The 144,179-nt window shown below is 44.4% G+C and overlaps 2 protein-coding genes across 2 annotated transcripts; one reads left to right on the top strand and one right to left on the bottom strand.

Moving 5' to 3' along the window:
• Positions 1-27,291: 27,291 nt before the first annotated feature.
• METTL9 (methyltransferase 9, His-X-His N1(pi)-histidine) lies at positions 27,292-116,299 on the bottom strand. The gene is made up of 5 exons (XM_077449007.1): positions 115,968-116,299; positions 103,370-103,560; positions 95,399-95,608; positions 75,149-75,333; positions 27,292-30,377 (listed from the first exon to the last, which is right to left on the bottom strand). The coding sequence occupies exons 1-5, from the start codon at positions 116,127-116,129 to the stop codon at positions 30,175-30,177; spliced, it is 951 nt and encodes a 316-aa protein (XP_077305133.1). The 5' UTR covers positions 116,130-116,299; the 3' UTR covers positions 27,292-30,174.
• On the top strand, positions 34,789-73,972 carry IGSF6 (immunoglobulin superfamily member 6). Its single transcript, XM_077449008.1, has 6 exons — positions 34,789-34,940; positions 52,749-53,066; positions 63,898-64,001; positions 65,609-65,662; positions 72,337-72,417; positions 73,417-73,972. Exons 1-6 carry the CDS (start codon positions 34,877-34,879, stop codon positions 73,468-73,470), a joined length of 675 nt encoding a protein of 224 aa, XP_077305134.1. The 5' UTR covers positions 34,789-34,876; the 3' UTR covers positions 73,471-73,972.
• Positions 116,300-144,179: the final 27,880 nt, after the last annotated feature.

The raw sequence follows: 144,179 nt of genomic DNA, 5'->3' as shown, positions 1-144,179 counted from the left end.
TGATGTTCTTACCTGTTGCAAAGTAAAATGACTCCACTGAAAGTGGGTTTGGCTATTTCGCCGTTGGGGAACAAACCCGCGCGTCCTCTCCCGTCGCTTGCCTTATCGGCACTGACGGGACCGGCTTCTTATCTTGCGCCTCCAGCCCGGCGGCGTCTGACGCCGCCGGGCTGGAGGCGCGAGTTAAGAAGCCGGCTTAATCATTTACAAAAATGTGGTAATCTGTGGAGTTATACAAGCTTCTGTATTAGCTTTTGTATTTGTCATTCTTTTTATATATGGACATAATTGTTGGTCCTATGTGAGAAATGTCTTTTGTACATCAAATAAAATTCTATTGATTTTACTCTTTGCTTATATATATCTGGTACCGTCAAGAAAGTCCCGGGGGTTGGTTACCCTCCAGTCCCCTTCATCTATTTCCCCCTTCTTCATTCAAATTTCTAAACTGGGATGTGGTACCTTTTTTAAGTTTCAGTTATACATGACCACTAGCCTTTTCTATAGATATATCTTTTGTCTAAAATAAAGAATAAGTTACATAATGTAATGAAATTGGTTACTCTTTTTAATTCAATGGTATATGATATGCCAGAAAAACATATGATTTGTGTAGTGAACAAATTAGGAGGTGAAAATGTTTCAGAAATTACACAAACACATGAGAATGTATCTATTGAATCTAGTTGTTCAAACTGTGAAACTTTTTGTAACTATGTTGAGCATTTGGAGAGTGAAAAGGAAATGCAGGATGTTACAATTTAAAAAAAAAAAAACATCTCGGTGGTTACAACGAGGAATATTAAAAAGCAGTCAAACAGCGAAAGCATCTTATATACCAGATTCTCCTATTGAGGTACATGATGCGGATGAGACAGGTGCAGATGTACGCAAACAAAAGTTATTAGATAGTTTAAGTTGCAAATACATGATCAGTTGATGAAAATTTTGAAAGATATCCTGCACTACAATTTAAGAGCAGATGCGTTTCACAACGGGGATGTCTTTGAACGTTTTTGTGATAATTTCAACACTGAGTAATGCTCAAAGGAATATAATTTTCTGTTTATGGGTTCCTAATTTTATGGCGAGGCGTTTAAGCAAATCGCCATATCTTGATAATCATGGAGCTGAAGTTCATAGTGAGAGATTGCACTAGTTATTACTGTGTATTACGGGGGAGGAAACGCAGACGGCTGAAATATTGGACTCCTTAAGAGTTAAAATACATGATGACCCTTTTCATTTTAGAGAGAAATTTGCTAATGCATTCAAGATGGAATATGCGTTTGAGGATGAAAATTCGGATTTAATAAGGGCATTTGTTTGAAAATCTACATATTTAGATCCCTGCGTCAATGGTGTTGGCTAGTCAAAAAGAAGATTTAGATGAAGCAGCTTCAGTTATAGATATTGTAAGAAGACAATTAAAAGCAATTTAAAAACCAAGATATCTGTCATTCAGAATAGCAATTTTGAAAGAGACACCCAGACTAGGTTTAAAACAGGTGATGTTGCCCCTTTCAGGAATGACAGGGTAAGACAGTTTGATCATAAAAAGCCACTTACTTGTTTCTATTGTCAACGAGTAGGTCATTATAAGTCGCAGTGTAGGAAGTATTTAAGAGATATTGAGTTGAAAAACACTGGGAAAGAAAATGGACCGATATCCATTCAACCTTCTGCCTCACTTTCAGCAGAAGTCAAGACATTTTCTCCTTACACTCCTCTGAAGAAAGAGCGAGGAAAGATTGGTATGAATATGAATGTACATTAAACCAGTGAAATCAATGGGAGACAGCCATTATTGGCTTCCCCATGACAAATAAGAATTAGTATCTCACAATCTAGATTATGAAAGGTCATGCAGTATGCAGGACCAACATGGGGGAGCTCAAAGGGGAGATACTGTTTCCCCATTTAATATCATTGGCAGGTTGTCATTGGTTACTGCAGCATTTACCTGTACAGCAACAGGCGGTGGATTGGATAAATTTGTCAGGTTGCCAAAGCCCGAGAATCTGGAACAGATATAAGGAGGAAGCCCGGCCGTTACCTGCAGACCCCTACAAGACAGGACCAGGATTCTGACGAGATGGAGCGCCGCTCACCTGAAAGAAGAGAGAGTCTTCTTCTCCGCCTCATTGAAAGAGCCGAAAGCTACGGGGGTGAAGAGTGGCTTATACGCTGCCTGGAGGAGGGTCAGTCATCGGCTCTGCCTGAATTACCTCCCGCAAATATGGAGATTGAAGCGACGAGAATGCGCAGTCCACACCAACAGCCAGGGAGGAAGAAGAAGAGGCAGAGAAAGGGTGCTTCTCTGCAGCCAAAAGGTCAGGAGGGAGCAAGCGGCATTCCTCTCAGGAATGCGCAGTAACTCCATTTAAGCAGAGCTACTTAGCCTGCCTCCGAGGCAGCCAGCAGTGAGCGCAAGAGTTCCCCTGTTGGTGAAACAATATTTAATGATACTGTGTCAGAATCTCATGTTAATATTGCTGAGTTACAAGTAATGGTTAATTCATTGTCTAGTATGTTGAAAAATATTGAAGGGGCACACACGGTTGGTGCTTTTGGAAAAAAGAAAGGCTGAAGGAGCACAGATTTCTGGTGCATTAAATTCTGCTGACAATGGAGCTAGTTATATGGGGGCACATGCTGACAGTGCTACTTTACATACAAACGATGCTTTACTTCAACAGAATGAAATGTATGATATCAGCCCAGTATGGCAAAATTTGTCATACTCTCTTACTGTCTAAAAATCCTGTTTCTATTAATAAATCATCTGCCCCCTTACTCGCTTCCCTCATTCTATAGTTGCAGAGTCATCCTTTAAAGAGCCAATGACTTGTGAAATTTCTCCTTTGGGCTTTCACTTAGCCATTTCAGTTAAAGAGAAAATTTGGGGAGGTGATTTCATCAATCTGTTATCATTGCTACCTGCATGTAAAGAATTCCTATCTAAATCTGAAAGGAGATCGGAAGACCGCACTGAGGAGGATAGGAGAGCTATCCCCAAAACTTTTCAAAATTGGTTGCAGGAATTCTGCATTTATGCAGCAGTCTTGGGTGAACGTTTTCCTGAGAAATACTCAGGCTTGTTCCAGCACATAGATATAGTTTCTGAAGCCTTCCGTCATTTTGGTGATATAGCATGGTTTACTTATGACGAGAATTTTAGGCAGAAATTAGCAGTACACCCCACACTATGTTGGGGGTCAAAAGACGTAGGTGCTACCTCAGAGACCACAATTCATGCCTAGAACAGTAATTAGCTCACAAAATACTTTTCTTAAAGGCTTCTGTTTTGCCTTTAATGAAGGACAATGCAAATTCTTGTCAAATTGCAGATACAGGCAATGCTCTTACTGCAATGGAAATCACCCCGCCAACAGGTGTTGTCGGAAGTCAGCAGCGAGCACTGTCCCTTCAATACCCAGGGATGTTGCTGGGAAAAGCTATGACTCCAGTGAGCCTGACAATAATGTTACCCTGGCTAGATCACTACCCAGATCGCTTGATTGCGCAACTGTTAACTAATGGTTTTAAGGAAGATTTCTTGGTTCCCTCTTTCTCCGGGACAAAAATTGCACGTTTATGCAAATTTACGTTCTGTCGCAATTCACACTGAAATTGTTAAAGAAAAAAATTGATGAAGTCAAGGAAGGAAAGGTAGCAGCCTGTAGCCTCAGTACGTCAACAAGCAGTATAACGTAAAACATTAGGAGGGGAGGGTGCTATGTCAGTCAGTGAACTACAGAGAAAAGGATTTTATGGTGAGTACAAAAATCCTATTTTCTCTTACGTTCACTGACTGACATAGCTCCTTTATTCTTGACCATTGGGATGTCCCCAGGCAGTATTATAATGAGGGGTGGGAAACAGCATAACAGAACTTCACCCCCATCAGAAGTTCTCCCTAACAAGGGAGTCACCACCTTATCTAACCACATCAGAACTTGCGGTAACAATGAAACAGTGCATTATACTCAAAGGCAACTGTATTTTCTTTAAACAGAAAAAGCAGTGCAGAATTGCAACATTACACAGCCGCCCGCAAACTTTTCGGCCAAGCAGGCATCAGACGATGCGCTTACATCCACTCTGTAGAAAAACTTTGCGGCCAAAACAGGCATGAGGCAATGCGCTTACATCCACTCTATAGATTTGGTAAAAGTGTGAACGGACGACTAAATTGCCGCCATACACACCAGAGCAACTGACACGCGATGTCGGAAGCCCGAGAGGCCCCAATTGTCCTGGTGGAATGGGCCATGGCAGGAAAAGGGGGAACTGCCCCTTCAAGGCGTAGGCCTGTACTACATCTGTCCGATCCACCTGGAAATGGCGGTCAATTAGACCACCATACCTCTTTTTCGGACCAGTTACCGAAACGATCTAACTCCCGAAGGGGAGCCGTGGCAGACAAATATATCCTTAAAGCCCTGACCACGTCCAGGGAATAAAGGGCAACCTCTAAGGATGTGTCGGTTTAGGACACAGAGATGGTAACACAATATCTTCATTGATGTGGAACGTCAAAACCACCTTCGGCAGAAAGGAAGGTTGCGAACGCAACACCACCTTATCCTTATGGGTAACCATATAGGGCGACTTGCAAGACAAGGCCACCAGTTCCGAAATCCTCCTGGCTGATGTAATGGCCCTTGGAAAGACCATTTTCTGAGAAAGAGTCAAGAAGGGAATTCCTCTGATGTTCTCAAACGGTGGTTTCTGAAGCGCCGATAACACCAGGTTCAGATTCCACAGGGGTAACGGTGGACGCCCCGGAGGAACTACAAGTCGGTCCCCCTGAACATCAGTGCTCACTAGAAGGTGAGACACCAGGGGTCGCTGAAAAAAGACAGCCAAGGCTGATATTGGTCCTTTTAACTTCTGGTCTACTTCTCGCTGTAGAAACAGCAGGATCCTGTAAACTGAATAGGTGCACGGATGCCAGCCTTTCTCCTCACACAGAGATGTATGCCTTCCAGGTACAACGGTATATCTTCCGAGAAGATTTATGTGCTCTCAACATAGTTGAGATCACTGAGTCCGATAGGCCTCGGTACCTTAGGCATACTAGGTCGGTGCGTCAGGGACGCCAAGGCCAATTCGGGGCATTAGTATTACCGGAACTCCCTCAGCCTCCACTCTGCGGAGCAGACGTGGTAGTAGCTTTTGCGGAGTAAAGTCGTAGATCAGTAGGTACTGATCCCATGGAGCCACCAGCAAGATTGACATGTCTGCCCAAGGATCTCTTATCCTGGATACGAATCTTGGCCCCTTCCGATTGAGACAGAAAGCCAGGAGATCCACGTCTGGTGTGCCTCACCGCAGGCACAGTAGCCTGAAAATCTCTGGATGCAACGCCCATTCTCCTGGGCCCAGCATCTGGTGACTTAGGTAGTCCGCCTGACAGTTTTTACTCCCGGGATGTAAATGGCTGACAAGGCCGGTACCTGTTGCTCTGTCCACTGAAGGATGTGAGCGACCTCCCGTGCTGCAGCTGAGCTTCTTGTTCCTCCTTGATGGTTGACATATGCCACCGCCATGCCGTTGTCTGACTGGATTCTGATCGGACGCCTTCGTAGCTTTATCGACACCTTAACCTATCAGGTTTTCAATTTTCATCCCACTCATTTAGGATTGGGGCAGCTACTACAGCTAATTCATTAGGTCTCTCCTCAGATGTTCAAAAGAGGGTGGGTTGTTAGGAAAGTAGTTGATACAAGATATATGTCCGCCCTGAATTATTACTCATTTGATTATCTCTTTCAGATTCATCCAAGACTACTATCTGGATAGTAGGCCATTCCGACGTCTTCTGGGCTGGGAAACAGGCAGAACCCAGGATTTACTCAAGTAATCTGGACGTTAATACATTTTTAGTTTTATGATCAGGCATTAGGGGCCTTAGATGGCGTAATTTTAAGGACCACTTGATGTTTTGTCCAGCATTTGACCCTCCCCTCAGGTTACAATTGATGTTTTGTCCAGCATTTGGCCCTCCCCTCAGGTTACAATTATTCATGTTGGTGGCAATGACATTGGGAAAATTAGAACACGGGAGTTGTTAGGTGAAATGAAAAAAAAAAAAATTCTGTCAGTAAGCTTGTTTCCACCATCAGTCTTGGCCTTCTCGGAAACGGTTCCTAGACTTTGGTCTCCATCTAGTAACTTGTTCTATGTAGATAGAATCAGAAGACGTCTAAACAGGACTATCCATAATTTCCTACTTTCCTTGGGTGGTTTATCATTTTGTCACATGGTGCTTGAAGGTTTCTTGCCTGGACTATTCAGAAATGATTTAGTACACTTATCTGCAGTAGGCATAGACATTTTAAATATGGGTCTTCAAACCTTAATTGAAAAGGCCTCGGTGTTGGGGGGACCTCAGCCAGAAGATTCTCTCCCGACTTTGGTCGTTGAGGAATAATTGTCCAGCATTGTCTGGATGGACACTGTGTCTTATATTAATTTATTATAGCCAGGATGGTTTCATAATTTAATTTAATTATCGTTAATGCAATTATCAGGTTACCCCTTGAACAACACCGTGGCCTATAAATAATTTGCCAAAATAAATAATTGTTAAAGAAATAAGTGTTTATTGGTCTTTATTTGTATTGAATAATCCCTTTGTGCTAGTCCATGTAGCTCCCATATTTCTAGATAAGAGTGGTTGTCCTTTTCTAAAAGCTAAAATTAATGGACAAAGGTGAGAACTTTATTGGACACAGGAGTTCAGATCAGTGTCACTGGTTTGAAATTACCTGTTTTATCGGATGCAGCAATTTGTACAATTGTTGGGTTTAATGGAACAGGTGATTCTCAGGCTAAAATGTGTAAAAATGTTCCTTTTGAAATCCCAGGTTGTTTGCAAACTGAAATAGACATGTGGTTTTGCCAGGGAGCAGAGAATATAATCGGTAATGATATTTTGTTTGAAAGAGGGTGGATAATTGATTTAGGCAATGAAGTAATTTGGAAAGGTTCAGCTAATTGTAAGCCTGTGGTAATTGATCCAGCCAATTATTCAGAAGTGGGAAGTGTCTGTTTGACAGAAGCAGTTGACACTGATTACAAATGGCCTAATACAGGAGATAATTTGAAGTTAAAACAAGTGGTACAGTCACACAAAATACTTTGGAGTCAGAAAAAGAATGAGGTTGGTTTATTTAAAGGTATTGAGGTTAACATTGAAGGTAAAGACCATCCATTTGCTAAGCCATACAAATTACCACCAGAGTGAACCTGTTTCAATAATTATTCAAGCGTTTTTGGAACAGGGAATCATCAGAAAAGCTAATTCTGTGACAAATAATCCTTTATGGGTAGTGGCTAAACAAGATGACCCCAGTGCATATAGACTCTTAATTGACTTAAGAATGCTGAACAAATACATACCATGTTGTTCAATTTTGTAGTGGAAACACCAGACATCATGTCACAATTAAACGCTAATGCAAAAGTGTTTTCTGTACTAGACATTGCAAACAGCTTTTTTTTAGCATTGCTGTGGCCAAAAGCTGTCAATATAAATTTTCATTAATTTACAGAAATGTCCAATGTATTTAATTGTCTTATAGTTTCATAGTTAGTAAGGTTGAATAAAGACACCAGTCCATCCAGTTCAACCTGAGTGAGTGTCTACAATTGTCCCTATCCCTGTACATTGCACACTCACATTGGTCCCTACCCTCAAGGAGTCCACAATCCAAGGTCCCCATTCATATACTAGGGCCAATTTTGGATAGAAGCCAATTAACTTACCTGCATGTCTTTGGATTGATGGGAGGAAACCGGAGTACCCAGAGGAAACCCACGCAGGCACAGTGAGAACATGCAAACTCCAGGCAGGTAGTGTCGTGGTTGGGATTTGAACCAGCAACCCTTCTTACTGCTAGGTGAGAGTGCTAACCACTACACCACTGTGCCGCCCACGTCTTATGCAAGGCTATCACAGTTAGCAAACTATATTTCATCAGGCGTTGGCAAATGTTTTATCACAATTCTCTAGACCAGATTGTTTAATTCAGTATGTAGATGACATTCTTCTTTCAATTGAAAATGAGGAGCATTTGACTCTTCTGGCAGAACTGTTGACACTTCAGCAAGAAGGTCTCAAATTGAATACACGCAAAGTTCAGCTCATGGAAAGTGAAGTAAAATTTCTAGGAATTTTCATTGGTCCAGAGAAGAAGCAGCCTTTACAGGAACGTATAGAGGCCATTACATCTTTGCATGTACCAACAACATTCAAAGCATTGAAACAGTTTTTGGGTTTAGTAAATTTCTCCAAAGATTTTCAAGTCATTGGCAGAGAAGGCAAAACCGCTATATGATTTTTTAAAACATAAAGAGGAGAATGAATTTAGACCCTGGACAGAAGTCAGGCAACAAGCTTTTGAAATGTTGAAAAATTATTTCAGTCAGCTCCTGCACTAGCTACTGTGGATAAACAAGCAGCATTTGCTTTGCAAGTGCATGCTTCAGAAATTGCCATCTCAGCTGTTTTGCTTCAGAAACAGGGAGAAGATTGGAGAATTCTTGGGTATCTTTCTCGTTTGATTATTCCTGTGGAGAAGGGCTTCGATGAATGTGTTCAGCAATTAATGGGTGTACATTACGCAGTAAAAGCAAAAACAGAGCATATTGTAGGATTTAACTAAATTATTTTACAGACCCCACATAGTACCATGAAGTTCTTTTGAGAAAAATGTTCCTGGAGTCTCCAATCAAAGATTTTCTCAATGGTTGTTGGCTCTGTCACCTAAACAAATACAGGTTGAACACAATGCCAGGTATATCATTCCTCAGTTGATAGAACACAATGGGCTAGAACATGAATGTTTGTGTGAAGTCCATGAGACTCACTCTACTCTCTTTGTAGAGAGAGAAAATTGAGGAACCTGTATTTTTTGATGGTTCGAGATACTGTATGTAAGGGAATTATTACAGTAGGTATTCAATTTGGTATCCAGAGCTTAATCTTGCCATACAACACAATTTCAATGAGCAGAACTTGAAGCAGTAAAACAGTATTGACAAGGAATGAATAGAAGTCCATTAGTGATCTATAGTGATAGTTCATATGTTGTTCATTCTCTTATGGACTACCTACCTATTTGGAAACATAGAGGTTTTGTAGATTCATCCAAAAAGACTCTTGTGCAGAGAGACACTTTTTTTTTAACTTGCAGAGAAAAATCCTCTTGCATATGCTTTTGTAACAATTCCATCACATAAAAAAAAAAACACAATAGTGAGTTAACTGTAGGCAATCGAACACCAGACACATTAGCAAAGGAAGCAGCTTTGCATGGAGAATTAGTGATTCAACCTGAAATCGGTCCCAGTTAATGTTGTGAGAAAAACAGACACAGATTCCCTCATTTGCAGAGGAACAGAAAATGGATGCTTCTCTTTTTTTCTTCTTCTCATTGAAGAGTAAGATAGTTTGCATTTGCTTTTTAGTACACAAATATATTTAACTCAAACTTCATTGTTAACTTGGAAAATTAATGGTGATTTTTTTGGTAGCTTTCTTCACAGTACTACTAATATAATTCATAAAGGAATTTTTGGTAGTGTGAATTGGATTAATGATACATTTATTTATCATCAAATAGGTGTATCTTTAAATGATACCTGTATATATGAGTGCTGTATATCAATAGAAAATTATCCGCTAAAATGCGCTAATGCAGTGTTGTTGTAATGTCTCTAAGGAAAACTCCATGTATTGAAAAGAAAAGTGTTCCTGCTAATCCTTTCCAGATTAACCATTTCCAATCCAGAGTCCTCTTTAGAGAAGGAAAGTTTGTCATTATATTGTGGAACTTTAATATTTCAGAATGGAAAATTGCTACAAGGTTTCCACAATGTCAAGGACATTTGGTTAATATGGAATTGGGAATTGAAGGAATTAATAGTTGGAATCATAACAGAAATAAGCGTGGTATTGTTGAAGGTATTTTAGGAGGGGTCGGTACTATTGGAAGTATAACAAATAGTATGGATATTAACACTTTAAAGTCTGATCTTGAAACAACTGCTTTAGTGGGAAGTAAAGGTATTAAAGTAAAAGGAAATTTTAAATCAGATACTAGAAGCTATGGTTATTAAAACAGCTAATATCATGGGTCCATCTATATTACATCTTCCAAATATTACTCTTAATTTAATGACAAGTGAACATTCTCATATAGCCAGAGCATGCTTAGAGATTCAGACAAATATTCCACTAATTTTAAAATAATTGCGCAAGCATTTCAGAGTGGAATAACTCCTCTTGGCATTTTATAGAATTTACCCAGAGAATATGTATAAGCAATAAATCATACAGATTTATGGGTAAATAAATGGATAGAATGCTAACAGGATGTATGTTATATTTCTTTTATGATTGCAGTAGCAGGGAAAGAACAAATATTGGTTCAAATTACTGACTTGGGATTACCGGTCAGCAATAAACAATTACTATATTATAAATTACAGTATACAGATTTTGCATTTAACAGTGACAATTTTGAATTAGAACAATTAGATCTGTCATCATGTTTACAATTCCAGTCTAAAGTTATTTTGTTGCCTAATCAAGACAAAAGTATATTTCATTCTTGTTATCACAATCATACATTATGTTCAGAAAAATGAGAAGCTACTTATAAATGAATTACTCTTGTAGATAAAAAGAAAGTTTGTTTCTAGGTCATGACAGACACAGAAAGGGTTAAAGGGGTTGTAAAGGTAAACATTTTTTCACCTTAATGCATTCTATGCATTAAGGTGAAAAAACATCTGACAGTGCCGGCCCCCCCAGCCCCCCTGTTTTACTTACCTGACCCCTCGAAAGTCCCGCGCTCGCCTCCGACATCCTCTTCGCCACTCAGCGATTGGCTGGAGTGGATGGATTGAAAGCAATGCAGCCATTGGCTTGCGCTGCTGTCAATCACATCCAATGACGCAGCGACGGGGCCGAGTGATACAGTGATATATATATATATATATATATATATATATATATATATAGCCTCCGGCTGTATCACTGGAGCGCGCCCACAAGTGCTTCTCACCATGCGAGGGAGCTCGCATGAACGTGAGAAGTGCTTGCGGGGGGAAGAAGAGACAGCTGCCGAGGGACCCCAGAAGACCAGGTTCGGGGCCACTCTGTGCAAAACGAGCTGCACAGTGGAGGTAAGTATAACATGTTTGTTATTTAACCCTTTCATGACTAAGCCTATTTTTGGAATTTGGTGTTTACAAGTTAAAATCCATATTTTTTTGCTAGAAAATTACTTGGAACCCCCAAACATTATATATATATTTTTTAGCAGAGACTCTAGAGAATAAAACGGCGATTGTTGCAATATTTTATTTCACACGGTATTTGCGCAGCGGTGTTTTAAACGCAACTTTTTGGGAAAAGGGACACTTTCATGAATAAAAAAAAAACAAAACAGTACAATTAGCCCAATTTTTTTGCGTAATGTGAAAGATAATGTTACGCCGAGTAAATAGATACCAAACATGTCACACTTTATAATTGCGCGCACTTGTAGATTGACGACAAAGTACGGTACCTAAAAATCTCAATACGCGACGCTTTAAATTTTTTTTACGGTTACCAGGTTAGCGTTACAGAGAAGGTCTAGAGCTAGAATTATTGCTCTCGCTCTAACGATCGCGGCGATACCTCACATGTGTGATTTGAACACCGTTTACATACGCCGGCGCGACTTCCGTATGCGTTTTCTTTGCTTCGTGAGCTCGCGGGGACAGCGGGCGCTTTAAAAAAAAAATTTTTATTTTTTTATTTATTTTAAAATGACTAAATTGTTTTAAAAAAAAAAAAATGATCACTTTTATTGCTGTCACAAGGAATGTAAACATCCCTTGTGACAGTAATAGGTGGTGACAGGTCCTCTTTATGGAGGGATCGGGGGTCTAAAAGACCCCCCACCCCTCCTTTACACTTCAATGTATTCAGATCGCCGAAAACGGCGATTCTGAATACCGGATATTTTTTTTAAACCGGCGCCATTGGCAGCCGAGTAAACGGGAAGTGACGTCATGACGTCGCTTCCGTGTTTACGATGAGGAGACTGGAACGAAGCCGATTACGGCTTCGTTCCAGTTCCTCCCCAGCAGCCGGAGGCGTCGGATCACGAATCGGTGCTCCCAATCGAGCGGGAGCACCGGTAACAGCGGCGAGAGGCGGCGGGAGGGGGGACGTCCCCTCCCGCTCCTCCGGCATAACAGCCGAGCGGCTTTTAGCCGCATCGGTTGTTATGCCTGGATAGCCAATCGCCTGCTGCAAAAAACGGTACCGGAATGATGCCTGCAGGTGCGGGCATCATCCTGGTATAACCCCCGGAAGCCGAGTACGCATATCTGCGTACGCTCGGCGGGAAAGGGTTAAAAAAAAAAAATCTCTTTACAACCCCTTTAAAACTTGTTTTCTTCTCTTGTATAAGTATAGAAAATCGAAATCAAGGCTTGTATTGTATAGAAGGAGACATTGTAGCAATAAGTGTTAATAGGTTGAGAACAAATTTAACAAATATGCTTATGAAAAATATAAGTGCTCTTCCCTCACAATACAATATACAGTGGGGCAAAAAATAAGTATTTGGTTACCTAAAAACAAGCAAGATTTCTGGCTCTCACAGACCTGTATCTTCTTCTTTAAGAGGCTCCTCTGTCCTCCACTCATTACCTGTTTTAATGGCACCTGTTTGAACTTGTTATCAGTATAAAAGACACCGGTCCACAGCCTCAAACAGTCACACTCCAAACTCCACTATGGTGAAGACCAAAGAGCTGTCAAAGGACACCAGAAACAAAATTGTAGACCTGCACCAGGCTGGAAAGACTGAATCTGCAATAGGCAAGCAGCTTGGTGTGAAGAAATCAAATGTGGGAGCAATAATTAGAAAATGGAAGACATACAAGACCACTGATAATCTCCCTCAATCTGGGGCTCCACGCAAGAACTCACCCCGTGGGGTCAAAATAATCACAAGAACGGTGAGCAAAAATCCCAGAACCACACGGGGGGACCTAGTGAATGACTTGCAGAGAGCTGGGACCAACGTAACAAAGGCTACCATCAGTAACACACTATGCTGCCAGGGACTCAGATCCTGCAGTGCCAGACGTGTCCCCCTGCTTAAGCCAGTACATGTCCGGGCCTGTCTGAGGTTTGCTAGAGAGAATTTGAATGATCCAGAAGAGGATTGGGAGAATGTCATATGGTTAGATTAAACCAAAGTAGAACTGTTTGGTAGAAACACAACTCATCGTGTTTGGAGGAGAGAGAATGCTGAGTTGCAACCAAAGAACACCATACCTACTGTGAAGCATCATGCTTTGGGGCTGTTTCTCTGCAAAGGGAACAGGACGACTGATCCGTGTACATGAAAGAATGAATGGGGCCATGTATCGTGAGATTTTGAGTGCAAACCGCCTCCCATCAGCAAGGGCATTGAAGATGAAACGTGGCTGGGTCTTTGATGTGTGTGTTTGATCCCAAACACATCGCTCAGGCAACGAAGAAGTGGCTTTGTAAGATGCATTTCAAGGTCCTGGAGTGGCCTAGCCAGTCTCCAGATCTTAACCCCATAGAAAACCTTTGGAGGGAGTTGAAAGTCCGCGTTGCCAGATGACAGCCCCAAAACATCACTGCTCTAGAGGAGATCTGCATGGAGGAATGGGCCAACATACCAGCAACAGTGTGTGACAACCTTGTGAAGACTTACAGAAAACGTTTGACCTCTGTCATTGTCAACAAAGGATATATAACAAAGTATTGAAAATAACTTTTGATATTGACATAATACTTATTTTCCACCATAATTTGCAAATAAATTCTTTCCAAATCAGACAATGTGATTGTCTGGATTTGTTTCCACATTTTGTCTCTCATAGTTGAGGTATACCTATGCTGACAATCACAGGCCTCTCTCATCTTTTTAAGTGAGAGAACTTGCACAATTTGGGGCTGACCAAATTCTTTTTTGCCCCACTGTATCTCAGATTAATTTCCTTGGGGAGAATGGGCAAATGTAATTCAAAAGGATAAAGGTTTATTAATAGCTTTAGCTAAGGAACTTCAGAATGTAGAAATATCGTTTAAACGTGAACAAGGAAATTTGCAAGAAATAGCTCACCAATGGTCAGAGTTCTCAGGTAATAATTGGTGGAAAAAAAATCAGTAATATTATAAAGTTTAAATTTTAGAATGAAAAAATTATAATATCGAATTAGAAATGAAATCAGGAGGTGATGATTTATTGCAAAATATGCTTAACTAGATGCTGACCGCCGGCCGTCAAATGACGGCCAGGCGGCGCACCTATTGTGGCGGGAGCCCGTCATATGATGTCCTCCCGTTTAAACAGGGAACGTGCGCACGCATCCCTGTTCCTTCAGGGATGGCGTGTCACGGAGACACCACTCGCAACTGAGGGGGTGAACAGCCATTGGGCATGGCTGTTTGTCACGTGATCGGCCGTGATGAAGTCACGGCCGATCACAGATGGTTCCACCCCCACTGTGCACGGAGCAAGCGTGCTGCATGTGCACGTCGGTGGCGGCGTGTTCCCGGGAACACTGCTCGTCACCGACGCTGGTAAACAGCCATTGGCTGGCTGTTTACCCACGTGATCGGCTGTGATCCTTTCACAGCCAATCACTAAATGTAAAAAAATCACGGTAACGAGATGTTACCGGGATCTCCTCCTCACACACCGATCAAGTATGAGGAGGAGATTGCGGTAACATCTCGTTACTACTTACAGTACACATCAAGCATAGCCCATCAGAGTACCCAAGTACCTGTCACAGCCCATCAGAGTACCCGAGTACCTGTCCCAGCCCATCAGAGTACCCGAGTACCTATTTGCAGCCCATGCCTCATAGAATATACGTTGGGGTGTTTGCTTTCCAAAATGGGGTCATCTTGTGGGTAATTTCACTGTCCTGGTGCTCCAGGACCTTCAAAAGTGTGATGGGTAGGAATGAAATGAGATGTGTCGTTTATGCTCCTAGAACGCCTGAAGGTACTACTTCAATGTTCGGCCTCTGTATGTGGCCAGGCTGTGTAAAAGTCCTACACATGTGGTATCGCCATACTCAGAAGGAGTAGCAGAATGTGTTTTGGGGTGTAATTTTTGCTATATACATACTATGTGTTAGAAATATCTTATAAATTGACAACTTTGTGTAAAAAAATGTGTTTTCATTTTTTTGTACATTTTCCAAAAACTTCTGGAAAAAAATGAACCGTTCAAAAGACATTTACTGTTTACCTACGTAGGCCGAGCCGACCCTGGGTGGCACCCACCCCCCCCTCCCCTTTTTGTTGTTTTTATTTTTTATCTGTCCTTTCTCCCTGCCTGTCACCCCCCCCCCCCCCCATCTGTCTTTTCTCTCTTTTTTTCTCCCTATCCTCCCTGTTAACTATGCCTAAGCTCCTTAATAGCCTTCGGGATCCAGATAAACCCGAGGGTTCCGCACATGACCGGCTCATAGTCTACTCTGGTTCACGGGGGTCAAGATAAGCCGGCCCACTGGGGTCCTAATTGTCCTCTATGATTATATTTTTTTGAACGGAGCTGCACCAGTTATATTGTACTACATATCAGAGGTGGGGATTCTCTCTTTTCTAGATAAAACTGTAGGACTCCCCTCTAAGAATCCAGAGTCATTTGGTTGCCTATTGTATGTTTTCATGTAGTTGTGACCCTGGCTCCTGCTGTACGTTTGACTGTTATATTCATGCTGTTCTACCTATACTTAAAATAAAAGAATAAAAAAAAAAAAAAAATGGGTAATTTGGGGGGTATTTGTACTTTCCTGACTTGTTAGTGTCTCAAGAAATGAGATACACCTGATGTACTGAAGGCTTCATCAGATGTGATAAATTTTCAGTGATTGGCACCATAGTTTGTAGACGCTATAACTTTAACAAAGACCAAATAATATACACTAATGTGGGTTATTTTTACCAAAGATATGTAGCAGTATAAATTTTGGCCAAAATTTATGAAGAAAAATTACTAATTAGTAAAATTTTATGACAGAAACAAAGAAAAAGGATTTTTTTTTTCACAAAAATAGGATTTTTTGTACTCACTGTAAAACGGAAAATTGTATACTCACCTTTCCGTAATTTTCCTTTCCTGACACATCTTCATGGCAGCAAACACTGGGTTGTGACTCCACCCCCACAACCAGACAGGATTGGTTTGACTATAAATTTGAAAGGGAGACCCCCCCCCCGCTGCATTCTCTGTATATATCACAAAAGAAAAAAGGGGGGGGGGCAACTGTGTGCTGCCATGAAGATGCGTCAGGAAAGGAAAATTACGGAAAGGTGAGTATACAATTTTCCATTTTCCTGATGTCTTCATGGCAGCACACACTGGGAAATAACTCGCCAGTCGGGTGAGTGCAAGTAAAATAATATTTATTCCTTATAATGTTGAAGAATTGTCTCTAATGACAGATCTGCTGAAGTCTGCCATGGACAAGTGAGCAGAATCCACCTTGTAGTGGGAAATAAAGGTATTTCTGGAGGACCATGTTGCTGCCCTGCATATTGTCTCCGGTGAGACCCTGCAATATGCTGCCCAGGAGGTAGCCACTGCCCTAGTTGAATGAGCCCTGATGTCTTCAGGAATCGTCAGATGCTGGGTGGAATATGCCTTTTTAATGGTTCTGGCTAACAAGGATGCAATAGTGCGTGAGGAGGCTCCTTGTCCGCGTTTGGTTCCATGGGGGATGATCAAAAGAGTCCGTTTTCCTGAAAGAGGTGGTAGCAGTTAAGTAGTTAATGATGGTTGTTTTGACATCTAGAGGATGCGGATTACTCTGATCGTCCGTGAAGGATGGAAGGATGAGGTCTTGGTTGTAATGGAAGGAAGTTGCTACTTTGGGTATGAAGTGTTCTAAAGTTCTTAGAACTACTCTGTCGGTAAAGAGAACCAAGCGAGGCTCCGAAATAAATGCTTTGATCTCTGACACTCTCCTAGCTGAAGTAATTGCAATGAGAAAAGACTGTTTTAAAGTCAAGTCCCATAGGGAGATTGTTTCAAATGGAACAAACGGAGGAGTGGAGAGAGCGTGGAGAACTACTGAAAGATCCCATGATGGAAAGACTGACCTCCTGGGGGGTTTAATCTTTAGGCTCTCGGAAATTGGATTACCAAAGGGTGGAATGCCCACTTAGTACCTGTTTTAGCTGACAGACCAGATACTTGAACCTTCAGGGTACTTAAGCTTAGACCCTTGTTAACCCTTGACTGGAGGAAATCTAAGATTTGAGAAGGTTCCGGAGAAAGGTAATTCCATCCCCTCTGCTGTGTCATGGAGCAGAATTTTTCCCAAACCTTTGAATAGATGGTATTGGTAGTGACTTCCCTGGCTTGCATCAGGGTTGATATGACTTCCTGAGAACAGCCTTGCGCTCTTAGTCTAGCCCTCTAAATCTCCAGGCCATCAGGTGCAATTTCTCTGGTGCAAGATGTAAGAATTGACCTTGAGATAGAAGATCCAGAGTTATCGGAAGAGGAACTGGAGGTTGAAGGCTGAGCTGTAAGAGTGTCGTGAACCACGGCCTCCTCGGCCACAGTGGAATAATCGCAATTACTGTCACCGAGGATCTCCGAAGCCTGGATAGGAACCTCGCAATTAACAGAATTTGGAGTGAATATATACCCCAACTTGAAATTCCATGGGTGAATTAGACAGTCCACTCCCTCCGTCGATGGAAACGAACCTCTTGACAGGAATCTGTGGCACTTGGTATTCATCGGTGTGGCTGCTAAATCTATTTCCGGTGTTCCCCAGATTTCTGTAAGGAGAGAGAAAGCCCGAGGGTTCAGCGACCACTCATTGTTGGATAGTGTCTCTCGCCTCAGGCAGTCGGCTAATATGTTCTGTGCCGCTGGGACACACACTCCTTTTAAACTTGTTAGATGTATCTGGGCCCATTCCAAGATGGGCCGAACTTCTTCCATCAAGGTAGCACTCCTGGTACCTCCTTGCTTCTGAACATAAGACACTGGTACTTGGTTGCCCATCCGAATAAGCACATTCTTGCCCCTCAGAAGTAGTGTGAATGCCTTTAAGGCATGAAAGGCTGCCCTGAGCTCTGATATGTTCGAGACCAAACCTTGTGCCTGAAAATGCCACTGCCCCTGGGCTGCCTGGTCTTGATAGTGGGCTCCCCAACCGCTCTGGCAAGCATCTGAAGTGACTACTTCTGGGTCCGGAGGGACTATTGGTTTGTATTTCCCTAGCTTGCTCTGGCGCGTCCACCATCATATCGATTGCTTCACCGATCTGGAGATGAAGATGGTCTGACTCATTGATACTCCATCCCACTGCCTGAGGAATGAGTTCTGTAAGGTTCTCATGTGCAACTGTGCCCTCTTCACCATGGGTATGGTTGCGGGCATGGACCCCAGTACACTCAGACAGACTCTGGCTGGTAAGGGATTAGTTGATAACAGTCTCTGCATTTTCTGTATCAGAGGCCAGATCTTGTCTCTGGGAGCTGTATCTTGTTTGTTTTGGTGTTCAGATCCGCTCCTAAAAATATCATATTTTGTGTGGGTTACAAACAGCTCTTTTTCCAGTTGATTATCCATCCAAACTTCTGGAGGATTGTAAGGAGGATCTTCTGGTGACGGATCAATGTCTCTTGATCTTTTGCCAAAAGCAGGATGTCATCCAGGTAATGGTGGATATGTAATCCCTTTTCCCTGAGGAATGCCACCAAAGGTAACAAAAATTTTGTAAATGTCCTGGGTGCCGAAGAGATGCCGAACGGGAAGCACCGGAATTGGAAGTGACGTTGGTTCATGGTAAACCGGAGAAAAGTTTGAAAGGCCGGATGAATTGGTATATGCAGATAAGTGTCCAATAAATCTATTGAAAGCATCCAATCGCCCAGATTTATTGCCAGAAGTATGGACCGAAGGCTCTCCATTTTGAAAGCCTCCACTTTGATACCTTTGTTGAGCATTTTGAGGTCTAATACAGGTCGCAAATCCGGTCTTCTTTTTTTACCAGAAACAAGGGAGAGTAGAACCCTCTCCCCCTTTGGCATAATGGGACTTCCAGGATTGCTCCCTTTTGTTTCAATTCTGCTATGTACTTTACTAGTAGAATCCTTTTGGGTAGTGAGGATGGTATTCTGGTTGACTGGAGTCTGCTTTTGAATTTCCACCTGTGTCTGAATCTGATTGTGGATAATGTCCACCTGAGCCTGGTGGGCTGGGGCGAAACATCAAAATTAATTCTGCTGTTCCCCAGCCTTAGATTTCTGTATCCTCAGAAAAGAAGGTTTTGTGTTCTTCCAGTCCCTTCTAAATTCCCTACCAGGACGGTAGGACCCGGACTCTCTATATTTGTGTGGAAGATTGCGTCTGTAAACCGGTCCCTTCTGCGTCTTGGGTCTCCTATCGGAGGGGATCAGGCCTGACTTCCCTCCTGTTACTTTGGAGATGGCAGAGTCTAACTTGGCACCGAACAAGTTTGAGCCATCATACGGTATTCTGCGCCAATTTGTTTTGGATGCTGTATCGGCCATCCACTGTTTGAGCCATAGAACCCTTCTCGTTGTTACTGAGGCCAGCATTGCCCTGGCTGAAGATCTTATAATATCTGAGGCCTCTGCTACAAAGTCCCCCGCTAGCCTGATTTCTTGCAGAGAGGAAATTATCCCATTTCAATGCCATCCTGTAGGGCTTTCTCTATTTTAGATGTCCATCCCAAGATGGCCCTGGCCACTGCTGCTGTGGTAATTGCTGGCCTAAAGGCTCCCCCAGCCGTGGAATATGGCTTCTTCAAATCTAGGTCCATCTTTTGATCGAGTACATCTCGAAAGGAGACCTCATCCTCGATTGGTAGTGTGACGTGGCGGGCAAGACGCATTAAAGCGGAATCGACGACGGGAGCATTAATCAAAGGTTTTACTTTTGACTCCTTCAAAGGGTACATCTTGGCTAATCTGTTCGTAAGACTAGATCTTTTGTCAGACCTCTCCCACTCGTCTTTAATGAGATCCTCAAGCTCCTCTATAAACGGAAAGGATTCTGGATCTATTTTCAGATTTGGAAATATTTTCGTACTTTGAGGTTCTGCCGTATCGTCTTGCCAGCCGATTGCTTCCTTAACAGACTTCCCAAAAGGTTCCTCTAGGAAAAAATCAAAGCCCACTGAGATCTCCTGACCTTCATCTTCAGAGAAAGATTCTGATGCCTGAGTGAGATGGGGGTCCGCTGAAGATGTACTGGGAGCAGCTCTATCCAATGCTGGTGCTGTCGTTTCCAGTACGGACTCCCGCACTGATTCTCTTATGAGGTCTGTAGCCATTCTTGCGTCCGCCTCTTTCTCTTTGGTACCTTCATTGAAGCAAGAGCGACAGGCAAGTTTATCCGGCAGTGCCGGAGCGCCGCATACCCAGCAAGCGTTTGCTGCAGGTCGGGTGTGGCGACTTTGACAGTGTGAGGAAGGAGACCTCCTGCGACTTGATCGACTGTGACGCGAGTAGCTATGCCGTGAGTGGCTGTGCCTTCGTGACGTGAAGGAGATCTTGTATATACACACACACACACACACACATATATATATATATATATATATACACATACATACAGTGTGTATATATATATATATATATATATATATATATACATATACATATACACTATATATTACACACACACATTAATTAATTATCAAAGTAAAAACATTTTACTCTATTTTAGACAAAGTAACATTTTCTTTAAGTCCATCTTAATTTTTTTTTCCCTTTTTTTAAATGATTTAATTATTTAATGAATATTAAGCTGCAAAAAAATAAAATAAGCGTCCCACAGGGACTTACCTTGGAGCCTGTGAAGATGATCAAATGCAGAGCAGCAAACTTTTTGAAGTCTTTGCAGAGGGCACAACAGAATACAGAGAATACAGGCTCTGTATTTAAAAATAGCACCAATACGGTGGCCGAATAACGTTCTGCGCATGCGCAGAAGCGTCCTGAGTGTTCCGGCGCCATCTTGGAAAAGGGAACACTGAGCCAAAACACAGAGGAAGAATATCTGGCTCTGCACGTGCGCAGAGCGGCGTAAAAACAAACGGCGCCATCTTGGGAAAGGGAATACAGCACAGAGGGAAATAACCTGCTGAAGAGAAATGAACGGCGGCCATGACGGGGAACCACAAGTGCCAGCAACCCCGGGGTAAAGAAAAGGGGTATTATCCACCACTATTTAATAATCTTCTATTTAAAATAAGGAAGAAATTGTAGGCAAAAAGAAAAGGGGGCGTCCACTGCAAAAATAAAAAGCTTCTTTAAAGCTTCAGTAAATGCCAAAATCCAGTAGACCCCTGAGACCACCAGAATGGGGGTTCCCTCCATAGAAACTCCTTTAGAGACTGTACAGGAGGGACTTCCAAACAGGAGAGGCTTGAACCTGCTGGGGCAAATGCGGTAAAAGGCTTATTCATCTGTAACAGGAGAAACCTGTACGTCCAACCTGTCAGGTGAGGATAAAAAAAAAAAAAAAAAAAAAGAATGCAGCAGGGGGTCTCCCCTTCAAATTTATAGTCAAACCAATCCTGTCAGGTTGTGGGGGCGGAGTCACAACCCAGTGTGTACTGCCATGAAGGCGGCAGGAAAATCCTTTTCTCTGTAATTCACCGATCGACACAGCTCCTCTCTTAGCCATAGGGTTGTATACCTAACCTCTAGGAGAATACTAGGTAAAGTTGTAATACAACACTCAGAACTCTCAGTTCCGCCCATGGGGCGGTCCCTTAGGTATCAACCCTCCTGCCTGCTAGCAGAACTCAGTACGTCAACAAGCAGTACAACGTAAATAAAAAGGAGGGGAGGGTGCTGTGTCGGTCGGTGAATTACAGAGAAAAGGATTTTACAGTGAGTACAAAAAATCCTATTTTCTCTTATATTCACCGACCGACACAGCTCCTCTCTCAGCCTGACGAGGGGTGGGAAAAACAGCATAAACACTTCATCCACAGTGGCAAGTGAGAACAAGTGAAACTTTACCCACAAAAAAGAACAGTGCGTGGAGAAATCCACCACAAAATCAGGGTACCCTCAACAGGATTGATTACCCACAACCGCACAAAAAACTGCGGAATATAATGCAACAGTGCATTAACTTAAAAGGTGCTGTGTTTTTAATTAAAAAAAAACTGGAAAAAGGTAATATATTGCATATTCAATTGCAACTATACAGCCGCCTTCAAACTTTGCAGCCAAAAACAGGCATCAGCCGATGCACTGACGTCTACCTTGTAGAACTTGGTAAACGTGTAGACAGACGACCAGGTCACCATCCTACACACCTGAGCGATAGACGCTTGGTGTTGGAAAGTCCAAGACATTCCGATTGCCCTTGTGGAGTGGGCCGTAACTGGAAAGAGGGGCACCTGCCCCTTTAAGGCGTAAGCTTGTACTACAATCTGTCTGATCCTCCGGGAAATGGTGGCTGATGAGACCGCTATGCCTTTCTTGGAACCAGCTACCGAAACAAACAGCGACTCTGACTTCCGAAAGGGAGCAGTGGTAGAGGAATACACTTTTAGAACCTGAAACACGCCCAAAGCGTGAAGGGCCACCTCCTTAGGGTGTTTTGGACAGAGAGATGGTAACACCATGTCCTCATTAATGTGAAAAGCCGCGACCACCTTCGGTAGAAAGGACGGTTGCGAAAAGCAACACCACTTTATCCTTATGGATAACCAGATAAGGCGACTTGCAAGACAAGGTCGCCAGTTCCGAGACCCGCCTGGCCGATGTGATGGCCACTAGAAAGACCACTTTCTGAAAAAGCGTTAACAGAGGAACACCCTGATATTTTTAAGCTGCGGATTTTGAAGCGCCGATAACACCAGGTTTAAATCCCATGGGGGTAACGGTGGACGCACCAGAGGGACTACATGACAGACCCCCTAAACAAAGGTACTCACTATGAGAGAGATGCCAGGGGTCGCTGAAAAAGACAGTCAAACCTGAAACTTGCCCTCTAATAGTGCTTAACGCCAATTTTTGGTCTACTCCTTGCTGAAGAAACAGCAGGATCCTGGATATGGAAAAAGAGCGCGGATGCCAACCCTTCTCCTCACATATGGAGACGTAGGCCTTCCAGGTACGATGATATATCTTCCTAGAAGAAGATTTCCGTGCTCTCAACATAGTTGGAATCACCGAGTCTGACAGACCCCGGTTCCTCAACACCTGGCTCTCAATAGGCATGCTGTTAAAGCCCGCGATGGTAAAGCAGGATGGAGAATCAGACCACGAGACAGAAGGCCCTCTCGTAATGGCAGTTGCCAGGAAGCGTTTGCCACCAGACGCACCAGGTCTGCATACCATGGGCGCTAAGGCCAATCTGGGACCACCAGTATTGCTGGGATCCCCTCGGCTTCCACTCTGCGAATCAGATGTGGTAACAGCTTCAGTGGAAGAAAGGCATAGATCAGATGGTGCTGATCCCACAGAGCCACCAGCAAGTCCGACGCGTCCGTCCACGTATCCCTTGTCCTGGCCCCGAATATTCGCCCCCCTCTGATTGAGACAGGAGGCCAGAAGATCCACGTCTGGTGTGCCCCACCTCAGGCACAGTAACCTGAATACCTCCGGATGCAACGCCCATTCTCCTGGGTCCAGCATCTGGTGACTCAGATAGTCCGCCAGTTCTCCACTCCGGGAATGTAAATGGCCGACAAAACCGGTACATGTCGCTCTACCCACCGAAGTATGTGAGCGACCTCCCGTGTCGCGGCTGAGCTTCTTGTCCCCCCTTGGTGATTGACGTATGTCACTGCAGTGGCGTTGTCTGACTGGACCCTGAACGGACGTGCTTGCAGTCTCATTGACCATGTGGAGAGGCACGGTCTGATCACTCTCAATTCAAGCAGATTGATCGGCAACTCGGATTCTTTCGTCGACCAGAGGCCCTGAGCCGACTTAACCCCCATTATTCCACCCCAGCCGAAAGGGCTGGTGTCCGTTGTAATCACTGTCCACTTTAGAGGTAGGAATGAATTTCCAGCCTGAATCTCCGGGGACCTCAGCCACCAGATCAGATCAGATCAGTCCACGACCGGAGGAGCCGACCACTTTGTGAGAAGGCATTCCTCAAAGGGGTAACGCACCGCCCTGTGTCTGGGGACCAAAAAGGTCAGTTGCATGCGACCCCATTCCCTGTAGGTGAATTTGTCAAATAAGTCAGATATGGGAACATCATAGGTGAACATGCTGGCTTGCGGGACCCAAAGGGGACCGGTACCTCAGCAGGGGGACCTGCTGGCTCCTGAATCTTCAGGGTATCACGCACAGCTGTGATAAGTGCTCCAACAAGCGCTTTTTTGTGCCCGGACCCGGACGGGGACTAATCCTTACTGTCCTAACGGTCCTGGTCTGCATCATCTGACAAGACAGAGGAGGGGTCACCAGCCTCATCGGGGCCCGAGTCTGTGCCAGAGCTCTACCCAGAGGACGGGGGGGGGGGCCACCTTATTGCATCCATCTTCCCATGCACCGCCTCCATCTAGCAATGAACGAGTTGAGGACCGCCATCAGGGTGTCCATGGGCACTGCGCAGTCTGCAGGTGACCTGGTTGCCATTGCCTGGACTTTGGGGGAAGAAACACTAGTTTCTGAGCCATGCTGACCCTATCCCGTCTGCCACCCGAAGGGGAATTAGGACAGTCCCACCCTCCCTGCTGCCGCTGACTGAGGGGCTCATTCCCACTGGACTCATCACCCTGGGGAGTTCTGCACTGTCCTCAAGTAGTGCCTGTAGTCCCTGAGTGCACCCAGGTGCAGAGGAAACCAAAAACTGAGTTGGTGATAACCGCTGGAACGATCGCTAAAACGATCAGAAAAAAAAATGCTCAGGCTTCCATAAATTGGCCGCTCAGCGTCCAGTACAGACAGGAAACACAGGGAAAAAAGGCTATGAGACCACATGAGCCTTGCTGCTGTCAGGGAACACTGAAATATGTTCAGGCTTCCAGAAAATGGCTGCCAGTGACTTGAATAGGAATCACAGAGAAAATGGCCGCTGAAGACCAGACAGTCAGCCTGCTCTGCCCACACCTAAAATGGCCGCCAAACATTGCCATGAGGTAGATGTATATAAAAAAAAAAAAATCTGCAAATCCAAAGCGCTGCACCATTCCCAGCAGACCCTTCCTCACAGGCACCTTCCAGGGGCATACCATACAGGTCCCAGGGCCGCCATTCAGCCAGCCCCCCCATGTCAGGTGAGAGCCCACAGAGAGCCCCTATATAGGCACACACACACTGCTCAGCAGCCACATGCAGCATTCCCCCCCCCCCCGAAGGGGGGAGGGAGGGAAGATAGGGACAGGGGAGAGAAGATAGGGAGGTGAGGGGGGCCCCCCAATCGACCTCCCAGGGAATGCCCAGCTATGTCAGAACAGGGAGAGCTGTACTTACCAGTCCTGAAGAGCTGGGAGACATTCCATTGTAGATCTACTCCTGATCAGTACAGGGTAGCTACTGGCCTCGGCATACTGTGACGCAGACATCAGTAGCCCAGTCATATGTATACCCCAGAGCATAAAAGCTCACCCACCACCTCTGGAGCTGAGGTATGCCGTGGCCTGCCGAGCCGTAGCTGCGACCTGCACACGCTCGATGGCCACACTGGGGAGACTACAAGGATAAGTGAACCAGCAGGGGTCCTAGGTCTTTCTCCTTCACTAGGCAAAATAAAACGGAGTTCTGCTAGCAGGCAGGAGGGTTGATACCTAAGGGACCGCCCCCATGGGACGGAACTGAGAGTTCTGAGTGTTGTATTACAACTTTGCCTAGTATTCTCCTAGAGGTAAGGTATACAACCCAATGGCTAAGAGAGGAGCTGTGTTGGTCGGTGATCAGGGTCTGAGGTGGACCCCCACGCCGTTTTTTTCAGCGTAGGGTGTTCCCCTTAAAATCCATACCAGGCCCTTCTCTCGGAGGGGGAACCCACGCCGTTTTTGTTTTTTAAATTTGGCGCGGAATTCCCCTTTAAGAGCTCATTCTCTGATTGGCCACAGCAAAAGTCGCCTGGCCTGGGGTGACTTAAAGTCGTGTCCAAGTTGCCTCCAAAAGTCGTGTTGAAAGTCGTGATGCCCCTGTGTGAACCGGCTCTTAGTCACGCTGTTCATATTCCATGCCTACTCTTAGCCCCCAACCTTTAGAGTGGAAGGGAGAAGATGAGGGGGGTAATATGGAAATGTGTTTTTTTTTTTTTAGGCACGCTTTCTAACAAAGAAACTGAGTTTATTTAAAAGAAAGAAGCAAGCCTAGATGGTCTCTTCTGCTACGCTTCTTCTTCATTTTCCTTTCACTTCTACAGAAATCTGCATACAGACAGCTGCTCTCAGGACAAAGGAAATTCCAGTCATTTGTAAGCATGTCTTGAACTTATTTTTTGAAACAAACAACTTTATCTCATATCTTTGATCTTATTTGAAGCTACATTTATTTTGTAATTGAACGTACAAATTTTGTAAGTATTTTTTTTACTTTTGTGTGGAAATAAATCACACTGTTTGATTCAAGAAATTTGTCTCACAATCATCTAAAAAATTAAGTATGTTTCAAAGTAAAATCCACATGAATGGCAGGACTCAAGGTTTCTCAGCAGAACACTGCATCACACTGCCCCATCGACTTGCCTTTTTCCCATTCTGCATTCTGGTGCCATCTCTTCCGCAGGTAAGCGACGCACATGCACCCAGCCATCCACATGAAAGAGAAAAAGAAAAAATGTGATTCATCAGACCAGGCCCCCTTCTTCCATTGGTCAGTGGTCCAGTTCTGATGTTCACGTGTCTATTGTAGGAGCTTTTGGTTGTGGACACAGGTCAGCATGGGCACCTGGTCTGTAGCTACACAACCCCACACAAAAACAAACTGCAATGCCCATTGTTTCTGCCTTTAACACACCAACTTCAGAGACAACATGTTTACTTGGTGCCTAATATAGCCTACCACCTCTCAGATGACATTGTAACAAGATAATGAATGTTATTCACTTAACCTGCAAGTGGTCATAAAGATAAAGCGGTTAGATACACATACCTCCATCTGAACTTCTTTTTTATAAAATGATACTTGGCTCCTATACAGTTTTGATGACATGTATATATACACACTTCCCTTAAAGTATGTGTTACAACATGATAAACAGAAAACATTAGCTGTTTTGCATTCTAATACCAAAAATGTATATTCCAGACTTAGGACTCTTTATTGTCATGGTTAAAAGACATGCTTTTCACTGGCAATCAAGCTTGATCACAACGAACAGTTTGACAATTCACAGTTGTTCTCATGTTAACCGTTTATTGCAATAGTTGATTTTGTTTTTCTTTAAAAAATAAAATAAAATAGCCAATGAACCTAAAATGCAACTTGGCTTAATCATGACAGCTATGGATACCATTTCCAGATAGTCATTTCAGCAAGTTATCAGAGCTAAAGAAGATATACAGAATATGAGATAAAACTGCTGACAAACCACTATCCTCATATTCTGTTGAGTAAACACTTAGGGACCCCTAGGGTAGCCTAGAATCGCTCAGCACATTCAGGAAAGGTATAAACAGATGTTGATGGAAATTATTATGAAATCCTGATTTTCAGAGTGCTAGATGTGCAGTGAATGTATGCAATGGTGCAGGGGTGAGCAGCAGGTTTGGGCATATCTTTTTTTTTTTTGTATATGCCATATCCAGGACAAAAATTACAAAAAAAACAGCTGAGGCTCATTGAATGCCACTAAGATATTTATTTCCCACCGAGGAATAGGAATCCCAGATGTGTAGCAATTCGTACCAAATTAGGCTTAATCTGAAGAAAATTGAACTGGGGTTTGTATTATAAATGTGAAAAGTGATCAGTTATTTGCTGCGTAAAGAGTAACTCCACTTTTGTTGAGGAAAAAAAAAAAAAAAAGACATTCCCCTCTGGATGATAGATGTACATTGCAATGATTTTAACAAAACTTTGTTGCAGATTCCTATCTTTTGTTATTCTGAAGAAATAGCTGTTTGATTGTGTCCATGTGCAAACTGAATGTGAATTGGAGTGATTTCATAACTATCAATCAGCTGATGCACTTGCAGGGTTCGAATGAGGAAAGCAGCACGATGTGCATCCCTTTAGACATGATTTTCTTGTGGGTGTACCTTACCAAAAATTACATCTTTATTGCAAGGAAGGCCCAAAATCAAATTGGTATCTCACTGCAGACGTCGGGGAATATCAGTAAGCCAATCACATAAGTGCGTGTGTGTGTGTGGTTCAGTACACCGTCTGTGCACAGACTGTCTCCAGGTTGCCAAATTGCATTGCAATTTACAGAAAATGACAACACTGCAGATTAAAAAAAAGGGTAATTTTTAATAGAATTCGATTAAAAATATGACTTTCGTAGCAATTGTATACGCCATCCTATTGGTTTGTCCCACAAAAGTGGAGTAATTCTTTAATAAATATGAGTCATAGGAAGACAGTGTAGCAAGACACTCCCTGTCCTAATATGGCTAATGTAGAACAAGAGATTATCTGCAGCCTCACAGAATATTAAAGGAAATAACATGTATAGGCTTTTTGCATTATCAAAACAACAAATAGATTTTAAAATCATGAACAGGATAAATAAAACCCAAATATACTCCTGAGTCTGTAGCCCCCATGCACAAGCGAATATATCTGTGTTTTAAGTGTAAAATAGGGATGTAGATATCAATTTATAATTGAGGGTCTCTATAAAAAGATAATGAATAAGTAGAACAGGATGAATAAATAAAGAAAAATATGTAAAAACATCACAACTATGATTTAGGGTTTTATCGAACAGTGCGTTAATATAATGGGTAAGATAGGAATATGAACTATATAAGAACCATGGTGGAAAAAGCAAGCCAACACATAAAAAGAAAACTGCACCAAGAGAAACTAAGACTGAACAGGCTGCATGTAATGTGATAGCATAGCAATCCTGCCCTGTGTCACTTAGGTCTTCCACAGCCTACCCCTGCAACTGCATTGCAATACATCATTGTGACTGAAAGGTTAGGTTTTTCCTGGTTTCACCACTAAATCCAAAACTTTATGGTTATAACTATAACAGGAAGAGAGAGTAGAACTTCTTGCCTAAAACAGTTGTTACCAGGACAGATTTGTTGTCCATGTAGCATTGGTCACCAGAGAGGGTGAATGTCCTCAGATGGGTATAAAACAGCAATAAAATACTTTGAAACAGTTATCCACTCTACCACAGGCAAAAAAATAATAATAATTTTGCCTAAATAAGAATGAAGCCAAGGTTTGAATACCTGTCCTGGATACTTGTTTCCTTTCAGTGATTCATAAGGTAGGGATAAGGATAACAGCCTGGAAACCTGCAAAGTCAGCAATTCCATATTTGTTACAGCATATTTCTATCCATGTCCTTTTTGAAAGGAAACCTGTGCTGAGAAAGATTCATTGCTGACCTCCTGAAAATGCCAGCTGCTTGGCTTTCATGCTGATTCAATGGCTTCAATCGTCTCCAAGTTACACACTGGTAAGTTTCTCTGGCCATGGCTTGAATGAGTCTGAAGGATGGCTTGGACTGTAGGCATTTAACTTGATGTACCAACACGTGAAAGCGATCGGTAGGTACACATTCTCTATGATGTTGGACAAGAGGGTGCCCCAGGGAGTCCATCACAAGTTAATGGTAGTAGCTCAGAGGTTATTCATTGTAATATTTTTGTAAGTCAGGTGGTGTTTTAGATTAGTAACCCTTTAACGAACGTTTTATGGCACATTTTTTCATCAGCACACAATATCCCAGTCACATAAAAATGTGTTCACATTTTGTTGAAAAGGTAGCACGGTTGATTTGGTTAAAAAAAGGTTTCCTGTCTGAAATTCTGTAAATACAGAAATACACACACACATACAACACTTATATATATGCATTACACGCATGGTTCTGTTGCACATACAGTAAAAAGCTGTCCTTGAATTATTTCTTGCTTTCCTACAAAAGTCGTTTTTTTTCAGCATTTTGGCTCAGTAGGAACATTGGGGGTCTTCTCATTCCCCAGCTGTTAAGTCTACACAGGCCGAAGAACAAAGACAGCATCATCCAAAACATAATAGTCATTATACATGTCTCCTTCACATAAATATGGAAGTCGGGTAAAGGTCTCCACAGCGAATCCAGCTTCCTCAAAGACATCAGCCAGGCTGTTCACTTGCTCTTCCCACATGGTCCCATTAACCTGCATGATCTCGGCTGGTTTCTCCCACTTTCCACCTGTCAGGAAACATGAGCATAATTGTTTTTTGTTTTAGGTATCTGCAATGTATGCTAGGAACTGTGTGCAAACTGAAAATCCACTTGAACTCTGGAAGATTTTTTTTTCACATATATTTAGCAAGTATGCATCATGGAATCAAAAAAATATTGAGGAAACAAAATGGCGTAGGAAACAGCACAAAACAAGATCACATCTGAAGGAACATTATACAATACAAAAGAGAAGATTCATATTCCACCCCCCCACCCCCGGGGAATAGATTGCTAAACAAGATTTTTCCTTGGAACATGCCCAGATCATTTTGGAACCGTATAACAGCGAGTAAGAAAAGGATAGAGAATCAGAAAGGAAGAGCAAGGTAGAAGAGAAAGAAAGAACGCGGGAGAGAAGGGTAGATAAAAGATGACCGGGGGGGGGGGGGGGGTAGAGGAAGGTTAGGGAAGAGTAGGGACAAGGGTAAGGTGGTCAGGTGGGGTTGGAGACCTACGGGAGATTTTACCCCCTTCATGACCAGAGCATTTTTTGCTATTCAAGCCAAAATGCATTCTGCTACATGTCTTTGGTAAAATAGAATCACAAGAAGTGTATATTTGGTTTGGGTGAAAGTAATAGCTTCTGGTATGGATACTGGAAATTTATTTTTAATATACTAGTAATGGCAGTGATCAGTGACTTATAGTGGGCCTGTGATAGTATGGTGGCCAATCTGACACTGGCTGGGGGGTACACCAACTGTCACTATATCAACAGTGACACTAACACAGTGATCTTAGCTAATACTATACACTGTCACTGTACTGACACTGGCTGGGAAGGGGCTACCATCTAAGGGTGATCAAGGGATTAAATGTGTGCCTAACAATGTTCATTGTGTGTTATGTGCTGCTGTTACCAAGCGATCTTGCTGCTAAAAGAACAGCAAGATTGCCTGGCGGTGTTCAGAGCTTTGTGTTGTTTACAACACAGAGTTCCTTTCCCTGAATGACAAGATGATCAGCAAGTGCCGACGATCAATCATTGGATGGCAGCTTGTACTGTAACAAATCACAGCATAGCCAGGCTGGCGGACGGGAGGACGCATGCACGCCCCTCTACCGGGAAATGCTGATCAGGTATCAGATAGATAAGCAGCAGTATATCTGTGTGGGGCAGTTGGCAAATGGAAATACAATCACAGCAGGCATGGTTTGTGTCTGTACACCAATTTCCCATTCGAACAAACTAAATTTGAAGCCATTCCCACCTAGGAAGATTGTGCCCTACTGGTCTTGACTCAGGTATAAATCTTTAGACAATTTTGTTATACATAAGTACAGCAAAATCTGTATGATCTATTCTTTCAACACCCATGCTGAACTTCAGGATTGTTCATAAAATTGTATAATAAATATGCTGCAAAAGAATATCTAAGTGGTAGTGTAATTTCATAAACCAGGAGGGCCACTTATGGAGGTGTACATTGGTAAAATTGGTTTAAAATACAACATTTTTAGCAGTTAGAAATATGTATAGGCACTTGATGGCCAATAACTTTAAATCAGTAAACATAATGCAGAAATATCTGTCATATTTAGAGCTTGTGTCAGTGCTAAATGCAGTTTTTTTTCAGCTTTAAAAAATTAGTTTGGACACTTTAGAGATTACTCAAATTCATTGACAGGTGCAATTAACCACCTAAGCTGTATAAATCTGCATCAAGCTTTTTTCTTTTGGATTTCCACTGACGTACATGAGAGAAGCCGTTCTGATGCAAACAAAAGACCATCTACAGAGTGCATTTTGTTCCAGGTATGTTATAATGTTAAGTTTTAGAAATTGCCCTAGAATCTGGATTCTGGATTTGTACTGGAAAGTACTGTATATAATGGACAGCCTCGGACTTCAGTTTAGACCTGGAATGCACTGTATCTAATTGGTTGCCTCAGACTCCAGGTTTGTACTGGATAGTACTGCTTTAATTGTTAGCCTTAGACTTTGGAGTTGCACTGGAAAGTACTGTTTTGTAGCTGCAGACTTTGGCCTTGTACTGGAAAGTACTGTACATAATTAGTAGCCTCAGACTAAAGGTTTGTACTGGAAAGCACTCTAAAACCAGTCGTTTCAGACTCCAGTTTTGTACTGGGAAGTACTGTATATAATTGGTAGCACTAGAGTCCCGATTTGTACTAAAAAGTACTGTATATAAATGAGCAGCCTTGGACTTTGGATTTGCACTGGAAATTACTGCATAAAACTGGTAGCGCCAGACTCTGCATTTGCACTGGAAAGCACTGTATCATTTGGTACATCTAGTCAACGTTTGGTAGGTTTGAGTAAAAAGTGCACAAAAAGACTTTGGATGAAGCAAAAATATTTTGGCAATGAAAAGGATTTTTCCTTCACATCATCATATAGGCGGGCCCCTAGACTGGCCTAGACTTCCTAAGTAAATTAGTTTTTTTGTAAGTTGACAGCATCCAGAAAACCAGACATAAACATCCCTTCAACCTCTTCTACCACAACAGGTCAGGTGACAGGGCAGCCCACCCTCTTATAACCAGCTGCAGCAGCAGCTTCCAGTGGAAGGAGCAGGAAGTGAGACTGGACCAGACCACAGCACCCAGGGTGTTCCAGCTGAGGGGAAAAAAAAAAAAAAAAACAACAGCCAGGGCTCTCGCCGCTGTGGGATGGTGTCACATCTGGCGGGTGTCAACTGACCATAGCAACGCCACTGTCCCCCCCCCCCCCCCATGTTTTGGCACCCTGGGCAGACCGCCTCCACCCACTCTCCCTTGGCATGCCCCTGCAAGGATCCGCCTCACATCCTGTCCTCGCTCCACCATAGAGGAGCCGAGCACTGATATTCTCATGCGGTGGCAACGGGGGGTGGAGGGGCGGTGTCTGGTCAGTATTCACTCTATAAGACGCAGGGACATTTCCCTGCGTCTGGTTTGGTGCGAAAAAAAGGGTAGGTTGTCTGTAGAAACCAAACAAAGTTTTTCCAAATGCAATGCCATAAAATTGCAGAAAAATCCCAATAGGGGACATGGTACCAGTAAAACCAGTGTGAACAATAGAGATTGCAATGGGCAGTCTCCCTACCATTGTCTAGTCTACCTCTGCCATATCCAAGCTTAGTGGAATGGACTTACTAGCTGGTTTATGGAACACATATTATTCTTGACAGTAATGCTGTACATATTGCTTTAATAGAATACTTATTTAGCACAATTGTTTATGCAGGCCATACAAGGTTCAAGTTTTGCCAATTCCTGCTTAATCCGCTACAATTTGAGCAGTGGGTAACCACAAAGCCACTACCTGGCTCAACAAATTTTAATCTGAAAATCTAAAATAAGACAAGTGGAAAATTCTGGCCCGAACGGTGACTGCAGGCAATCAGATATGGTCACTATTTGAGTATTCTGACTACTGCGGTAGTAGCGGCTGTCAGAATACTGTAGGGATGCAGGGCAGATTCCACCATCCATGATGGGCTGAAAAAGAGAAATCTAAAAACTGCATGAATAGCCTTAAACTACATTCTCACTAGCCTCCTGCATTTGGTTCATTTAAACACAGGAGAAACTATATGGGAAGTATAAAACTTTATGCCTAAACGTACTCTCATTTACACACGCTTAAACACAGTATCTTATCTGCCTCACGATGCAGGTAAATGCACAGCGTGAATTATACCATTTACAATCATTACATGCATTTATATGCATTTAGAAATGTCCTATATTTGAATATATACACACACACACACACACACACACACACACACACACACACACGCATCTCATTTCCAGAGTTAATGAGGTCTTAAGTTTTTTTTTATTTTTTTTTTTCAGTTAGGGGACACATGAGAAAAAATTGTATGTAGAAAGATCTCATCTTAAATGGATCTTAATGATCCTAAGGCTGCCCATACATTGATATATTTTTTTTTGTTCAAGCAGCAGGCTGAATTAAAAAAAATATATATATTAAAAAAAAAAAAAAAAAAAAAAAAAAAAAAGACAATGATCAGTGTTGCCGGTGGCACTGATCATTTGGGGAAAAAAAAATTTGACAAAAGGTGGCTACACACAAGTCAATCGAAAGATCAACATGTATTACAACCAGCATGTCCATACATGAACTGGCTGAATTTTGATCCATGAATGTCTAGCTTAAATTCCATTGTAGACCAATTCTTATTCTAGTAGCCAATTTAGATCTACAATAGGTGTGTGTCTTAGAAAATGTGTTCTAAACTAGAAAAAAATATTGTGCAGTTGTAGAAGTATATTTGCAACTGTTATATACCAAGTTTATACAACTATGCTATTAACATCTGGATCCTCAAATAGGTTTCTCAGAATAAAAGAGAAGTAGGACATAAAAAAAAAAATATATATTTTCTAAAGCGCAGCCAGGAAGTGTCCCAACACCAAGACATGGGTCTATCACGCTTGCTTTTACTTACTCACTTCCTCCTTCAACCCAGTAAAATCAAGTCATATGAGAAATGGACAAGCCAGGAATAAGTACGCTCCTTTTTATAAAGATCATCCTTCTATACTACCAATGTGGTAAGTACAGTAAATCACATATTCCTGCTTATTTATTTGTACTACAAAATGCAATAACTAATAGCAAAAAGTGCACTAACCCATGTTCCCATTTCATCACCTGACTACTAAAGTTGAAAGTGAGTATTCTATATATAGAAAGCACTATTCTTTGGAGCAGTTTTCCATTTAAACCGTCTTTTACATTTTAACAGAAAATTGCAAAATAATTATAATGGCATGCAAAAGCCATTTTTTCATCTTAATTTTGTAATGCAGGAACTAGTTGCATGTTATCTTTTGAGATATGAATAACATATTCCAAGACTGCTTTTACACTGCTTAATGTCAGTTTGTGCATCTTTTCCCCTATGACCTAAATTTTTGGACTTAGCAGGACTCATCCCAGAGCATGGAAAAGTAGTCTTCCATAAAATGAGAATGTGCAATGGCAGATTATTTTTAAAGCGTTCAAATTCAGATTTAGGCTGGGTTCACACTGCTGCGGGGGGAGATCCGGATGTGATTCGCACCGCAAATCACATCCAATCTACGTAGCGATGCGAGTACAGCCATACAGATAGTATGGCTGAATTCGCATCGCTCCTGCAGCAAACTCGCTTGGGACCCTTTTTTTGGTCCGCAACAGAATCGGATCGCATGGGGGTTCACACCATGCGATCCGATTCCTGTGCGAGTCGGCAGATGGCACTGCGATATGCGGACGGATCTGGGGGTGTCATTAACATATCATTGACACTCCCAGCCGTCCGCATAGGGCAGTGTGAACTGCCGGCGGGAGTAATGCGATGCGGGAAAACGCAGCGGATTCGCGGCATTCCCGCATCGCAGCGGTGTGAACCCGGCCTTAAGTGAGATAAGTTTACAGTCTAACCTCTGAGAATATTCAAGCTAAAAAGGTGAGCCTTTTGAACGGAAAGTCCAAATAGCCAAGTAGGAAAAAGGTTTGAGAGTAATTTTGTTGTGGCTCATAAGCTTTTTGGTAAGAGCTCGGTACCTGTCTGGTCAGTTTCTGCATTATATGCAGTGCCTTGCAAAAGTATTCACCCCCATTGGCATTTTTCGTGTTTGTTGCCTCACAACCTGGAACATGGATTGTTTGAGGATTTGCATCATTTAATTTACATAACATGCCCACTTCTTTGATATTTTTTTTTTTTTTTTATTGTGAAGCAAACAACAAATAGGACAAAACAACAGAAAAAGTCAATGTGCATAACTAATCACCCCCCTAAAGTCAATACTTTGTAGAGCCACCTTTTGCGGATATCACAGCTCAAAGTTGCCTTGGATAAGTCCCTATGAGTTGGCCACATCTTACCACTGGGATTTTTGCCCATTCCTCCTTGCAAAACTGCTCCAGCTCTTTCAAGTTGGATGGTTTGCGCTTGTGAACAGCAACCTTTAGGTCTGACCACAGATTTTTCTATTGGAATGAGGTCTGGGCTTTGTCTAGGCCATTCCAACACATTTACATGTTTCCCCTTAAACCACTCAAGTGTTGCTTTAGCAGTGTGTTTGGGGTCATTGTCCTGCTGGAAGGTGAACCTCCATCCTAGCCTCAAATCACACACAGAGTGGTACAGGTTTTGCTTGAGAATATCCCTGTATATAGCACCATCCATCTTTCTCTCAACTCTGACCAGTTTCCCATTCCCGACTGCTGAAAAACATCCCCACAGCATGATGCTGCCACCAACAAGTTTCACTGTGGGGATGGTGTTCTTTGGGTGATGTGTTGGGTTTGCACCAGACATAGTGCTTTCTTTGATGGCCAAAAAGTTTTAGTCTCATCAGACCAGAGCACCTTCCTCCATACATTTGGGAGTCTTCCACATGCCTTTTCGCAAACTCAAGACATGCCATTTTGTTTTTTGCTGAAAGCATGGGCTTTCTTCTGGCCACTCTGCCATAAAGCCCAACTCTATGGAGCGTGCGGCTTATTGTCCTCCTATGTACAAATGCTCCAGTCTCTGCTGTGGAACTCTGAAGCTCCTCCAGGGTTACCTTAGGTCTCTGTGCTGCTTCTCTGATTAATGCACCCCCCCCCCCCTTGCTTGGTCTGTGTTTTGGTGTGCGGCTGTCTCTTGACGAGTTTGCTGTTGTGCCATGTTCTTTCCATTTGGTTATGATAGATTTAGTTATGATAGATTTGATGGCGCGCCTAGGGATCAAAGATTTGGATATTTATTTTTTTATAACCCAACCCTCACTTGTACTTCTCAACAACATTGTCCCTTACTTGTTTGGAGAGTTCCTTAGTCTTCATGGCAATGCTTGGTTAGTGGTGCCTCTCGCTTCGGTGTTGCAGCCTAAGGGGGCCTTTCAAAAAGGTGTGTATATGTAATGACAGCTCATGTGACACTTAGATTACACACAGGTGGACATCATTTCACTATGTGACTTCTGAAGGTAAATGGTTGCACCAGAGCTTTTTATGGGCTTCATAACAAAAGGGGGTGAATACATACGCACATACCAATTATCAGTTTTTTATTTCTAAAAAATATTTTATGTATATATTTTTTCTAATTTTACTTCACCAACTTAGACTATTGTGTTCTGATCCATCACATATAATTCAGATAAAAAAAAAAACAAAAAAAAAAACAATGAACTAAAGACTGTAATGTAACAAAAAAGGTAAAAAGCTAAGGGGGTGAATACTTTTGCAAGGCACTGCATCCCTGGAAAACATGAACTCAAGCAAAACTTACCAAGCTGATACTACCTTATGTCAGGGGGGGAAACGTATAGTTTGACTGTGAGCTGCCAAAAATGATGTTGTTTCACACATGAAAAAATGTACAAACACATAAATTCTAATAAATTGACAAGAATCTTATCTTCCTATACATGTGTATCTGGCAAAAAGTCTGTGTCCTTTGCGCTCTGCATTTCATAGACAGTGTGCTTTATATGCTTTATATTTACCTATCAGAGTTCCCACTTTGTGAAAAAAGTACCAAGTCCTTCATGTGCTTATAATGTCCCTGGCAGCAGGGAACACCATAAGCCATTTGGCCAACATAACCCTGGTACAGGGCCCTATATGATCATCACTAGCAGTGTTCAAATATGCTTGACATGTTCCTAGCAAACAAGCACTATTTGGCCTAACATATACCAGCAGCAGGGGAGGGCTGGCAGCCTTAGGCCTGGGGGGCAAGTCCAGTCAAGTGGCCCATTGAACCACTGAATCAGCTCACCACCCATCTACACCACATTCCCTGTACAGAGAGAGAGGGAGACTGCTTCACACTGCCTCCACAGAGAGAGACCCCGCTTCACACTGCCTCCACAGAGAGAGACCCCGCTTCACACTGCCTCCACAGAGAGAGACCCCGCTTCACACTGCCTCCACAGACCTCGCTTCACACTGCCTGCACAGAGAGAGACCGCTTCACACTGCCTGCACAGACCTCGCTTCACACTGCCTGCACAGAGAGAGACCGCTTCACACTGCCTGCACAGAGAGAGACCGCTTCACACTGCCTGCACAGAGAGAGACCCCGCTTCACACTGCCTGCACAGAGAGAGACCCCGCTTCACACTGCCTGCACAGAGAGAGACCCCGCTTCACACTGCCTGCACAGAGAGAGACACCGCTTCACACTGCCTGCACAGAGAGAGACACCGCTTCACACTGCCTGCACAGAGAGAGACACCGCTTCACACTGCCTGCACAGAGAGAGACCCCGCTTCACACTGCCTGCACAGAGAGAGACCCCGCTTCACACTGCCTGCACAGAGAGAGACCCCGCTTCACACTGCCTGCACAGAGAGAGACCCCGCTTCACACTGCCTGCACAGAGAGAGACCCCGCTTCACACTGCCTGCACAGAGAGAGACCCCGCTTCACACTGCCTGCACAGAGAGAGACCCCGCTTCACACTGCCTCCACAGAGAGAGACCCCGCTTCACACTGCCTCCACAGAGAGAGACCCCGCTTCACACTGCCTCCACAGAGAGAGACCCCGCTTCACACTGCCTCCACAGAGAGAGACCCCGCTTCACACTGCCTCCACAGAGAGAGACCCCGCTTCACACTGCCACCACAGAGAGAGACCCCGCTTCACACTGCCACCACAGAGAGAGACACCGCTTCACACTGCCTGCACAGAGAGAGACCGCTTCACACTGCCTGCACAGAGAGAGACCGCTTCACACTGCCTGCACAGAGAGAGACCGCTTCACACTGCCTGCACAGAGAGAGACCGCTTCACACTGCCTGCACAGAGAGAGACCGCTTCACACTGCCTGCACAGAGAGAGACCGCTTCACACTGCCTGCACAGAGAGAGACCGCTTCACACTGCCTGCACAGAGAGAGACCGCTTCACACTGCCTCCACAGAGAGAGACCCCGCTTCACACTGCCTGCACAGAGAGAGACCGCTTCACACTGCCTGCACAGAGAGAGACCGCTTCACACTGCCTCCACAGAGAGAGACCCCGCTTCACACTGCCTCCACAGAGAGAGACCGCTTCACACTGCCTCCACAGAGAGACCCCGCTTCACACTGCCTCCACAGAGAGAGACCCCGCTTCACACTGCCTCCACAGAGAGAGACCCCGCTTCACACTGCCTCCACAGAGAGAGACCCCGCTTCACACTGCCTCCACAGAGAGAGACCCCGCTTCGCACTGCCTCCACAGAGAGACCGCGCTTCGCACTGCCTCCACAGAGAGAGACCCCGCTTCACACTGCCTCCACAGAGAGAGACCTCGCTTCACACTGCCTCCACAGAGAGAGACCTCGCTTCACACTGCCTGCACAGAGAGAGCAGTCACTTTCTGTGCAGGCACTGTGAAGCAGTCAGTCTCTGTACAGGCAGTGTGAAGTGGAGCAGTCTCTCAGAGAATGGAGCAGTCTCTCAGAAAGAGACTGCATGATTGCCCCCAGGGAGACTGAGAAAAAGAGCTGGCCCCTTCCCCACACCCAGTACACAGACCAATGAGACTGCAGGAAGATGAAGACTAAAGACCGTGCTGTCACTACACCACACTAAGCACTACCTGTGGAGTCCGGAGCTTCTCTGGTGAGTGAGCACCACACCACTGGGCAAGCCAAGCAAGCAGAGTAGCTGAGAGTCACAGTGAGCGCAGCAGGCTAAACACGCAAGTCCTGCTGTCTCCCCGGCATGAACACCAGATTCATCAGGGTGCAGGCTCCTCCTGTCTCAATTGCGGATAGTAAGAAATGGACATGCAGGCGCATGCCGGAGCACAGGCCAGATTAAGGGCATTATGGGCCTGGTGCTGCATTGGAGCAGGTTTAGGAGTGGCAGGGATATGAGGTAAGTAATGTCATATCCCAGCTCTTGTCCAGACTTGGTCACAGCCCCACAGGGCTGTAATGATAGGGAAGCCCAGAACTTGAATTACCAAGCTTCGGTAAGAGCCGTGTGTCGGTGTGTGCTCTGAGGTGAAAGTTTCCAAGCCATCAGAATACAGTGATCACTGCTGGCAGCTATAGCAGCCAGCACTGATCGCTAAAAAACATAAAGACACGCTGGTTGTACTGTCAGTTGATGGAGTCAAATTCTGTACAACCAGTCTGCACAGAGATAGATTGAAATATCTGCTGAACCGGCAGAATTTCAATCTGTCTATTGTGGCCTAAGTCCACCAGTCTCTGGGTTTAATAATATCCTCAAATTTTCTGAAAGGGGGGCTCCACTTAGGTGTAGAAATTCACTTTGAACTCCACCTTATTTCCAGAACTCTCTTTAGGGTCCTTTAACACTGAAGGCGCTGTACAGGCGTTTTAGTGCTAAAAAATAGCACCTGTAAAGCGCTTCTTATGCCACCCCAGGTTTCCCACTGGGGTGGTGCGCTTGAAGGACATTCTGAAAAGTCCAGCAAGCAGCATTATTGGGGCAGTTTGGGAGAGGTGCACAGCCTATTGAAATGAATGTAACACTGCCCTTTTTAACACTTTCTTTGGCCACTAGTGGGGGTTAAAAGTGCCCCCACTAAAACAATGATAAAGCGCCACTAAAACGAGCAGCGCTGTACCACTACCGCCCCAGTGTGAAAGTACGCTTTGGTATTAGATGTGCAAACAAAAAGGTGAGACCACATCTAATACCTACAGAGAGTAATGGAAATAAGGTGGAGTTCAAAGTGAACTGTGTCATTACCTGCAGGGATTGGCATTTAGGGGGGTTAAAGCAGGCAGGGATGAAATGTGATATCAACTATTCACTGCCTGTCAAATGCCTCTGAAAATGACCCGAGCATGGATCACTTTTCAGACGAGTGGCAGTGGCTGCTGCAAGTGAATACAAGCATTTAGGCTCACACTGGTGTGCTGCTGTTTGGCTGCAGTGCGGGTGTACTGGCGGGTGTCACACCCACTCAGACTTTTTAGGTTACTCATTGTTGCTGCATGTTCTGAAAGTGCACCAAACATGCAGCATGCAGGACGTTTTGTGCACTTTCAGAACATGCAGTAAAAATGTGCATCCTCTATGTCCCAGGGGCAACATGCAGGATGACTGCCAGTACACCAGCACTGCAGCCAAACTGCAGCATGTCAGTGAGAGCCCTCATCATACCACCTAGCCCTAGGAGAGCAAGGTACTGGCACAGGCTGCTAGAAAAAAAAACTCTTTGGCTGCAAGGAGGAGCAGCTCACTTACTTGGATGGTCCCAGCCTCCCAGGAGCCTCACTGGATTCCAGCCAACTGCTCAGATTGAGCAGAGAGCAGGTCCAGCCTCTGCCAGCCAATGGTGTGGAGTAGGGAGGGGCTGGGCGGGGCTGTGCTGTGTAACACAGACCGTCAGCCCTGACATGAAGACATCGCTGGCTCACAGTACTGGACTCGGCCAGCTCAAGAACTGTGCATGTTGCGGTTTTGAGCTGACGACACAGCAGCCTTTGCCACTGCATATCAGAGCAGCCTAGGGGGCAATTGCATCTCTGCTCCCTGGCCCAGCCCTCCCCTGACCAGCAGAGTGCTCCATATGCTCAAAATGTCTCATATGCTTAGTGTGTTTGGAAAAGTTGCCACGTTTTCATTAGGTCCCTTGGTAGATTTACCTTTGGCATAATAATTCATGTGGTTCATGTGTATTCTTTTTGTTTAATAGGACTCTAGCTCAGGTGAGGTCTGCTATGAGTATGCTCCATGAGCTTCTTGTTCACTACTGCACATGCACCACTACCCTAGAAAGCAGTGCACCAGAGCCATATTGACAGCTGCAGATGTATGAACAGTGGCCAAGCAGAACAGGTGGATGTAGGTGTAACAGTGTATGTGTGGCAAGTATCTGTTCAGGATCTGAGCAGAATGTGATGCATACTGTGTGTGGACAGACCCTGAGAAAACCCTGTCCTATAGTTGAGAGTTGACCCTGAGAAAACTAAGTCCTACAGTTGACAAATCACTTTCTTGAGCAAAGTATTTAAATGTGTCAGCAACACTTCTGAGAGATGTGGCATCTTTTTGCTGAGCCTTTTGCTAGTAACTTAAAAGCTCATCCCTCTGGGAGAACACAAAGTCAGGGACAGTCACACATGTTCAGAATAGAAATTATAAATTAAAGAAGCCTTTTTTTTTTTTTTTTTTAGAACACTCACACTAGTGTTGACCTATGGTTTTAAGAAAGCCTACGAGGCATTTATGTTGCAGAGATGTGATAAAGTGGTCAAAAAGGTTCAGTTGACAAAATTGTCGAAGAATGCCTTCTTTTATATGGCCCTTATATTGCTTATTGGCAGAATATGTGGGCAGATGAGAAAATTGTACAGCAGGTGTTAGGGAAGGAGCCTAAAAATAACCACCGTAAAATCATCTTGGGAGTTTATGAAAATCTCTCCATAAACTTGATAGAACGGTCCTTAAACTATATGTACACAGCCGTGACTCATGATGTGCCATTAAATTTAGGCTTTGGCCTGATAATATAGAGTGGATGTGCACAAAAAAAGGTTTTAAAAAGGTGTCATCAATGTGTCACAGAGCAAATAAATACATTGCTTGTATTTTACCCAGTCATTTTTCTAGTGCAGTTATGAAAATAAAAAAGGAACATCTGATTCATTGCTCAACACTTTTTAAATAAAAGTTTAGCAACTGTAAACTCATTATGCTCAAGCTTTATTTATTTCCCTGTATGGTGTTTGTCCGTGAATCTAAAACGTTAATGAGCTAGGAATAGAGATTTCCGCTTGCATAACTTTAGCGTAGCAACTACCAAATTACAGCATATTAGCCAATTATGTATCACTTAGATCACTCAGATCGAACCCCACGCATCGGTCCACGTCTCCCCCTCCGACATGTTGTCCTGGAGTGACTTCCGGGTATCGCGGCTCCAGCGCTGTGATTAGCCAGAGCCTCGATGATGTTACTCCACGCATGCACGTGGGAATTGCACAGTACAACTGAAGCAATGGCATATAGCGCCATTGCTTCAGTTGTCTTAAGTGTGCATGTGCCACATGACGTTGGCACATGCAAATACAGGGATTCACTATTTTAATTCCTATGCTGCTGGCATTAGTAAACAGATAGGAAAGTTTATCATATTTACTTGCTTTAAACTTTTTTTTCCCAGTTACTGCCTGGTGCCTAGGCAAATTATGTCATACATAACAAAAAGCAAGATTCTCCCAATGGCTTATACGCAGCTTACAAGTAACAAATACTTGTTTTATAAAAAAAAAAAAAATTGTGTTTTCCAACATGATTGTTTTTCAAAGTGATTTATCAGCAAAATAAAGCATGGATACATGGATGGATAGGGAGTTTTCTTTGAGTTTGTGGTGCTCAGATACAATGTAGTTCCTCTAACTTGGCAGCATGACAAGCATGACTTTTGCTGAACTGTTTTTCACTTATAAAAGACAAAAGCTATGGATGTGTGCAATAATTAGCAAAAAAAGGAAGAATTCTGTGAGAGACAATATGTACTTCTGCTTTACTAGAAGAACAGCTTTCCTAGAATATAACTGCATCTAGGAGAAAGGAAATTCTGCAATCGTATCACCTTTCATGGTGCGTATTACACTTCAGCTCACTGTAACTGGGCCCGATTGTTCTGCCTTCTCTTCTTTGTTCCCGGAGTAGAAGCGCAGGATTTCCAAACACAGCTTAGCTAAAATTTACCTTCCCTGGCTGTTATAACTACATTGAAATAACTGTGCAATTAGAACATGATAATAAGCAAGTTGGCAAATTAAAGAGGAAGTAAACCCTGATGAGTTTACTTCCTCTTTCATTCTCTGCAAAGATAAAGCATAATGGACTACTATGCATCGCGGTGCCTGTCTTTCGGCAAATTATATATTTCTTGGACCTACAGGTAAGCCTTAATCTAGGCTTACCTGTAGGTCAAAGTGTGTTGTAAGGGTTTACAACCACTTTAAGGTGTACATTATGATGATCGAGAGAAGATGTATAAAAAGAAGGATGTTATCCTGTCTGAAGCACGATGGCCAATTCACTTATCTGAGCAATGCAGTAAGTTATGTATTATATAACTGGCATCCATCAGCCAACATGAATCCACATTTGTTACTGCCAGGATGTGACTCTGCAAATGTATACTTCCATAGATTATGTAATAGGTGTGAGAATTCTCTGGACAAAACATGTGGAACTGTATAGGCCAAACACTACACCCATAGATACAGTGGAGATCGAAAGTTTGGGCACCCCAGGTAAAAAGGTGTATTAATGTGCATAACAAAGCCAAAGAAAGATAGCAAAATCTCCAAATGGCATCAAATTACAGATTAGACATTCTTATAATATGTCAAAAAAAGTTAGATTTTATTTCCATCATTTACACTTTCAAAATTACAGAAAACAAAAAAATGCCATCTGCAAAAGTTTGGGAACCCTGCAGAGTTAATATCTTGTACTGCCCCCTTTGGCAAGTATCACAGCTTGTAAACGCTTTTTGTAGCCAGCCAAGAGTCTTTCAATTCTTGTTTGAGGTATCTTTGCCCATTCTTCCTTACTAAAGTGTTCCAATTATTTGAGATTTCTGGGCTGTCTGTCACACACTGCTCTTTTAAGGTCTATCCATAGATTTTCAATAATGTTGAGGTCAGGAGATTGTGAAGGCCATGGCAAAACCTTCAGTTTACACCTCTTGATGCAATCCCCTGTGGATTTTGAGGTGTGTTTAGGATCATTATCCATTTGTAGAAGCCATCCTCTCTTTAACTTCAGCTTTTTCACAGATGGCATCAAGTTACCATCCAAAATTTGCTGAAATTTTATTGAATCCATTTTTCCTTCTATTCGCAAAATGTTCCCTGTGCCACTGGCTGCAATACAACCCCAACGCATGATTTATCCACCCCCATGCTTAACAGTTGGACAGAGATTCTTTTCAATAAATTCTCTGCCCTTTCTTCTCCAAACGTATCTTTGCTCATTCCGGCCAAAAAGTTCTATTTTAACCTCATCGGTCCGCAGAACTTGTTTCCAAAATGCCTCAGGTTTGTCTATATGTTCATTTGCAAAGTTCAAATGCTGATTTTTGTGGTGAGGACGTAGAAGAGGTTTTCTTCTGATGACTCTTCCATGAAGACCATATTTGTACAAGTATCTCTTAGTGGAATAGTGTACCACAACTCCAGTGTCTGCCAGATCTTTCTGGAGGGATTGTGCAGTCAAACGTGGGTTTCGAATTGCTTTTCTCACAATCCTGCGAGCTGTTCTGTCTGATATTTTTCTTGGTCTTCCAGATCTTGCTTTAACTTCCACTGTTCCTGATGACTGCCATTTCTTAATTACATTCCGAACAGAGGATATTGACATCTGAAAACGCTTTGCTATCTTCTTATAGCCTTCTCCAGCTTTGTGAGCGTCAACTATTTTCAGTTTTCTAGACAACTGCTTAGAAGAACCCATGGTGCTGATTGTTGGGGCAAGGTCAGATGAGTCTGGCCATTTAAAACCTTTGAGATTGACATCACCTGGTCTTCCCAGAAGATGATTGAGAACAAGCCATGACACTGGCAGGTCTCAGCTTTGCAAAGGGTGCAGTGCATGCTATAAATTCTGCAGGGTGCCCAAACTTTTGCAGACGCCTTTTTTTTGTTTTCTGTAATTTTGAAAGTGTAAATGATGGAAATAAAAAACTTTTTTTGACATATTATAAGAATGTCTAATCTGTAATTTGATGCCATTTGGAGATTTTTCCTTGGCTTCGTTATGCACATTAATACACATTTTTACCTGGGGTGCCCAAACTTTCGATCCCCACTGTATACTAGCCTTTTATACAGTAGTGATTACCGTATATACTCGAGTATAAGCCGAGATTTTCAGCCTCTTTTTTGAGGCTGAAAGTGCCCCCCTCGGCTTATACTCGAGTCATCGCTGTCTGTCTGCCCGATCAGCGTGTCGAGCAGACAGACAGCGGCCATTCTAGGATTCAAAGGCCGCGCCTCCGTCTCCGCCTGTGATAGGCGGAACACTGAATTTCCCAGCAGTCTGTGTTCCGCCTATCACGGACGTCCTCTCATCCTCGTCCGTAGTATGAGGATGAGCGGACGTCCATGATAGGCGGACCACTGACTGCTGGGAAATTGAGTGTTCCGCCTATCACGGACATCCGATAGGCGGAACACTCAATTTCCCAGCAGTCAGTGGGAAATTGAGTGTTCCGCCTATCACCGACGGAGGCGCGGCTTTTGAATCCTAGAATGGCCACCGACGAAGAGCTGCGGGACGGGCCGGGACGCAGGCCGGGACGGGACGCAGGCCGGGACGCAGGCCGGGACGGGACGCAGGCCGGGACGGGACGCAGGCCGGGACGGGACGCAGGCCGGGACGGGACGCAGGCCGGGACGGACACAGGCCGGGACGGACACAGGTAGGCTGCACGGACACACACACACACACACACACACACACACACGGATGCATGCACACACAGGGATGGATGGACACACACGGATGCATGGACACACACACACACACACACACGGATGCATGCACACACACAGGGATGGATGGACACACACACGGATGCATGGACACACACACACACACACGGATGCATGGACACACACACACGGATGCATGGACACACACACACACGGATGCATGGACACACACAGGGATGGACGACACACAGGGATGGACAGGCATGTCTCACCCTCGGCTTATACACGAGTCAATAATTTTTTCCAGTTTTTTTGGGGGTAAATTGGGGACCTCGGCTTATATTCGGGTCGGCCTATACTCGAGTATATACGGTATATTTGGGATTTATGCCTTAAAGCTTCCAGCAAAACAGAGTGTTAGTTCACCTTTATCAAACAATTGCTTATGCAGTTAAGGGGTACCTGTAGATAAAAACAATGTGCAGCTCTGGCTAATGTTAAACACTGCCATCTCTATAGGTGTAAGCATTTACGCACCCCTAGAAGCCTGACTGAAAAACTGCCAGAGATGGCATAATCCTATCCTGCCTTGTTGCTAGGATGTTGCGAAGACATTACTGGCTAATTCAGACCCCTTCACATGTGCTCTCTCCCCTGTCACAGTAACTCGGAGGACATCGATGCTGAGAAAGCAGAAGTAGTGAACCATACATGTGCAGAGGTTTAAGAACTCGCTCCTGTGATGGTGGAGGTGAGCTGTAATAGCTGGGAGCATCTTAGCAACATCCTAGCAACAAGGCAGGATGAGAATTCCATCTCTGGCAGTTTTTCTGACAGGCCCTTGGGAGGTATGTAAATGTCCTACACCTATAGCAAAAGCATTACCCAACTTTAAGCAGAGTACAATCAAAATTCAATCTGTGCGTAGCCCTCGCTGTTCCAACAGAAGCCAATTGTTCAATCATCTTCTATGAAACAGTCCTGTTGGAAAACATGCATTAGATGAGCCTCTGCGCTGAATAATGTATACTGGCAGGGGAGAAGTTCCTGTTGTCAAAATATAACAGTGGGAGAGATTCCTGCATCCCCCTTGCTGGTATGGATGCAGGAATCTTTTTTTTCCCCCATTCAGCCCACAGCTTTAATCAGAGCTGCACAGCTTGTTTTTATCTACAGGAACCCCTTACCCTTATAAGGCAGTTTTTTGGTAAAGGTAAACTATGTGCTGGAAACAAAGTTTGCCTTGTAGTGAGTCCCCTACTGCACTGCAAGGGTTAATTACTGCTCATTATGTCTACTGGATGAAGAGTAAGGTGAATTACTTATCATATTCCTTACTCCCCCAGCTCTTCCTTACTGTCCGATGTTGTCAGAATGTGGGTAGACTCTTGGTGTTCTCACATACAATCCAGGAATGCTGGTCCTTAACGGGATAAGTTTACCTTTTGGAACAGGTTACAGAATCGACCCATATTTAGTATCTAGGGTGGAACACGTAATATAATCCAGCAGCTGTAGCCTCTCTCCCCTCACCGTCAGTGAGCGGGCATCTTGTCCAGGCACCCGCTGTCACGGTTCTGACAGCTGCGTCATTCACAGATTTCTGTGAATGGGAAACTACAAGTACTGACAACCATTGCAGCTGTCGGCTTGTAGTTCTCAATGAACTACCATGGGGCTGTTGGAGTGCTCTGGTAGTTAATTTTCACTTCCTCTTGTCAATGTATATGTCTGCTCATAACTCATATGGAGCAGGCAGATGCAAATGAAGTTTGCAGATTTACAGGCTAAAAAAATAAAAAAAATAATGCATGTACAGTTTTTACCTGCAAAACGGTGCATTTAGTATATTTATCCTTTAATTGCACGTAATGACATCAAAGAGTTGTGACTGGTCAGTAAGCGAAGAGAATCTGTCATAAGCAGAAGCAGGCAAGTATTCCAATCCTCTATACAAAACAAGCTGTTGAAGATTCCAACCTTTTGTTATTCTGAAGAAATCATTGTTTCTCTGTGCTGAGTGAGTCTAATGGGAGTGGTTTCATAATTATCAACCAGGTGCTGCATCTACGAGGCTCTAATGAGGAAAATTGTAGTGTCTGCATCTCTTTAGATATCATTTCCTATTGAGAGTAGCTTACCAAATTTTTTTTTTTTTTGCAGGGGATGTCAAAAATCTGAGTTGATTCTTAGTGCAGACTTCTGAGAAAATCAGTGAGTCAATCTCACAAGCAGGAAATTATGTTTCTGGAGGGTGTTCTGTACACATTTTGTATAGAGAACACCTCCAGGTAGCCATATTGCATTTTACAGAAAAAAACAGATTAAGAAGGAAAGGTAATTCTTATTAACATGCAAAAACAGATATAGGAGATATATAGAGATATTATTGCTGCAAATAATTAATTTTCATAATCGATTAGTTCAGGGGTTGACAAATTTGCTTGGAATCTAGGAGCCAGCTAAAAAAGTTAGGAGCCAGGTCCGTGACGGCGATCTGGACCTGTCCCTGGCCTGACATGGAGACGAGTGAGGGGAAGATAGCGCCTCCAGCCCCCCCACCTGTCTCCAAGTCATTGCTCATAGCTCTTAGAGGGACATTTTATTTGTTTTATTTTTTTCAAATGACGATTTTTTTTTAAATTGCATTTTAGTGTAAATATGAGATGTGAGGTCTCTCTGACCCCATATCTAATATATAAGAGGACCTGTCATGCTTTTTTCTATTACAAGGGATTTTTACATTCCTTGTAATAGGAATAAAAGTGACACACATTTTTTTTTTAAAAGAACAGTGAAAAAAAATAAAAATAAAAGTTAAAATAAGAAAAAAAAATTTTTTTAAATGCGCCCTGTCCCGCCAAGCTTGCGTGCAGAAGCGAACGCATATATGAAAGCTGTCCACACTGGACAACCAGGGAGGCCACCAGACCACAAGGGATGCCCAGCACCAGGTATGCCACCGTAGACCACCAGGGATTCCAACCAGTGCCCACAATGGGCATCACTAATTGGCATGCATTATTGTTTGGCACTGATTGGAATCCATCAGTACAAAATAAAACAATATAATGCCGCCTATCAGTGCCCATCCGTGCCAGCTATCCGTGCCCATCCATGTCACCCATCAGTGCCACCTATCAGTGCCCGTCAGTGCAGCCCCATCAGTGCCACCTATCAGTGCCCGTCAGTGCAGCCCCATCAGTGCCACCTATCAGTGCCCGTCAGTGCAGCCCCATCAGTGCCACCTATCAGTGCCCGTCAGTGCAGCCCCATCAGTGCCACCTATCAGAGCCCGTAAGTGCAGCCCCATCAGTGCCCACCAGTGAAGGAGAAAACGTACTTATTTACAAAGTTTTGAAACAAACAAAAAAATAAAAATTTTAAGTCTTATTTGTTTAGCAAAAAATAAAAACCGTAGAAGTGATCAAATACCACCAAAATAAAGCTCTATTTGTGGGGAAAAAAAAGATAAACATTTCATTTGGGTACAGTGTAGCATGACTGCGCAATTTTCATTCAATGTGTGACAGCGCTGAAAGCTCAAAATTGGTCTGGGCAGGAAGGTGTTTGACCGGTTCCCGACCAGCGCACGCCGATGTACGTCGGCAGAATGGCACGGGCAGGCATATTGGTGTACAGGTACGTCCAATCTTCAATGCCGCCCTGCCATCGCTCGCGTGCTGGTCGGGACCCCCGTGAGTCCGGTCGCGGGTCCCGCAGACTCGATCGCCGTGGGCATACCCGCGATCGTCTTACGGGACAGCTGAATGGAGGAAATGCCGTGTAAACAGCATTTTCACATTCTGCCTAGCAACTAGTGACGCTGATCTCTGCTCCATGTGATTGGAGCAGAGATCAGTGTTCACTAAATAAAAGCCCAACCCCCCACAGTTAGTAACACACCCCTAGGAACACTTAACCCCTTCACTGCCAGTGTCATTTACACAGGAATCACTGCATTTATATAGCAGTGATTACTGTATAAATGACAATGATCCCTGATCCCAAAAATGTGTCAAAAATGTCTGATGTGTCCGCTGCAATGTCGCAGTCACAAAAAAAAAAAAAAAAAAAAAAAGATCGCTGCACGCCGCCATTACTAGTAAAGAAAAAAAAAAAAAAAAAATTATTAATAAAAATGCCATAAAACTATCCCCATTTATTAAACGCTATAACTTTTGTGCAAACCAATCAATAATCGCTTATTGCGATTTTTTTTACCAAAAATATGTAGAAGAATACATATCGGCCTAAACTGAGGGAAAAAATGTTTTTTTTTAAAATTTTGGGGGATATTATAACAAAAAGTAAAAAATAATGCGTTTAAAAATTGTCGCTCTATTTTTGTTTATAGTGCAAAAAATAAAAACCGCAGGGGTGATCAAATACCACCAAAAGAAAGCTCTATTTGTGGGAAAAAAAGGACGTCAATTTTGTTTGGGAGCCACGTCGCACGACCGCGCAATTGTCAGTTAAAGCGACGCAGTGCCGAATCGCAAGAAGTGGTCTGGTCTTTGACCAGCAAAATGGTCCGGTCTGTAAGTGGTTAATAACCTTAAAAAAAAAAAAAAAAGCGGGTAAAATTTACGTTAATTTTCAACCACAGTGACGGGAAAATTTGTAAATAGAAAACTTCTTAGTCAAAGGAATTTTCAGACAATGTATGTGGTTTTCATTCAGAAATTACATTCATTTTAAAAACAGAATGTTAAAAACAAGTGAAAATTTCAAACAAAATTCTTTCATTCAGTGAATGTACAAAGATTTTCATCTGAATATTTTCACCTGAAAATTGATCTGTGTGGCCAACATAAGGCTCGGTACACACCTATGCAGTTTGCTTCTGATCTGTTTTTGCTGTGCGTTTTGATTTTTATGCACGTGATTTTACTGCAATTTGCATTTTTGCCTTTTTTTTGGGCAGATTAAAAAACACAAATTGCTGCAAAAATGCACTACATGCTTTTCTGCAGCTTCTCCATTGAAGTATATTGAACCAATAAAGTACCATTTTGCGTTAAAAGTCCCTGACCCTTTCAGATGTGAACATGTCCCATAGGAAACTATGTAAATGAACTGTAGTGCGTTTCTGCAAAAAGCACCAATAAACACACAGATGTGAACCAGGTCTAAGATATTTAGTAATATAATGGGGTTAAAAAAACAAACTAAAATTAGCCCTTTATAGTAGAAAAAAAAGCAGATAATCACTACTGGAAGGGGTTCATTTTTTTACTGTAGAACTGTGAAAGTAATATTTACAGTAGCGATTATTTGCTCTTTTTGTACAATAAAGGGCTCATTTTAGTTTTTTTTAACCCCATTATGTTACTGGTTGATTAATCGATTCATTTCGTAATTGATTAGTTGTTTCAGCCCTAATTATATATTTTTTTGCCATTTTTTTCCCCTCATGAAAATAGAGTTACCCTTTAGGTTGCCTCACAGTGTAGGAACTCAAACACCAAAATTGTAACTAAGGAATGAAATATTCATATTCACTTATTGTTATCAGGTATAAAATATATTTACTGTTTACAGTATGCATAAAGACACAAACGTTACTCAAGTGGCACTGGTATGCCATAGCAAGCGGCACCTCCAAGTAGCTGGGCACTGCAATGAGCTGTAAATGCCCTTTAAATATGAATTATTGCAGATTATAGTGCACAAGTGAGAGAATTAGAACATGGCTTTAGAAAAGGAGGCTTTGCAGTGCTGGGTTGAACATACAGCAAAAGCCTCAGCAGGAGGGTAGGGGGGTGGGCAGGCAAGTATAATACTTAAGGGGTAACAGGGAGGGTGTCTGATGGGTAACTGTACCAAACATACAGGTGTCTTTTAGGAACAGCTCAATTGATTCCCATGCCTACATGTCCAATCAGCCATCTATGACAAACTTTACAACTGCTCACCAATGTAAAATAATTATGTTTCTTGTCACCACCAGGTGTCAAAGGCTGTCAGGTGACCATGGAAGAAAAAAACAAAGTAACCGAATGTTGGAAAACTATTAAATTATCATGTTGGTATGACGCCAAAAACTGCCCAAATATGCAGGTATTTTGGTTTCGTTATCTTGTTTCCAGCCATGAAAACCTGACCACAGGTAGTGATCGGTTCATTCACAGCAACGATACTAATCGAGTCCATCTGGAAATTAAAAATGTAACCATGCAGGACAGTGGGATATATATTTGTGGCATAACACCCAGAAATCAGAAACTTACATCACAGAATATTGGAGAAGGAACACTAGATGTGTCAGGTAAGAGTTTTTTTATCAGTCCCTAAAGATCCATGTTTGTTAAAGTAGACCTCCCCATTCCATACCCAACCCCCTCCTAATACACTGCTAATCTCTCTAGTGACACAAGTTGACTTCTTATAACAAGCATCTATTTTGCATCTGCCACTGGCTTGTCCTGCCTGTGCCCTTCTTTCCAATCCATTTAAAAAAATAAAAAATAAAGAAGACCTTTCTGATTAACAAAGAATATTGTTGTATCTTTAGTTAATATAACTTAACCAGTTGCCAACCACCGCACGCAGATGTACGTTGGCAGAATGGCCCAGGCAGGCATATGGGCGCACCTGTACTTCCCTGCCTCCCAGCGGGAGGGGGGCTCAATCAGCACCCCCCCCCCCCCCCGCCCGTGGCGGTCGGAATAGCTTCAGGAGTGATCCATACTGAAGTGGAGGCCACTGATTCATGGCCACCCCCTCGCGATCGCTCCCGGCTAATGAGAAGCTTCTTCTGCTTCTGTAATGTAAACAGAAGCAGAGGAAGTGATGTCATCGCTCCTTGTGAAGCTTTTTCGTTACGGCTTCCAAGGGGAAAAGACATCCATGTAAGACTGCACCAACACTACACCAACAGTAGAACACGCAGGCACACTAAATTACCCCATAATCCCCCCCCCCCCCCACAGTGACCCCAAAAACACTTTTTTGTTTTTTACAGATTACTGCATTGGTATCATTTGTGACTGTTATAAGTGGTAGGGCAGTTAGTGGTAGGCCCCTTTAGGTCTAGGGTACCCCCCTAATAAAGGTTTAACCCCTGGATAACCCCCCTTTAACTAAGCAATCTTTTTTCTGATTGCTGTATTAGTGTCACAGGTGATGCTAGTTAGCCAGGTAAGTATTTATGTTCATCGTCAGCTTTTTATAGCGTCAGGTACACTAATATACTACCTAGTAAAAGTTTTAAACCCCCCCCCCCCCCGATTGCTCCCTAGTTAACCCTTTCACCAGTGATCACCTTATAACTGTTATGGGTGACGCTGGTTAGTTTGTTTTTTTATAGTGTCAGGGCATCCGCCGTTTATTAATAATAAAGGTTAAAACCCCTGATCGCCTGGCGGGCGATATAAGTTAGGTTTTAGGGTCAGATAGGGTCTGCGTCACCCCAGGCAGCGCCAGGTTAGTGCCAGTACTGCTAACACCCACGCATGCAGCATACACCTCCCTTAGAGGCATAGTGTCTGAACGGATCGATATCTGATCAGATCTATACTAGCGACTTGGTGTCACCCTCATTCGGAAAGGGGTACCACTTGTACGTGGAAAATTATTATTACACGAGCGAGCCACTTTTTAGTCACTTGTTTGCTCATCAGATTGGAGCAAGTGGCACCGTGCGACCGTATCGTCAGGGCTTTCCCCAGCGGCTTGTAGATTCCCATCTTAGGCTGGGGGAGAGAGCCTGCTTGAAATGTAATAACTTGCTCGCTATGAAGTGGAGAGATAAGAACGTTTTCGTTCCTACCTCCCTTCATGCAGACACGACGGTCCAAATTACTATGGCGACTGGTGTTGTGGAGAAATCCCTCATGAATATAACCAAAATATGGGAGGGGTGGACCTCAACGACCAGTTGTTGGTACCGTACCTAGTTGCCCTTAAGGTCAGACGCTGGTACAAAAAAAAGTATCTATTTATATCAATTGGCTTTGCTGAACGCTCATGTGCTATACAGAGCTTCAGGATGGACTGGATCCTTCCTTAAATTCCAGGAAGAGATCATCAGAGCCCTTCTGTTTCCAGACAGTGCTCCACCTCACCTTCCCCAACCAAATGCAGTAAGCCAGCTGCATAAAAGGCCTTTTCCTTATGTATTCCCGAGTACCCCTACCAAACGAGCCCCCCCAGAGAAAATGACGTGTCTGTAGAAAGCGCGGATATAGGCCTGACACCCGCTATTATTGTCCCTCCTGTTCGGACAATCCTGGTCTTTGCATTGATGAATGTTTTGAGCACTACGATACACTAGTTGAGTTTTAGAGTAGGGTACAGCATTGCACAGACTAGGACACACTTTCACAGGGTCTCCCAAGATGCCATCGCATTTTGAGAGACCAGAACCTGGAACCAAACCGATACAGTTACAAATAAAAGTGTAAAAAAAAAAAAAAAAAAAACAAACAAAAAATATATATATATATAAAAAAAAAAAAATAAAAAAAAAAAAAAGAAAAAAAGTTATCCAATGGCCTCAACATGCCTCTTAGCAATTTCCTACGCTACAACTTTTGCGCAAACCAATATATACGCTATTGACATTTTTTTTTTTTACCAAACACATGTGGCTGAATACATTTTGGCCTAAATGTATGACTAAAATTGAGTTTATTGGATTTTTCTTATAACAAAAAGTAGAAAATATATATATATTTTTCAAAATTTTCAGCCTTTCCATTTATATTGCATAAAATCATATCGCAGAGGCAATCAATTACCATCAAAAGAAAGCTCTATTTGTTGGAAAAAAGGACGTAAATTTTGTTTGGGTATAACATTGCATGACCGCGCAATTACCAGTTAAAGCAGTGCAGTGCCAAATTGCAAAAAGGCTTTGGCCAGCCGGGGCTTAAGTGGTTAAGAAAGCAAACATATCTGAGCAATCGCATATGTTGGCACATAATAACTTGGTAAATAAAAAAACAATCAGTTTCCTTTTTTAATAAATGAACAAATATGCCCTCTGGTGGTCAGAGCAGGCTCTAACCCCTACAACAAAAACTGTACAAATTGCTTAGTAGTTCTTAGATGTGAAAGCACTACCGTAGCAATATTAGTATTCTTGTGTCCCTGTAAATCCCTGTGCACAAACTAAGATCTCAAACAATATGATTGGCTTTCACAAGCTACAAAGCACAGGGGAGGTGTTTGTAGTTCAAATCAGGAAAGCAGCCTAGAGGGACAACTCCACAGGCACAGAGCAACCACAGTGTGTGGTTACCCTAGGACAGGAAATTTATTTGCAGAGTTACAAAAAAAAAAAAAAAGGAGGGGGGGGGGGGCTGAAAAAGAAAACTATATTTATACATTCCTTCACTTCTTGTCCAGCAGACACAAGAGTAAGTGAATGGAAATCTCTCTAAAGTGAGGGATTGTAAGGCTTCATCTTTTTTTTTTTTTTTTTTTTAAATAACAAACATGTTATACTTACCTCCACTGTGCAGCTCGTTTTGCACAGTGGCTCCAATCCTCGGCTCCTGGGGTCCATCAGTGGCTCTCACGGCTCCTCCTATCAGATAACCCCCTAGGAGAAGCATTCTCCTGGGGGGGGGGGGGGGGGTTTACCTTGCGGGTGTGCTCCCCAGCGCCTGCGTCATTGGATCTGATTGAGAGCAGCGGCAGTCAATGGCTGTGCTGTTATCTATCCTATGCATAGGATGCATTAACGACTTCAGCCCCAGAAGAATTTACCCCCTTCCTGACCAGGGCACTTTTTGCGATATGGCAATGCGTCGCTTTAACTGACAATTGCGCGGTCGTGCAACGTTGCACCCAAACAAAATTTACGTTTTTTTTTCACACAAATAGAGCTTTCATTTGGTGGTATATGATCACCTCTGCGGTTTTTATTTTTTGCGCTATAAACAAAAAAAAAAAGTGACAATTTAGAAAAAAAAAAAAAAAAGCGCTACATGTTTTACTTTTTTGCTATAATAAATATCCCCAAACTATATATAGAAAAACCCATTTCTCAGTTTAGGCCAATATGTGTTCTACATATTTTTGGTAAAAAAATTGCAATAAGCCTATATAGAATAGCTTGCGACAACTATTTTGGGACCAGTCATGTATACACCAATCGGTGCCATAAAAATGCACCGATTAACACTGGCAGGAACGGGGTTAAACACTAGGGGGCGATCAAGGAGTTAAGTGTGTCCTAGGAAGAGATTCTAACTGTAGGGGGGTAGGCTCACTACAACATGAGATCACTGCTGCCGATGACAGGGAGCAATAGATCCCTGTCATGCTGCTAGGCAGAACAGGGAGCAATAGATGACAGGGAGCAATAGATCCCTGTCATGCTGCTAGGCAGAACAGGGAGCAATAGATGACAGGGAGCAATAGATCCCTGTCATGCTGCTAGGCAGAACAGGGAAATGCCTTGTTTACAGGCAGTTCCCCGTTCTGCCACTCCGTGACACGATCGCGCGCATGGTCCCGGAGTACGTGGCTGGAGTGCACCCACAATGCCGCGTCTTAAAGAGGACATACAGGTACGCCGATTTGCACAGCCGTGCCATTGTGCTGATATACAGTGTCATGCGCTGGTCAGCAATCGGTTACGATGAAAAAAAACAAAAAAAAACACAAGAGTTTACACAACCCCTTTAAAGAGGCACTCCAGGCTCATTCAGAAAACATTAAGGATGCATTTACAGCTTAGCGTTTTCAGCCTATAAATGCCCGAACAAACACCTGAAAAATGCCCAACAAGCAAAATCCCATTCATTTCAATGGCACCGGTTCACATCTGAGCGTTTTGTCACCTGAAGCAAAACGCCTGAAAAAAACGCCCTAAGCTCAAAAAAGAACACAAGCTTCTTTGGGGCACATTGCAGGAGTTTTTCTGCCTTTTGCATTGCTGACCTGAACAAAATTGTGGCAAAAACGTGTCAAAATTGCGGTAAAAACGCAAGACTGAAAAGCTCAGGTGTGAATGCAGCCTAAAAGTTAGCAGCTACAATACTGTGGCAGCTGACTTTTAATATTAGGGCACTTACCTGTCCAGGAATCAAGTGGTGCCCTCACTCACCCAAGCCGATTTTTCGAAATCGGGTGCTGCCGCCTCCACCATCTTGAATAAGGGAAACCTTGCGGCTTCACTGCCGGTTTCCTACTGCGTATTTGTGAATAGGCCAGCAGCAGGGGAAGGAAGGGGGGCCGAACTTCCAACTCAGTTTACCACAGTGAACTGAGCCAGAAGTGGGAGCAGGTACCTGTCATAACCAGGTACCTGCTCCCCCTTGGATGGCTCCTGTGCAGTTTAAAGGTTGAAGCCCAACTCCAGTCAAATGTTTTGATTTTGTTTTTAAAACTTTTTCAACAGGATGAAGACAGACACAAACACAATCTCCTTAGAGGAAAGAGAAAGGATTATAATGTATCAAAATCTTTTATTGCCATGTGTGCTTTTCTGCCTGGTGACAAATCCCCCCACATCTTCGACAGCCTGCACAGTGAGGGGATGTCTCCCCAAAGGGGTCACACAGAAGAGAATATCTGACAGACTCTTCACAACTGCAGAACAAAAAGATTGGCTGGAGTTAGGCTCTAAAATCACTGATTTAAATAGGGCTTAGATCTTCATGAGTAAAACAGCTGGAAAAAACTTGGCCAAGCCTTCATTGTTCCAATTTTGTAATGCACAGATAAGTGCAAATAATCAAGCAGCCCAAACGTGCATATGCATTGCAGTTTTTTTTTTTTTTAAAGTTAAAGTGTGCGTGAATGTGAATCATGATGTATTGCTCAGCATTGTATAGCAGGGGCCGCCAACCCCCGGGCCACAGGTCGGTAACATTCTGCGCCCTTTAGGAACTGAGCCGTGCAAGAATTCACAACATGGGAACAGAAAGCTGCCAGAGTGCTTTACTGTTTTGGCAGTTTACTGCTGGCTGCAGTAGGGGGCAGTGTGGTGCACAATTCAGTGCATCACAGGGCTCCCTTTTTGTTTTTTTACTTTTTTTTTGTTTTTGTTTTGTGCAAACTGAGGTGTAAAAAATGTACACTTCATTCATGACATTGTAGCGCCGCTCTAAGAGTAATAACTTAGTTAAAAAGGCTTTAATGTGCTTAAAATGTCAACTCACATTTTGATAGTTCTTTGGGCTGTCCTGGATTATCCTCCGGTTTCCGGCTGGGCTGAGGTGAAAGGTCAGTCCTCGGTTGCTCTGGTAGTGTCCGTGCACACCCAGCAAAGGAGTATGCATGCTCCGAACGTGAGTGCTTAAGCCACGCCCCGTTCTTAAGCACCTGATGACTCCTGCTGACGTGCACAGTGTGGAGTCCCAACCTCTGAGCCATGGACACCACCGGAGCGACCGAGGACTGACCCCCTAAATGGGTTTTAGGCCACCTTCAGGTATTGACACTAGTATAACCAATCAAGGAATTTACTCCCTATATAGCCCCTCCTCCTTCCAGGAGCACATCAGTTTTTGTAGCAAAGCAATATACTTAAATCCCAAAAGAAGGGCGGCCCATGATGTACTCCAAGAAAAAGGATTTTAGAGGTAAGCTCTTATAAAAATCCTATTTTCTTTATCGTACATCATGGGACACAGAGCCTTAATTACTTAAAGGGACGTCCCATAGCAATGCTACGTGAGGGGAGGGAGAAACAACCTGCAGGGTACGCACAGACTTGAGGACCTATACTGTTGCCTGCAGTACACTGCGCCCAAAGCTGATGGCCTCATGCCTCCTTATTCACTTGATATAATTTTGTGAATGTATGCACTGAAGACCAAGTTGCAGCCTTACAGATCTGAGCCTGATGACGTACTGCCCAAGAAGCACTAACCGCCCTGGTAGAGTGTGCGTTAACTTGAAAAGAGGGAATCTTACCCCTTAAATCATAAGTTTGAATTATAACTTGCCAAATCCACTTAGGACCCTCTGGCAGAATAAATAAGACATCAGTCTTATGAATCTGAGCAGTTGTCTTCAAATAGAATAGATTTTCACTACTCTCACTACATCAAGACAATGTAGTGAACTTTCTTACCTGGAACATGGTTTTGGAAAAAAACAATGGCAGGACAATATCTTGGTTCAGGTGGAAACCTGAGACCACTTTTGGCAAAAAGCCTGGACGAGGGCTTAACACCACTCTGTCTGCATGAATAATCAATATGGCTCTTTACAAGAAAGAGCAGCCAATTTTGAAACCCTCCTTGTTGAGGATATAGCAACCAAAATACCAACTTTTGTCAAAAGGACTAAGGGAATATGTTGTATTTGTTCAAATGGCTGTTTCTGTGACACAAACAAAACTAAGCTCAAGTCCCAAGAGTTCAAGGGAGGTTTGACGGGGGGGGATTAAGCCACGTCACCCCTTGTATAAAAACCCTGGACCAAAGAATGAGTAGCAAGTTGTCTTTGAAATAAGACAGATAAAGCTGATCCTTTAATAGTACTCAAGGCCAATTTAATGTCTACCCCTAAATGCAGAAAAGCAAGAATTCTGCCTATGATTTATCTCCAAGGGTGACAACCCTTGGATTCACACCAGGAAGCATAAGCCCTCCAGAGACTATAATATATAGTTCTGGAAGCTGGCTTCCTTGCATTAATCAGGGTAGAGATAATGGACCCGGAAAGCCCACGTTTCTTCAGAATGTGGGCTTCAATAGCCATGCCATTAAATTTAGAAACCGTAAGGAAGGATGGAATATCGGTCCCTGTGAGAGCAGATCTGGCCATAGTGGGAGGGACCATGGGTCCTCTACTGCCATCTTTACGACTTCTGCATACCATGACCTTCTGGGCCATGCTGGTGCCATCAGAATTCCGGCTTTCTTTCCAGCTTGAGCCTGTAAAGAAGTCAGCAGTAACTGAATAGGAGGAAATGCAAAAATCAGGTGAGAACTGATCCCACGGGGTCACCAATGCATTCATTCTGCATGCGAATGGATCCCTTGTTCTGGCCACAAAGTTGACTAACTTCATGTTGAAACTGGACACTAAAAAGATATCTACATCCTGAGTCCCCCATCTTTGGCAAACAGTTTGAAATATGTCGGAGTGAAGAGATCATTTCCCTGGGAATAAGTGCTGGCGACTCAAGTAGTCCACCTGCCAAATCCAAAGCCTGCCGATAGACATGGAACAGTCCTTTCTGCCCAAGTTAGAATATGGTTCACCTCTCTCTGCGCTGAGAGACCTTGGTAACTGATATAGGCCACAGCTGTGGCATTGTCGGATTGAATCCTGACAGGACAATCCCATAACCTGAAAGTCCAGGCCTTTAGAGCCAGATGTACTGCCTGAATCTCTAAGATATTGATGAGCAAAGTTATTTCGGTTCTTGACCACTGTCCCTGAAAAGTTGTCTTTTCTAGTACTGCTCCCCAGCCTGAAATGCTGGAATCTGTCATACCACTTTCCAGATGATTTGTCTGAAGGATATTCCTTTCAACAGATTCTGGGTTAGCGACCACCAAGTGAGGCTTTGAGACACTCTTGGGGACAGCTGCATTGGCAAGTCTAAAGCTTAAATTGGTTTTGTTCCAAGCAGACAGGATACCGTTTTAGAACAGTTTTGAATGAAACTGGGCATAGGGAACTGCTTTGAATGAAGCCACCTCATGCAAATGGAGGGATCGCCATTTGACCTGACCATCCGCACCAGCTCTCTTATGGAGTTGATCTTTGCCTGAGGCAAAAACACCTTTTCCTGGGCTGTGTCTATGATCAGACCCAGGTACTCCAGGCTTTTTAGCAGTATTTACAGAAGATTTCTCTAGGTTGAGAATCCAACCCAACTTTTCAGACGGTTGGTTGTAGTGCATACACTTTGCTCCAAATGATCCAAGACTTATCCATTAGTAAGTCTAGGTACGCTACGACTGTTATGACCTGTGCCCTTAGCCTGGCTAGAGGTGGGGCCAGCCCGAAGGGAAGGGCTACAAACAAACTGCTGCTGTTCCAATTCGAACCGCAGAAACTTTTGATGAGTGGGAAATATAGGGATATGCACCCCCGATATCGAATGATGCCAGGAGTTCTCCTCCTAGGAGGATAGAAACTACTGACCTGATCATTTCAATGCGAAAGGAGCAGATTTTCAGGAACGGATTTAGATTTTTTTTTAGATCTAGAATGGGTCTGACATTCGGTACCATAAAAAGGTTTGAATAAAACCCCAAACCTTGCCCTTTTGTGAGGATCTATATGATCAACCCTTGAGATATTAATCTGCCTAGTGCCTGAAACAGAAATTGTCTTTTCTTTGGAAACGCTTGACCTCAGGAAGCGAGACAGTGGAAAGTCCCGAAATTCTAGCTTGTACCTCGGCGTTACTGTGGAGATGACCCATCTGTCCTGAATTTCTTCTTTCCAGATTTCTGAAAACTGCAGAAGTCTTCCCCCCCACCTTGGTGAGGGGGGTTGCCTCTTCATGAGGCGGCTTTAGGATTTTGCTTTACAGGTTTCCCAAGACTTCCTTTGAGCCTGGGTCTGAATGCGGAGGCAGTCGCCCCTGCCTAGAGGTGGAAGCCCCTGGCCTGGGGGAAAGAGCCCGCTTAAATGAAGACCGTTTATACTTTCTTTTGACTGGCAAGAGTGTACCTTTCCCACTAAAAATTGTTTGGATATTTTTGTCCAAGTCTTCTCCAAATAGTCGCTCCCCATGAAAAGGGAGCCCAGTTAGGAGGTCTTTTCATGGTGTTTCAGCTGACCAATTTATAAACCACAGGATTCTATGCATATGCATAAGCATAAGGCGGGACACCTGGTGAATAGAATCTTTAATAATGCTTTTGATAGTTCAAATCCCGAGCTTGTTGTGTAGGAAGCCCTCTAAAGGCCTGTTTAGATACAAGGCCCCAGGTACCATCCTCAGTGGCACTTTGGATGGATTTGGAGTATGGAGGCTATTTAAATCCAGCATGGATCTCTCCTGGAGCTCCGCAGAGCACATCTTCACTCGTGACCAACATCTTATACACTGGCAAAAAAACTGATGCGCTCCTGGAAGGAGGAGGGGTTATATAGGGAGTGAACTTCCTTGCTTGGGTATATCAGTGTCAACACCTGAAGGTGGCTTATAACACCTTAATTAATTACTTAAGGCTCTGTGTCCCATGATGTACAATAAAGAAAATCAGTAGGTTATTGTACACCTCTACGCCTACAGTAAGTTACCACACAGGAACCACTGTCACTCACTGAGGAAAGGGCAAGACTATAGCCGGATCAGCCTGTGACATCACAGGCTTATTTAGTAAGTGTAGGCTCACTATGTTTTTGCATGGCTTCCTGCTGTTCCCTTTGCTAGCTGAATTGTGCATTACTGTTAACACTACCATGGATAGCATTGACACAGTGGAAGGAAGCTGTATAAGGAAAAAGGAGAAGACTGGCAAGACCACCAAGTATTTCTGGATATTTTAAAGACAAAATAAATGAAAAGAGGCATAGTCAGAATAACCATAAAGATTTAAACTGGCTTTAGTACTTTTTCATTTTTTTAATTAAATCTTACCTTTACATACAGTTTTAAGGAGAAGGTCAGATTGTTACCAAATATTTGATTGCCATGTAATACCAAAACACAGATAAATATTAATAAACATAATTTTTTTTTTAAACAACATGTCATACATACCTGCCCTGCAGAGTCCCCCATTGCAAGCTGCTTGCTATGGAGACACTTGTGTGGCCTTGATCCCGAGCCATGCTGTGTGTGCCCATAGACACACAGTGCAGCACAGCCCCGTCTTATCTACTCACTGCCGCTTCCCTGTCCAGCGAGGAGAGAAAGCGTAGAAAGCCACCGCTTTTGAGCACAGCCCTGAATAAAGTTTGGGCTCATGTACGTATAAGGTGGGGGGGGGGGGGGTTACTGTGCACAAGGTTTTTGTCTTAACACAGAGAATGCATAAAAAAAACAAAAAAAAAACACCACACACACACACACACACACACACACACACACACACACACACCACAAACACTACTTTTACAACCACTTGTTGGGGGGAAAAAAAAAAAAAAAAAAAAAAGTTGATCAACATTTGTGAAACTAAAAATAACTGAATCTTTGGTAATTAATGTCTTTTGCATTGCAGATGAAAAGAAGAAAACATTTACAGCGGGAAATACTTTTTTAATTGTCATTTGTACACTGCTATTTGTATACTGTGTTACAGTATTTTCATACTATGCCTACAGGGTAAGTCATTCCCTAATTCACATTACATATGCTGAGACTTCCCAACCATTAGATCACTTTCATCTACAGGCCTGTCCATGTCAAACTGTCACGTTGCCCTGAAATACAACACAAATTCATATCTGATATTACCATATATCAAAGCAATTCCACGTCATATTCTGGGGCAAAATACAAACTGGCAAACGTATAAAAACTTTATCACAAAGTCCAGATGAAAGAGCAATAAAATGTAACAGTCTGTAAAATCCTAAAGTGGTACTAAATGCTAGGTGTTTTTGCATTCTCTACATTAAGGTAAAAAAATTAAATAGAAAAGTTCTGTTTTTTTTTTTTTTTTAAGTCCCCCATCTCCAAATATTTACCTACAGTCCCTTGTCACTGGTGTCACAAACTGTCACTTCACCAATCTAGGCTGTAGGGGGTATTAAGTGCAGTAGAGCGATGTCCCCTCCTACTGTCAGTCAAATTGCTGGAAGGAAGAAACAGGGGCATGGTTTCCTGTGCACTGTATGTCTATGGACACACACACACACAGCCGGCTGGAAACACACACATAGTGGTGTCGCCTAAGCAGCTATTTTAAGTCTAAAAAACATTATGTGCAGACACCTGTATTTTTCTGCACTAGACAATAATAGTTTGTAATATGTGCCCCGTTTACAAAAAAAACACTGGTGTGATGTGCAGAGCAAATGTATTTCTGCATTTTTCTGTCCAGCTCTACAAATAAACAAATGTGACAGAAATTATATACCAGTAGAAGAAAAAAAAAAAAAAAAAAATGTAGTATTGCCCATAATGTTATGGATAATAACTACAATCTAGTTCAAGGTTATCTGCTGCTGTTTCTAATTAAAAAGTGTGTACATGCATGCATGCATACTAGAAGCAAAACTCTGACACAGCGTTCAGATCAGTTACTTCTTACACTTCCGGGCGGTGTCAATATTTTATACAGAAAGATACGTCATTTCTATGTCAGTCTAATAGGTACATCTCATTGGTTGAAATACAAGAGAAATGGAGAAACTTGATGCTTGAAGTTTGGTTGAAGCTAACAAATGTGACACACAGAAATTTTATACCAGTAGAAGAAAAAAAAAAAAAAAAAAAGAGTACATTTGAGTAGCTGCAGGTAGCATGTACAGCCAGCCACAGAAGTGCATGGCTGTATGTACTTGTGTAAATGCCAAGCTCTTTTGCATCAGCATTTACCTGTCCAAGTTCATGACATTTTCCTGATTACAAAAGTTCTATGGTCGACTATATGCACCACCTGCGACTGCAGGCGCTTAAAACTGACAAGCAAATACTTCTGGTTGGGCAGTCATACCTACCTATGGAATCCCCATGCTGAAGGGGAGGGGATAATATAAAAGGATAACTGTACTAAAAAGTTACACCCTTGCTGCTACTATACCACAATTGATTTTAAAAGTAATTTAGAAGTTACAAACATTATAGAAATATACAGTACTATCAGATAATACATTTTATTAGTCGTATTTCCTTTTATTTAATCAAGTATTAAAACTACAAATTATTAGGAAAATATGTAGACACATCAATAATCCTGAATCTTGTTTTTTTTTTTTTCAATCTAGTCAAAGGGGAAGTTCTGCAAACTGAAACAAGACACGGACATGAATGAAACTGGTGTAAGTGAAAATTGGATTGCTTTTAACCACTTAAGCCCCGGACCATTTTGCTGGCTTAAGACCAGACCAATTTTTGCGATTCGGCACTGCGTCGCTTTAACTGACAATTGCGCGGTCATGCAACGTGGCTCCCAAACAAGATTGATGTCCTTTTTTTCCCACAAATAGAGATTTATTTTGGTGGTATTTGATCACCCCTGCGGTTTTTATTTTTTGTGCTATAAACAAAAATAGAGCTTGCTTTTTGTTATAATAAATATCCCCCAAAAATATATAAAAAAACATTTTTTTTCCCTCAGTTTAGGCCAATACGTATTATTCTACATTTTTTTTTTACCAAAAATATCGCAATAAGCGATTGATTGGTTTGCGCAAAAGTTATAGCGTTTACAAAATAGGGGATAGTTTTATGGCATTTTTATTAATATTTTTTTTTTTCTAGTAATGGCAGCGATTTTTATTGTGACTGCAACATTATGGCGGACACATCGGACATTTTTGGGACCATTGTCATGTATACAGCAATCACTGCTATACAAATGCAGCAATTCCTGTGTAAATGACACTGGCAGTGAAGGGGTTAACCAGTGGGTGGCAGTGTAGGGGTTAAGTGTTCCTAGGGGCGTGTTACTAACTGTTGGGGGCTGGGCTTTCTTTTAGTGAACACTGATCTCTGCTCCAATCACATGGAGCAGAGATCAGCGTCACTTGTTGCTAGGCAGAACTGGGAGATGCTGTTTACAATGGCATCTCCTAGTTCAGCCACCCAGTGAGACGATCGCGGGTATGTCTGCGGCAATCGAGTCCGCGGGACCCGCGACCGGACTCACGGGGGTCCTGACCGGCGGCGCGCTCGCGATGGCAGGGCGGCAAATTTAAAAGGGACGTACAGGTATGCCCATTTGCCTGACTGTGCCATTCTGCCGATGTACATTGGCGTGCGCCGGTCGGGAAGTGGTTAAATGACAAGATCTAACAATCATGTGTAAGCCATCAGGTCCTGGTGAAAACAACACAAATAAATCACCAGGACCTGATGGCTTACACCCGAGAGTCCTTAAGGAACTTAGCCAGGTTATAGCCGGAACGTTGTTCCTAATTTTTATGGACATCTTACTGACTAAAATGTTACCAGCTGATTGTTGAAAAACCCCAGGGAGCATCAATGTTTACAAAAAGGGCAGACACATACCTGGAAACTACAGGCTAGTCAGTCTAACATCGATCGTATGTAAATTATTGGAGGGGATGATAAGGGACTACTGTATATGCAAGAATTGGCTGATGAAAACAGTATTGTGGTATTTAGCATAGATTTAGGAAACATCGTTCTTGCCAGACCATGCTATTAACATTCTAGAAGGAAGTGAACTGTCATCTAAATAAAGGGAGGCCTGTGGCTGTGGTGTATCTGGACTTTGCAAAAGCATCCGATACAGTTCTCCATAATTGTGTAATTAACTGAGGTCTGTCGGCATGGACCATAGGGTAAGCACATGATAGAAAACTGGTTACAGAGGTATGTTCAAAGGGTGGTGAAAAATAGCGAGCACTCTAGCGTGATAAGTGGGGTACCCCAAGGTTCTGTCTTGGGACCAATTTGGTTTAAATTTATTCATAAATGATAAAGAGGTTGTCATAAATAGTTCAATCTCAGTGTTTGCCCTGCCTAGCTTTGTATTGTCAGAAATACAGTGCCTTACGAAAGTATTCGGCCCCCTTGAACTTTTCAACCTTTTGCCACATTTCAGGCTTCAAACATAAAGATATAACATTTTTATTTTTTGTGAAGAATCACCAACAAGTGGGACACAATTGTGAAGTGGAACGAAATCTATTGGATTTTTGAAACTTCTTTTACTAATAAAAAACTGAAAAGTGGTGCGTGCAAAATTATTCGGCCCCCTTGCGTTAATACTTTGTAGAGCCACCTTTTGCTGCGATTACAGCTACAAGTCGCTTGGGGTATGTCTCCATCAGTTTTGCACATCGAGAGACTGAAATTCTTGCCTATTCTTCCTTGCAAAACAGCTCGAGCTCAGTGAGGTTGGGTAGAGAGCATTTATGAACAGCAGTTTTCAGCTCTTTCCACAGATTCTCGATTGGATTCAGGTCTGGACTTTGACTTGGCCATTCTAACACCTGGATACATTTATTTGTGAACCATTCCTTTGTAGATTTTGCTGTATGTTTGGGATCATTGTCTTGTTGGAAGATAAATCTCCGTCCCAGTTTAAGGTCTTTTGCAGACTCCAAAAGGTTTTCATCCAGAATGGTCCTGTATTTGGCTGTATCCATCTTCCCCTCAATTTTAACCATCTTCCCTGTCCCTGCTGAAGAAAAGCAGGCCCAAACCATAATGCTGCCACCACCATGTTTGACAGTGGGGATGGTGTGTTGAGGGGGATGAGCTGTGTTGCTTTTACGCCAAACATATCGTTTTGCATTGTGGGCAAAAAGTTCGATTTTGGTTTCATCTGACCAGAGCACCTTCTTCCACATGTTTGGTGTGTCTCCCAGGTGGCTTGTGGCAAACTTTAGACGAGACTTTTTATGGATATCTTTGAGAAATGGCTTTCTTCTTGCCACTCTTCCATAAAGGCCAGATTTGTGCAGTGTACGACTGATTGTTGTCCTATGGACAGACTCTCCCACCTCAGCTGTAGTTCTCTGCAGTTCATCCAGAGTGATCATGGGCCTCTTGGCTGCATCTCTGATCAGTCTTCTCCTTGTCTGAGCTGAAAGTTTAGAGGGACGGCCAGGTCTTGGTAGATTTGCAGTGGTCTGATACTCCTTTCATTTCGAAATGATCGCTTGCACAGTGCTCCTTGGGATGTTTAAAGCTTGGGAAATCTTTTTGTATCCAAATCTGGCTTTAAACTTCTCCACAACAGTATTACGGACCTGCCTGGTGTGTTCCTTGGTCTTCATGATGCTCTCTGCGCTTTCAACAGAACCCTGAGACTATCACAGAGCAGATGCATTTATACAGACTTGATTACACACAGGTGGATTCTATTTATCACCATCAGTCATTTAGGACAACATTGGATCATTCAGAGATCCTCGCTGAACTTCTGGAGTGAGTTTGCTGCACTGAAAGTAAAGGGGCCGAATAATTTTGCACGCACCACTTTTCAGTTTTTTATTTGCTAAAAAAGTTTAAAATATTCAATAGATTTCGTTCCACTTCCCAATTGTGTCCCACTTGTTGGTGATTCTTCACAAAAAATTAAAATGTTATATCTTTATGTTTGCAGCCTGAAATGTGGCAAAAGGTTGAAAAGTTCAAGGGTGCCAAATACTTTCGCAAGGCACTGTAACTTCACAGCAGGATATGGAAACCTTACAGGAGGACCTCAATAAAATAAATGGGTGGGCAACTACATGGCAAATTAGGTTTTATGTTGAAAATGTAAAGTAATACATTTGGGGGCTAAAAATATGAATGCAAGTTACTCGCTAGGGGGGGGGGAAGAACCTTTGGGGGAATCCAGGATTAAATAAGATTTGGGGGTTCAAATAGACCACAGGCACAGCAATAGCATGCAATGCCAAGCTACAGTGAGCCAAATATTAGCATGCATTAATAGGATATTAACCACCTTCTGAGATTTGGTGTTTACAAGTTAAAAACATTTTTTTTTGCTAGAAAGTTACTTAGAACCCCCAAACATTATATATATTTTTTTCTAACACCCTAGAAAATAAAATGGTGGTTGTTGCAATACTTTCTGTCACACCGTATTTGCGCAGTGATCTTACAAGCGCACATTTTTTAAATAAAATAAAAAATTTTGAATTCAACAAATAAGACAAAAGTAAAGTTAACCCAATTGTTTTATATTGTGAAAGATGATGTTACGCCAAGTAAATTGATACCCAACATGTCACGCTTCAAAATTGCGCCCACTCCTAGAATGGTAACAAACTTTTACCCTTAAAAATCTGCATAGGCAACATTTAACAAATTCTACAGGTTGCATATTTTGTGTTACAGAGGAGGTCTAGGGCTAGAATTATTGATCTTGCATTAAACTTGACATTTAAGAAGATATACGATAGCGATATATTGTACAAATACCAAATACAGTGGTAATTCTAGCACAGAGAGGAAACTATTCAGCTTCAGGGAGCTTAAAATGATAAATGCCAGTCATTGAAATTGAAGGAGAAGCGGTTTGAGCTTAAAGTAGTAGTAAACCGCAGTTGAAGAAAATAAAAAAAAATTCCCCTGCAAGGCAATTGCATATTGTGCTAGTATGCATTGCCCTCTAGAGGTGCAATGCGAGCGATGAGAGAGCTTCCTTCCGGATACGCAGCCTCCGGCTACATGAGTGGCCGGAGGCACAATAACATCACTCCCGCCGTTTACGGCATAAGTTCTAAAGGTCCGGCACGGTATGCTGGACCTTCAGAGCACATGCGCCGGTGACATCACTGGCTGCATGCACTCTGAACATCTCCTAAACCATGTTTAGGAGATATTCACAGTATCTGCAGATAAGCCTTATAAAAATAAAACTGAGTTTACTACCACTTTAACCACCCCACCCCCCCCCCCCCCTCTGAAGATTTGGCTGCTCAATGACCAAGCCATTTTTTGCAATACGGCACTGCATCGCTTTAACCACATGCCGACTGGGCCATAGCCAAAAGATGGCTACAGCGCAGTCGGCTTATTCTGGGAGGGCGTCCATGACGTCCTCACAGAATCTTGCTCTCGCACACCCCATGGGGCACGCACCAGGAAACATCCGATAGTGGCCGGTTACCACGCGATTGCTCTGTCTAATGACGGAGCAATCACAACAACAGACCAGCGTCACATCTGGTTCCTCCCTCCCCTCTCTGTACCGATCGGTACACTGTGAGGGAGAGATCGTTTGCAGCAGAGCTGTGGGCTGGATGTGTAGTGCCCACAGCGCTGCTCTGTGCCAATTCCAGCCACATTCTGACTCTGCCCAAACCCAAAAATGAAAATAACTTGATTTTGCAAAGAATTGTGGGAAAAAATTACAACTTCAAAAACCTCACCGTGACTCTAAATAACTTGGAATGTCTACTTTCCAAAAAGGGGTCATTTGGGGGGGCATTTGTACTTTCCTGGCATCTTAGGGTCTCAAGAAATGAGATAGGCCGTCAGTACATCAGGTGTGATCCATTTTCAGAGATTGGCATCATAAGCTTCTGGACTCTAAATCTGTCACCGACCAAATAATATACACCAATTGTAATTATTTTTACCAAAGATATGTAGCAGTATAAAATTTTGGCCCAAATTTCTGAAGAAAAATTACTAATTTGCTAAATTGTAACAGAAAAATACTCATTTTTTACAGAATTGTCAGTATTTTTTTGATTTATACCGCAAAAAATAATAAACCCAGAGGCGATTAAATAACACCAAAAGAAAGCTCTATTTGGGTGAAAAAAAAAAAAAAAGACAAAAATTTCATATGGGTACAGTGTTGCATGACTGAGCAATTGTCATTCAAAATGTGAGAGCACCGAAAGCTGAAAATTGATCTGGTTATGAAGGGAGTTTAAGTGACCAATGGTTAAATGACCAATTGCGTGGTCGTGCGACACTGTACCCAAACAAAATTGATTCCCCCCCCCCCCCCCCCCCCACAAATAGAGCTTTCTTTTGGTGGTATTTGATCAACTCTGCGGTTTTTATCTTTTGCACTATAAACAAAAAGAAGAAGAGCGACAACTTAAAAAAAATTTGTGCTATAATAATAAATATTCCAAATTAAAAAAAGAAAAAAAAACCCCCATACAATTTTTTTTCCCTCAGTTTAGGCAGTTATGCAAGGAAAAAAAATAAAAATATTGCAATAAGAGTATATTGATTGGTTTGCGCAAAATTTATAGCATCTACAAAATAAGGGATAGTATTATGGAATTTTTATTATTATTTTTTTTAATTACTAGTAAGGGCAGTGATCTGCATTATTTTTTATTGGGACTGCGATATTGCAGCGGACAAATTGGACACTTCTGACACTTTTTGAGACCATTGACAATTATACAGCGATCAGTGCTATAAAAATGCACAGATTACTGTGTAAATGTCACTGGGAGGGGTTAACACCAGGGGCGATCAAAGTGTTAACAGTGTTCCCTGGGAGGTGTTCTAACTGTGGGGGGGGGGGGACTGACTGACTAAGGGAAGGGAGAGGAGAGATCGGTGTTCATAATTAGTATAAACACACAAATCTGTCTCATCTCCCGAGAGAACCGGGATGTGTGCGTTTACACACACAGATCTGGGTCTCACTCTGTCATGAGCGATTGCGGGTGCCCGGGGGGCACGTGCTGCGTGCGCCTGCCTCCTACAGCATTTTAAAGGGCCGACGTAGAGTTACGGCAGTTCACCCAGGGGAGCCAACCTGCCATAGTAACTGCGGCGGCTGGTCCGGAAGTGGTTAAACCGCGTACTGGGTTCCCTACTGTCAGAGTGCCAAGAATGTGGAACTCCCTTCCACAATCAGTGGTGTGTGCCGGTAATTTAAAGAAAACTGTTAGATGGGCATCTTACTGAACACAATATACAAGGATATGGGAACTATTGACAAACACATGCACCCACATTGAATTAGATGGACTGGTGTCTTTATTCAACTTTGCCAGCTATGTAACTATTCAAATATATTTTTGCATTACAGAGAAGCTACAAAACTAGAAGTATTTTCCATGCAATAGCACAGGAATACCATAGGAGATATGATGGAAAAACACAGAAACGGGTAAGTCACATTTATAGAATATATTGTGTTTCTACGTTAGTTTCATGGAAAAGTAATAATGAATAAAAAAAAAAATACTATATATATATATATAGTAACTTCACATGAAAATGGAAGCAGAGGTTTTTACTTCTGCCAAGCATTGTTGCAGAAAGAGAACGCTAGCCAAAAATATAACAAATAGCCTATTAAAAGATAAAATAACATAACTAGCCAGAGATGTTCTGCCACTAGATGTCCTCAGTTCCATAGCCAGCATCATTCAACCCACTTCCTCTGAGCCCAGGTCTTCATGGACCCATTCTAGCCTGTGGCTGTACAGTGAAAGAGGAAGCAGCAGAGTGATTAGACAATTACAAAGCTGCAATAATTTGTGTCTTTTTTTATCTGCCTAGAGTTCAGATTTCAGATAACACAGATGTAAAGCTGCCCCCAGATGGCTCGAATCTCGGCTGCTTCAGCAAGGACTGGCTGAGTTTTGATCCATCTTTGGGCAGACTGATTGTACCCAAGTCAATCCATCAATCGACTTGGGTACAATCAGCATGTTGAATCTCCAGCATGTGATTACTGCCAATGGTAATAATCAAACAGAAGTCAAATCTGTGTTGCAATAGAAGGGTCTGGAGGCCAAAAAGAACATGAGCCTTGGCACAGTTAAGACTTTGGATAACAAATTCTGCTGGATAAATACATACCCAGTGCTCAGTAACTTGTACAGAACATTACCTGACTTGTTCAGGGTATTTATGTTTACCACACCAAATTACACTGAGAAAAAAAGAAATTAAACCAGCAAGATGCCAACTTCTGGAATTGGAGGCAGGGCTCAGCAGCTATAGTTATAAAAATCCACTGAATAAGGAAACTATACAGAACTGCAACACTTACCTCATATAGTACTGACAATAATGAAAGTCCAGTTAAGAACTAGCGCTTTAGTGCATTAGAATCAACAACATATTGCATCTAATATATATTTTTTATATATTTTAACAGAACCAGGTAATAGAAAATGATACCATCTATCAAAATACAAGTTATACGCACTGAAAGCCATAAAGGAGGACACTCCAAATATGATGCATGTTGGAGAAGATGCCCCACCAAGCATTTTCTAAATCCCTGAGGCTGCATTCACACCCGAGCGATCCAAAGTCGCGCATTTTTACCACGTTTTTGTTCAGTTCACCAATGTAAAAGGCAGAAAAACACCTATAATCTGCCCCAAAGAAGCTCATGTTCTTTTTTGAGCTTAGGGCGCTTTTCAGACATTTTGCTTCAGGTGACCAAATGCTCAGCTGTGAACAGGTGCCATTGAAATTAATGGGATTTTGCTTGTTGGGCGTTTTTCAGGTGTGTGTGTGTGTGTGTGTGTGTGTGTGTGTGTGTGTGTGTGTGTGTGTGTGTGTGTGTGTGTGTGTGTGTGTGTGTGTGTGTGTGTATGTGTGTATGTGTGTATGTGTGTATAAGTAATTAGTATGTGCATCAGCAATTGTTGCTTAATCTTTATTTAATTATTTTGTATAATAGTAAAGTTCTGACATTTACTTTACAGAGAGTAGGCTCTTTATTTTTTTAAATGTATATCTTATTCACAGCTACATTTTTTTCAATGCTTATTTAGAAAAGTTAAAAAGATTAGCATGAGTTTATTAAAGCTCAACTTCAGGAAAATGAAAAATCTACACTTGCAGTGGTGCTCCCATCCCACTGCAAGAATGAAATGCTCATTTTTGCCTAGGGTAGCAGTAAAGAACACTTTTACATACATTATACCTAGCTCCTGCAGGCTCCTCCTCCATGTGAATGGTCTCTCAAACGCAGCAAAAGCAGCTGGAGAAGGCCATGTACACATGCTGCGAAATAAAGTATTCCCCGGTCAAGTAAATGGGATCAGAATGCAGCAGTGGGGCATTTACAGGGCTAAAACAGGCAGGCAGTGAGGCAACCGATCGTATTTTCACTGCCTGTTAAACACCTCTGAAAAGCAATCCATCGCAGATCACTTTTTCAAATGGGTGACATGGGATCTAAACTTAGCCTTAGCAATACGCATCATGATGATGACTACATTACAAAAAATTCTGACTTTTCTTAGCTCTCAGCAGTTTTTGAACTGTTCACTAACAATAAATGGTACGAGCATAACCTGGTCTCAGAATATTAGTGGGGTTCATTTAGCACCACTGATTCTACAGTAATTGTTTTTTTTTGTGTATGTATATATTTAAATGCGGCACTAAAAAAGTTTCTAGCAAAACCCTTTTTCTTGCCCAAGATTAGCATGCAACTCAAGTTTGGAGCTAAAGTCTATACTGTGAAGCCCCTCAATCCTCTTCTGAGCCAGTCTAGATGAAAGGTACTTCCCAAGTGTAGTTTTTTTCCATAAGTCCAAATAAGAAAACTTTTGTGCCTGCAAGTCTGTAAACTTCCATGATACAAAGAGCGGCACTGTCTGTCAAATTGGCAGCTGAACCCTGTACATTACACCAAGACAGCAGATCTGAAGGTGAAATATGCTGCTGAGGCTGCTGTGGATTTCAGAAGTGGCGATACACAGATTGTGGTCAAACCATGAAGTTTTAACAACTTGCAATTGTGTCTAGGCGGGAAACAGACTGAATCCGTTTGTCTTGAAACTGGAAATGACCTCAAGATTATTTTTTATTATATGATGAAAAGAAACACAATCTATGAATTTAAGTGAAAACACATACCAGTCACTTACCATTTTCTACATAAGGGTGGAAAGGCAGGACTAGGGCCAGTATAACACGGCCTTGGGTTGGTTCAAGGACACTTCTCATTTCCTTCAATAAAGTGACAGGCTGGTGGCATCGGTCAAGGAGGTTTAAACAGCTGATGATGTCATACTGGAATCCTGTCCTCTGCCATTCATCGATATTTAGCACTCTACCAAAAGAAAAAGCATATGCATTACTAACCTCACTGCTTTATCAAAAGAGCGCAAATAAGAAAATTGAATATTAATATCCAAGAAGCTGGAAACTGTGGTGTTGGCTGAAACGAGTACAGTGAGTGTAAAAACGAATGAACTTTGTGGCCCCATCAGCAATGCTTCCCTTTCTCTACTTGTCACTTATAAAATGTACAATGAAGAGCTATAAGCAATTCAGAGTGAATATATAGGGAAAAGGTCCCTTGCTGAACAGCCACATGATCAAATGTCTAGCTGCTAGTTACATAATGTCAGCTGAAGGAAGAATAAGATATCTTAAAGGACAACTGTATTCAAATATCAGCCCATAACCACCTTTAACCAAACACTGCATTAACCAATAGCTAGGTATATGGTTGTGTAACTGTTTGCTACATCAGCACTTTTTCCCCCAGGATCAATAAATATTAAACGCCATTGTTTAACAATTTTTTTATTGTAAGGGGGCAGGATAGTTAGCAGGGGAGGGGAAGTGTGTGGCAGGATGATTCTGCTAAGGATCCTTGTTAATCTGGTCAAAGATGGATACCTGTTGAACGGGCCAAATTTCGATCCACCTATGACCAGCTTAAAGTGGATGTAAACCCAATTCATGAAATTTGACCTGGGCACATCTGTAGTGTTTACTTATCTCGCGCCAAAGCCCACGTCTCGTGTCTTTTTGCTGCTCGATCCTATGGTTATCAGCATGATCGTTTCTGACAAGCGGAAGTTTACATCCACTTTAAAGCTCAGAAGATAATCAGTACAGCTGCTGATACTCTAACAGTTAACCAGAGCAGAAAAACAATAGCTGATAAACAGCCAGTGCATCACCGCCTTTATATGAGTGCTCTGCACAATTGGGATATGGAGTTAAGCTCATGTCAAACCAGCATGTTAATGACCCGCTGAGATGCATCAGATATGCACAGATTAAACTGAAAAATCATTCCCCACCACAAAAGTGTATTCACGTAGAGCAAACGTCACCAAAACTTTTCAGTGTGAGGACCACAATCGCATTTCTTACAAATATTTGAGGCCGAAAAAAGACCAAGTTAGACTTACCGGTAACTTGTTTTCCAGAAGTCTTTCAGGACAGCACCTGAGAGATAGCGACTCCACCCTCCTCGTTAGGAAACACCTTCTTCCTCCAGACTTTAAAGGGAGGCGCCTCCCTACCACACATCAGTTGTAGAAGAGAACCTCCGGCCCCGGCTGGAACACATAAACACATACGTTAGTCACAGCGTAGCATAATATAATACCATAGGGCGGGATGCTTGCTGTCCTGAAAGACTTCTGGAAAACAAGTTACCGGTAAGTCTAACTTGGTCTTTCCCAAGGCGTCTTTCAGGACAGCACCTGAGAGGATAACAGAGACTTACCCCTTAGGGCGGGACAACAGCTTGCAGGACCTTTCTGCCAAACGCCTGATCGCTGGCAGAAGTGAGATCCAGTCTATAATGTTTCACAAATGTGTGAAAACTCGACCACGTCGCCGCCTTGCAGATCTGCTCAGGGGTGGCACCAGCTCTCTCTGCCCACGTAGACGCCAGAGCTCTGGTTGAGTGTGCACAAATTCCTGCTGGAGGAGATAACCCTGCCTGGGAATATGCCTCTGAGATAGCTAATTTCAGCCATCTAGCTAAAGTAACTTTAGAAGCCTGAAAACCCTTTTTTCTTCCTGAGAAAAGTACAAACAGTGAATCTGAACGCCTGAAGGACTCCGTCCTTTTTAAATAACTCAGCAGAGTCCTTCTGACGTCCAAAGTATGGAAAGAAGTCTCCTTATTTCCTTTGGGGTTAACACAAAACGTTGGCAGTACTATGTCCTGTATACGGTTCTGAACTGAAGCTACCTTCGGTAAGAATTTTGCATCTGTTCTAAGAATAACTCTGTCAGGAAAAATAGAAAGATATGGTTCTTTAATTGACAGAGCATTTAGCTCACTGATCCTGCGTGCAGAGACAATGGCAATCAGAAACACGGTTTTTAATGTGAGAAACCTAAGGGAAGCCTCCACAAGAGGCTCAAAAGGCCCTTTTGTTAGAGACTGTAGGACTACCGACAAATCCCATCTAGGAAAAACCTTAACAGGAGCTGGCCTAGATCTTTTAAGAGCTCTAAAGAACCTGATCACCAGCGGATCTGAGGCCACAGATTTTTCTAAGAACACCGTCAGGGCTGTTACTTGCACCTTCAGGGTACTAACTGCCAGTCCCTTGTCTGCACCATCTTGTAAAAACTCCAAGATGGAGACAAGGCTCCCTGTCACCTGGGCGGCTGACAAACACCAAGTTTCATAACGCTTCCAGACCTTAGAATAAATGGCCCTCGTAACCCTTTTCCTACTTGCTAAAAGGGTCGAGATCAAACGGTTGGAAAACCCCTTGCTCCTAAGGAGCTGCCTTTCAGAAACCAGGCCGTGAGAGCCAGGCTGGCCACTCCTGGATGGTTCACTGGGCCCTGCAACAACAGATCGTGTCTGAGGGGCAGACGCCAACAAGGCTTGATTGCCAGGCCTAGAACTGTCGAAAACCAAGCCCTTTTTGGCCAAAAGGGCGTGATTAGAATAACTGGTACCTTCTCCCTCTGAATTTTTCTTAAAATTAACGGGATTAACTGAAATGGGGGGAAAGCATAGCAAAGACGAAATTCCCATGGATAAGCTAGCGCATCTGTGCCCAGCGAGCCATCGCGACTGTCCAGGGAAAAGAACTGGGGAACCTGGGCGTTCACCCTTGAGGCGAACAGGTCTACTTCTGGTAAACCCCATTTTCCGGCAATCATTGTGAATACCTCCGGATTTAGAGACCATTCTGCTTCCCGAATAGCGTTTCTGCTTAGGAAGTCCGCTACCCTGTTTAGATCCCCTTTTAGGTGGACTGCTGATAGGGATAACAAATGTTTTTCCGCCCACCGAAGAATCTCCATGGCCAGTACCTGAAGCGACCTGCTTCTTGTACCCCCCTGTCTGTTTAAATAAGCCACTGCCGTGGCATTGTCTGTTAGGACCTGGACGTGATGGGACTGCAGTTCCTGAACAAACAACTCCAGAGCTAAGGCAATCGCCTTGAGTTCCCTCCAGTTTGAGGACCTTATTGTCTCCTCTTTGGCCCAGGACCCCTGAGTGAAACGTGTTCCTAGATGGGCTCCCCACCCCCAGGAACTGGCGTCGGTTGTTAGTCTTTTCCCGACTGGAAAAGCCCAGACTAACCCTTCCGATAAGACCTCCTGTCTTTTCCACCACCATAGGGACCTTTTTACCTGAGTTGACATTCTCACCTCTGCCTCTAGGGATGCCACTGTGTGATCCCAAGATTTTAGAAGGAAAGCCTGCAGACACCTGAAATGCATTCTTGCCCACTGGACTGCTGGCATTGCTGAAGTCAGAACTCCCAAAGCTGACATAACCTGTCTTACTGTCAGATTTTGGCTGGTCTGTAATAAAGACACTGCACCGGAAATCCTGTCCTTTTTGTCTAAGGGAAGGAAGATTTTTTGCTCCACCGAATTTATTAGAAACCCTAAAAACCGAATCTCCTGAGATGGGTTTAGGGACGACTTTTGGAGGTTCAAAATCCAACCCAACGCCTCCAGATGGCTGCGAGCTTTGCCTAGATTGGTCTGCAATTCCTCGCTGGATGGGGCGAAAAACAGCAGATCGTCTAAATAAGGAATAACTGCGATTCCCTGAAGACGCAGTGGCGCTAAAGCTTCTGCCATTATTTTGGTAAAAATTCGGGGAGATGATGACAGGCCGAAGGGTAGGGCCCTGAACTGGAGATGATGAACCATACCCCCCAACCTCACCGCCAGCCTGAGAAACTTCTGAGACTGGGGAGAGATCGGAACATGTAGGTATGCGTCTTTTAAATCTACTGACGCCATAAAACATCCTGGCGTCAACAGGTTTCTGACCGAAAAAATTGAGTCCATTTTGAACTTCCTGTACCTTATGGACTCGTTTAAAGGTTTTAGGTTGAGAATCAACCGAAACTTCCCTGTCGGTTTCTTTACTAGGAAAACATGGGAATAAAACCCCTCCTGCTGTTCTTGCAGGGGTACCTGTACTACTACGCCCTGTTGCATCAGTTCCTCTAGAGAGGACTTCATGGCCAGGGCCCTTACTGGATCCCGCGGGGTGTTGGTAATCAGGAACCTTTTTGGGGGGTCGTTGACAAACTCGAGTGAGTAACCCTGCGCGAGAGTGGTCAGGATAAACTGATTTGAAGTTATCCCTGACCACTGCGGAAGAAATTCTTGTAGTCTTCCGCCCACCCGCAGAGACGAGTCATTGCGATTTTTCGGCCTGTGTAGGAGGACGGAAGAGAATTCTGCCTCTACCCTTCGGCTTCGGGGCGGACCAACTTTTCCTTCTCCCTTGCAACTTGCTGTCCTGATCCTGAGTTTTTTGAGGTCGAAAAAGACGCTTTGGTACCTGCTTTTTCCTTTTGACCGGAAAGGATCTCTTTTTATCGGCTGTCCTGTCAAGAATATTATCGAGGTCAGAGCCGAAGAGCAAGTCTCCTGAAAAGGGTAACCCACACAGCTTATTCTTTGAAGCCGAGTCACCCGGCCAGGTTTTAAGCCATAAGGCTCTTCTTGCAGCATTAGTTAGAGCTGCTGACCTGGCTGATATCTTAATTGCCTCAGCTGAGGCATCTGCAACATAGGCCACTGCCGTAATCAGGGTAGGAAAAGAATCTAAGATTTCCTGTTTAGGGGAATCTGCAGCTATATGTGACTTTAACTGGTTAATCCAGTATTCTAAATTTCTGGCTACACACGTTGTGGCCATTGCTGGTTTTAAATTGCTCATAACTGATTGCCATGATCTCTTGAGCAAAAGATCCATGCGTTTGTCCATCGGATCTTTCAAAACTCCCATATCCTCAAAGGACAGATCTGTGGACCTTGAAACCTGGGAAAAGGCGGCATCCAGTCTGGGCACCTTGTTCCATACTGCTGCAGGGTCCTCCTCGAAAGGAAAACGCCTTTTGTAGGCTTTGGAGAAAAAGGGCTTTTTCTCTGGATCCTGCCATTCTTTCCTAATGGCCTCAGAGATGACCGGATGAACTGGGAATGTTCGGCCCTTAGGCTCATCCAACCCAGCATACATGCGGTCATGGAGTGATAATTCCTTTTTCTCCTCACTTAAACCAAGCGTAGCATGAATGGCTTTAAGGAGCCCATCGACCTCTTCAAGGGACAGTTTGAATTTAGAGGGGGCTACCTCAGAATCCTCCAACTCCTCTTCCGAATCTTTAACGGAAAGAGCAGTGGACTGCTTTTCCCTATCTGAAGGGTCTTCAGGCAGAGATTCTAACACCGGGATTGAGAGAGACCCCTGGGAAGACTCTGAAGTGGAAGGCTGACTAGCAGCCGGGTTTGCTAGTGAGTCACGAAAATTCTGGATCGTGGCGTACAGCTCCTTCTTTACAGAGGCCACCAGATCCTCACATACAGAGGCAGATTCCTCTTTAACTAAAGAAGTAATGCAGGGACTGCATAAGGTTTTCTTCCAATTTTCTCCCAGCTTGGCCCTGCAAGAAGGACATCTTTTCTTTGGGTCAGAGCTCTTAGCCTATGAAGAAAAAGACAAAAAAGGGAAAAAAAACAGGGAACCCTTAGTGAGACCCAGTCTCAGCTTTGATAGGGATCACCACACAGGTGCACTAAGAAGAAACCAGTCAGCTTCTAGTGCCCAGACAGGCCCCTTGCCACCAGGGGGGAAAAAAGAAAGGAGAGAGCGAGACCAAACGCCAGGAAATAGAAAAAGAAAGGCAGACTTTAACTGCTGCCTCTTACCTGGGCCTTGCTGGTGCCTGTGCCTGTCCCCACCGCTGCAGACGCTGAATCTTCCATAATCAGCTGTGCAGAGATCCACTTGTGGCTAAACGCCGCCTCCGGAGTCACGCCGTGCAGCTGCACCGGACCGGAAGCGGAAATAGGCACCAGCACCTGTCCTCCCTCCTCCCCCCTGCGTCCACGCCGGAAACGACGTTTCAGCTGACCCGATGACCCGCTCTGTCACTTCCGGCGCGACCGCCGAAAACAAACATGGCGGCGGCACACGCGCGCCGCCGCGCCTACGAACGTGCGGGCCACCGAGTCTTCGGCTCTCTCCGAGCACAAGAGGGGAAGAGGAGCCCGCTTGCTACCGCTGACGAGGCGTGGGTAGGTCGGGAGGACAGCGGGTCTCTAAAGGAGGAAAAAAAAAAGGGAAAGAAGCCTAGTCCCTCAGGAACACCTAAGAGAAACAGACTCCTTCCCAAAAGGTGTTCCCTCCGGGCCGGAGGAAACACAAAAACTGATGTGTGGTAGGGAGGCGCCTCCCTTTAAAGTCTGGAGGAAGAAGGTGTTTCCTAACGAGGAGGGTGGAGTCGCTATCTCTCAGGTGCTGTCCTGAAAGACGCCTTGGGAAAATAGGATTTTTTGCACTCACTGTAAAATCCTTTTCTTTTTAATTCACCGACCGACACAGCTATTCTCTGTAACTAAATGGGTTGTATAGCCTGCCATTAGGAGAAACTAGGCAAAATTGTTACACAATACACAGGCGGGCCCAGTGCTATCAACCCTCCCCACTGCTCCCAGCAGCTTCAGTACGTCAACAGTATAATGTAGAAAAAAGGAGGGGTAGGAGCTGTGTCGGTCGGTGAATTACAGAGAAAAGGATTTTACGGCGAGTACAAAAAAAAAAATCCTATTTTCTCTTATATTCCCCGACCGACACAGCTCCTCTCTGTACCTAAATGGGACGTCCCCAAGCAGTGCCAAACGAGGGGTGGGAAAAACAGCATAAAAACTTCATCCACCATGGCAAGTGGGAACTAGTAAAACTAAACCCACAAAAAAAAAACAGCAGTGTGTGGAAAAACCCCACTATATAACCAGGTATCCTCAACAGGAGTGATCCCTAAGTAGTAATGCAACAATGCATTAACCAAAAAACAGTACTGTGTTTTTATTAAAAAAAACAGGAAAAAAGAAAAAATTAAAAATTGCAACTACACGGCTGCCTGCAAAACTTTGCGGCCAAAACAGGCATCAGCCGATGCACTGACGTCTACCTTGTAGAACTTGGTAAACGTATGGACAGACGACCAGGTCGCCGCCTTACACACCTGAGCGACAGATGATTGGTGTCGGAAAGGCCCAAGACGTTCCGATTGCTCTTGTAGAGTGGGCCATCACCGGAAAGGAAGGCACCTGCCCCTTCAAGGCGTAGACTTGTACTACAATCTGTCTGATCCACCTGGAAATGGTGGCCGACGAGACCGCCACGCCTTTCTTAGGATCCGGCCACCGAAACAAACAGTGAGTCTGACTTCCAAAGGGAAGCTGTGGTGGACAAGTACCCCTTCAGAGCCCTAACCACATCTAGAGCGTAAAGGACCACCTCTTTGGGGTGCTTCGGCTTAGGACACAATGATGGCAATACAATGTCCTCTTTGATATGAAAGGCCGAAACCACCTTCGGTAGAAAGGACGGTTGCGGACGCAACACCACCTTATCCCTGTGGATGACCAGATAAGGCGACTTGCAGGACAAGGTCGCCAGTTTCAAAACCCTCCTGGCCGATGTGATGGCCACTAGAAAGACCACCTTATGTGAAAGGGTCAGCAGAGGAATCTCCCTGATATTCTTAAACGGCAGCTTCTGAAGCGCCGACAATACCAGGTTCAAATCCCACGGAGGTAACGGAGGACACACCGGAGGGACTACATGTCGCACCCCCTGCACAAAAGGTACTCACTAATGAGCGAGACGCCAGGGGTCTTTGAAAAAAAAAAAAAAAAAGACAGCCAGAGCTGAAATCAGCCCCTTGATGGTGCTCAACGCCAATCTCTGGTCTACACCTTGCTGCAGAAACAGCAGGATCCTGGATACAGAGAAGGAGCAGGGATGCCACCCTTTCTCTTTACACATGGAGATGTAGGCCTTCCAAATACGATGGTATATCTTCCTGGAAGAAGATATCCGCGCCCTCAGCATAGTTGGAATCACAGAGTCTGGCAGACCCCTGTTCCTCAATACCTGGCTTTCAATAGCCAGGCCGTTAAAGCCAGCGATGGTAAAGCAGGGTGAAGGATTGGACCTTGAGACAGGAGGTCCTCTCTCAACGGCAGTCGCCAGGCGCACCAGGTCTGCGTACCAGGCCCACTGAGGCCAATCTGGGGCAACCAGGATTACTGGAATCCCCTCGGCTTCCACTCTGCGAAGCAGACGTGGCAACAGTTTCAGCAGAGGAAAGGCGTAGATCAGCTGGTACTGATCCCACGGAGCCACCAGCGAGTCTGACGAGTCTGCCCATGGATCTCTTGTCCTGGACACAAATCGTCACCTTCCGATTGAGCCGGAGGCCAATAGATCCACATCTGGTGTGCCCCATTTCAGGCACAGCCGCCTGAATATCTCCAGATGCAATGCCCATTCTCCTGGATCCAGCATCTGACGACTCAGATAGTCCGTCTGCCAATTTTCCACCACCGGGATGTAAATGGCCGTCAGGGCCGGAATGTGTCGCTCTGCCCACCGAAGTATGTGAGTGACCTCCCGAGCAGCGGCTGAACCTCTTGTTCCCCCTTGGTGATTTACGTACGCCACAGCAGTGGCCTTGTCTGACTGTATCCTGGTCGGACGCCCTCAAAGACACGCCGACCATGTGTGGAGGCACAGCCTGATCGCTCTCAATTCGAGCAGATTGATAGGCAACTTGGATTCCTCCGTCGACCAGAGGCCCTGAGCCGACTGAATCCCCATCACTCCACCCCAGCCAGGCAGACTGACGTCCGTGGTGACCACCGTCCATTTCAGAGGAAGGAACGATTTTCCGCCCTGAATCACCGGGGACCTCAACCACAAGATCAGGGAGTCCCCGACTGGCTGGCTCACCTGGATCTGCCAATCCAGGGACAACGGAGATCTGTCCCATTTTGTCATGATCTCTTTCAGCAGGACTCTGGTGTGGAACTGGGCATAAGGTACCGCCTCGAAGGAAGACACCATGAGCCCCAGTACACGCATGCAAAAGCGGAATGATGACCACTTGCGGTTCAACAGTAGTTTGACCGCAGATCTGAGAGTCAGCAATTTGTCTGAGGGGAGAAAAACCCTTGCTTCCCTGGAGTCCAATAGTAACCCCAGGTACTCCAGACGCTGAGTCGGTACCACCACCGACTTCTTTAGGTTGAACAGCCACCCAAACGCTTGCAGGGTCTGCAAGGTGGTCACCACATCCTCATCTAATTCTGAGGTGGAAGAAGCTCTCAGGAGGAGACCGTCTAGGTAACCCACGATTGCGATCCCACGTTGTCTCAACAACACCAACACTGGAGCCATTACTTTGGTAAAGACTCGGGGGGCTGATGCCAGGCCAAAGGGAAGAGCCACAAACTGGTAATGGCCTTCATTGACTGCCAAACACAGAAACTTTTGATGCCGAAGGCATATGGGTATGTTCAAGTAGGCCTCCTGAATGTCCAAGGATGCCAGGAAGTCCCCTTGATGGAGTGCAGCCACTACTGAGCGAACGGATTCCATTCCGATTAAGAAAAAGAAGCTGCGCTGAAGATCATAAAAATATGTGATATATGCTCATATGCCATAAATAGTGCTAAAATAAAACTAAAATAAATCATTACCAATGTGAAAAAACATATTTCCCACCATGTATACAAAATTATTGATACGACAAACTTAAATGAAAATAAAAAGCGATGATAAGAAACAAATGTATATAGTCCAAAATTGAATGAGAAGCCGATGGTTAAATATAGAGGCAGGAGGATAAGAAAATAAAGCTTCAGTCCACTTAGGTGACACCGCACACAACACCCTCAGAATATGAAGCAAGTGCACCAAGGAAAGAATCCTCCACCACTAGATCCAGTGAGGCTTACCAGCTAGCCAAATCTCTTTTTAAGGAGATCAAACGTGCCTGCAAATTTAATCCCCAGTCTGGAACTTTGTATCAATATACACCACTGGTAACTCCAATCTGTATATCTCCTCATTAAAGCGTCAGGTGACCATATACGTAACAATCGGATCAAAAGACTTGTCACAGAATCGTACAAATGTGATTGTATCTGGGAAGTGCTGATTTGTGTGAACACTTAGAAAACTAGGTCACGCTTTTTCAAGGCTGGAACTGTCAAATCTTAATAATTGAACATTGTATCAGTTCTACGAGTGTCAGACATCATAGATTTATAATATGCCTTTCATATAGTTTTCAATTATGTCATGTTTTTTTAGACGTTAAAGTGAACCTGTCACAAGGCTAATGCAACAGCTGTTACCCTAGTAGCGCTTGGTGTTCGGAAAATGCCACGTGGGTGTGTGTGTGTGCGCGCATGCAGACACCCCCCTCAGAGGGGGAGATAGGGACTTGGGAGAGAAGATAAGGAGGTGAGGTGGTCCCCGAATTGACCCCCCAGGGAATGCCCAGCTGCTCCCCCCACTGAAGCAGGGAGAGCCGTACTTACCAGTCCTAAAGAGCTGGGAGACATTCTGTGGTAGCCAACTCCTGCGCAGGTACAGGGAAGGTTACTGGCCCGGTATACTGTGATCCAGACATCAGTAGCCCGGTCATATGTATACCCCGGAGCATTGAAGCTCATCGACCACCTCTGGAGCATGAGATATGTCGTGGCCTGCCGAGCCGTAGCTGCGGCCTGCTCACGCTCGATGGCCGGACTGGGAAGACTACAAGGATTTCATTACCCAGCCGGCAATTGATAGAAGATCTCAGGATCTCTCATCTTGCGCAAAAAGCAGCAAACCTGCAGCAAAAACATGGACCGAGAGGCCCGCAGGGTTTCCTAGGTCATTCTCCTTGCTAGGCAAAATAAAAACTGAAGCTGCTGGGAGCAGTGAGGAGGGTTGATGGCACGGGGCCTGCCCCCTGGGGCGGGATTAAAGTTCTGTGTATTGTGTAACAATTTTGCCTAGTTTCTCCTAATGGCAGGCTATACAACCCATTTAGTTACAGAGAAGAGCTGTGTCGGTCGGTGAATATAAGAGAAAAAAGAAAAATTTAAAATAAATTAATGAACACGCTCTAAGAAATGACTTTTCACGAGAAGCCTCCCATCACATCAGGTTCTCAGATTCTTACCTTACATCAGGGTCCCTCTTGCATCAGAGTACCCCTTACATCAGGGTAACCATCAGCATCCCTCCTTACATCAGTCCTCTACAGTAGGGACTCCATTTGAGTGCCCTTACATTAGGGTTTCCCATTAGAATCTCCCCCACAACGTCTCCATCAGGGGGAGGTTGAGATACCCAGTGCTAGAGACTTTCGGGTGGTGGGTCGATTGAAGTGGAGACAAACTGATCCAAATACTCAGTCTGCGCCCCTTCCAGTGTGGGCTTTATAAAATCTCAAAAACAGGCCTGATGTGGACTGTGGGTCTTTGTTTGAAAACCCCAGATATACCGTTTCTCGGAGTGGATGCCCCCCCCCCCCCCTCCCCATGCTTATTTTATGGATGGGAAATGATTTTCACTGAAATCTCAACAATACTTTGCAGCAGGAAGAGTACTACTATGTATTTCTATTATGATAAGCACAACAAAGGGTCACTTTATTCTTCAGCATTTAAATGGCACTTGGTAGAAACAAGTTGAATCCCACCCCTTTTACCACCTGTCTATCCCTAACGGCTCATTTACACAAGCTTCACCCTCTGAAAAGCAATTTGATGCTGTGCCATTATGCAAAGGATGTTTGTATTTGGGGGCCCCAAGCAAAATGGACATGGAGGCCCCACAACCCGCCCCCCCCCCCCCCCCCCCCGCACGCACAAGCCTACAGGAATCACAGCATAGCGATACCGTTTAAGTTCACCAACACTTTATATAAATAATAAATAAAAAAGGTTTACAGTGCAAATACTGCTGGTGCATATCATGTGCATGGGGGACAGGGGGACCGGGGGATGGACAGGGGGACCGGGGGATGGACAGGGGGACCGGGGGATGGACAGGGGGACCGGGGGATGTGAGGAGTCAACATGTGTGCAGTGATGCAGGAAAACCTCTTCAGCTCTGAGGGGTTCATGCTGGGAACTGTAGTTCTTCACTTTGGGGGTGGGGGGGGTCACATGCTCAAGGATTTCAAGTCCCAGTATGAACCTTCCCTGCCCTGCTATCTAAGGATGTGTCTGTGTCCTCTCCTGCTCCTGCCCACCCTTATGATGATGTTGGTGAGCAATGCATTTAACTTGCCTTTCTACTGTTATACTAACAGAGCACTGCAATCTGTTTCTCTGTCTCACTCAAGTGTTTCTTCTCTGCAGAAGCATGCTGCTGCCTGGCTGGACAGAGGAGCAGAACATACAGGAAGGGAGGAGGTGGGTGGAGCTAGCTAGATCTCCTCCGCTGTGATAGGCACAACTCTGCCTCTCTCCAGCTCTGCTCGTCGGGACGTCGCTGATTGCTACGCACCAAGCAGGCGGCATGTAGCAACCAGTTTGGGCACAGTGCTAGCGGCAGCTAGGGGCTGAGTCTGAGAAGACAGTGACACTGACAGTGACAGAGACAGATGCATTCGATCGACCCAGGGTGGGTGCATGGCATACAGGCAATCTGGGACAGTGACAGGCAGCAGGCAGGCACCCTAGGCTGGAGCGCCAGGCCAGCTCGGGGTCTTAAGCAATTGCTTGCTTGGCCTGTCCTGTTGCGACGGGCCTGGGTGTTTTTAACTCTTCAGATCCACTCACAGTAGACCCTTTTTATGACATTATTATAAACTTGGAAAAACTGCTCAATATACTAGAGATGAACACTGTCCCTATAATACTATCCTTCAATGTGCACACGGTTTGTATAATTTTGCACAACATGTATCCAAGTCAGCTTTTTAAATGTAGTCTCTTCCTATAGGTAGTACAACACTATCAAATGCGATCCAGCTAGACCTGTATTTTACTTAAATTGATACACTATATTCAACTAGCCAAAAGGCAACTAATAAATTAATTTCTTTATTAGGGTTAATGTGCAACTTAATGTCCAACTGCTGTGCAGTAAATTATATTGGATTTTAATCTGTTTATAAGGAAGTAAAAAGAACGTTTTATAAAGGGAGACACAGAGGGGCATATTTATATAGGCACCATTCGCATGGCAGTTGAGCCATGGCACAAATCCCAGTGGCAGGAGTCTACAGATTGCTGCTGGGATTGACATCTACATGCATTTAGCAGCAGCTGATGAGCCTAGAACTGCGCTTCTGCCTGCATGCATAGCATACTAGCTCATTATTAATAACTTACCTGAGATGGAAGCCCCCGAATCGACCCTCGTTGTCCTCCTCTGATGCTGCCATCTATCCCGGAACGACTTCCGGGTATCGCGGCTCTGGCACTGTGACTGGCTGGAGCTGCTTTGACGTCGTCATTATCGCCGTTAGCAGTGGCATGTTCAGTGTCCCTGCGCGTCGCTGTCTGCGCATGCGCCGTAGACAGTGGTGCCTGTCTTTTGCAAATATCTCCTAAAGTGTAGGTTTAGGAGATATTTCTTGCACCAATAGGTAAGCCTTAATCTAGGCTTACATGTAGGTAAAATTGGTCTGCAAGGGTTTACAACCACTTTAACCACTTCAGGACCGCCGTATTGCCAATGTACGTCAACACAATGGCACGGGCAGGCATAATCACGTAAATGTACGTGATTGCCTTCTAGCGGGTGGGGGGTCCGATCGGACCCCCTCCCGCTAGATACGGCGGTCCCTTTCGGTGCCGGAGCGATCGGCGATGAGGGGATGGCCGTTGGTTTCCGCCCATCCCCTCTCGATCGCTCCTGGCCAGTGACGAACTTCCTCCCCTGTAAAAATGTAAACACAGGAGGAGGAAGTGATGTCACACTCCTCGTGGCGGTCTTTTTGAACCGGACAGCGAGGAGTGAAGACGCAAGTAAGTGCACCAACAGTCCACTGACACATAGGTACACACAGGCACACATTTCACCCCAGTCACCCCCCGATCACCCCCCCGATCGGCCCCCCGCCCCCCCCCCTAGTCACAGTGTCACTAATGCAGTGTTCATTTATTTATTGATCACTACATTTAGTGTCAGTTGTGACTGTAAAAAGTGTCAGGGCAGCTAGTGTTAGGCCCCTTTAGGTCCAGGGTAGCCCCCTACCCCCCCCTAATAAAGGTTTAACCCCTTGATTGCCCTCCCAGTTAACCCTTTCACCCTCTTTTACCAGTGTCACTAAGCGATCGTTTTTCTGATCGCTGCAATAGTGTCACTGGTCCCGCTAGGAAGCTAGTTTTTTTTTAGGTTCAACGCCAGGTTTTTATACCGTTAGGTACCCCGATATATAACCTAATAAAGGTTTTAACCCTTTGATTGCCCCTAGAGTTAACCCTTTCACCAGCGATCGCTGCATAAGTGTCACTGGTGACGCTGGTTAGCCAGTTAGTTATTTAGTTATTTAGGTTCCCCGTCAGCTTTTTATAAAGCTTCAGGTACCCCCATATAAATACCCAATAAAGGTTTTAACCCCTGATTGCCCTTAGTTAACCCTTTCACCAGTGATCACCGTATAAGTGTTACGGATGACGCTGGTTTGGTAGTTCGCTTTTTATAGCATCAGGGCACCCGCCATTTATTACCTAATAAAGGTTTAACCCCCTGATCACCCGGCGGGTGATATAAATTTGGTTTTAGGGTCAGAAAGGGTCTGCGTCGCCCCAGGCAGTGCTAGGTTAGTGCCAGCACCGCTAACACCCACGCGCAAAGCATACACCTCCCTTAGTGGTATAGTATCCGAACAGATCAATATCTGATCTGATCAGATCTATACTAGCGTGCCCAGCAATTTAGGGTTCTAAAAAAACGCATTGTTAGCAGGATCAGCCCAGATACCTGCTAGCACCTGCGTTTTGCCCCTCTGCCCAGCCCAGCCCAGCCCACCCAAGTGCAGTATCGATCGATCACTGTCACTTACAAAACACAACACACATAACTGCAGCGTTCGCAGAGTCAGGCCTGATCCCTGCGATCGCTAACAGTTTTTTTTGGTAGCGTTTTATACAGTCGCTGACAGGCTAGGTGCTTTTTTACCTGTGAGTCTCACTACTGTACCCCTAAATTTAGAGCCCAAAATGGCAAAGCGAAGGTACACTAGTGAAGAGGCCTACACGTTTCTGAGCATGACAGATAGTGAAGAGGAAGACACTGATCTGTCAGAATCAGGCTCAGAATACGAACCTGTAGAGGACAGCGCCTCCATGTCAGATAGCTCTGACGACGAAGAAGAGGTCCCTGCTATTGTCAGGCGTACCCGACCCCGATTTTCTGATGTTGTTGAGGTGCAGGAACCGGAAGTCCCTCGTATGGAGTATAGAGCCAGTACTAGCGCCGCTCATCCTTTTGGTGAACTGGCAAGCACCAGCGGCCTAGTACACCCTGGGCGTACATCCAGCACTGCAGTATCACGTGGTGACGTGGCGAGTCCCATAAGTGCAGTTCAAGCTGGCGAGGTGGCAAGCACAAGTAGTGTCCCGCTGCCACCAAGAAGAAGAAGACAAAGACAGGCCCGTCGTACCCATAGTGCCCTTCCTGCAGAATTCGCCTATCCCAATTGGGTGCCCACCACTTCTGCAGAACCCGTACTTCCCCCATTCACTGCCCAACCCGGTATTCAGGTGGATACAGATGATTTTACGCCACTCGATTTTTATTCTCTGTATCTCACGGAAGATCTCTATAGATCTATTGTGGACCAAACCAATTTATATGCTGGTAAACGCATCGCCGCTAATCCCCAGTTGCCGTCTCTTGCCAGAGATTGGAAACCAGTTACGGTTTCCGAATTTAAGACGTTTTTGGGCCTTTCCCTCAACATGGGCACACACAAATTTATGCGGATGCGGGCTTATTGGTCCACGCATCCGGCTGACCACATGCCCCTGTTCTCTAACTCCATGCCCAGGGCACGATACGAGCAGATCTTGCGGTTCTTGCACTTCAGTGACAATGAACTTTGTCGTCCACGTGGAGACCCTGAATACGATCGGCTCTACAAAATTCGGCCCCTCATAAACCACTTCAACCAACGTTTTGCAGACTTGTTTATTCCCCAAAAAGTTGTCTGCGTTGATGAGTCCCTGGTTAAGTTTACTGGTCGCTTGTCATTCAAACAGTACATTCCCAACAAGCGTACCAGGTACGGGGTCAAGCTCTATAAGTGCTGTGACAGGGCCACAGGCTATGCATGGAGCTTTATGGTTTATGAGGGTAAAGATAGTTACGTAGAGCCGGAGAACTGCCCTGATTACATAGGAAGCGCTGGCAAGATAGTGTGGAAATTGGTGTCACCCTTATTCGGAAAGGGGTACCACTTGTACGTGGACAACTATTACACCAGCGTGCCACTGTTTAGTCATTTATTTGATAATCAGATTGGAGCATGTGGCACCGTGCGACCTAATCGCCGGGGCTTTCCCCAGCGGCTTGTAGATTCGCGTCTTAGGCTGGGGGAGAGAGCCTGCTATCGGTGTAATAATTTGCTCGCTATGAAGTGGAGGCATAATAAGAATGTTTTCGTTCTTACCTCCCTTCATGCAGACACGACGGTCCAAATTTCTACGGCGACTGGTATTGTGGAGAAACCCCTCTGTGTCCACGAATATAACAAAAATATGGGAGGGGTGGACCTCAATGACCAGATGTTAGCGCCGTATCTAACTTCCCGTAAGACCAGACGCTGGTACAAAAAAGTGTCTGCTTACTTATTTCAATTGGCTTTGCTGAATGCTTTTGTGCTATACAAAGCTTCAGGCGGAACATTAACCTTTCTTTTCTTCCAAAGAGAGGTTGTCACAGAGCTTCTGTTTCCAGACGGTTCTGTACCTCACCATTCCCAACCAAATGCAGTAAGCCGGCTGTATGAGAGGCATTATTCTTATGTCCTCCCGAGTACCCCTACCCAACGAGCCCCCCAAAAAAGATGTCGTGTCTGTAGCAAGCGCGGATATAGGCGTGACACCCGTTCTTATTGTCCACGCTGTCCTGGCCAGCCTGGTCTTTGTCAGGGTGAGTGTTTTGAACGCTACCATGAACGAGTGAAGTATTAGCGTAGGGTACAGCATTTCACAGGCTAGGCACACTAACACAGGGTCTCCCAAGATGCCATCGCATTTTGAGAGACCCGAACCGTTACAGTTACAGTTTACAGTTAAAAAAAAAGTGTATAAAAAAAAAAAAAAAAAAAAAAAAAAAAAAAGTAAAATAAAAAAACCAAAAAAAATATAAAATATAAAAACCAAAAATAGTTGTCGTTTTATTGTTCTCTCTCTCTCTCTCTCTCTCTCTTCTCTCAAATTTTTTATACTTTACTGTTTACTGTGTTATTGTTAACCATTTTTCATGTTTTCAGGTACGCCATTCAGCTGCAGCGTGGATTTATTTATCTTGACAGCAACAGCGTTTGCTCCCACGATACATAAAGCCGCGACTCCAGTGCTGTAGGAGGTGATTTCACCACCACAGTTAAAAAAGAGCATATATGCCGAAGCATGGGGGCATAAGGGGTGGAGGAGCGATTTTGCTCCTAATGCCGCGTACATACGGTCAAAATTCCGACGGAGGGCTTGCCCGTGGAAAAGTTTGAACGTATGTACGCAGCATAACTTTTTTGCGGGAGGATGCCCCCATGCTTCGGCATATATATATTTTAGGCACAGGTTGTGTTAAAAAATGTTTTATTTTTTACTGTTTTTTTTGGCAATTGCTTTGCAGGTATGGTATGGTAAGGTTTTACTGGGATGTTACTTTGTTTTAACGTTAACCATAATTTGCTTAGCAGGTACGCCATTCAGCTGCAGCGCGGATTTATTTATCTTGACAGCAACAGCGTTTGCTCCCACGATACATAAAGCCGTGACTCCAGTGCTGTAGGCGGTGATTTCACCACCACAGTTAAAAAAGAGCATATATGCCGAAGCATGGGGGCATAAGGGGTGGAGGAGTGATTTTGCTCCTAATGCCGCGTACATACGGTCAAAATTCCGACAGGGGGCTTGCCCATGGAAAAGTTTGAACGTATGTACGCGGCATAACTTTTTTGCGGGAGGATGCCCCCATGCTTCGGCATATATAAATGGTGCATGTATGTCCATCATTAGAAGTGGGTGGATGAAGGGAGGTATCTAATGGTGGGCATACCCACCGATCAATCTCTTTTTTTTCGTTCAGACAACATGACTCTCAGTAAATAGCTTGGGGTGTCTACTTTCCAAAATGGGGTAATTTGGGGGGATTTTGTGCTATTTTGGCATTTTATGGCCTTTGCACCCTTAGAAATCCTGAAGGTGGTGATTGGTTTTCGGGGTGCCGTACGCGACTAGACTCCCAAAAAGTCCCACACATGTGGTATCCCCATACTCGGGAGAAGTAGCCGAATATATTTTGGGGTGCAATTCCACATATAACCATAGCATGTGTGAGCAATATATCATTTAGTGACAACTTTGTGCAAAAAAAAAAAAGTTTGTAATATTCCCGCAACTTGTGGCAAAATATAAAATATTCCATGGACTCAACATGCCTCTCAGTAAATAGCTTGGGGTGTCTACTTTCCAAAATGGGGTCATTTTGGGGGGTTTTGTGCTATTTTGGCTTTTTATGGCCTTCGAAACTGTGATAGGTAGTGAGGGGTAAAATCAAAAATTTGCACCCTTAGAAATCCTGAAGGTGGTGATTGGTTTTCGGGATGCCGTGCGCGACTATACTCCCAAAAAGTCCCACACATGTGGTATCCCCGTACTCGGGAGAAGTAGCGGAATATATTTTGGGGTGCAATTCCACATATAACCATGGCATGTGTGAGCAATATATCATTTAGTGACAACTTTTTGTACTTTTTTTTTTTTTTTTTTGTCATTATTCAATCCCTTAGGACAAAAAAAATAAATATTCAATGGGCTCAACATACCCATCAGCAGTTTCCTTGGGGTGTCTACTTTCCAAAATGGGGTCATTTGGGGGGGGTTTGTACTGCCCTGCCATTTTAGCACCTCAAGAAATGAGATAGGCAGTCATAAATTAAAAGCTGTGTAAATTCCAGAAAATGTACTCTAGTTTGTAGACGCTATAACTTTTGCGCAAACCAAAAAATATACGCTTATTGACATTTTTTTTACTAAAGACATGTGGCTGAATAAATTTTGCCCTCAATGTATGACTAAAATTTAGTTTATTCGATTTTTCTTATAACAAAAAGAAGAAAATATCATTTTTTTTCAAAATTTTCGCTCTTTTTCCATTTATATCGCAAAAAATAAAAATCGCAGAGGCAATCAAATACCATCAAAAGAAAGCTCTATTTGTGGGAAGAAAAGGACGCAAATTTCGTTTGGGTGCAATATTGCATGACCGCGCAATTACCAGTTAAAGCAGCGCAGTGCGAAATTGCAAAAACACCTCTGGTCCTTAAGGTATTTATTGGTCCGAGGCTGAAGTGGTTAAAGAAGTCCGGTAACTGGAGCTGTCAAGAAAAAAAGCAGCTGGCAATGTTTATTAACAACATTGCTTGAAACAATAAAATGAAAAATAAACATTGTTTCTTTTTTAATCTGTTTCTTCATCTGCAGCTCAAAGGGATGAACAAATGTTCCTGTTTAACCCCTTATAAACCCTTAAATTTACTCTTAATCAGCCTTAATGCTTTTTTTTGTTCACGTCTATTTTATAAACAAAAAAAAAGTTTTTTTTGTTTTGTTAGTGAATATTTTTACACACATATATATTAATATATATTTACACATTTCACATTGAAAAAGTGCAAAAAAAAAAAAAAAAATCTATTTCATTTGTAAATAACTTTTCAATGCTTTGTACCATTGCTGACGGCTGAAGTGAAAACAAAACAGTTGCGGTAGGTATCAGTAATTGCTATCGGCAAGTACTAAAGAAAAAAGTATCGGTACTCATAAAAAAAATAAAAAATAAAAAAAGGTATTGGTGTATCCCTAGCATGCACAGTACCTGGAAATGCAAACCATACCTGTACTTTTTCTTGTGAAGTTGCCATATCATAGTCTGGGACATCTCTGTCACGTAGATTTCCTCAAAGTGCGGGCTCATAACTTTTGTCACTTCACCGTCCCCTGCTCCCAAGTCCAGCAATCTCTGGGATTTCCAGTCTGGGCTAATTTTGAGAAGTCTCTGGAATTGTTCTGGGGAAAAAACGAACATAGACCCCCTACCCAGCAACCTATTAGGGGAAGAAAAAAAGCATAAGTCAAACTAAAATGGAAAAGTGTTTAAATAAAACCTTAGAATGAACCTAACCAGCAGTAAACAAGCTTCAAAAATACACCCTCACTGCTGCAAGCGATATGTAGAAATGCCTCCTTAAAGTTTGTAGCAGGAGCATTAAAGGACCCAGGGAAACAAAACAAACATTACGATATGTACTCTTGGGCAGTCTGGAACACAATCAAACTGAGGACAAAAGGGGCTTTTAACCTCTTTTCAGTTTGTGCTCTCTGTTGGAGGCAGAGCAAATTATTTCTCGGGTAGATTTCCTGAAAGATGATTAGGGAAAAGGCATTTAGATTTAGCTTTTTTTTTTATGCCAATGATTAGTTATGGGAAGGAGGGGGTATTTATTTCTGGGACCCCAGAAATCAGTTGAAAGCGTCCATCATTAGCGTCTTGTTATCCTGTGGCAGGAGATAGCAGCAAGCAATATATAGACTGAGATCTAATTTCTTAGTCTTAATATTCCCCCATCTAGTGAGCTGTTCATGCTTTAAATGCATTCAGCAAAAGAAGAAAAAACATCAAAGAGTGGAAATGAATAGGTTGCCGAGGTATTCCTGGCCAGCCCGGACCACAAAACTATTTCCTGTATGCATATTTCTGCACTAGAATAAACTGCAAAGCACAACCTGAAGTGTATCTATAGGCCAAACATTTTGTTTTGTTTTTTTAGCACAGGGAATTAGAGAAAACCCTCTCCAAAACAAGAGCATGGACAACTGTAAAAATGGGATATTTGACTTACCTTTAAAGTTCCTTTTCCTGAGTACATCCCAGGACACAGAGCATCTTCCTCTCCATTAAGATGGGGTTATGCTACCACCTTCAGGTGATTGGACACTGGCAAAAAACAGAAAATCTCCTCCTAGGCATAACCCCTGCCAGCAAGGCAGGACTTCTGCTTTTGTAGCAAGCCATTAAAAGAGGTATGGGGTTTGATTTGTTTTCATACTTACCTAGGTGGGTGCAGCATCAGGACAATGCTGCATGTGTCCCCTGTCTACTCTAGCACCGAGAACTAAGAGATCAAACACCACCGATCGCTTGATTCTCAGGGCTCCCTGAGCAGAGACCTAGAGACATTGTGACTGTCAGTCACAGCTCTCTGCTTTGCTCCCCCCGTCACTCACTGGAGCGTTGGGCTGTGGAGGGAGCGGGAGCGGTCCGCTGAGAGCCCGAGTCGGGTGCTGGTCTAGGCATGTGGGAGGATCCTGAATAAACTGTCACGATCTTGGCCGAGCCTGAACCAGCTCTGTGACTTCAGCCTGCTGAAAACAGGTCACAGGAGTGCAGAATGAACTGCACTCCTGTGATTCACAGAAGTACAGCCAACCACAAAAGAGGGGCAGGATCTCTGTGTCTTTTACAGGTGAACCAAAAATTCTATTTTCTTTATCATACATCCCAAGACACAGACTATCTTCAAATCTATTGGGATGAGATGTGCCAAAGTAATGAATATGAGGGCAGAGCAGTGGCGCCCCCCCAGCTATTAACAAAAAAAGTGTCACTTTAAGAGTGACCAGGCTCCAGACACATGGTAGTCTATGGGAAGCTTCCCAGCAGCAAGCTGAGAAGCCGATTTGCCCGAGTTCAGGGCACAAGCAATGCGCCCGCAAACACTCCCACTTTTCAATGGTTTCTGGCCGCCTGTTCTTTATTTTTATTGGCGGGGACCGGGGGATGGTGGGCGGACGTTTTTCGGGGTCACTTCTGGTTTCCCGCCTCACTGTGTTGCGGACTGAGCATCTCATAGAAACATGCTGGAGTTTCTACTCATTCACCTCCCTGGGATTTGCTAATCTGGGCGCCTGACCCTTCACAGCATGGGATTGAATTCCCCTGGAGCAGCTGGCAGCAGTGATGGATGTCACAATGACAGTCACACATGAAGTGTCTGGAAGGGGGAATGGCCAGTCTCTGCTCTCTACATAGAGGACAGATAAGATTGTCAGGTGAGGGATCGGGAACAAGTGCACTGTTTACAGATAGGCGAGATAATGAAGCCCGCAGTGTGTGTACAGCTTGTTACTTTCTCACTCACTTTCTCCACTTCCCTCTCTCCCTAACCTTTCTGCCCCTGTGGATGGGTCACCACTGCCAGGGACACTCTACTTCATTCCAGGGATAATGGTGAAATACATTTACCCATAATTAAAGAATTAAAAAGTAGAATAAAGAAACTCACATTTATTGGTGCTACCGTCAGCACCAACATAAACCTCCTCAAGCAAGGTCCTCACTCGCCTTTCTTCCAAGAGCTGGTGTGCGTTGCAGTACCCCCGGAAGCTTCCTGAAGATGCTTATCTAGTGAAATGCATTGAGGCTGCCGCTGTCATTTTCACTTTCTGTCGGGTCTCTTGTGGGAATTTCCGTGTGCTGGAGCACATGCCGGCTCTTGGAAGAGCAGCGAGTGAGGACCTTGCTTGGGGAGTTTTATGTTGGTGCTGACTGTAGCACCAATAAATGTGAGTTTTATTCTACTTTTTAATCAAGGGTAAATAAATGTATTGCACCATTATGGCTGTTATCCATTTTTTGGGTACTTTATTTAACCAACGGTGGAGGATATCAGAAGTACCTGCTGGCTGTTACCATGGGTGGCTGGATGTCATCTGTGAGAAATAGTTGTTTTAACCCAGGGCTCAACAAAACCCGGGCGCCAGGTCGCATTGGCGACCTGGCGCATCCTGTCTCCGGGGACCCCCCCGGCGTGATTGCGTCGGGCCGCGCCGCCGACGGCCGGTAATTGAGCCCCCGGCTTTGAGGCCTTCTGTGATCCTATTCCCTTCTGTGATCTGGCGCCCTCTTCCATTTACTTAGAACACCCAAACACACACACACACACACACACACACACACTTTTTTTTATTCTAACACCCTAGAGCAGTGATGGCGAACCTTGGCACCCCAGATGTTTTGGAACTACACTTCCCATGATGCTCATGCACTCTGCAGTGTAGTTGAGCATCATGGGAAATATAGTTCTAAAACATCTGGGGTGCCAAGGTTCGCCATCACTGCCCTAGAGAGTAAAATGGTGGTCGTTGCAATAATGCCTGTCACACCATATTTGCACAGCGGACTTACAAGCGCACTTTTTTTGGGGAAAAATAATTTATTTAATAAAAAAAAAATAAAACAGTAAAGTTAGCCCAATTTTTTTTTATATTGTGAAAGATAATGTTACGCCGAGTAAATTGATACCCAACATGTCATGCTTCAAAATTGCGCCCGCTCATGGAATGGCGACAACTTTTACCCTTTAAAATCTCCATAGGTGACGTTTAAAAAATTCTACAGGTTGCACGTTTTGAGTTACAGAGAAGGTCTAGGGCTAGAATTATTGCTCTTACTCTACCAATCGCAGCGATACCTCACATGTGTGGTTTGAACACCGCTTTCATATATGCGTTCACTTCTGCACGCAAGCTTGGCGGGACAGGGCGCATTTAAAAACTTTTTTTTTCTTCATTTTAACTTTTATTTTTATTTTTTGTTCTTTTAAAAAAAAAAAGTGTGTCATTTTTATTCCTATTACAAGGAATGTAAAAATCCCTTGTAATAGAAAAAAGCATGACAGGTCCTCTTATACATGAGATCCGGGGGGGGTCAGAGAGACCTCACATCTCATATTTACACTAAAATGCAATTAAAAAAAAAAATCGTCATTTGAAAAAAATAAAACAAATAAAAATGTCCCTCTAAGAGCTATGGGCAATGACTTGGAGACAGGTGGGGGGCTGGGGGCTATCTTCCCCTCACTCGTCTCCATGTCAGGCCAGGGACAGGTCCAGATCGCCGTCACAGACCTGGCTCCTAACTTTTTTAGCTGGCTCCTAGATTCCAAGCAAATTTGTCAACCCCTGTTTTAACCCCAGTGTCTTAAGGCTTGCTAAAGCTTGATGGTTGGTGTGTGTACATCTGTTTAGGGATGGTCTTTACGTTCGCCTCGAACATTGGCTGTTCACGGCAAATTCGAAAGCCACGGAACACCCTTTAAAAGTCTTTGGGAGAAATCAAAAGTGCTCATTTTAAAGGTTAATATGCAAGTTATTGTCTTAAAAAGTGTTTGGGGACCCGGGTCCTGCCCCAGGGGACATGAATCAATGCAAAAAAAAATGACAGTTTTTTCAAGAGCAGTGATTAACCCTTCCCATCGAGCGTTGTGCGTACTCGGCTTTCGAGGGTTATACCGGGATGATGCCCACAGCTGCAGGCGTCATCCAGGTACCGTTGTTTAGAGCAGGCGATTGGCTTTCCTGGGATAACAACCGATGCAGCCAGCTCGGCTGTTATCCCGGAGGAGCGGGAGGTGATGTCTCCCCTCCTGCCACTCTGATCGGGGTCTCCTGTCCCACCAGGAAACCCAATCAAAGATCTGGCTCTTCCGGCGGCTAGTGACAGACTGGAAAGAAGCTGGAAACGGCTTTGTTTCAGTCTCCTGATTGTAAACACGGAAGCGACATCACAACGTCACTTCCTGTTTACTCGGCTGCCAATGACGGGGTCACCCGTTTATGTAAACGGGTGACCCCTCCCTCCTCTGACACCGTGGGGAAAGCCATAGGGAAGTCCCTGTGCGTCAGAGAGGACGGAGTCGCTGGGTGGCCCCGCCCTCCGTTATATAAGAGCTGTCACCTGAACAAAAGCATCACACAGTGGGAGACTCCCATTGAGGCGGATCGTCCAAAGGACAAAGAGGAGAAGAAGAAGCCGGAGGAAGATGCCGGACGAGAAGACCGGAGGAAGAACAAGATGGAGGAAGAAGAAGAACACTGAAGGAAGACCAGAAGAAGATGGAAGAAAAAGCAGTGAAAGAAGACGACGACGAACATTAATAAAGTAATTGTCAAAAACCGTCTATTGTCTAACATTTTTGACACTTTTTGTGAAATGGTAGGTACCCCATTACCAAGTCACACAGGGAGGGGGGCGGGATCTTGGGGTCCCCTTGTTAAAGGGGGCTTCCAGATTCCGATAAGCCCCCCACTCGCAAACCCCCACAACCACCGGGCAAGGGTATTGGGGATGAGGCCATTCTCATCAACATGGGGGACAAGGTCCTTTGGGGGGCTACCCCAAAGAAGCCTCCCAATGTTGAGGGCACGAGGCCTGGTATGGTTCAGGAGGGGGGGGGGGGGGGGAGGCGCTCTCTCATCCCCCCTCTTTTGCTGTGGCTTGCCAGGTTGCGTGCTTGGATAAGGGTCTGGTATGGATTTTGAGGGGGACCCCAGCACCATTTTTTTTTTTACATTTTGGTGCAGGGTTCCCCTTAACATCCATACCAGACCTAAAAGGCCTGGTATGTTATTTGGGGGACCCCCATGCCTTGTTTTTTTGGTTCGGGGTTCCCCTGTGGAGGAATACCATGTCGTTTTTATCAATCAACTCTTATGTGTATTGTCAAACCGACAATTCATTATAGCCACGAGAACTTTTAAATGACTTTTTCCTTTAGAAATGTCATTTTGCTGTCAGACTGTTCTAAACATGGGAAACATGTGCCACTTTATAGGCATACTATAGACACCCCCCAGGTTCAAATTTTAAAGCAATATTTCACTTTTATTGTTTCACTTTAAGCATTATTAAAATCATTGCTTCTGAAAAAACTTTTTTTTGCACTGATATATGTCCCCTGGGGCAGGACCCGGGTCCCCAAACACTTTTTAAGACAATACCATGCATATAAGCCTTTAAAAATGAGCACTTTTGATTTTTCATGTTTGTGTCCCATAGACTTTAACGGTGTTCATGAGTTCGAACAAATTGTTTGGCTGTTCGCATGTTCTGGTGTGAACCGAACAGGGAGGGGGGACCCGTGTTTTGCCCATCCCTAAATTTGTTACACACTGTGGTGAAGCACGTATTGGCTAGTATTGGAGCACTATATACACTTCTGAGCACAATGTTTGGAGGACTTTGATAAAAAGATTGGGCATTCTTTTAAGAGAAAAAAAAAAAAAAAGTCTTATTTTTATTCTTTTTTTCCTATTTTTGCATCCTATTTTTACATCCTATTTTTGTGGAGATTTATATTTTCTTTGTAAACAAATATTTTTATTAGGGATGCAGCAAAATTTCCATGCGGTGCACATTTAGTAGATATAATACAGGAAATGGTCAGAGACTGCCAATGTGGTACAGGAGATTAATACAGCCTCACCAGTGTCCATCAAATGCAGCCTGCCAGTGCCCAGCAGCCTACCAGTGCCCATCACGTGCAGCCTACCTGTGCCTCACCAGTGCACAGCAGCTTACCAGTGCCCATCATGCAGCCTGCCTGTGCCTCACCAGTGCCCATCATGCAGCCTGCCTGTGCCTCACCAGTGTCCAGGAGCTCACCAGTGCCCATCATGCAGTCTTATGATAACCCAAGCTTTACCGAGCAGGGTCACTGTTTCTAACAGCATGTTAAACAAGTCCTGCACTCCTAACCCCCGCGGCACTGCAGATTGATAATACTCCTCCCGCTGATCATACCGACAAGCCGCTCCTTATTGCGGTGTGCTGACAGCTTTCCTCCATAGAGCACTGTTCTTGGCTTTCTGTCTTTCAGCTGCTCATTGAAAAAGGGAGGGGGGAAGAGAGGAGAGGACTTGACGGGGGGGCTCCAGAATGACACCCTTGTACTGGGCGGCACCAGGGACGGACCCGCCCCATTTTCAGTGCCATTATCGGCAAGAGCTCTCTTCCAGCAAATTCCTGAAAAGGCCATTTTCGGCCAATATGTTTCGGCGCATTCCTAATTTTTATGGACATTTACATGCATTACACTATGTCATATTTTGTAATGTGTTTGCACAATAGTGCCTTACTTTTATTATTGCACATCATGAAATCAAAAAGTCTCTTCCACTTTTCCAGATGATTAGTATAGGTGCTGCATTTCTTATTTATTATCATTGTTACAGCAACACACATGGGATTGTGCTTGGGTGTTCAGCTGCTGTATTTATACACAGCTTGAAAATAAATAAATATTATATATATATATATATATATATATATATATATATATATATATGTCATTAAAGTTGACCACAAGACACAATACGTAATTTTAGGTTAGAATCTCAAGCAGCGGCCCAAACATCCAGTTGGTAAAACTTTGTATGAGCCAAAGACCAGATAGGAGTGTTAAAAACTTGAGCTACTGAAGCCTGATGACATTAGCAAAAAAAATTGAAGGCTGGCAGAGAGGGATTTCTTGTCTTTTCTTGCCAGTGTCCAATCACACAAAAGGTGGCAGCATAACCCTGTCACAAAGGATATAGAGCAGGGATAAGCAATTAGGGGACCTCCAGCTGTTGCAGAACTACAAATCCCATGAGGCATAGCAAGACTGACAGCCACAACCATGACACCCAGAGGCAGAGGCACGATGGGACTTGTAGTTTTGCAACAGCTGGATGTTCGCTAATTGCATATCCCTGATATAGCGATACCCTGTGTCTCTGGATATATGATAAATAAATATCGGATTTCTTAAAGCTCTCTATGGCAATGGTCACAAGACAAACAGAGAGGCAGAACCTGGTTTGCAATAAAAACTTGACCAGGGTTATGTGTGTTCGGTAATGTAGCCAAAACTAACTGAAAAGTTTTGTTTTACTATAGATACCCTTTAATATAAAGTTTGTCATACAGTTACAGTTGTACTTTGGGTTGAGCAGGGTGGAAGTTGTTTGTGAAAGACAACACTTACCCATTGATGGAGGTTCTGGACATAAACATGCTGAAGACAGAAGACATGAAGGAATGATACAACTGGATAGAGAGCCAGCCGGACTTCTCAATACTCCTGTCAAGGAATGTCTGGGTTCCTTCATCTAGATAACTCTGAAAAAACATTGGCCTTAGGGCTTCGCTGATCTTCTGCGTGTCACATACGTACCACTTAAGGAAAAGCAAAAGAAAGAAAACAATTTTAAAAACACTAAGAGATTTAAAAAAAAGAACTATGTCAAGTTATACAATATATATATCTAGATTATTTTATTTTGGATAAAGTATGGAAAGGTTCAAACCCCTGTCACCAAAGTCTCTATCAGAAGATTTTCTCTCACTTTCTGTTCCACAGACAACTGTAATATTTGACACGTTCCATTACTTTTTGTCTTGATGACAATGGACACTAAGGGCCAGTTCCCACTTGTGTGATGTCCGACATTGCATGTGATTCACACCGCACTGCAAATCACATGCGATCTCTGTGTGATACAATTTTAGCCATACAGATTGTATGGATAAATTTGCATCGCATTCGGACCAAACTCGCACAGGACCCTTTTTTTTTTGGTCTGCAGCAGAATCGGATCCCAAGGATGTTCACCGTCACCCATGTGATCCGATTCCTGCCAGAATTTGCAGTTCGCACTGCAATATGTGAATGATTTGGGGGGGGGTCATTAACTTTCTATTGACACTCCCAGCAGTTTGCATAGGGCAGTGTGAACTGCCGCCGGGAGACAAGCGATGTGGGATCCCGCAGTGGATTTGCAAGGTTCCCGCACAGTGTGAACCCAGCCTCAATCAAATAGAAAGGATGAATGTCATTAGCAGTAAAGATAAAAGCAAAAAATCCCATAAGGGGATTCACCACCCCCCACTCTAAACAAAAGGAAACCAAAAAAAGGAGAATAAAAGAAAAAAAAGCAAAAAAACAAAAACAATGGCTTCAAATACACTTTAAGGGTTAAAAAACGTGGCTTCTACAGGAATTTTGTGTTCTGCCTGTAAAAGCAGCTCAATGTTATCCTATGTGTCTATGCACATTAAGACGTTAACAGGCATATTTTGAGTTTAACACTTAGAGGTAGAAAAAAAAAAACCCTTCTGGTTCGCGTTTCTGATTGGAGCTTGGAGGTGACCCTGTTGCAAAACTAAATGTTTGATATGATAACTTACATTTTCTGGTGTCAAAACGCTACTCTGATCCTGACAAATCCTAAAGTATAACTTTAACCCTCAATCACACTGAACACAGCTTTGAAAAACGTGAAAATTCATCTGAACTCGCACGGTTTCAAGACAGAGTTTCAGTCCGACTTCGGGGGGCGACTTGAATGACACCTGTGTGGGTTCATGCGCAAATGTCTGTTGAAATCACCTCCAAAGTCACCAAAAGTAGTGCAGGAACTACTTTTGGAAATCAGTGCGGCGCTACAAAGTCGGTGTCACACCAATTGGGTCGCCCTCTGTTTTACCAGACTTAAAGAGGAATTTCACCTACAAAAAAAAAAAAAATATTAAAATCCAGCAGCTATAAATACTGCAGCTGCTGGCTTTTAATAAATGGACACTCACCTGTCCCAGGGTCCAGCGATGTCGGCAGCCGAGACCGATCGATCCCTCGGCTGCTGCCGCCAGGGCCGGACTGGCCTACCGGGACATTTCGGAATCACTTCCCAGTTCCCTACTGTGCATGTGCGAGTCGCGCAGCACAATAGGAACGGTCCGCGCTGTCTCTGGGACCCTTTGGGTCTCTGGGACCGCGGGAGTCTATGCCTGGAAGTGGGTGCAAATACCTGTCTTAGGCAGGTATCTGCACCCCCTCCCCGCTGAAAGGTGCCAAATGTGACACCGGAGGGGGGGGGAGGGTTCCGATGAGCGGAAGTTGCCCTTTAGGGTGGAACCCCGCTTTAAATGTTGGACACAGTTCTGCAAATGTCTGCAGTAAAAAAAAATTAAAATGAATGAGCATGCAAGTCATAAATGTCACATCTGTCCCATTCTGCCCCAGTTCAGCACGGGATCTTTTCATGGATCCTGTGCTGAGTAGAGCGGTGCTTGTCTGTGTGACAGAACACTTGCAATGAATTTCTTATTTGATCCCTTTTGGTCTGTTCAAGGCCAGTTCACCTTTTATAAAAAAAAAAAAATTACTCTGCAGCCTGTAAGGCATTGTACACACGATCAGCAGATCACAGATTAAAAAAAAAAAAACTTCTGCCTTTACAACTCCTTTAAAACTGAAGTCAAGGGTTATTGCCAGTTTGAAACCCAAACTACTGTGTGGGAAATCAATCCATTGATGCTTCTACCCCATAGGACCAAGAAATCAAGTCTGCTAGCATTACCGAATGTGTGTGTAAAAAACATTATAATATTAATATATACACACGTCACAAACACAACCCATACATGCAAAGAATGCCAGAACAAATAAGTTAAGAAATTAACAAAGTTATTTGTTTTGGTTTCTTTGTATGTATGGGTTTGTATGTTGGGTGGTGAAAATTTCATGTCAATAGCACCTTTAATAACATATTTAACCTGAAAAATGGTGTAGTGTTAAATACTTACTTTACCCGGAAAAAAAAAAAATGATTATATATATATATATATATATATATATATATATATATATATATATATATATATATATATATATATATATATATATATATATATATATATATATATATACATATATACACATATACACACACACACACACACACAGTATATCAATATGTACAATTTCAATTTTCACACTTCTGAAACCACAAAAGGAGGCAGGTTTGAGAATATCAAACACGTTCAGTCATTGATGTAATGAATAATATTAAGATGAAGTCTGGGGGAGGAGTGAGGAGAAGGGATTAGACAGTGCCTGCCCCTTGTGTCCTCCTGGTGAGTAGAGCATGCCAGTGATGAATACGAGGCACTCAGGCCAGACAATGAGCAGCACGAAGCATTATTCATTGAGCAATATTCCCTCGAACAATGACATTGTAACATCACTTGCTGGTCTATGATGCCTACATAACCTGCATCGTTACAGCATACATCAATTGATCATGACTTCACTGTGCTCTATGACGTACCTACAAAATTCCTTTGCTTATGGGCACAAAATGGCATTTCTATTTTACTGGGTTCTTTAGTGATGACTGTACACTGTCTGCTACAGTTCAGTTTAAAATGTCTAATGTAACTGGAATTTTGAACCTAATAAAATAATCCTGATCTATTTTTCTACACTATGTAATGTAATGTAAAGCCAATGTAATGTAAGGACACTGTGGTGTAGAAACCAAAATACAGGCAGATATCAGGTTATACAGGTTCTACCCATAAAAAGTGAGAGTAGAACTGTCTGTGCTGCCTCTAAAGACCAAACTCTTCCTTTTGGGATTCTCACACAGGTTAGAAAACAGTAATAAGAATTACATGGACAATCATTAGATTTAATCAATCCTGAATGTAGAAATCCAGAATCATTCTTAGTCAGCGAACATAAAAAAGAAAACGATGAATACTTAGGCCTCAGTCACACGGACTCTCCTAAGTGCAGGAGAAGTCATCTGGGAAGTATAAACTTTTAGGGCCCTTTCACAGGTGTTCAGTGTAGATCTGACTGTTTGTTTTTCCGACAGATCCAGAATGAACACAATGTTTGTCTATGAGTGTGCGGATGTATACAGATGTACGTCAGCTTACATCCAAGTCTATATGTATACAGAGGAAAAAAAATAATATGGTAAGGCTGTGTCCTTTTCCATTTTTTCAGACAAACAGTTGTCAGCCCTGTATTCATGCTGTTTTTAGGCAAGAAACCTATTTTTGTTGTTCACCAATGCTTTTTTTCTTCAACAATGAAGAAAAAAAAAAAGAAAAAAAGAAGGTTAATGTGAGAAACAGATGTAAAGAAACTCCATTTTCATGAACTCGTCTTTTCTTCCCAGAACATTTTCTCCTGTGTTTAGATGCTCCTGCTTTAAAAGCAGGTTTAGAGTTCTAACCAGATTCTGGTCATGCAGCAATATATTTTCTCTAAACACAGCTAAACTGACTGCACCTAAATGCAAGTAAAAACACAGTAGTAGTGGCACATGTATTTAAATGCGTTTAGAAAAGTCTTCTAAATGCATATAAACACAAGTTTGACAGTGCCAGTGTGAAAGAGGCCTAAATATCCTTTAAAAGCAGGGATATGCAGTTAGCGGACCTCCAGCTGTTGCAAAACTACAAGTCCCATCATGCCTCTGGGTGTCATGCTTGTGGCTATCAGCGTCTTGCAATGCGTCAAGGGACTTGTAGTTCTGCAACAGCTGGAGGTCCGCCAATTGCATATCCCTGCTTTACAGTATCCTGAAAAATACTGTATTCTGCTAATTGTATAGGGTTATTAAAGCGGAGCTCTGCTTGTTTGCTTCCTCCCCCTCTCCACTTTCGGGGGGTTGCGTCGGCGGTAAAGCACCACTAGTTTTAGCGGCACTTTACCGTTGTTTTTGTGGCGCTATTCAGCTGCTAGCAGGGGTTAAAAACGCCCCGCTTTTAACCCCCGCTAGCAGCCAAAAAAAAATTGTTAAAAGCGCCCACAAATCGCCACTGGTCATTGACTTCAATGGCAGGGGCATTTTAGGATAGGTGAATTCACCCCTCCCGCAATGCCCCATAAGTGTTGCTTGCAGGACTTTTTTTCTCGTCCTGCAAGCACACCGCCCCAGTGTGAAAGCACTCTGGCTTTCACACTAGGGTGGCTTGAAAGGTGCTTTTCAAGTGCTATTTTTAGTGCAAAAATGCCTGAAAAGTACCCCAGTGTAAAAGTAGACTTAAAGCGGAGTTCCGCCTAAAAAAAAAGTCAGCAGCTACTGACTTTTAAAAGAAGGACACTTACCTATCCAGGGCACCTGCGATGTCCTCACCCGAAGCAGACCCATCCCTCAGCTCCAGGTGGAGGCGCCAGCATTGCTAGTAAGGGAATCGGGAAGTAAAGCCTTGCAGCTTCACAGCCTGGTAACCTCTCTACTGCGCATGCGTGTTCTGAGTGGTCCCTGCTGTCTTTTGGGACCTGTGCGACTCCCAGAAAACAGTGGGGGGGGGGGGATTGATCACGGTGGATACTGCGGCGCTCTTTCGCCATAAGTGGGTGACAGGTATCTGCTGCTCCCCCTTCGCCCCCCCCCCCCCGATAGGTACCAAATGTGACACGGGGGGGGGGGGGGGGGGGGGGGAATCTGGACAGCGGATAAATAAATTAACCTCCTGAAAGCAATGTCATAATGTGTCAGTATGCACCGCACCACATACTGGCACATTATGACAGAATTACCTTAAAAAAAAAAAAAAAAACGATTCCTCCAGTGGTGCATTGTTACCACTGACAGGGATTCCATTTTCACACGGTTTTCCTTACAGATTTGCAGGCACCTGCCATTTGAATAGCTGAGCCACGATGATGTTATTCCCATGCATGTGTGCGAGAGTTACGGTCATGGCACAGCTCTCTCAATGGACAGCATACTCAATGGTGCCGCCCACTGCAAGCGCAGTGCACATGTGCCAGTAATGTCACCAGATATTACATATGTAAATATCTCCTAAACGGTGTACATATAGGAGATATTTACTTACCTACAAGTAAGCCTTATTATGGGCTTATCTGTATGCACAAAATAAAAAGCAGAGTTTACTATCACTTTAAAATGGTTGCAAAGGCTTTTTTTAGTCTAAAATAATCAACAGGTTATACTTACCTGCTCTGTGCGATGGTATTGCACAGAAAAGGCCTTCCCTCCTGTGCCCCCCCCCCCCCACCAGCGTTCTCAGCTTCTCTTCTGTGTGTGCCCCCATAGCAAGCCACTTGCTATGGGGGCACACCCATGGGCTCACTCCATTCACACACAGCGCAGCTCTGCCCCTCTTCTCCTCACAGGATTTGATTGACAGTAGCAGGAGCCGCTGCTGCCTCTGTGCCCTGTGAAGAGAGGAACACTGATAAGTAACACTGCAGAAGGGCACAGCGCTGGATCAAGATCGCACTAAAGCCTGGTACATACATAAAAAAAAAATGTATTATTATTTAAATTAACCCAGCGGGCTGAATGAAAAAAAAAAACTGGAGCCCAGGAGGAGATCCTGTACCAACTATCCAATGTTGGTACATCGATCTCCCCACTGAGCTATTGTGTTCTGACAGGAGGACACCCCCCCTCCCAGAACACACCGCACCGTCAGTGCTCACAGCCATTGGAGCGCTGATCTGATGGCAATCGGCAGACCTTTTTCGGTCTTGCCACAGAAGGCAGATGTTCAGGCAGCTTCTGTCGCACTGGCCATTGCTGCCCAATATGGTGTGCAGGCTTTAGGAAAGTATATAGAGAGGTGGTGGCATACAATTACAGGGACATTCTTTTACCTTAAAGTGGTTATTAAGCCACTGTAATATAATCTTCTTTTTCCCTCTGTATCATAAAAACATTTGTCCCTGTGCTTGTGTAATATAAAAAAAAAATTCACCAATCTGTAACGATATAAGCTCCGCTGCGGGCGCACAGCTGATTGCTCTCCTCTCTTCTGTCTCGGCTCACAGCTGCAGTGGGCAGGGCCAAGCCTTCCCGCTGACGTCAGCCAGGGGAGAGAGGAGAGAGAGTGAGCCGACAATCAGCTGAGCGCCGGGAGCCTTTTATACAGGTACAGATCGGCTGTGTTTTTACATTACACAGGCACAGATGTTCTAATGATACAGAGGGGATAAGAAGATTTACGATAGATAAGAAAGAAGCAGGAGTGGGGGAGGGGGACAGACGCAGGTACAAGCAGGGAGGGGGGAGGAGGGCAGAGGACACAGGGAGAGCTGCAGACAGGAGAGCTGCGGCTGACGGAATCACGCAAACATACCCTCATGTCAGGGCTTAGCAGCCATGATTATCATGCTCTGTTTGCAGGGGAGAGGGTATAGCCAGGCAGGGATCAGCCAGGTTTTTTAGGCTATACAGGGGGCCATATAACACAGCACAAGCAATGTGCTGTATAACATGCTTTAAGGGAACAGGATCAGGTTTTTATTTTTGGGTTAACAAATGCATTGAAAGAGAAGTATGGGGTTATTTTTATTTTATTTTTTATTCATACTTACCTCGGTGGATGGAGCATCAGACCGATGCTGCAGCTGTCCCCCGCCATCTCTGCACTGAGAACCAAGCCACCGAACATCTCCGATGACTCAGTTCTCACAGAAGCCCTAGAGGAAAGCTGTTGACTGTCAGTCCGTGTCTCTCCTCTCTGCTTCTCCACGCTCACTGGAGCGATGAGCTATGGAGGGGGCGGAGAGATGCTGAGACTGCCATCAATCAAGGCAGCCGGCGAATCCAGACTTGGAAGTTGGGATGATGCGCTGCCTCGACTGATGGCAGTGACGTCATCGGAGAGCAGACTTCAAACGGCTCCCTGCTGAAAACGGGTCACAAGAGTGCAAAACTAATTGCGCTCCTATGACCCAGAGGAGAAGCCCTGTCTAAAAAGCTCAGGCTGGACGTCTCCTTTAAGGTAAAAAAAAATAAAAATGTTGCTTTTAGAACTACTTTAACGTCTATATAAAGCCACAAGTTCATATAATAATATTACCTTGCCCACTCTACTGTGCAATTTCACTGCAGAACAAATAGCATTGATTGTTAGATTGAAATGAACAGATTTACTGGTAGGGTTAACGTGTAATAAAAGTATACAAAGCGGGGGCTTAGTAAACAACTGCTGTGAATATTAGTGACAGACTGCATCACATGCCATTATTTTGCTTAGAATTCTACTTTAAGAGTCATTATGAAAATCAGCATGGCGGATGGACTGAGTCAGGAAAAAAAAAAGATGACAGTAGAATTTGACTGCGGATACGCATTTTTATAAGTGGTCACTGCACTTTGCACTCCCTTACTGAATAAGCCTGTTGATGCTGCCCTATGCCTTTTTATTAAATGAGGCTTTAATCAATCAGTGCTTGGTTAACCTCAGTACCGATATTAAAAATAACTACTCATGGTATTGTGTGCATCATTCGAGAACACACATTGGGGCAGATTTACTAGATTTGGAGCACTCAGAATCTGGTGCAACTGTACATGGTAACTTCTAACTTCAACTTGTTCAATTGGGCATTAGCTATAAAACCTAGAAGCTGGTTTCTATGCACAACTGCACTAGATTTTGCACCTTCCAATTTTAGTAAATCTCCCCATATTGTCTTTCCTAACAGTGCTGATCTCCTTTAGTCTTTCAGCAACTTTCTTGTCCCAGCATCAATCTGCAAATCATTGCTCTGAACTGGCTACCTGATTGTGACAAGAGTGGCCAGCACAATGTATGTTAGCACAGCTGCTTGTAGTCCCCATTAGGGTGACAATGCGACAGGGGGACAATGCGACAGGGGGACAATGCAGGAGCACAGTTGGGAGAGTTGCCACCTCCTAGTAACTGGGTTTAACCCTATTTTAAGCATATACAAGGGATACAAAAGTGGGAACAAAGCACATCACAGGTTTGATTCAGAGAGATAAGACACATTTGAGATCACTTTTATAAAAGCTGCCCATACATGGAAATGTTTAAGTATTTGGAAGGACACAATTGGATCCTCAGAAGGCATTGCATCCCCAGTACATACACTTCCTACTTTCTGTCTGTGTTCCCCATTCGGGAGATTCACCATCTACGCCCATCATGATGACCCTTGTACTTGGGACCGAAATCAAGGAAAAAACTAAAATTGTTCTGTCACCAGAATAGATGGGAAATATTCCAAATGTTGGCACTTGTTCCAGTAGCAACCAAGAAGGGATTTTCCTTACTTTGAAGTGATTTCTTCCAATTTCCTAATAAAAGGTCAAGAAATTAAGGGAAATCGCTCAATGGGCCCCAGAGAGCAAAAAAAAAAAAATAAAAAAAAAAAATATGCAATGGTAAAAAAAAGTTTTGGTTTTAGATATACATTACACAACCACCATTTGCCAAACTTAGGACCACACACAAAGCCATATTAGATGTGTAAGCCCTTGTATACACGGTCAGATATTCAGACGGAATGTGTCCTATCGGACCGCTTTGTCGGATATTCCCACTGTGTCCGTCGGAATATCCGACAGACCAAGTTTTCCAACTTGCCGGTAAAATTTTCCGACAAAATGCTCCTATCGGACATACTCCGATCATGTGTAGCCTACTCCGACGGACAAAGTGCCACGCATGCTCAGATCAAATTCCTAGACAAAAGCTATTGGCTACTAGCCTGAACGTAGTCCCGTCGTAACGAAATAACGTCATCACGTTATGTACAATCAGATTTTCCGACAACTTAGTCCGACCGTGTGTATGCAACATCACTTCCGGAATTAATCCGTCGGAATTACTCCGACAGATTTGGTTGTCGGAATCTCCGACCGTGTGTACAAGGGCTAAAGGATCTTGCATTATCTGGCATAACAAGAGGTCTGTACTTTTACAGACAGACACCCATTTATGTCCTTTCTGCATCTATGCAGCCACTGATTACTAGTGATGAGCTCTGGCATGTTTGGACATAAGTTCATACCTACCTGAGCTATCCTGCCAGGAAGTTGTTAAAGTCAACAGCCAATCATGGGCAGCAGAGGCATTCCCTGTCCTGCAACCACATGCATGCAAGTGCTTTATACCGATGACATACGGTTGTTGTTTATATTTCCCCCTGAACGAGTCCTCCACGCAGCGGAGGTGAAGGCACAGAATGACCTCACTAAGGCCGAGCTTACTTTGCTCCTGCGCAACCTCAACGGTTTATACATTGTTGATGTTTACATGTTTGTGATGGTGAAATTTCATAATTTTATTATTATTGGTTTGCCATTACATAAGAACGCAGTCTAAGCCTGGTTTCTTTAGATGACTTCCTACTATATTAAAGTCATTATGAACGAATCCAATGACCAAGCCCCTTCAGGAATGTGTACCATCCTCCTTTAAAAAGGTAATACTGCTTCTCTTAGACATACTTGGCTATAAGTGCCCGTTCACACTACCGCGACTTGTCAGGCGACTTAGCCGCCTGACAAGTCGCGCTCCGTTCTGTACTATGGAACCGTTCTAATAGGAGCGACTCAAGTCGCTCCGACTTAGAAAAAGGTTCCTGTAGTATTTTCGGGGCGACTTCAGGCGACTTGCATTGACTTCTATACAGAAGTAATTTTGCAAGTCGCCGCTGAAGTCGTGTGCAGGTCGCGTCTGTGAGTCGCGCTGCAAGTCGCGTCGCCCCTGTGTGAACGGGCACTAAGGATGAGCTCAGGCATGTTTGTGCAGCCCACGTGCTGAGCCCACCAGGAAGTCAGCACTGCGCTAATCACAGGCAGTAAAACATTTCCTGATCTCTGCAGCCGCGCATTGGGACAATGTCTCACTGCCTGCGATTAGCGCAGTGCCGACTTCCTGGCGGGCTCGGCACGTGGGCTGTGCGAACATGCCGGAGCTCATCCTTACTTGGCTACTACTGTATATACCGCAGCCAAAACTTGTAGTAGTTAGCCCCATACCAGAGCTGCATTATTACTACATGTCTGGCTTGATCATCATGCCAAGCCGTAAAGGGCCTTCTTGGTGAAACACATCTACAGCTAAGTATTCTTGTTACATTTTACAATATTATTACATTTGTTATATACAGTTTGATTTTTCCTATAAGCATTTGTGTGATTTCTCTTTTTACATTTTGAAAAACCCCTAAAATCTAAACTATCACGTAATCATGATAAAACATTGACACTGATTTCAAAAAGCAGTGGCAGCAGCACATACAGCCCATTGAGCCTACGTTCACACTTCTTCTGCAGGTTTCCATTCACTTCAAGTCTCTGCCCCTTTTTTTTTTTTTTATTGCGCCAAACTAAATTGCATGGTGCTCCTACACCATGCAGGTTTGTGAGCATTTTGCCATTCACGGGGGGGGCCATTAAGAATTAAAGGCATTCCCTTGCATCTGCTAAAGAGCAACGCCTAGTGTTTGGGAATGAGTACGATTTTGCAAGTATTCCTGATCTGCACAAGTGTGAACCAAGGCTTACAGTGGGAATATGTACACAGTCGCACAAACATCTACATGCACACAGTGTAAAACACGGTCAAAAATCAGACCAAGGATGCAGATTTTCCTAGTTTTGGTTTACAGAGCTAAAAACTATGGACCAAAAGCCCATAGCAGGCAATACTCCTGTACTCATATCTGTATAAAGGGAGGTCGATCAGCCATGATTCTGCTGCCTCCTGAATTTGTTTTTTTCCCCCCTTCAATCCCAAAGCGGACCGTGTATGGAAATACTGCGCCACTACCATGAGCCTAGTGTCTGGCTCATGGCTGCTTCATGGTCCCACTGATATCAATGGGCAAGTCTGACAAGTGGTGGGACCTATCAGGCTTGGTATGCTGATTAGATGTGCAGCTTTCATGAAGCAAAGCGTCATGGCATGTGCACCGTTCAGCTGCCATGCCCCTTGTAGGTGGGCAGTCAATAGGGTTGCCACCTCATCCCTTTAAAACCGAACACCTATTGATTAAGGTGATAAGTAAACTCACTTGGTGCCTTATCGGCATTAAATTAGCCTCAGAACCTGTGTAATTCATATGTGTTCGGGTTTAAAGAGATGAGGTGGCAACCCTAGCAGACAAGAGGGGTAAAAATAACCTGTATTTACCAGCTATGTGATAAAGGCCTTAGGCCGGCCATACATGGTTCAAATCTCAGCCAATTCCAGAAGCGGCTGAGATGCAAATTATTTATGTGAAGGCTGAATGTACCAAGTTGAGCGATCAACTTGTGCACAACCAGCATGCCAGGTTTTACCTGCAATTATCGCCAGCAGCTGCTATAGCCGCTAGCAATAATCACCATCTTCTGCCGACAGGAACAGCTTCCTCCACTGGGAGAAGACAATGGCCTGGCGGGAGGGATTCACGCATCAGCACTGTCTGCGTTGATGGGGGGGATAAAAATCAAGCTAATTTCACTCCAATTATGGCCAGCTTTAGGCTCTAGTTGCATATGTGACAGCGCGTCTGCAAGTCGCAGGTACGGTAGTTCATACATCTCAATGGAATGCCCTACCTGCGGAGAAATAAGTCAATTTTTAGAAATTGCGCTGCACTGAATCACATGGTGCTGCAGCGAAATCGCACCACTGCTGTTGATGCGTGGGGGGGGGGGGGATTTTTTAGATTGTAAGCTCACAGGAGCAGGGCCCTCCTAAACCCTCTTGTATTGTCTCCCTTGATATTGCAAGGCGTTGTGAAAACCATTGGTGCTATATAAATTCAGTATAATAAGAAATTATATATATTTATCCCCCCACATCTACAGACACACACCTGTATAGATATATATGGCTCAGAGGACAAACATTTCTAAGCCCCTCTGGGTCTGTTTCCTGAGATGAGGGAAGTTGTCCCCCTCTGAGCCCCCAGGATGGTAGAAATAATGGCTCCTGTGTGTCCCCAGTGAGGAGCCCAGTCCAGCCATGCTGTGCCCCCCTTTCTCCTTTCCCCCCATTGCCCTCACCTGGTGGCCCCCCTCCCAGTACGGGGGGGACTGGCTGTGGCTCAGCATGTTCATGTACAGGGATCTGCTCAGGGGACTCCTCAGGTACCGGCTGCTCCACATCTTCCTCACCGCGGCCAGGCAGACCACATAGGTGAGCACCCAGCACACGAACACTTTCATCTGAGCAGCGGCCACTCAGGCTCCGGCCCGTCCATGGCACACATCACCAGCCTGAGGAACACAGACAAGGTGGGAGGAGAGCAAAAGGTGGCAAGAATGAAGAGTGGGGGCGACCAGAGAAAGAGCGGAACGATTATTCATCGGCGGTGTTTCCACACGGAAAGTTTTCAACGTTATACAGGCAAACGCCAAAGAGGGAGCTGTGATCACAGAGAGGCCTTTAGGAGGCCGATCTGGGCCAGCTTTTTGCTCTACTCGTTGGTGATCGTCCGAGATTTCAAAATTATACCCGGTAGACGCCAGAGAGGGCGCTGTGAAAGGAGTTCAGGAGGCCTATCTAAGCCTGCTTCTGCACTACTCGCTGGTGGTTGGCGGATAGTCTGGTTTGCGCACAGTTGGAATTGAATTTCAGACTAGGAAGGGGAATGAGCGATGTGGAAGGATAATTCTAGAAAGAAATCAAAGTGTATCTAAACCATAGAACAAGAATATGTGATATCACAGTCTACCAGTTTTATATGTGATAAATTACTTTAAGAGGATTGTTTTTTTGAGTAAGATGTTGAAAAAGAAGCTTCTATTTGTGAAACTTCTCTCAGGACTGGTTGACACCACAAAAATGCACTCCAGTCCTGATGCGTTTTTGTGTGTATGTTTTTAACACATTTTGGCGTGTTTTGGTGCGTTTTTGATGCATTTCCGGATGCATTCCATATGCCTTTTTTCTTTTTCACTGTACTGGGGTCTGATGTAGGTGCGTTTTTGATGCGTTTTACCACTTCCAGTGCAGGAAAAATACAGCATGTTCTACATTTTCTGTAACTGACTGCACTGATGTGAAGCCATATAACCTCTTTTCCATGTGTTTTTGATGCAGAAAAGAAAACGCACTGGACTGCATGTTATGTGAACTGGCCCTCAGAGTGTGTATGAAATTTTGTCTTTAAAGCAGTAGTAAACCCGCAAGGCAAAGGTATAATGAGCTAGTATGCAGCACATACTAGCTCATTATCAAATACTTATGTAGTGGATGACATTTGGGATCAAATGTCACACGCCTGTAAATTTAGTTTTTGGCTTCAGAACAGTAAAGGTTCTGAGGGTTGATTACATAGGTTGGCCTTAACACCAGTCTGGCCAGGCTATGTTTGGAAGTTCTGCCTGGTCATGTGAGCGTTGAGATGCACATGACAGTCCAGAACCAGGTCTGGTTGGATGTTTGGGTATCGGCCCTCTCAGAGCCAATCAGCGGGAGTGTCGGGGCCCGCTGAGGAGTCTGGGAGGGGGGTACTTAACCACTTCAATACAGGGCACTTTCGCCCCCTTCCTTCCCAGCCCAATTTTCAGCTTTCAGCGCTCTAGCGCTTTCAGTGACAATTGCGCGGTCATGCTACACTGTACCCAAATGAAATTTTTATCATTTTGTTCGCACAAATAGAGCTTTATTTTGGTGGTATTTATTCACGACTCCGTTTTTTATTTTTTGCGATATAAGCGCAAAAAAGCGGAAATTTGGGGAAAAAAAACAATATTTTCTTTTTTCTACTTCAATAAAAATCCAATAAAATCAAATTTTGTCATAAATTTAAGCCAAAATGTATTCTGCTACATGTTTTTGGTAAAAAAAAATCCGTTAAGTGTATAATAATTGGTTTGTGTGATCACGGACATATGTACGCAAATGATCATGTACATATGTGTGCAGGTGATCACGTACATATGTGTGCAGATAATCATTGGGACATGTGATTTTAGTGGGACATATGTGGGGGACATGTTTTTATTATTAGGGACATGTGTTTTTATTATTTGGGGACATGTATGTTTTGGGGACATGTGTGGGGACATTGTGTTTATACTGTGTGATGTGTTTACTGTGTGGTGTGTTTACTGTGTACACTAGACTGGTGATCAGTGAGTAAAAAGCTGTAAAAAACAGCTCATACTCACTGATCAGCAGCCGGCTGCAGCGATCTGCTCTCCTCTCCACAGCGATGACTTCTGTGTGAGGAGAGGAGGAGCCGATTGCCTAGCAACCGGCTGTTTGTTTACATCACATGACGGCCGTGATTGGACACGGCCGTCATGTGATCAGGAGGGCCAATCACAGAGCCCTCCTGCCGATCTGAGATGCGCCGTGTCCGGGTGACACGGGCGCATCGGGATCGCGCCGCTGCGCGGGCGCGCGCGATCCCGCTACTCCTGAATGACGTTCCTGAACGTCATATCAGGAGTAGGCGGCTCCCACCCGGCCGTATATGTATATTGGCCGGGTGGGAAGTGGTTAAATGGGTGTGGGTTACGTGTTCGGGGTTTCGGAGTTGCTCAAGAGACTCGTGTGGTTGGGTCTGGTTCCAGGACCGCTGTAGCCCCGTGAGGGGTCCCAGTCACGGGGTGTTCGACACCCCACAATATGTTCCTGTTGGTGGCCCCTGATAGACCTGCCAGGTCTGGGGTAGGGATCCGTCTGTTCCCAAGTCTCGGAACCTGCTGGTCTGAGGCGCAGTAACTGAGGGAGGATTCAAGGTGTCTGGGTGTGCTCTCGGCTTGGAGGGACACCACAGCTCATGGAAGTGACCAGGGGAGGACACTTCGGAGGAGGGCGGCAAGTGGCTTCCTGAGAAGTGCCTGGTTACTGAGTTGGGAAGGACATTGACAAATTCACACTTTTCCAGTACCATAAAGGAAACGGGAAACATTCTAGGTATGGAGGAAAAAGGTTCCTGGTTGACCTTAGTTATTTGTTCAAGTTTGAGTCAACGTGCTGACTGCCATGATCTCTGGCTAGAGATCTGTTCAGCCTTGAAGTACCCAGCTGCGAGTGGCTACTCTCTGGGTGGAAATAGAGACTTTGCTAGACCTGCAGTTCAAGGTGCCCGAGTTCTTCACCCGTGCCCTCTGTTCCCTAAGAGACTGTGTTGATTGAAAGTTCTACTGCAAAATAAAACCTTTTTGAAAGGACTTTATCGGTGTCAGTGTACAAGTCATTGGGTATCAACCCTGGGAACCCCTAGAAGTGGAAGAGCAGGCCAAGAGAAGGTAACTGGTAAACCCATTAAGCCAAGGCCGCCCTGCAATGGGTTATGGCCGCTACACTTTCCTCAGAACGAAGCCCCCGTATCGGTGCCTGGTCAAGGGAGCTGACATCTTGCCCTCAGCGTGTCTTCCGGGTTCGCGGCTCTGCCGCTGTGAGTGGCCAGAGACATCACTCCCGCGCACGAACGCAGGAGTTTTCTTCCCGGACCTTCAGCTGGGGTATTCAGAGCGCATGCAACACTGATGTCAGCGGCTGCATGCATAGGGAATATCTACTAAACTGTACAGGTTTAGGAGATATTAATTTTAAAGAGGAAGTAAACCCTGATGGGTGTTACTTCCTCTTTCATTCCCTGCAAAGGCAAGGCATAATGGACTACTATGCATCGCATAGTAGTCCATTATGTGTCACTTACCTGACACAGGAGCCAGCGAAGTCACCGCTGTCCCCTGTAGTTCCGAGCGTCCATCTTCTTGGTGGGTCTCCGTGGGTCTCGCTGCTCCGGCACTGTGATTCGCCGGAGCAGCGATGACATCACTCCGCGCATGCGCACAGGAGCCGAGACTCGCGGCATTGCCATCATCGACGATGCCCTGCTCAGTGCGCCTGCGCGCCGCTGTCTACGGCGCATGCGCCGTAGATAGCGGTGCCCGTCTTCGGGCAAATATCTCCTAAACCGTATAGGTTTGGGAGATATTTCTTGGACCTACAGGTAAGCCTTAATCTAGGCTTACCTGTAGGTCAAAGTGGTTTGTAAGGGTTTACAACCACTTTAACTACAGGTAAGCCTTATTATAGGCTTACCTGTAGGTAAAAATTGAGTATACAACCGCTTTAACTAGTTGCTGACCGCCGGCCGTCAAATGACGGCCAGGCGGCGCACCTATTGTGGCGGGAGGCCGTCATATGACGGCCTCCCGTTTAAACGGGATGCGCGCGATCGAGCTCGCGCATCCCTGTTTCTTCGGTGGCGGCGTGTCATGGAGACACCGCTCGCCCCCGAAGGGGGTGAACAGCCATTCGTTATGGCTGTTTACCACGTGATCGGCCGTGATGAAGTCACGGCCGATCACAGATGGTCACACCCCGAACGTGCACGGCGCGCTGCGCGTGCACGTCGGTGGCGGCGTGTTCCCCGGGAACACTGCTCATCACCGACGCTGGTAAACAGCCATTGGCCGGCTGTTTACCCACGTGATCGGCTGTGATCCTTTCACAGCCGATCACAAAAATGTAAACAAACTGCGGTAACGGGATGTTACCGGGTTCTCCTCCTCACACACCGATCGTGTGTGAGGAGGAGATTGCGGTAACATCTCGTTACCGCATACAGTGTACACCAATCATACTGATTCCCCCTCCCCCCCCCCAATAAAGAGGACCTGTCACCACCCCTCATAGTACCTGTCAATCACAGTCCATCAGAGTACCTGTCACAGTCCATCAGAGTATTTGAGTACCTGTCACAGCACATCAGAGTACCCGAGTACCTGTCACAGCCCATCAGAGTACCTGTCAGCCCATCAGAGTACCCGAGTACCTGTCACAGTTCATCTGAGTACCCGAGTACCTGTCACAGCCCATCAGGGTACCGGAGTACCTGTCACGGCCCATCAGGGTACCCGAGTACCTGTCACGGCCCATCAGGGTACCCGAGTACCTGTCACAGTCCATTAGAGTACAGAGTACCTGTCACAGTCCATCAGGGTACCCGAGTACCTGTCACAGTCCATCAGGGTACCCGAGTACCTGTCACAGTCCATCAGGGTACCCGAGTACCTGTCACAGTCCATTAGAGTACCCGAGTACCTGTCACAGTCCATTAGAGTACCGAGTACCTGTCACAGTCCATTAGAGTACCGAGTACCTGTCACAGCCCATCTGAGTACCCGAGTACCTGTTCCAGTCCATCTGTGTACCAGAGTACCTGTCACAGTCCATCTGAGTACCCGAGTACCTGTCACAGTCCATATGAGTACCTGTCACCACCCTTCAGAGTACCCAAATACCAGTCACCAAACCATCAGAGTACCAGTCACCAGGCCATCAGAGTACCCGAGTACCTGTCACCAGGCCATCAGAGTACCCGAGAACCTGTCACCAGACCATCAGAGTACCCGAGTACCTGTCACCAGACCATCAGAGTACCCGAGTACCTGTCACCAGACCATCAGAGTACCCGAGTACCTGTCACCAGGCCATCAGAGTACCCGAGTACCTGTCACCAAGCCATCAGAGTACCCGAGTACCTATTTGCAGCCCATGTCTCATAGAATATACGTTGGGGTGTTTGCTTTCCAAAATGGGGTCATTTTGTGGGTAATTTCACTGTCCTGGTGGTCCAGGACCTTCAAAAGTGTGATAGGTAGGAATGAAATGAGATGTGTCATTTATGCTCCTAGAACGCCTGAACGTACTACTTCAATGTTCGGCCTCTCTATGTGGCCAGGCTGTGTAAAAGTCCTACACATGTGGTATCGCCATACTCGGGAGGAGTAGCAGAATGTATTTTGGGGTGTAATTTTTGCTATATACATGCTATGTGTTAGAAATATCTTATAAATTGACAATTTTGTGTAAAAAAAAATGCGTTTTAATTTTTTTCCACATATTCCAAAAACTTCTGGAAAAAAATGAACCGTTCAAAAGACTCATTATGCCTCACAGATTATACGTTGGGGTGTTTGCTTTCCAAAATGGGGTCATTTTATGGGAAATTCCATTGTCCTGGTACTCCAGGGCCTTCAAAATAAATGTAATAGGTGGTTGAGAAATGAGATGCGTAATTTTTGCTCGTAGAACGTCTGAAGGTACTACATCAATGTTAGTGCTCTGTATGTGACCAGGCTGTGTAAAAGTCCTACACATGTGGTATCGCCGTACTCGGGAAGAGTAGCAGAATGTATTTTGGGGTGTAATTTGTTGTATGCATATGTTGTGTGTGAGAAATAACCTGATAATATGACAATTTAGTAAAAAAAAAAAAAAAAAAATCTTCATTTTGCAAAGAATTGTGGGAAAAAATGACAACTTAAAAAAACTCACCATGCTACTTACTTAATACCTTGGGATGTCTACTTTGTAAAAAGGGGTCATTTGGGGGGTATTTGTACTTTCCTGACTTGTTAGTGTCTCAAGAAATGAGATACACCTGATGTACTGAAGGCCTGATCAGAAGTGATCAATTTTCAGTGATTGGCACCATAGTTTGTAGACTCTATAACTTTTACAAAGACCAAATAATATATACTAATGTGGGTTATTTTTACCAAAGATATGTAGCAGTATAAATTTTGGCCAAAATTTATGAAGAAAAATTACTAATTAGCAAAAATGTATGACAGAAACGAAGAAAAAGGCATTTTTTTCACAAAATTTACGTTTTATTTTATTTATAGCACAAAAAATAAAAAACCCACTAGTGATTAAATACCACTAAAAGAAAGCTCTATTTGTGTGGAAAAAAGGACGCAAGTTTCATATGGATACAGTGTTGGATGACTGAGTAATTATCATTCAAACTGTGAGAGCGCTGAAAGCTGAAAATTGGTCTGGTCAGGAAGGGGGTGTATCTGCACTGTATTGAGGTGCCCAGGCCAATTTTCCGCTTTCAGAGCTGTTGTACTTTGAATGACAATTGCCTGGTCATGCAACACCGTACCCATATGAAATTTGTATCCTTTTCTTCACACAAATAGAGCTTTTTTTTTTGGTAGTATTTAATCACCAGTCACCACTGCATTTTTAATTTTTTGCTAAACAAACGAAAATGTTGAAAGAAAAAAAAGTGTATTTGTTTATTATGAAATTTAGCAAACAGGTAATTTTACTCCTTAACTGATGTGCACTGATAGGCTGCACATATGGGCACTGATTGGCAGCACAGGTGGGCACTGTTGGGACTGCACTGATAATCAGTGCCATGATGTCCCTTTAACACAGGTCGATTATCAGCTCTCCTCTCCTCACGCTGTCAGCATGAGGAAAGAAAAGGCGATAACCGGCTTGTGTTTTTTTTTTTTTTTTATTGTATTTTTTATTAGTTTTCAAATCAAATACAAGGTATTCGAGCATTAAAGTAATCAATAGACAGGAATGAAAATAGAACATAGCACAAACAGTAGCTACAAAAGACAGAGAATAGCGTCCATATATGCAGGCACAAGGGTGAACTGCATAACCAAATCATGTAGAATGATAAATAAACAGTTTACTAAAACCAAAATGTTGTTTGACAAAAGGCCGTAGGCCAAACGAAGGCATAGAAACATAACATTTACATGGTCATCATGGTAAGTCTCAGGGGAGGGGAGGGGGGGTAGTTTACCAGGATTGGTACATAAAGAAGAGGTAAATATGAGGGGGGGGGATGAGAATAAATGACAGAAGGGGGTTGTTACATCTGGTAGCTATGATCATAAAGGAAGTACAGGTAAGAGAGCCCCATAACTCGACCGATCCCAGGGCCCCCATACCTTATCAAATTGGGGGATCAAGTCATGCACCGAGGCTGTCAGGTATTCCATTCTCCGAATATCGGACACCAATTGAAGAAGTCTAGGCCATGGGGGCATTCCACCCGACAGCCAGCACAGCCGGATAAGCCTCTTAGCTGCCAATAGAATATAGGAGATCAACCTATTTGTAATTTTAGGTAGGCCAGAAACAGGGAGACCCAACAGACAGTGTAAGGGATGAATGGGGAGGGACACCCCCATCACCTCCGCCACCAGTGACCCCACCGATATCCAAAAGGGACGTATCAGGGGGCATTGCCAGAAAATATGAAATAGTGACCCAATGTCTAGCCCACATCGCCAGCAGCGTGGCGACACTGAGGGGTCATATTTGTGGATGACTTCAGGAGTCCTATACCAAAACATGAGAATTTTAATTGCCGTTTCCCTTTGCGTAACACACCTGGAGGATTTAAAGGTAGAGGACCAGATCCTATCCCAAGTCTGCAGGGTGATAGGTTTGTCTAACAATCGAGACCACCTATCCATATACAGATGTAAAAGTTAATTTAAGGGGGTCGACTCATGGAGGATTCGGTGGATAGAGGAGATCAAGTGTAGTTGGTGGGGACCTTGAGCGCAGAGGTGTTCAAAAGCCGTGGGGTTATCAAGGGTTAAAGTCGGAGACTTGGAGCTGAAGAGATGCCTGACCTGTAGATAGAAGTAAAACGAATGTTTGGGGATGTCATATTTTCCACGTAAAGTCTCGAAGGCATGAAGCCTACGCGAGACAGGGTGTACTAGGTTCCTAAGTTGGAAAAGGGGGGGGGGGGTCTAGCCACGGGGATATTCTACCCAATGACAATCCATCTGGGATACTAGGGTTAAACAGCACATTCAGGAGGGGAACCGGCTTGTGTTTACATCTGTGATCAGGAGCACGTGGCTGTGCGATCATGGGAGGACATCAATATGTAGTGGTGTAGTTGCCACTAGTAACAAACATCCACCAATTCACCCTGCTACCAGACTCCCATATATCACTTGCAGAGACAATGAACAGTCTTTTGCTGGTTTTGTTTTTGTTTGTTTATTGGGGGGTACAACTTGGTTGGGGGGGAAAAGGGTATACGGGATCCCCATAGAATGATTAATTTCACCATCATATTTAGAGATTTTACAGATTAGCACATAGTTTGAGCCTGAAGAGATGATGTGCATGTTTAAAAGCTATGAACTTTGTCCTGCATCACCATCCAGGCTATTGCTCCTCCTCTGTTTAACTCCCGCAGACTATTGCTTCCAGAACTTCCTCACCCATGACTGTGTAAGGATGAGGACATCAGTCTTGACCGTGTAAGGGTGATGTTCCTAGAAATCCTCTCCTCCTGCACAAAACTTATACTGTAGTTATCAATGTAAAGTAATGTCACATCTTCTGTAAGCAAGAAGGACCCACTCTAAATAGTTCCTCAAGCTGGCTATGGAGGATGGCTGCTACTAGGCCAGAGGCCTGCAGCACCTCTACCCGGAGGCCTAGTAGTTTAAAAGCACATGTTTAGCGGTGGACTACTGTTCCCAGCTAGCCCATCTTGCAAATCCTGTGCCACATCGATTTGACACAATTCCCCACAGTCTCTCCTCTGATCCAGGACTCCTCATCATTGACCGTGTAATGATGAGAACTTGACTACTGATGTGCAGTTCCCTCACAGACTTCCCTGCACATCCAGCACTCCACTGTGGTACACTCACCGACCTTCCTCTGCCCCACGTCCTTGATGGAGAACTTTACCGGACCATACGTTTTGACAGCTTCACCTGCCCCTATGCTCCAGGAGGTCCTTATCAATGACCATGTAATGATAAAAACATTGCCAATGACTGTGTAAAGGCAAAGTTCCCTCACAGTTCTCCCCGGGCCTCCTCCTGTGATTGGTGCACACAACCCCCTAGATGGGGGTGCCCTCCTGTTACTGTCTAGTATTCCATTCTCCACTTCACCCCGCCGACAACTCCTCCCAGTGGCATGTTACCTCAGCTTATATAGGAGACCTATATAATGTCTATTGGGTCCCCATGAATAATATATTGGGTCCCCACAAATAAATCTTTTTAGGACGAAACGTACGTCGGGTGGCAGACGATACAGCGTAGGTTGGACCGGTGATTGCATGCAGGGCAGCATTTTTTATGGCCGTTTTTACTGCTTTCTATGTAAGTATATTTCTTTACTTTTATTAAATTGGTTATACGAAATTATGCTATGGTGAATCTTCTTTCCATTTCCCTGGAATCCCGAGTACTGCCTTTCTGCTTCACGTGCTGCTGTTGACGGTCCCGCCTGTTTCGTTCAATAAGGGAGCCTACTGTGATAATGCTCTGAGAAGATGCTGTGGAGATTAACTAGGGGAATGAAATAGCTTGCCTTTTGTTAAGCGCATATTTTGTGTGGTGGTGGTCACGATCCTTGGTGTGTTTTGGTTGCACAGAAGATTGAACACTTTGTATTTTTTATTTTTACATTATTATTACACTCATATTATCACCAATTTTTTTATTATTATCACTAATATAAGTATATTTTTTTACATTTCATTTTTATTGCTACTATTAATCTAATATTTTTTATTTTTACATGAATTCTTATGAAATGTAGGTATTTATTAACTTTTCACTGGCCTATTTTTCATTTATTGGACTTTTTTTATCACTTTACTGGGATTTTTTTCATTTCATTATTAACACTTGTTATTTATAATTATTTTTATAAATTATGGTATGTTTGATTTATTAGAGGGGTAGATCAACTTTTTTTCACTACTATTGCAATCAATTAATCACTCATAGGTGTTTATATTTAATTTTATTTACAGTATTTATGTATGTGCGCGGCTTTTTTCTTTTGTTATTATATAGGAGGTCTGCCCCCTGCCCATACCAGTTGGGGATTGGTCAGGGCTCCCACATGAGCTGGCTGCCACTCCAGTTCCAGGCCCTGTCCCTCTTTCAGAACATTCTCCCTGGAAGCAGGGGAGGCGCTTCAGAACTAGAGCACAGGTGGCCACACCCACTGCTACTCTAACCCCTCCCAGCCCCCCAGATCAAAACAGGCTGGTCTAGCTTGCAGCAAAGGCCTAACTAAATTTACCTGTGCTGACGTTCTATTTAACAAAAATCCTATTACTAGTACCTACCTATTGGTAAAGGGTGCTACAAATAGATGCCCTCCCGGCAGAGTAAGCCTGCGCTGTACCATAATTCAGCTATAGCTCGGGCGGGAAGGGGTTAAACAGGCACAACTAAAAATGGATCACTTCAATACTGGGCACTTTTCTCTTCTGTTATAAAATTTTGCAAATAAATAATTCTTCATAAATTTAGGCCAAAATGTATTCTGCTGCAGTTCTTTAGTGAAAATTACTCAAATCAGTGTATGTAGTCTGTAGGAAATCTATAGAGTCCATAAACTATGGTATATATCTGAAAATCAATCAATCCTGATGGCTCATTTTGCCAGGACAATACAAATACCCCCAATTTACCCCTTTTGGAAAGTAGACAGTCTGAGGTATAAGGGGCATGGCAAGTTTTTTGAAGTTGTAATTTTTTTTTGAAAATGAAGAATTTATTTATTTAATTTTTACATTTAGGCTAGGTTCACATTGCTGCGATGCGGGAACGCCGCGAATCCGCGGCGTTTTCCCGCATCGCATACCTCCCGCCGGCAGTTCACACTGCCCTATGCGGACGGCTGGGGGTGTCAATGTTATGTTAATGACACCCCCAGATCCGTCGGCATATCGCAGTGCGATCTGCCGACTCGCACAGGAATCGGATCGCATGGTGTGAACCCCCATGCGATCCGATTCCGTTGCGGACCCAAAAAAGGGTCCCGTGCGAGTTTGCTGCGGGACCGCTGCGAGTTCAGCCATACTATCTGTATGGCTGAACTCGCAGCGCTACGGAGATCGGATGTGATTTGCTGTGCGAATCACATCCGGTTCTCCCCCCGCAGCGGTGTGAACCCAGCCTTAATGTTTTACACACTGTCCCCAGTGCAGTACAGCGTCATCATATAACTGGTTTGGCAGTGGCCAGGGACACTGGTAACAGTGTGTAAATATTTTTTTATTATATTTTATTTTTTAACATACTGCGACAAGAGCAATACAGTGTTACCATAGTAACACTGTACCACTCTGGGGATGTCACATACCTGGTTCGTGAGCCTGATGTGTAGAGGAGAGCCTCTCGTACCACACTAGCTTGTGGGTCACTGAAAGTAAGACAGCAGCAACAGGAGCACCATGACGTAGGAGTGCCTGGGATCAGTCCAGTAGTCTGTATGGCTGGTTGTCCGTGGACGGATGTGCAGCAGGCAGGCTGGTCATGGTTAGGCAAACCAGAGCCGCGGTAGGCTTGGATCGCAGCTGGAGCAGGAACTGGATGCGATTTGCAGAGCTGAGCAATGGCAGGTTAGATGAGCAGGTGCAGGGTCAGGCAAGCCAGGTTGGTTGTGTTCGGGCAGATAAGCAGAGCAGCATGCAGAAGAGAAGTCCAAAACAAGCCAGGGTCAAGGTATCAAGCAGACAGCATTGGTGGGAACAAGCTGAATCAAGATCAGAGGCAAGCACAGGTAACAGGTCAGAACACGCAGAAGCTGCAGACCAAAGTGTACTCAGTTTAAATAGCCCCTTTGGTGCCAGCGTTAGTGACAGGCACGTGTGCGTGTATGATATGCCTTTCCTTATTTATTTATTTTTATATATTATGATTGCTTATAGTGGTGAATTTCACTACTGTAAGCAAATACTTTTACTGAATGACAGTGTTTAGACACTGTGTATTGTTGTGATTAGCCACAGTTAATCACATGGTACAAATGGGCTGTGATTGGCCCTGTCTGTATCATCTGATCACTGTGACCAATCACAGCTACAATTGTATACAATGAATGGCATGAAAGACAGCCATTCATTATTTAAATCTGTCATGTGATCTGCTGTGATTGGTCACAGTGATCACATGGTACTGGCAGCGGGTCGGTACGCTGATCAGACTTCCGTTGTATCCGGTTGACACAACGGGTGACAGATTGTGCTGGGGCATTCTCAGGAGGATGTCATAAGACTTCTTTCCAGAACAATAGGGTTCCCGCCCATACTCTTTTTTTTACAATGACGTGGGCAGGAAGCAGTTAAAGTGGAACTAAAGACAAAAAGTTTAAAATTGCCAGCAGGCAGGCTTTTTATAACAGATGAGACATGCAATCTTTCTTCTGCAATAAAAGACACATACCTGCCTGTTTGCAAATCCTTGTAGACTGTATACTCAGCTCTGCATACGCAACTCACTTCACATTCTGACATACTCACTGTGTGCAGGGATGACTGCGCTCCTGTGCATGTGCTGGAGTGATGTCATCCCAAGTCTCCCAAGTCAAGGAGTGATGCCAGCGAGTGACCTCATGGGTGTCTGCTTGCTAGAACAGAGGTAAGCATCTTTGCTGTTCTATACAAAAACAGAATTCTTGCTCAAACCTAACTAGTCTTAAAATATCCCCTCCCCCACATAACCTCTGTAAAAAAGATGTATATACTTACTTGTTTTGAGCCCGGTCTGGTCACATGATCTGACTTCCCTGTGTCAGGCAGCAGTGGCTGCAGGGGAGAGAAGGGAGCACTGCAGCCTCCACTTGCTTTATTTTTTGTGAAGAATCACCAACAAGTGGGACACAATTGTGAAGTGGAACGAAATCTATTGGTTTTTTTAAACTTTTTTAACTAATAAAAAAATGAAAAGTGGGCCGTGCAAAATTATTTGGCCCCCTTGCGTTAATACTTTGTAGAGCCACCTTTTGCTGCGATTACAGCTGCAAGTCGCTTGGGGTATGTCTCTATCAGTTTTGCACATCGAGAGACTGAAATTCTTGCCCATTCTTCCTTGCAAAACAGCTCAAGCTCAGTGAGGTTGGATGGAGAGCGTTTGTGAACAGCAGTTTTCAGCTCTTTCCACAGATTCTCGATTGGATTAAGGTCTGGACTTTGACTTGACCATTCTAACACCTGGATACCTTTATTTGTGAACCATTCCTTTGTAGATTTTGCTGTATGTTTGGGATCGTTGTCTTGTTGGAAGATAAATCTCCGTCCCAGTTTCAGGTCTTTTGCAGACTCCAACAGGTTTTCATCCAGAATGGTCCTGTATTTGGCTGCATCCATCTTCCCCTCAATTTTAACCATCTTCCCTGTCCCTGCTGAAGAAAAGCAGGCCCAAACCATGATGCTGCCACCACCATGTTTGACAGTGGGGATGGTGTGTTGAGGGTGATGAGCTGTGTTGCTTTTACGCCTAACATCTCGTTTTGCATTGTGGGCAAAAAGTTCGATTTTGGTTTCATCTGACCAGAGCACCTTCTTCCACATGTTTGGTGTGTCTCCCAGGTGGCTTGTGGCAAACTTTAGACCAGACTTTTTATGGATATCTTTGAGAAATGGCTTTCTTCTTGCCACTCTTCCATAAAGGCCAGATTTGTGCAGTGTATGGACAGACTCTCCCACCTCAGCTGTAGTTCTCTGCAGTTCATCCAGAGTGATCATGGGCCTCTTGGCTGCATCTCTGATCAGTCTTCTCCTTGTCTGAGCTGAAAGTTTAGAGGGACGGCCAGGTCTTGGTAGATTTGCAGTGGTCTGATACTCCTTCCATTTCAAAATGATCGCTTGCACAGTGCTCCTTGGGATGTTTAAAGCTTGGGAAATCTTTTTGTATCCAAATCCGGCTTTAAACTTCTCCACAACAGTATTACGGACCTGCCTGGTGTGTTCCTTGGTCTTCATGATGCTCTCTGCGCTTTCAACAGAACCCTGAGACTATCACAGAGCAGGTGCATTTATACAGAGACTTGATTACACACAGGTGGATTCTATTTATAACCATCAGTCATTTAGGACAACATTGGATCATTCAGAGATCCTCGCTGAACTTCTGGAGTGAGTTTGCTGCACTGAAAGTAAAGGGGCCGAATAATTTTGCACGCACCACTTTTCAGTTTTTTATTTGCTAAAAAAGTTTAAAATATCCAATAGATTTCGTTCCACTTCACAATTGTGTCCCACTTGTTGGTGATTCTTCACAAAAAATTTAAATTTTATATCTTTATGTTTGAAGCCTGAAATGTGACAAAAGGTTGAAAAGTTCAAGGGGGCCGAATACTTTCGCAAGGCACTGTACATAAGTATTAACAGCCTTTGCCATGACACTCAAAATTGTAGTGTTACTAAACCCACAACAGTAAAATCAGTCTGTATATGCAGTAAAGCATGCTTGTTATACTCACGTTGGAACCTAAGGGGTTAATCCTCCACATTGTGTACAAAGGCTGTTTGATCTTGTATGCACAGATGTCCTCCCCCCCCCCCCACCACCACCACTGTCCCTCTGGACAAGTCCAAAAGGACAGAGCCTTTGGAGTCACATGCACAGTTTGGGGTGTATTGCTGGACAGGTTTTTTTTTTTTCTTGGGAGAGTGCATGTGATCAGCACAGGACCAATCAGCACTGTCCAGACAGAGGGGCAGGAGCCCTGCAGCCTCATAGGACAGCTCAGTATGAAAACTCCTCCTACAAGCTTCATCAGGAACTGATAGAAATCCCAAGACTGCTATATGCTGCTGAGGAGAAAAGGTAGTTAGCTGTTTATATTTACTAAAATAATTGCATTTCCGTGTTCTGTATACTGTTGAGGAGACCAGATATAGTGAAGGCCAGGTCCTGAGTTTAGTAACACTTTAAACTCAGGTGCATCCTGTTTCCACTGACCACTCTTGAGATGTTTCTGCAACTTGATTGGAGTCCACCTGTGGTAAATTCAATTGATTGGACATGAATTGGAAAGGCACACATCTGTCCTATATAAGGTCCCTCAGTTAATAGTACATGTTAAAGCACAAACCAAGCCATGAAGTCCAAGGAATTTTCTCTAGACCACCAAGACAGGATTGTATTGAGGCACAGATCTGGGGAAGGGTACAGAAACATTTCTGCAGCGTTGAAGGTCCAAATGAGCACAGTGGCCTCCATCATCCATAAATGGTAAAAGATTGGAACCACCAGGACTCTTCCTAGAGTGGGCCGCTTGGCCAAACTGAGTGATCAGGGGAGAGGGGGCCTAGTCAGGTAGGTGACCAATAACTCGATGGTCACTGACAGAGCTTCAGCGTTTCTCTGTGGAGAGAGGAAAACCTTCCAGAAGAACAACTTTCTGCAGCGCTCCACCAATCAGGCCTGTAAAGTAGAGTGGCCAGAGGGAAGCCACCCCTTAGTAAAAGGCACATGACAGCCCATCTGTAGTTTGCCAAAAGGCACCTGAAGAACTCTCAGACCATGTGAAACAAAATTCTCTGGTCTGATAAAACAAATATTGACCTAATTGGCTTGAATGACAAGTGTCATGTGTGGAGGAAACTAGGCCCTGCTTATCACCTGGCCAATACCATCCCTACAGTGAAGCAAGGTGGTGGCAGCATCATCCTATGGGGATGTTTTTCAGCAGCAGCAACTGGGAGACTAGTCAGGATCGAGGGAAAGATGAATGCAGCAATGTACAGAGACATCTTTGATCAAAACCTGCTCCAGAGCACTCTGGACCTCAGACTGGGGTGAAGATTCATCTTCCAACAGGGCAACGACCCTAAGCACACATCCAAGATAACAAATGGTGGCTACAGGACAACTCTGTGAATGTCCTTGAGTGGCCCAGCCAGAGGTCAGACTTAAAGCGGGAGTCCGCCGGGAGTTCCGCCGTTTTTTTTTTTTTAAAAGCCAGCAGCTACAAATACTGCAGCTGCTGACTTTTAAAATAGTGACACTTACCCGCCCAGCGTGCCCGCAATGTCAGCACCCGAAGCTGATCTCTCGATCGCCTCTCGGGTGCTGCCGCCGCCATCTTGGGTATGGGAATCAGGAAGTGGAGCCTTTCGGCTTCATTTCCCGGTTCCCTACTGTGCATGCGCGAGTCGCGCTGCGCAATGAGGATGGTCCCCGCTGTCTCTGGGATCCGTGTGTTTCCCAGCAGGCAGCGGGGGACTTTCGGAAAGGGGCATAGATTCTGTGGAAAGGGGCGTACCTTCTGCAGAATCTACGCCGGAAGTGGGTACTGTACAGGTACCTGCACCCCCTCCCCCTCAAAGGTGCCAATTGTGGCACCGGAGGGGGGGAGGATTCCAATGAATAAACCGGATTGAACATCTCTGGAGAGATCTGAAAATGGCTGTACAACTCAATGGGTTTTTAGAGGTCCTGCAAAGAAGATTGGGAGAAATTGCCCAAAAATAAATGTGCCAAGTTAGTAGCATCAAACTCAAAAAGACTTGAGGCTGTAAGTGGTGCCAAAGGGGTGCTTCAACAAAGTATTGCGCAAAGGTTGTGGATACTTATTTAGTTTTTTATTTTTAAGAAATTAGCAAAGATTTCAAACAAACTTCTTTCATGTTGTCATTATGGGGTATTGTCTGTAGAATTTTGCAGAAAATATTGAATTGAATCCCTTTTGGAATAAGGCTGTAACATAACAAAATGTTGAAAAACTGAAGCACTGTGAATACTTTTCTGATGCACTGTATTTACTTTCTTCAGTTAATTTGTAATGTTTCAAATCCTGATACCCTCATGTCAGACCATATGGGGAACCACTGGCACCTCTTATCCCTTCTAGGTACAGTAGAAAATCGAACACCTGTCATATTTATATTTATTTTGAAGGGAATTTCATGCTGGACAATAATCTGCAGGTTAGCAAACTGTAAATCGTAGATATTCAGAGATATGAATACCTATCGAAAACTGCATCTGAGACATGGTCATTAGGGATGAGCCGAACACCCCCCGGTTCGGTTCGCACCAGAACTTTCGAACGGACCCCAAATTCGTACGAACGTTAGAACCCCATTGAAGTCTATGGGACTCGAACGTTCAAAATTAAAAGTGCTAATTTTAACTGCTAATATGCAAGATACTGTCCTAAAAAGGGTTTGGGGACCTGGCTCCTGCCCCAGGGAACATGGGTCAATGCCTAAAATGTTTTAAAAAATGTCAGTTTTGGCGGGAGCACTGATTTCAATGACGATTAAAGTGAAAAAAAAAGTGAAATATTCCTTTAAATGTTGTGCCTGGGGGGTGTCTATAGTATGCCTGTGAAGTGCCATTAGTTTCCCGTGTTTAGAACAGTCCCTGCACAAAATTACATTTAATGGAAATAACGTAATTTAAAACTGCTTGCGGTTGTAATGTTATATCTGGTTCCTGCAATATGGTTGAAAATAATTGAAAAAAAATGGCATGGGTAGCCCTCCCTGCCCATTACCAGCCCCTTTGGGTCTTGTACGGATATTAAGGGGAACCCCGTACCCATATTAAAAAAAGGAAATACGTGTGGCCCCCCAGGCCCTATATACTCAGATATAAATACAAAGAATTACCGCTCTAAGGTAATGACTTCTCCCAAAACAGCTGTCTCCACAATCCCACAGGGTGCTGGCTCTGTTTGCAACAGGAACTGAAGTAGAAAAGATGTAGCTGGATAGCCGCACTCCAAATTATTCAACTTTATTTCAAAAATGTAATTAAAATCATAGCATCTAGGCTGGCAAACAGACTAACTGCACAGCCGCTGACATGTTTCACACCGAACACGGTGCTTAGTCATAGCTTATATATATATATATATATACTCAGAACAGCAGTATACAGGCGGTGCAAACAAGACAGGGACTGTGTAGGTTTGTTGTGTTAAGTAGAATCTGTTTGTAATTTTCAACTGGTACATTTTTAAAGTGTAGCTCCAGTCAAAAAATCTATTTTTAAGCTTTTTGGAAAACATAGGGAAGGGTTATCACCCCTGTATAATTTGTTTTGCCGTCCGTCTTTTTTCATCTCACTTGCTGTTGTCTCCTTCCGTTTACAAGTAGGAGATGTCTGCAAGTTGAATGTTTGAAAGTAGGGGCCTGCCCTATATGCTCTGCAGAAATGGCGGAACAAGGTGTTGGTTTTGCCACAACATTGTAAGCCCTCAAAGTGACTCTTGGTGGGCGCTGGAGCGCCCTGCTGTGAACGATTATATCAAGAATTGTAATTACATGCCATTGTTGAACAGTGGTAGAAAAATTTACCTTTGGTGGTTGTGGTGCTGGTGCCACAACACTATAAGTCCTCACAGTTACTCTGGGTGGGCACAGGAATGGGCCCTCCTGTGAAATATTATATCAAGAATTGTAATTACATGTCCCTGTTAAACAGGGGCAGAAAAATTGGGCTGCTGGCACTGGTGCTGGTGCCACGACACTGCAACCTCTCCCATATACTCTAGTTGTAGTGCAGGAATGAGCCCTGCTGCAAAGCATTGCATCAAAAATTGTAATTAAACGCCCCTGTTAAACTGGGGCAGAAAAATTGGGCTGGTGGCATCACCCAGAACCAAAAATGTTCTTCCAACATATCAGCGGAGGAAGAAGAGGATAGACAATCAACATAACAGGTCAGTCACTCAGCATCAGCATAGGCAGTCTTGAAGGGATGTGATATTTCTAAAAAAAATTATTCGGTTACATCAGCTTCAGGTGCTTGGTAGCTGTGGGTGATCCAAGACTGATTCATCTTGATGAAGGTCAGTCGATCAACTGAGTCGGTGGACAGGCGCACCCTGTGATCGGTAACAAAGCCACCAGCAGCACTGAAGGTGCGTTCCGAAAGAACGCTGGATGCAGGACAGGCCAGTAGCTCAATTGCATACTGTGCAAGCTCTGGCCAGTGATCCATCCTCAAGACCCAGTAAGCCAGAGGATTTTCGGTGGGAAAGGTGTCCAAGTCTGACCTTGCCCCTAGGTATTCCGGCACCATGTAAATCAGACGCTGGCGATGGTTGCTGGAACCGATCATACCTTGGGGCTGCGGACTAAAAAATTGTCTGAAAGCATCGGTCAGACGGCCACCTTCTCCACCGCTCATTCTGACCGATGCCTCAGCAACACGTTGTCCAGGACCAGGAGTTTGTAACCTCCCAGTCTCTGGGAACGCGTTGCACAGACCTTTCTGCAAGGCCTCCCGGAGATGTCTCATCCTCTGCTCCCTCTGCGATGGCAAGATAAGGTCGGCAACCTTACCCTTGTACCGTGGATCAAGGAGAGTGGCCAGCCAGTAATGGTCCCTCTCCTTGATCCGAAGAATACGAGGATCCTTCCGCAGGCTTTGCAGGATCAGGGAGGCCATGCAGCATAGGTTAGCTGAGGCATTCGGTCCAGAGTCCTCTGGGTCACTAAGGACAACATGATCCGCAGCTACCTCCTCCCAGCCACGTACAAGTCCAGGGGTTTCTTGGTACTGTAAATCATCCCTACAAGACTGCTGCTGCTGATGCTGAGTGCCAGCCTTCACCTCCATGCTGACACAATCATCCTCCTCCTCGTCCTCTTCCTGTGTGATGGGTGGGACAGCAGGAACACTGGATAAAGGGGGCCTTGAGAGGCAAGGAAGTCCTCCTCTTCCTGCCTCTGTTCTGCCTCAAGTGCCCTGTCCATTATTCCACGCAGCGTATGCTCCAAGAGGTGGACAAGAGGTACAGTGTCACTGATGCATGCACTGTCACTGCTCACCATCCTTGTGGCCTCCTCAAATGGTGACAGGACAGTGCATGCATCCCTGATCATGCCCCACTGGCGTGGTGAGAAAAAACCGAGCTCCCCTGACCCTGTCCTGGTGCCGTAGTCGCACAGGTACTCATTGATGGCCCTCTGCTGCGTGTGCAGCCGCTGCAGCATGGCCAACGTTGAGTTCCACCTGGTGGGCATGTCACATATAAGGCGGTTCTTGGGCAGGTTCAACTCCTTTTGGAGCTCAGCCAGCCGAGCACAGGCATTAAATGATCGGCGGAAATGCACACAGACTTTCCTGGCCTGCTTCAGGACATCCTGTAAGCCCGGGTACCTGCCCAAGAACCACTGCACCACCAGGTTAAGGACGTGAGCCACACAGGGCACATGGGTCAGTTGTCCCTGTTGTAGGGCGGAGAGGAGGTTGGTGCCATTGTCGCAAACCACCATTCCTGGCTTAAGCTGGCGTGGCGTCAACCACCTCTCGGCCTGCCCCTGCAGAGCTGACAAAACATCCGCCCCAGTGTGGCTCCTGTTCCCCAAACAAACCAGCGCAAGCACGGCATGGCATTGTTTTGCCTGCGTACTTGCGTAGCCCCTGAAACGCCTATGGAGCACCGCTGGTTCTGAGGACAGAGCACTGGAAGAGGCCATGGAGGAAGAAGAAGAGGGGGGGGAGAGAGGTGTGTCACAACCAATAGTAGCATTTTGGAGGCGTGGTGGCGGAACAACCTCCAACACTACTGCACCTTGTCCTGCATCCTTCCCAGCTGCCAGAAGAGTGACCCAATGGGCCGTGAAAGACAGGTAACGTCCCTGTCCATGCCTGCTGGACCATGAGTCAGCGGTAATATGCACCTTACCGCTGACCGCCCTGTCCAGCGAGGCAAGGACATTGCCTTCCACATGCCGGTAGAGAGCCGGAATCGCCTTCCGTGAGAAAAAGTGGCGTTTGGGGACCTGCCACTGAGGAACCGCACATTGTACAAACTCACGGAAGGGGGCCGAGTCTACCAACTGAAAAGGCAGCAGTTGAAGTGCTAGCAATATAGCAAAGCTAGCATTCAACCGCTGGGCATGTGGATGGCTGGGAGTGAACTTATTTTGCCGGTCCAGCAGCTGGGGCAGGGACATTTGCCTGCGATAATCGGACTTGGGTGTACTGCTAGCAGAGTGCCCAGAAGCACTTGGCTGTGACACACCTAATTTTACACCTTCATTCCTCTCAGAGCAGGTTTCAGAGAGGACTGAAGGTCTAGTGGGGTTGGAGATCCCAGCTGATGAGGAGCAAGGAGAGGTCCGCTTTGTTCTTTGGTGTGGGTCTTTAAGGTACGCTTGCCAACGAGCTGCATGGCAGGTCAACATATGTCTGGTCAAGCATGTGGTGCCTAAGCGGTTGATGTTTTGGCCACGCGAGATACGCTTGAGACATATGTTGCAAATAGCAGCAGTGCGATCTGATGCACTCGTCTCAAAAAAGGCCCACACCAAAGAACTTTTAGAATAATGCGCAGAGGCAGCGCCCTGCACAGGCGGAGCTCTGTGGTGTGATTCAGTCGGTGTGATGCCCCTAAGCTGGCCCCCGGAGGGCATCCTGCCTCATTGGACATGCGCCTCCTCCTCCTCTCTCCTACTAGGCACTCACGTAGCGTCAGTGCCCTCATCATCCCCTCCCTCTTCATCGCTGGAGCAAACCTGGCAGTATGCTGCAGCTTGTGGAACATGACTGCCAGATTGCTGTCCTTCTTGAGCATCCCCTCTCTCTGCATTCACGCTACTGCCTTCCTCTAGCTGAGTATCATCATCAGAGCCTACAAAACACTGGGCATCCTCCTGGAGCATGTACCCAACACTGTGCTCAAAGAGTTCAGGAGACTCCTCAGGAGGACGTGGTGGGGCTAGGGAAGGAGTCACTGATGATGACATTGAGAGGAGGGAAGACGATGCGTTGGCAGCTGCTTTGCTATTACCCTGAGCCTGGGTGAGAGAGGATGAGGAGGATAAAGAGGGCTTGGTCATCCACTCTACCAAGTAGTTGGCATGTTGCGGCTCAACATGTCCAGCTGCCGAAAAGAAGGACAAGCGTGTCCCATGGCCACGTGCTGATGATGACGATACACCGCGTCTACGACCAGCACTGTTGTCTCTAGACACAGAGCCTGTTTGCCCTCTTTTATCGGCTCGCGCCTGTCTGGCTCTCCTTGCTGGCCTTCCAGACATGGTAATGGCCTGAAGGGAGATGGGAAAACCAGCAATTGGGTAGTGTATATTGTGCTGGAGGCACATACAACATCCACTAACTCCTGCAGATGGCAGATGGCTCAATTAGAGAAGAGCTATGTAGGTGGATATAACGGTGTATACTGGGTTCAGGGCACGCAGACAGCACGCACAATCTCCTACAACTGACTGCAAGATCTATTAAAAAAGAGCAAGATAGTTAGCTATATAGGTGGATATAGCGGTGTATACTGGGTTCAGGGCACGCAGACAGCACGCACAATCTCCTACAACTGACTGCAAGCTCTATTAAAAAAGAGAAATATAGCTAGCTATATAGGTGGATATAGCGGTGTATACTGCGGTCAGGGCACGCAGACAACAACCACTACAGAAGAGCAAGAACGCAAAATCGGCCGATAACGATCGGTGTATACTGTGTTGAAGGTACACAGAACACCCACTAACTCCTACAGACGCCAACACACTACACAAGGCCGCCACACTGGCGGCCTTATATAGTGTGGGGCGTGTACTACACAGCCTGAGCTATGATTGGCCACAGGCATCCTGCCTGTGGCCAATCATGGCTCTCCTCGCTGCCGGCGCTGTGATTGGCCAAGCATGCGGGGTCACAGTGCATGCTTGGGCAATCATGAGCCAGCAATTCACTGCGATGGCGCAGTGCATTGTGGGCCGTGAGCGCTACACGAACTTGGCGCGAACGGCCCATAACGTTCGAAATTCGCCGAACAGGCAAACAGCCGATGTTCGAGTCGAACGTATGTTCAAGTCGAACACGAAGCTCATCCCTAATGGTCATAAACATAGTGACCTCCCAGCAACCACCCCTTAGACCAGATAATTGATCAGATGGTCTCTATCAACACCCCTTTGAACCCAAAGAAAAGGGAGATGCCAGGACAGTTTGACAGTTCTCATTGACCATCAAACCAGGAAAATATGTCAAGTCAGTGAACCAATAACACTTGGCTCATTGACTAAACACTGATAAAACCAAGGATACTGTAAGTATTCTTCCATCTCAACTCTATTTTATTTCTCTGTTGCTGTATTATTTCTTTAAAACACACTTTTTTCGTCCAATATTTATTTGCACCGTTTGACCTTTTCCCTAAGCTTTTAATGAATACTAATAAAAAGAGAAAATACTGCACTCCTAGCTAAAAAATATACTACACAAGCCGCAGCTAATAAAGTGTGATACACACCGAATAATGCCAACCAAAAAGAAAATTTGTAGCTGTGCTAACGATAATTAACCCCCACTACCAAAAACTGTAATATATATAATATATATTGTGACAGAGCGAGGCTCTGTCCTTATGAAATCGGAGGAAAAAGAGACAGAGTTTGCATATCTCCAGCCCTGTGTCCAGGTCTTGATGATAACGAGCAGGGTGTGTGCCCAGCTGCACACAGGCCATATAATGAAGGGCTGTTGGGAATGGAGTGTGGAGGATGGTGGAGTGGAGTAGCTTGCTTGCTTGCTGCTGTGCATGTCCAAAGAGCCCAAAGCTGTGTGCGTTGAAGGGTTGAAGGGTTGAAGGGTTGAAGCTGTGTGCGTTCAAAGAGCCCAAAGCTGTGTACGTTGAAGGGTTGAAGCTGCGTGCGTCCAAGGAGTCCAAAGCTGTGTGTTAAAGGGCTTGAAGCTGTGTGCGTCCAAGGAGCCTAAGACTGTGTGTATCCAAGCAGTTCATTTGAGGAGCAAGTACTTATAGCAGCACTACTGCTGAAGAGTAGCCAGGTGGGCTAGCATTTTTCATTTGGATTGTGTGTATTTAATTTAAGATTGGACCCCTGCGTGGGATTCCTGGATGGACTATTATTTTGTTTTTCCTTTTAATAAACGTGGGCTACCAGGCCCTTAACTATAAACGCCTGCCTGATGTGGACTGAAAATGCCTCTAACCACTTGAGCTAAACACCCCAATATCACAAGTGGTGTTCGAATGCGGGCAAAAGACGGTGGAATCCGGGTCCTTGCTCTACAGTAAGTCGCATCAGGAACTACTGCTAGCTGTGGAAGTGCAGCCAGGCAAAAGGCATTGCGTGTTGCAGGTGGTGTACCTGTGAATGAAAAGTAAATTTATTTTTTTTCCTTGCTATGAACTGTTTGTGTGCATGAGACAGCACAATCTGTGTGTGCAGCTGAGGAGAGCTTGCACGAAGAGAAAAGCAACTTGCTTTAAAGTGACAGCGTTAAATTTTTTTTTTTGCTGGAAGGCGGAAAAAGTCTGGTGGAGAGACTGCAAAGATGAAGCAAGGGTTTGAGCCTGCTGGAGAGTATTGCAGACTGTTTTTTGCTACACCAACCCCAGTTAAAGGGGACGTGCATATTGTTGCCCCTGACAACGCTGGTGCAAGCACGCCAGCTATCAATGTGCAGAAGCCTAATTTTAAAAGTGGATGCAATTGGGGAAGCCCTGTTAAGGCTCTGAAACAAGAGCGCTGTTTGCGGTGCAGAGAGTGGGGTCATGTTGTCGCCACATGCCCATTGTCTCTGTCTCCAATACAAAGTGACACGGCCGGACAAAGGTCTGCAAAAATGTTTAGGAAACCTGATTTGAGTCCCAGGAGTGCCCAAAAGGTGGATCAGAAGTTCAATAAGTATGTGGTTGCCCGTAGCAACCGTGGTAATTTGAAGGCTGCAGACGACCACGTGAGAAAAGTATGGCCTGCAGAGGATTGTGGCAAGGTGAAAGCAACAATGCTTCAAGGAGTGCAAAATCACTGCATTTGGGAGAGTCAAAGTACAGCTGGAAGAGTGCCATCTCCCTTGGCAACAAGAGATGGGGTGTTAACCGGAAGGAGGAGCTACAGTGATGTGGAGCGGCGTCCCCCTAAAGATATGTACAGAAATGTACCATGCCTGGAATGTGGTCAACGGGGGCATGGTATTTTTTCTTGTCCCAGGTTATGGAACATGCCTGGAGATGTGGTTACTGGGCAGAAGTCTTTGTCCGCAAGCCCAGATTTTTGTGCAAACATGTTGTCAGTCACCTCTGGCAACAGTGAGGAAGTACCTGTTGTGCTTGCAGGGGGTGCTAAGGAGTCAGAAGTGGCTGCTGCAGTTTTGTTCCATGGCCACCAGGGAGAGTTGGCCAGTAAAAGCGTGATAAAGGAGAGACAACGTACTCAAATGAAGCCAGAGTTACCTGCTACAGATTATGGTAAGACTGTTGCAGTTTGTGGGACTGATTCCAGTGAAGTGGGAGTATATCCGGCTGGGAGATCAGCAGAAGGTGTAAAAATGGACTTGCTGCAGTGTGCTACCCTGAGTAGTGGGGAGACACAGGTTGAAGCTCAACCTGCAGCAAGGTTAAGAACTCAAAAAGACTGGACTCTGTGTGTGCCTGGTGTAATCCACCAGAGTGCTGGAAGTGGTAACCTAGGGGTGACCAATACAGTTTGTATGCCATGTTCCCTAGTGACTGGTGCTACAGAGATGCCCAGGGAAACCCACCAGGAGCCCGCAGTGGTGAGGCACGTGGTTTCCACAGGACAACTGTGGAGCCGTCCTAATAGCCAAAATAATGCCTTTGGAGAGGAAGGGTGGTGTGCTGAGCGGTACATGGGGTGCTGAGTGTTCTGACCAAAAACAGGCTGTTAAAGCTTATAACACTGCTATGTCTATGAATGCTGATGGTAAAGGTATTGCCGATGATAAATGTACTTATTCTGATTTGTTCAAAAGTAATGAGGAAAGAGTGATGTCTCCCTTGGCAACCAGACGCAGAGCCACAGGGTTGTCCATGGAAGTCTCAGGGGCCCTCCATGCGTTTGAGCCAGAGATTTTCCAGGACAGCACTGAATTTGCTCTGGTGGAACAGACTGGGTCTACACCATGCAGTGATAGTTTGTGTGAGCAGTCTGTTTACCATATGTGTAACCCAGTTGGTAAAGGGTTAAGTCCACTGGCCAAAGCTGAAGGTACACAGCTGAGTGTGCTTGCACCCCAGAAGTAAGGTGGTGATGGTGTATTGCAGCCTGCCTTGTTTGATGAAGCATTAGCAAAGAGTAAAAGCATGTCATCAAAATGTGATTTATATACAACTGACAAAGGTACTGATTGTGCTGCAGAATCCCAGGTGCCTCCTAAAGCAGATGATGAGGTACTGCTGAGCCCTCATTATGGAAGCACAATGGATTGGGACAGTTGGGCCAAACAATTACTAGCCATGTTAGACAAGGCTATGTTGAGTGACGGGTGTGAATACAACAACTGCTATGCCAGACAGGAAGATTGCAGAGCGACCGATGGTTGAGGGTGCGTTGGTTACTGCAAGGGATGTTTCCCTCCAGTCGGAAGGACCAGATCAGGGCGCATGCATGGCAGATGTGGTGCTCACAACCCAGCCGCTAAATGTCAAGTGTCAAGGTGACACAGTAATACATTTTGACTTGCAGAGGCTTATTGGTGAGCTAGAGGGGATGAATGAGAGACATGCATCTAACAGGGTTCCAGAGGCGCATCAGGCTGTGATGGATACCTCCAGTGAGGTGGAGGCCCCCTTAAATGCCGTGGCCCCTCACACTGCAGTGAATGAGCCCCTCTATGTCTCTGATAAGGGAAAGGTCCCCAAAAATGTTTTGCATATTGATGTGGAGTGTGTAGAATTTACAGATATGCTAGTAGAACTGTTTGAACTGATGAAAGCACATTCCTTGTACACCTGGGTGCCTATGTTACAGTCAGATGTGGTAATGCTGCATGGTACCAAAGGGTGGAGCCAGGTAATGCAAGCTGTGCTGGGTAACATTAATCACCAGTGGAACTGGGTGGTATGGTGCTTAATAGTCTGGAAAGTGATGTCACAGTTCCCTGTGAGAGTGCTTCCGGATACGGTTCAGTACGGAAGGCGCTCTAGGGGGCTGCTGGAGACATCAGAGGTCTCTCCGCCTGGTGCAGTGATAGACATGTCTGCTGGTGCAGTCCGAGGTGCGGCTGAGCAGGGTTCAGTAAATGGTGTGGATACTGCGTCACCCGCTAGACCTCGTAAGAAGGAAGGGCCAGATATGGACACGGCAGAAGAAGAGATTCTGTCTATCACCTGCAGAGAGGTACAAGTTTGGGTACCCGGAGACACTCTCAAATATAGTATGGAGAGGAACAAAAATTGTGACATGGAAAAGTGTGAGCTGGCAAAGATTGGTACTGGTGAAAATAGGTCATGCGTTGTTCAATGTCAATTGTTAGGACAATTGCCCACAGAGATTTGGACAACAGGTGAAGTGAAGCCTTGTGAAGACCCCATAAGGGATAGCTGCTCACCTGTGTGTTGTCCCTCCTTGGGCCTGGCCCTAACAAATCCCGAGCAAGAAAGAACTGATGGTATTGGTAATTGGAGAAATGGTGGTGTATTCCTGAATGTTAGTTTAAATAATGGCCTTGATATGAACATGAATAATTTCTTGGAAAATGAGCGTGATACACAGACGTTAAGCTCTGGGGAGTTGGTGGTCAAGGGTAAAGGCAAAGGAGTTGGTAAACCCAAGAGACCTGTTGTGATGGGGAACACAGGTATCAGTGAGGGAAAAGGTAGTTCCTCATCAGGTGTAGTGTCTGAAGCAGGTTCCCTACAGAATCTGGAAACTGAGTTTAAAGGAAGTAGCAGGAAAGGCGGTGGGCCACCAGAAAATAAATGAGAGCTCAGGAACCCCAAGGACA

The sequence above is a fragment of the Lithobates pipiens genome, unplaced genomic scaffold (genome assembly GCF_037356315.1).
Source record: "Lithobates pipiens isolate NorthernLeopardFrog02 unplaced genomic scaffold, aLitPip1_a1.2 Scaffold_22, whole genome shotgun sequence".
NCBI lineage: Eukaryota > Metazoa > Chordata > Amphibia > Anura > Ranidae > Lithobates > Lithobates pipiens.
The sequence above is the reverse complement of the archived record's forward strand: the minus strand, read 5'-3'. Positions and strand labels throughout refer to the sequence as shown.

Coding starts and splice junctions, on each gene's coding strand:
- IGSF6 (XM_077449008.1), top strand. CDS start 34,877: ATGGACAAGCCAGGAATAAGTACGCTCCTTTTTATAAAGATCATCCTT. Junction 34,941..52,748: donor CCTTCTATACTACCAATGTG/GTAAGTACAGTA, acceptor TGTCACCACCAG/GTGTCAAAGGCTGTCAGGTG. Junction 65,663..72,336: donor CGGACATGAATGAAACTGGT/GTAAGTGAAAAT, acceptor TTTGCATTACAG/AGAAGCTACAAAACTAGAAG.
- METTL9 (XM_077449007.1), bottom strand. CDS start 116,129: ATGAAAGTGTTCGTGTGCTGGGTGCTCACCTATGTGGTCTGCCTGGCC. Junction 103,561..115,967: donor ACTGGGAGGGGGGCCACCAG/GTGAGGGCAATG, acceptor CTTTTCCTTAAG/TGGTACGTATGTGACACGCA. Junction 75,334..95,398: donor CTTCACAAGAAAAAGTACAG/GTATGGTTTGCA, acceptor TTCTTTTGGTAG/AGTGCTAAATATCGATGAAT.